This window comes from Sciurus vulgaris (genome assembly GCF_902686455.1).
Source record: "Sciurus vulgaris genome assembly, chromosome: 11".
Classification (NCBI taxonomy): Eukaryota; Metazoa; Chordata; class Mammalia; order Rodentia; family Sciuridae; genus Sciurus; species Sciurus vulgaris.
In genome coordinates this window covers 15,428,007-15,550,913 of record NC_136472.1, presented here as the reverse complement: position 1 = coordinate 15,550,913, position 122,907 = coordinate 15,428,007, and the positions used below count along the sequence as shown (strand labels likewise).

Below are 122,907 nucleotides of genomic sequence, written 5' to 3'. Positions count from 1 at the left end.
GTTGATGTCTTCGAAATTTTCTATTTTGTTTGAGTATAGATTTTCAAAATAGCTTCTAAATTATGTTTTGTATTTCAATCCTGTCTGTTGTGATATTTCCTTGTTCATTCCGAATTTTAGTGATTTGGGTTTTCTCTCATCTTCTCTTTGTTAGTGTGGCTAAAGGTTTATCAATTTTGTTTATTTTTTCAAAGAACCAACTATTTATTTTGTCAATTTTTTGTATTGTTTCTTTTGTTTCAATTTCATTGATTTCAGCTCTGAGTTTAACTATTTCCTGTCTTCTACTACTTTTGGTGCTGTTCTGTTCTTCTTTTTCTAGGGCTTTGAGCTGTAGTGTTAGGTCGTTGATTTGTTGAGTTTTACTTCTTTTATTAAATGCGCTCCATGAAATAAATTTCCCTCTAAGTACTGCTTTCATACTGTCCCAGAGATTTTGATATGATGTTTCTTCATTTTCATTTTCCTCTAAGAATTTTTTAATTTCCTTCCTAATATCTTCTGTTATCTGTTCATCATATAATAGCATATTATTTAATCTCCGGGTGTTGGAATAGTTTCTGTTTTTTACTCTTTCGTTTATTTCTTACTTCAATCCATTATGATCTGATAGATTATAAGGTAGTGTCTCTATCTTCTTGTATTTGCTAACATTAGCTTTGTGGCATAATATATGGTCTATTTTAGAGAAGGATTCATGTGCTGCTGAGAAGAAAGTGTATTCGCTCTTGGTTGGATGGTATATTCTATAAATGTCCGTTAAGTCTAAATTATTGAATGTGTTATTGAGATCTATGGTTTCATTGTTCAATTTTTGTTTGGAAGATCTGCCCAGTTTTGAGAGACGCGTGTTAAAATCACCTAGTATTATTGTGTTATGGTCTATTTTGTTTCTGAAATTGAGAAGGATTTGTTTGACATACATGGATGAGCCACTGTTTGGGGCATAGATGTTTATGATTGTTATAGTTTGCTGATTTATGCTTCCCTACAGCAGTATGAAATGTCCTTCTTTATCCCTTCTGACTAACTTTGGCTTGAATTCCACATTATCTGAAATGAGGATGGATACTCCAGCTTTTGCTGAGTCCATGTGCATGATATGTTTTTCCCCATCCTTTCACCTTTAGTCTATGGGTTACTTTTTCTATGAGGTGAGTCTCTTGCATGCAACATATTGTAGGATCTTTCTTTTTAATCCAATCTGCCAGTCTATGTCTTTTGATTGATGAATTCAGGCCATTAACATTCAGGGTTATTATTGAGATATGATTTGGTTTCCCAGTCATTTGGTTCATTTAATTTAATTTATTTATTTATTTATTTATTTATTTATTTATTTATTTATTTATTTATTTCTTTATTTATTTGACACGACTTGGTTCCTCCTTTATTTGACAATTCCTTAACATAATTCCTCCCTTTGCTGATTTGCTTCTTTGTTTTTCATCTCTTCCTCATGGAATATTTTGCTGAGAATGTTCTGTAATGCTGGCTTTCTTTTTGTAAATTCTTTTAGCTTTTGCTTATCATGGAAGGATTTTATTTCATCGTCAAATTTGATGGTAAGTTTTGCTGGGTATACGATTCTTGGTTGGCATCCATTTTCTCTCAGGGCTTGAAAAATGTTGTTCCAGGCCCTTCTAGCTTTTAGGGTCTCGATTGAAAAATCTGCTGATATCCGTATTGGTTTCCCCCTGAATGTAATTTGGTTCTTTTCTCTCACAGCATTTAAAATTCTGTCTTCATTTTGTATGTTAGATATTTTCATTGTAACGTGCCTAGGTGTGAGTCTGTTGTAATTTTGTGTTTGGATTCCTATAAGCCTCTTGTCCTTGGTTTTCCATTTCATTCTTCGGATTTGGGAAATTTTCTGATATTATTTCATTGAATGGGTTGTTCATTCCTTTGGTTTGTTTCTCTAAGCCTTTGTCAATACCAATAATTCTTAAATTTGGCCTTTTCATGATATCCCATATTTCTTGTAGGTTCTGTTCATGATTTTTTACCATCTTCTCTGTTTGGTCAACTTTGTTTTCAAGGTTAAATATTTTGTATTCAATGTCTGAGGTTCTGTCTTCCAGGTGTTTTATCCTATTGGATATGCTTTCTATGGAATTCTTAATTTGGTTTATTTTTTGCTTCATTTCAAGGATTTCTGTTTGTTTGTTTTTCAATATCTCTAACTCTTAATTGAAATGATCTTTTGCTTCCTGTTTTTGCTCTTTTAACTGTTGATTGGAGTAATCATTCAATGCCTACATTTACTCTTTCATCTCCTCATTTGCTTCCCTGATCATTTTAATTATGTACATTCTGAACTCCTTTTCTGTCATTTCTTCTGCCATGCTGTCACTGGGTTTTATTGATGTAACATCTAGATTTGTTTGGAACATTTTCTTCCCTTGTTTTCTCATATTGTTCAGGTATCAGTGGACCGCTGAGATATTACAGATTTCCTCTATTGACTTATAATGTCTCTGAAGATTTCTATATATCACCTCTTAGCCTTCAGTAGGCTGAAGTCTTGGAGGAAGTTGATAGTGCGGTGCTCCACAAGGAAGCTGCCTCTCTAGGGATGGTGGCCTTCAGGTGGGGTATATTCCCTGCTAGTGGGCAGAGGTGCCTTCACTTGTTGACCAATGGTCATCCAAAGGGGAACTAGGCTGTGGCCTGAGGCAAGGCCTGTTTGGGCCTGTGTCTCTGATTTTACCATCCTTGTGGGAAAACCTCACCTGGCAGGGAAGACTCATGTGGCGGGGAGGTCTCGCTGGTCAGTTCCCCTCCTAGAGGTTCCCTTCAATCTATAGCTACCACCTGGGCTGTGCTGCCTTCCTCTGCAAAGTTCCCAGGGGCCTGGACCTACCTCCTGGGCCTGGGAGCTTCACCCTTTGCAGATGAGTCTTCTTAGGCTGCCTCTCCTCAGAGAATCTGCCCACAGTCCTGGAACCTTCGCTCCACCCCTATGCGTGTCTCTGTGTGACTCTTCCTACCAAGAAGTCCCTTAGGTCCTGGGACCCTGCTCTGCACCTAATCGCCTGGCCATGTGGCCCCTCCTCTGAACAGCCACCTGGAGCCCCGTACCGTCCCTCTGAGACCCAGCGACCCACTGCACACCTCCTCCTCCAGACAGCCGCCTGGTGTTCCAGTGCGGTCACTAGGAGTCCAAGAAACTCACTGCACGCCTCCTCCTCCCGCCAACCTCCCATAGCCCTGGGCAGTCACTCTGAGTCCAAGTGACCCACCCCATTCCTCCTCCTCCTCCAGGTAGCCTCCCGGGTGTTCAGGAGCAGTCGCTCTGAGTCCACGTGACTCGCTGCACGCCTTCTCTGGGCAGCTGCCTGGAGCTCTGGTGCGGCCACTCAAGACCAAGCGACCCACCACGCTCCTTCTCCAGGCAGCCCCCCGGTGTTCAGGAGTGGTCGCTTTGAGTCCAAGCAACTCACCACTTGCCTCCTCCTCTGAGCAGCCCCCTGGAGATCTAATGCATTCACTGTGAGTCCAAGCGACCCACCCCACTCCTCCTCCTCCTCCGGGCAGGCCCCGGTGTTCAGAAGCAGTCTCACTGAGTCCAAACAGCTCGCCATGCAGCTCCTCCTCTGGCAACCACCCAGAGCTCTGGTACAGTCACTCCGAGTCCAAGTGGCCATGCTCCTCCTCCTCCAGGCAGGCCCCAGTGCTGAGGAGTGGTTGCTCTGAGTCCACACAGCTCTCCTCGCCGCTCCTCCTCTGGGCAGCTGCCCAGAGCCACAGTGGTTGCTCTGAGTCCCAGCGCTGTGCTGAGCGGCCTCCTCCTAAGATGCTCCCAGTTGTCTGAGTTCACTGCTCCAGCAGGGGGAGGGGTGTCTTGCCAGGCTGCTCTACTTCACAAAGTTCCCTGCATTCAGGGACTACCGCCTCCCCAACATCCAGCACGCCTCCCCAACAGGAGAGATTCACCCAGCTGCTCTGAGTTGGTCCCAAGTCTCTCAATATCTCCTCTTTTGAATCCTGAGTCCTAGAGCAACATGAAATGCAGCCACCCTCTAGTCCGCCATCTTGAAAACTCTATTCATCAGTTCTTGGACACTCAGTTTGTTTATATTGGTTAGGTGTTAGAAGCAATACCACAGGGAATACAAGGGTATACATGTCTTTCTGACATACCAATTTCATTTCCTCTGAATTCCACTGATTAATTGTGATATTATTGACTGAACCTAGTGGATCTCCAGCACTGAATTCTATCCCTGACCCCTTTAAATCATTTGTATTTATTTCTTTATTGAAATAAGATCTTGCAAAGTTGTTGCTCTGGCCTCAAACTTGCCATCCCCCTCTTCGGCCTCCAGAGTAGATGGAAATAGAGGCATTAATACCATGCCTAGCCAATTTCCTTTGAATTTAAATTCAATGTTGAAATTGTTGGATCACATGGGGTTTCTACTTGCAATTATCAGTAACTTCTACACAGTAATCTATATTCCCACCAACTGTGTGCAGGGTTCCTTCCTTTTCTTCTACATCTTGCCAGCACTAGTAAGTTTTAGTGTTTTGAGAGGTACTTTTGCTGTGGTGAGGTGACATCTCACATTAGTTTTTATTTGCATTTCCTTGATGATTAGTGAAGTTGAACTTTTATTCATGTACCACTGGGCCATTTGTATATCTTCTTTTGAGAAATGTCTGTTCACATCTATTGCTCATATTTCAATCAGGTTAGATGTTTCTTTGTGTTTTTTGTTTTGTTTTCTCTTGAGTTTTGGAATTCATTCTATCGTCTGAATATCCATCCCTCGTAGATGTAAAGTTTTCAAATCTCTTCTCCCATCCTTTAGGTTGTCTCTCCACTCTGTCAATTATTTCCTTTTCTGTACACAAGGATTTTAGTTTGTTGTAACCCCATATGCATATTTCTGCTTTTGTTTTCTGAACTTTTAATCTTTTTTTTTTAATTTTTTTTTTTGCTTATTCCAATGTCCTAAACCATTTCCACTGTTTGTATGATTTCTGTTCTTCTGTTCATGTCTTTAGTACATTTTGAGTTGGTTTTTGAACTGATGAATAAAAGGAGTCAGTTTCTTTCTTTTGGATTCTTTTGCATTTGACTCTCCAATTCTCTCAATATCTTTTATTAAAAGACTGTGTTTTCTATAAAGCCTATTTAATAAATCAGTTGCCTATGGACATGAGGATTTACTTCTTGGTTTTATGTTTGCTTCCTTGTTCTATGCCTTTGGTCTGTATTTCACTCTACTTTTCCTTTGTTGATTTTCTACTGGATGATATATCAATGATAAAAGTTGAAGTGTTAGAGCTCACGGTATTATTGTTTTAGTGAGCATCTCTCCTTCATGCCAAATAGTATTTGATTTACAAATTTGCTGTTCCACATTGTGTGAATAAATACTTATAATTATTTCCTTTTTCATAATTGATATTTATTATCCTCATATAAAGAATTTCTTTGACTTTTTTTAACTTTTTCAAATATTTAAAGTCTGTATTATCAGATATAAATATAGCTTCTCCTGCTTTCTTCTGGATTCTGTTTGCATGGATATTTTGTTTCTTTGTTTCACTTTTTATCTGTATCCTTAGAAGTGAGGTGTATTTCTCGTAAGTAATACATGGTTGTGTCTTGTCTGATTATGCCTTCACTCAGCATCCTTTTTATTTTGCTAGAGTATTTAATTCATTTACATTCAAGGAATTTATTGATAGGTAAATTCATACTGCAGTCAATTGGTGACTTATTTTCTGATATTATTACAACTGTATTCCTTATTTCACTGTCTTATGTTCTCTTTGTGGGTAAGTGATTTCCTATGGTAGAGTGTTTGGTTTCATAGATTATTTTATTTTTATTTTTGGTTGATTGTTTTTGCTTTGTTCCTACCATGACACTTACAAGCAAATTTTCTTTTTTTATTGTAACAAGGTTTTTTTTTTTTTTAAGGTAGCTAATTAAAGTGATTATAAATGAAAGAAAAGAAAAAAATAGTGAAAATAGGCTGAGAAAAACTCTCCAGATACACTCCATTCATTCCCCTTCATGATGAATTTTTCATATCCCTTTTTGCATTTTTCTGTATTTCCTTGCTCAGAGCATTCATTTAGTTAGTTAAGTTTAAATTGAGGTTTTCAGTCTTCACAATAAAGACATGAATGGTTTTCAGAGCATTTTGAATGTGTCTGATAATGACCAGTGGGTATAATAGCTTCCATGTTGATTGCTACTCACTGATGTCTCTCTCAGTATGAAAATGTTTCCTTTACTTCTTCTTGCAGGACAGGTATATTGGAGATAGCGTCTCTTAGATATTCTTTGTCTGGAAATGTCTTTATCGCCACCTCATTTTTACAAGATATATCTTCTGGATTCCTGTTTGGTAGATTGTCCCCACCCCACCCTTTAGTCCTGGTAAAACCTCTTGGCACTCTCTTGTGGTCTGCAATATTTCTGGAGATGTGTGCCATCTGTGCCATCAGTATAATGTGTTTTGTTCTGATTTTTTCTCTTGTGGCCTGGAGAATCTTGATCTTTTCCTTAGTCAGCTTGATTATTAAATAAGTTGAAATGGATTTAGTTGATTTAAATCTGGCTAGTGATCTGTGTCCATGATGCACCTAGATACTTGCATCCCCTCTAGGTGTGGGAAGTTCTGTTATGATATCTTCGAATAAGTTTTCTACCTCTTTGGCATACTAAAGACTCTCATAAGCCCCACTCTTTTAATGCTGTTACAAGTTTCTGTTAAGTTTTCTTGATTATTCTTCATTCTGCTTTCCTTTTACACTTCTGAAGGTGCATTTTCAAGCTGACTTTCCCTGGAATCACAAATTCTTTCTTCTGTTTGATCTGTCCTGCTTTAATGCTTTCTTTTGTGCTTTAAGTTTACCTGAGTATATTTTTCAGATCAAGAATTTATCTTTAATTTTGTAAATAGCTTTTATCTCTTCATTTAAACTTCTCTTAGTGCACGGAATCACTTTTCTGTGTTTTCCTCAAGCTCATTGAGTTTCCATAAACACCTGTTTCAGATTCTCTAAGAGTCATCCCATACTTCTTACTATCTGGCCAGTTCCTGGCATCTTATTTAAAGTGGTAGGTGAGAACGTAATTTACTAAAAGGTCTTGATGCTTGTTGGTGTGCAGTGTCATATGGGCATTAATGAAATAGCTATTTAATCCATTCTATTCAATCTGATATTGATCAAACTTGTCTTCCCAGAAATTTTAATCATGCTGCTTATTTTCTCTGATTCTGCACTATTTACATTCTTGAGCCCTAGTGACAACTGGGTGCAGGTGTGCCAGGAGTCTGCTGTTTATATGTTGATTCTGTCTAGAACTGGAGAGCGACCTAAGCCCAGGTTTGTCGTACCCCATAGTTGAGGTGTTTTTTTTATGATCCAGGGTTGTGTGTGAAGCACAGATCATCCCCATAAGCATCTCTCCAGGGAAAATTCAGGTCTCCGTTCCTTGTTCACAGTCACCATCTGTGGGATTCTCCCTGGATTAGTGCAATGCCAGATGCTTTCTCCAATAGAAGTCCAGGTGTGGGGTCTTTCTTGTGTGCCTAGTCTTGGTTTCATGATTTTAAAAAGACAGTCAGGGAAAACTCTACGACAAGGTAACATATCTGCAATGACTTGAATGGAGACAGAGCATTCTACACAGGGAAGACATATTGCCAAGGTCCTGGGGCAACAGCATGGGAGATGTTGTGAAGCAATAGAAAGAAAATTAAAGAAGTGGAGTGAACTCTGTGGAATTGGCAAGAGAGAGTACAGCTCAACTAACATAAAAATGAAAGGCCAGATAAATTCAAAACATTTGAAAAAATGTTCAACATAATTTGTTTCTCAGTGTACATTTTCATAAATCAGAAAAATGTTAATAATTAATACATGAATACATTGAAACTGCTTTTGCCTTTCCTCAGTATGTCTGATGCTCTGGCTACATATGCTTTGCAAATTAAAATAGGAATCTGTTGTTTATAGCAAATGACTCAAATAGACATATTAATTCATATGAGATTCCAGATTTATTCATCTATTGTTAAAACATACAAGGAAAAAGTACATACCTGCATGGAATAATTTACATTTTTTCCTTCAAGTTAGGACTCTTAAAGTAGTGGAAAAAGACAAAAAATATTGCATATACATTTATATTCAAACATAAATCAAATATTAAGTTATGATTATTAAGGACAAATGCACTAATCAGAGGTCTCTACTGAAACAATCAGCTGGATCTGCAAGCAAATATAAGAGATTTATTATGGCATGGGATATGGGATCATGATTATGGAGGTGAATAAAACCAGCTTCCACACTGATGGGACAGATCTTCATTACTATTGCAACTGCTTCAAACTATACTCTTTCAGATATATCCTCTCAGCTACACAGTAAAATCCTTTCCTGACTATTTGCGTGTCCTTGTATAAAAAACACATTAAATTCAACACCAAAAATAGCCACAGGATATTTAACTCTGGCAAATTTGCCACACCCATGTACAAATGTGACAGTGATATACCTGTCTCCATTTCTTTTCCTTGTGAGATGTTCTGCAGTTATGTTACATATATTGGCATTGACATGCAGAAAAAATAACAAGAAATTATTGAATGCATAAATATCTTTAATAAAACTTCTCACAAGTAGGCACCACTATATCAGAAATATTCTCATTCAGATAGTACAATTCTAAATATGTTGTTTCCTTTTTCCAAGACCACAGTCTTTTGCAGAAGTAAAGGAACTTGAAGTCAGGTGGGCTTTAAAATGTGACAAAACATGGACAATGAGAGGAATGAATACGAGTTATTCTCCCCCCAAAATTTAATCCAAACCCTAAAGATTATTTTGCCACTAAAAGAACCTTTGAGAATGCATTCTTGACCTCATTGTTCCTCAGACTGTAGACCAGTGGGTTCAGCATGGGGATAAGCACAGTATAGAACACATATGCAATTTTGTCAGTGCCCATGGAATGACTGGAGATGGGTTGTAAGTACATGAAGATGGTAGTCCCATAGAAAATGGAGACAGCAGTGAAGTGGGAGGCGCAGGTGGACAGAACCTTTGATGTCCTGCACCTGAGCGCATCTTTCCAATTGTGGTAAAAATGAATATGTAGGATATTGAGATAACAATAAGAGCAAAAACCACATTGAAGGCACATAGAGGAAGAAGAACAAGCTCATTCATGTGCCTATCAGAGCAAGAGAGAGCCATGACTGCTGGAATATCACAGAAAAAATGGTGGACCACGATGGACTTACAGAAAGTGAGATTAAAGGTGTCCCCAGTGTAGAAGGAGCCAATCAACAAACCGGAGACATAGGATCCTATTATGAGGCACACACACACCCTGGTTGTCATGGTGGTGGTGTAGTGTAGGGGCTTACACACTGCTGCATAGCGATCATAGGCCATTGAGGTCAGGAGGTAATTTTCAGCAGTAACAAAACCTGTAATAAAGAACATCTGAGCAGCACAAGCATTGTAGGAGATGACCTCGTCTCCAGAAAGGAGCCCAGCCATGACTGTGGGAATGGCAGCTGAAAAGTAACACAAGTCCACCAGAGACAGGTTACCAAGGAAGAAGTACATGGGAGTGTGGAGGTGGGAGTCCAAGATGATCAACAGGATCATCCCCAGGTTCCAAACCACAGTGATGGTGTAGATGAGGAGGAATGTCAGAAAGAGGGAAAACTGCAGACCTGGGTCACTGGTCAGTCCCAGCAGGATGAACTCTGTCACTTCTGTCCTGTTCTCCATCAATGCTGTCTGAGAATCACTAGATGTTATATAACCAAGAAAAATATAGAAACATAATGTTGAAGAATTTGAATTGATATGAAAATCAATTGAAAATGTGTTATTTCTTTCTACCAACACCTATAACCTGACATAGTCCTGAAAAATCATGGACTTGAAAATCAAATTTGTTGCAGTAATTACATAAAGGCTTTAACTGTTGTGAATTTGAAGACTCTTTATGAATTTTCTGCCCAGTTCTGAATTTTTCGACAATTTTTAACAGAGATGTAGACTATTTAATGTCTTCATCAAAATGTCTCTATGTGCCTCTCTGTGAATTCTTTTCTGACATTAGGAAAAGTAGATGCTTTCAGGCTGCTCATCTGCCCAGAACCATTGCAGTCACTTTAGATGTACATTTCCTGTCTCTTCTCAACAGAGTGATGATTTTACTTGCTTGTTAAGCTTCTTTATTAATCTTGAGAAATTGAGTCCATTGACACAAGTACTGTTTTTCAATCTTTGTGAAAATCATAAAGTTGTACTTATGCCAACTTTGACCCCTGTCAGGTGGTTCCTGAATCGACTGTCTAATCTGAATTTCAAACAAATTGAATTTGATTCACTTTAATATTCCTTGTCCCCTTTGTCCCAAAATGTTTAGGGTATAACAATGAATGAAATGATTGTGTGGGTGGCGATCTCTTCTTCTTCACTGTTTCCCTTTTATCAGAAGAAAAGCAATCAGGCCAACAAATAACAATGACCCACTCAACTAAAAAGAATCATAAATGAATTGTCAAGCTTTGAATGCATTTCAACAAATGCCCCACAATCCACATGGTCTTAGAGCCTGTCATCAGCCCAAAACCTACAGCAGCTGACAATGTGAACCATGGACAGGTAGAAGATGACTTTAATTCCTAAATCATCACAGCAAATCTTCCTGCACAGTAATGTGGTGATATGACTGGTGTGGGGAGAGCATGTTCTCACTGCAGGGACCTTTCCCAGAGAAGGCACATCAGGATTACCAGACACGGAGCTCAGGTGCTTGGAAGAGGTGCATATCAGTCCTACCATATGCCACCTACCAGGCATTGGTCTAATGTAACTCCCCTCAGTGTCCTATTTCCAACTACAGAATGAAGACAGTGATAAGACTTGCATTTACCCTCATAAGAATTAAATATGATAATTTGAATTGAATAAAATAATACATAAATTTAGATACTTAAGATATCTTGATGTGTTTGATACTTATCTTTATCTTGGTTTTATTGATGAGCGTGCTGACATGCAGTCCTTCTGCTGTGGGTGACTTTGAAGTCTTGAGTCTTCTCTCCCCAGTTTGCCTTTCTTCCCCTATAGGACCACAAGATTTTCTGTTCCTTCTGTGTTTCTCCACCAGCCCTCACTCCAAACATATGGACTATAGCTCTTGATATTCCACGTGAGACAATTCCTTTGTAAAATTTCTTTCCTGAACTCCATAATTTAGTTTGGGTAAGAGAATTCATTTTTCTTAATCCCGTTCTTTCATTCATTATTGCTGTGCCCTAGCCCAATCACAGAGACAAGCATTGGAAGTTTCCGGTTTTGGGCTGTCCCTTGTGTTCGGGTGGTAATTCCACATTGTTTGATTTAAAGCGTTTGATTGCAATCTGTTCTTAAGCAGTCAAAAAATATTGAATTTCTTTGCTGGAACTGTAGCTGTTGGAAGGATATCCATCCAGTACTAACTACTCTTCCTGCCACCTTTCTCCTAAACCTCTGGCAACTTCACTTTGCAAGTCAGCACCTGAACACACTCTTCTGACCTCCAGCACACATGGCCACTTTTGGGCCACACTGTGTTCTTCAACCAGTGATACGGACTTAGAACATGAAAGTGTGTTTGTGTGTATGTGTGCATGTCTAAGGCAGGTAGCAGTTATTCTAATTCCATCATTGGACAACTGAGAATATGTGGAAAAAGGTAGAATGCAGTTCAGAGCTTAGTGATTTATTTAGGACCTTTTTGTAGTTTAAGCAGGATCATTCATTGTCTGATATTTATTTTGTTTTGTTTTGTTTTTTTTTTTTTTTTGGTCAACAATGAGAAGAAAACGTATAATAAAAAATACAAGATTACTACCTGATCAATCGGAATGTCATGTGTCTTTTATTTGGTTCTCATTATTGAAGATAGAACTGAGTTTTCATGAGAAACCTTAAGTTACCTCTAATGGAATTTTTTGTTTTTTTGTTTTTGTTTGTTTTGTTTTGTTTCCAAGGATTGAACCCAGGATCAATTATCCACTGAGTCTCATCCCCAGCCCTTTATTTTTAATATGTTTATTTTGAGACAGGGTTCCTAAGTTTCTTAGGGCCTTGCTAAGTTGTTGAGGCTGGCTTTGAACTTATGATCCTCTTGCTTCAGCTTCCTGAGCTGCAGCGATTCCTTTCATGGAAATTTTTGACCTTTATACCACCTTGGTTTTTTGGAAATATTGAAACCATATATTTCTCGTTCATAATAACTCTTAGTATAACTGCCCCACAGCTTTTGTATGGATCATCCTCATTTAATGTTTACAAAAATTACAGTTTACTGGAAAAGAAAGAACAGTCAACCCAGAACATAGAGTCTGAAATTTACCACCAGCCCTGGAATATGGTATAATTGCCATTAGCAGAACGCTGTCTAAAGTAATGTTCAAAATGTTCCAAGTTCTCCAAAACCAGGGAAGACAGAGGAAAGAATATGAACATGACCATGTTCTGAATCTACAACTAATTCTGCTTCCTTAAAAGATTCATTGATCACTTCCTTGTTTGCATAGTAAATATGATAAGATTACATATCTCCAATAATTCATAGAACTATGTTTGAAAAAAATAAATATATGAAATAAAGATTCACAAAACAGCTCATGAAGAAGTTATCATTTAAAAGTCTTACCTACTTAATTTTTGCCTGTTTAACCATGATTGAAGGCTCACAGGAAATCCGCAGGACAGAAGAAGGCCGGTTTGCACTAACAGTGATGCTCAATGAATGTGGTACAATTACCTGTTTGATTTGAAACAGGTACTTTTGAGTCATGTTGGGATTTCAGAGGTGAATATATGGAGATATGGAGAGAATTATACACAATTGAGACCTCTGGAGATTGTCCCCATGAGAGTACCTGAAGCTCCTGATGTGCTTTTTCTAGGGAAGAAGCAATTAATCCATCTGTGGGGAGCAAGCTGGTTAGGTTTAATATATACACAGGCTTTCATATTCTGCTTAGTTCTTTCCTAGGATTACTGCATAATTTATTTACAATAGTACCTTAAAGTATCATACACTAATGTGTATAATTCTAAGAATTTTGTCAAATTTATGGTCCTGTCACCTGAATCACCTGAATCAATTTATCTGAGCTTCTCTTTGATGACTGCTCTAGCCCATTACCTCTGAGAAGTAAACTGTTATTATTCAGTTTTACCATTGTTAGAATGTCCTTGTGAGAAAGATTATAATAGAATACTACAAATAACTACACCACCATATTGGATACCACAGATGAAATATAAGCTGCTGTAAAAGCACACAGGACCAAAACTGATAGCAAGGAAAAAAATCTGAATAGACCTACTACACTTAAAGAGATTGAATTACTATCACTTTCTAACAGAGAAAAACCCAGGAACGGAGGACTGCTTTAGAAATTCTCCCAACATCCAGTAAAAATGAAAGATTATCTTAGAAGTAACTTACAACACTTATTTGCATTTCGTTTTATTGGATGCTTAAAGTCACATGCCCATGCCTAACTGCAAATTTTGGGGAGGTACAATCTCACCAGGTCCCTGAACAAAGGAGAACTACAATATTGGTTAATAACTCTAAAATTCATATTAGGGTACGTGGACAGAAACACTAACTTAGTTTCCTTTTCTCTCTCTCTCTCCTCATTATTTACACTCAGTTTATATACAGTAAAGTGCATGTATCATAATTCTATATCTTGAAGAATTTTTGCATATGAAACACCAGGTACCATAATCCAGATCAAGATATCAAATATTTCCAACACCACAAAGACTTTTCCTTACCCTGAAAGCAACCTCTAATCTGGCCTCCACCATAACATAGATTAATTATTCTAGTTTTCAACAACATATAAATAGAATTACAAACATGTAATCTTTCCAGCCTTTCACTAAACCATATATTTATGAGAACCATCGATAGTAGAGCATGTAACAGAATGGTTTTCTCTGCTGCTGTGTATTTCTCCATTGATTACATGAATACAGCACCCTTTATTTATCCATTCAACTCTAGATGGTCATTTTTTTTCTGTATTGAATTATTGTGGATCAAGTTGCTATAAACTTTATTGTGCATGCCTTTTGGGAGATAGAAGCATTCGTTTTTATTGGTTTATCATACAGAATGAATTTCAGGCTCAGAAGGTACGTTAGTATAGGAGTACTGTCAGTTTTCCCGTGATTGTACCCAGTGAGGATTCCAGTTCCTCCTTTTCTTCCTCAACGTGTTCCTTTTCAGTACTCCAGCAAGTGTGTAGTGATATACACTGTGTGTTTTAAATTATTTATCTATTTACTTTTCTACAGACTGCATTTTGATTCATTGTACACAAATGGGGTACAACTTTTTGTTTCTATGGTTGCACACAATATAGATTCATACCATTCACATAATCATACATGTACATAGGGCAATGATGTCTGCCTCATTCTACCGTTTTTCATACACCCCTTCCTCTCATTTCCCTCTACATAATGTAAAGTTCCCTCATTCTTCTATCACTCCCCCCTCCCTCCCCCATTATATGACATCCTCCATTTATCAGGGAAGACATTTGGCCTTAGTTTTTTGCTATTGTTCATTTCCCTTATTATTAATTTGCATTTCTCTGATGACTTTCCCTAATTCTAATGACTATGTTTTCCCTTGTTGATGAAGCACTGCTGAAGTTTCTTTTGTCCATTTTTTAAAAATTTAGTCATTTAGATTGTCTTATTTATATCTTGATATTCTTTATATATTCTGTATACAAATCCTTATTGGTCTTGAATTTTGTGGCCTTGTTTTCTCTTTATTTATGTTAGTCAAATAAATAGTAATTATAATTAAAAAAAAAAAAAAAAGAAAGAACACGACAGAAGAAACTAGGATTTCTGTTAATGTCCCTTGACAGCTACAAACTATGAGGCTTACAATGATGGATGTTCATTCTTTCTCAGATCTGGACTCAAGAAGTCCAAATCAGTATCAGCAGGCTGGAGCACATGGGTTGGTCATTCAAGCCACATCCCTTTGCAGGCTCCATTTCTTTCCTCTTCCTGTGGGTGGCTGCTGGCATGATGCAGCTTGTTGTTTCTGAGTTCACATTGCCAACTCTTTTTTTTTTTTCTGTTTTCTTTATCTTTCTGACTCTATTTTGCAAGGATATATGGGATAATATTTAGGGTACACATGGATAATCCTAATTTTTTTAAAATTCTGTGATCCTTAATTTAATCTCATCTGCAAAGCTCTTTTCAGCCATGGAGTAAGATTGAAAAGTGTCATATTTAGGACTTGGATCTCTTTGTGAGCCATGGCTGTGCTTGTCAGAGTGTCTTATGGCAGCACTCTGCTCTATCTTGGAAGAGGTTCTGTACCTTCCAAATTAATCTATCATTAAATAGCTCTTTACAATAATAATTAGAAGTAGTTGCCACAGGAGAAAAGTCTTTAAATAAGGGTGACTATTGCTGTTACATTACACTCTCCAAAAGTAACAGCATGACCTTCTGAGCATGTTGAAGCCCAATGTTGCAATTATTGAGATGGTGAAGCCCCCTGAAGTTAGGTGAAACAAGACATGGAGGCCCATTTCTCTCCTTAGAATTTCCTTAATATTGAACTCCCTGTGGGTCAAAATGGAAAGAATTGTACATGTGGAATGTATGTTATCATTGATATTGACAGATATTTTAGTTATATTCTACATGGACAGTCATTGCATATTATCATATAATTCATAATATGTGAAATAACTTTAAAAATAGAATACTAGAGGTTTTCAAGATGGCAGACCAGAGGGTGACTCCTTTCCATGTCTCTCCAGGACTCAGGTTTGAAGAAGAGGTGGTATTGAGAGACTCAGAACCAACTCAGAGCCGCCAGGTGAGTCTCTCCCATTAGGGAAGCACCGCGGATGGGGCGGTAGTCCCAGAACACAGGGAACTTTGTGAAGTACCATTGCCCAAAGAGACCCCCCCGCTGGAGTGGTGAACATGGACAACCGGGAGCAATATAGAGGAAGGCCACCCAGCAACACACTTGTGTGCAGAGCAAAAGCCCCAGACACTAGGTGGCTTCTCAGAGGAGGACCCCCACAGAGAGACACTTAGGGGCAGAGCGAAGGTACCATGACCGCGGGCAGATTCTCAGAGGAGTGGCAGCCCAGGGAGACACTTGGGTGCACGGTGAGGCTTCTGGCCCACGAGGTAAGTCCAGGACCCTAGGAACGTTGCAGAGGAGGGCTGCCCAGCCCAGGCGGTAACTCTGGATTGAGGGGAACTTCTAGGAGAGCAACTGACCAGCGAGACATCCCCACCAGGTGAGTATTCCCCGCTGGGCAAGGCTTTTGCATCAGGGCAGTAGAACCAGACACACAGCCCAACCAGCCATGCCTTAGCCTACAGTCTAGTTTCCCTTTGACTGACCATCTGTCAACAAGTGGAGGCGTCTCTGCCCACTGGCAGAGAATATACCCCACTTGAAGCCCACCACCCCTAGAGGAGTAGCTTTCTTGTGGAGCACTGCATTATCAAGTTCCTCCAAGACTTCAGGCTACTGAAGGCTAGAAGGTGATACATTGGAAATCTACAGGGACACTATAAGTCAATAGAGGAAATCCGAAATATCTCAGTGTTCCACTGATACCTGAACAATATGAGAAAACAAGGGAAGAAAATGTCCCAAACAAACCTATATGCTACATCAATAAAATCCAATGACAGCATGTTAGATGAAGTGTCATAAAGGGAGTTCAGAACATACATAATTAAAATGATCAGGTACGCAAACAATGAGATAAAAGAGTGAATGCAGGCATTGAATGATCGCACCACTCAACAGTTAAAAGAGCAAATATGGAAAGCAAAGGATCATTTCAATAAAGAATAGAGATACTGAAAAAAAAACACAAAATATCCTTGCAATGAAGGAAGAAATAAACCAAATTTAAAACTCTATAGAAAGCATAACCAATAGGATAGAACACAGGAAGACAGAACCTCAGACACTGAAGACAAAATATTTAATCTTGAAAACAAAATTGACCAAACAGAGAAGATGGTAAGAAATCATGAACAGGATCTACAAGAATTATGGGGAGAGCCCTTCTGCACAGAAGCAGCGCAGCCAGCTCCGGCCTGCCCCGCTGCCAGCTCCGGCCCATCCTCAGGTTGCTTCAGAGACCAGCACAGGGTGCCAGGGACTCCCCCAAGCAGCCCAGCCCCCTCCTGTGGGAAGCACCTCTCTAAGCTAGCTTCCCGGGGCAGACCACCCAGTGAGAGCCTCTGGACGTAGAGCCAGCCACAAGTCCCCAAGCCAGCAGAGACATCTGACACGCAAGCAGCTTCTGGGACCAGGGCTGGGCAGCCAGAGACCTCTCCAGGCAGCCTCGTCCTCCTCCAGCTGCAGGCTTTTTCCACGGGGCGATCCAAGACAGCGGACTAGAGGGTGACTGCATCTCCAGTCGCCCCAGAACCCAGGATTCAAGAAGGGGAGGCATTGAGAGACTCAGACTAAAATAGAACCACAGGGTGAGTCTCCCCCACCCAGCGAAGCTCAGCTGGGTGGCAGGCCCAGATTTGAGTGGTTTATTAGAGTAGGACAGGGCAGATAGAGTCTCCTGCAGGCAGCTCTGTGCAGTCTGGCGGTGGGCTCCTCCCACAGGGACAGATCCTCCAGCCTCGTGGAACAGGCCCCTCAGTGAGAGCCCTTCTGCACAGAAGGAGCGTGGCCAGCTCTGGCCGGCCCTGCTGCCAGCTCTGGCCCACCCACAGGTTGCTTCAGTGACCAGCACAGGGCGCCAGGGACTTCCACAAGCAGCCCAGCCTCCTCCGGCGGGAAGCGCCTCTCTAGGCTAGATTCCTGGGGCAAACTGCCCAGTCAGAGCCTGTCTACACAGAGCCAGCCACAAGTCCCCAAGCCAGTGGAGACTTCCGACCTACAACCAGCCTCTGGGACCAGGGCTGGGCAGCAAGAGACCTCTCCAGGTCTCTCTCCCTGGAACCACTAGCGGGCTAGGGGCAGCGTTCTTCAGAAGCACTGCATTATCAAATTAATCCAAGACTTCTGGCTACTGAAGGCTGGTAGGTGATACACTGGAAATCTACAGGGACACTATAAGCCAATAGAGGAAATCTACAATATCACAGAGTCCCAATGACATCTGACCAATATGAGAAAACAAGGGAAGAAAATGTCTGAAACAAACCTAGATACTATATCAATAAAACCCAATGACAGCACAGCAGAAGAAATGTCCAAAAGGCAGTTCAGAATGTACATAATTAAAACAATCAGGGAAGCAAACGAGGAGATGAAAGAACAAATGCAGGCATTAAATGAATGCACCAATCAACAGTTAAAAGAGCAAATAAGGGAAACAAAAGAGCATTTCAATAAAGAGTTAGAGATACTGAAAAAAATCAAACAGAAATCCTTGAAATGAAGGAAACAATAAACCAAGTTAAAAACACCACAGAAAGCCTAACCAATAGGATAGATCACCTGGAGGACAGAACCTCAGATATTGAAGACAAAATATTTAATCTTGAAAACAAGGTTGACCAAACAGAGAAGATGGTAAGAAATCATGAACAGAATCTATAAGAATTATGGGATATCATGAAAAGGCCAAATTTAAGAATTATTGGGATTGAGGAAGGCTTAGAGAAACAAAACAAAGGAATGAATAATCTATTCAATGAAATAATATCAGAAAATTTTCCAAATCTGAAGAACGAAATGGAAATCCAAGTACAAGAGGCTTATAGGACTCCAAATATGCAAAATTACAACAGACCACACCAAGGCACATTATTATGAAAATACCTAACATTCAAAATAAATTCAGAATTTTAAAGGCCGCGAGAGAAAAGAATCAGATTACATTCAGTGGGAAACCAATAAGAATATCAGCAGATTTTTCAATCCAGATCCTAAAAGCTAGAAGGGCCTGGAACAACATTTACCAAGCCCTGAAAGAAAATGGATGCCAACCAAGAATTTTATATCCAGTAAAATTTACTTTCAGATTTGACGATAAGATCCTTCCATGATAAACAAAAGCTAAAGGAATTTACAAAAAGAAAGCCATCATTTCAGAACATTCTTGGCAAAATATTCCATGAGGAAGAGATGAAAAACAACGATGTAAATCAGCAACGGGAGGAACTAGCCTAAAGGAATAGCCAAATAAAGGAGAAACCAAATCATGTCAAAAAACAAAAATGAGTACAAGAATTATGGGATATCATGAAAAGGCCAAATTTAAGAATTATTGGGATTGAGGAAGGCACAGAAAAACAAACCAAAGGATTGAACAAACTAGTCAATGAAATATCAGAAAATTTCCCAAATCTGAAGAATGAAATGGAAAACCAAGTTCAAGAGGCTTATAGGACTCCAAATATACAAAATTACAACAGACCTACACAAAGGCACATTATAATGAAAATACCTAACATACAAAATAAAGACAGAATTTTAAAAGCTGGGAGAGGAAAGAATCAAATTACATTAAGGGGGAAACCATTAGGAATATCAGCAGATTTTTCACTCCAGACTCCAAAAACTAGAAAGGCCTGGAACAACATTTTTCAAGCTCTGAAATAAAATGGATGCCAACCAAGAATCTTATACCCAGGAAAACTTACCTTCAGATTTGATGATGAAATAAAATCCTTCAATGATAAACAAAAGCTGAAAGAATTTACAAAAAGAAAGCCGGCATTACAGAACATTCTCAGCAAAATGTTCCAAGAGGAAGAGAGGAAAAAAAAACAATGCAAATCATCAAAGGGATGAACAACCCTAAAGAAATAGCCATATAAAGGAGGAACCAAGTTGTTTCAAAAAACGAAAATCACCCAAAGGACTGGGAGTACGAATCATATCTCAATAATAACCCTGAATATTAATGGCCTGAGCTCATTAATCAAACGTCATAGACTGGCAGATTGGATTAAGAAGAAAGATCCAACAATATGTTGCCTGCAGGAGACTCATCTCACAGAAAGATATACCCACAGACTAAAGGTGAGAAGATGGGAAAAAACATATCATGCAAATGGACTCAGCAGAAAAACTGGAGTATCCATCCTCATATCAGATAATGTGGACTTCAAGCCAAAGGTAGTCAGAAGGGATAAAGAAGGACATTTCATACTGCTTAAGTGAAGCATAAATCAGCAAGATAGAATAATTATGAATATCTATGCCCCAAACAGTGGCTCATCCATGTACGTCAAACATATCCTTCTCAATTCCAGAAATCAAATAGACCACAATACAATATACTAGGTGATTTTAACACACCTTTCTCACCAGTGGAAAGATCTCCCAAACAAAAATTGAACAAACCAAACATAGATCTCAATATCACAATCAATAATTTAGAATTAATGGACATATATAGAATATACCATCCAAAAAAGAGTGAATACACTCTCTTCTCAGCAGTACATGGAACCTTCTCTGAAATAGACCATATATTATGCCACAAAGCCAGTGTTAGCAAATACAAGAAGATAGAGATAATACCTCTATAATACCTCTGTATTCTATCAGATCATAATGGATTGAAATTAGAAATAAATGACAGAATATAAAACAGAAACTACTCCAACACTTGGAGATTAAATAATACGCTATTGTATGATGAATGGATAACAGAAGACATCAGGAGGGAAATTAAAAAATCTTAGATGTAAACGAGAACAAAGTTTCATCATATCAAAAATCTCTGGGACACTATGAAAGCAGTACTTATAGGAAAATTTATTTCATGGAGCGAGTTCAATAAAAGAAGAAAAAAATCAACAAATAAAAAAGCAAGGTGGATCAAAGACCAAAGAATGAGAATAGAAACTCTGCACATGATAGAACAAAATGTGGGCCCAGAAACCGATTTCCTTTTCAAGATTCCTAAAGCACAAAATTAAAATGAAAAACCAATAATTAGGATGGCATCAAAGTAAAAAGCTTCTTCATGGCAATGGAAATAATCATAAACGTGAAGAAAGAGCCTACAGAATGGGAGAAAATCTTTGCCACCTAGACTTCAAATAGGACATTAATATCCAAGATATAAAAAGAACACAAAAAACTTAACTCCACAAGGAAATAAAAAAACTGAGCAAACCGTCCAATCAATGAATGGGCAGGGTAACTAAACAGACACTTCTCAAAACAAGAAATATGAATGGTCTATAATTATACAATAAAGTTCAACATCTCTAGCAATTAGAGAAAAGAAAATTAAAATTACACTGAGATTTCATCTCACTCCAATCAGAATAGCAACAATCAAGAATAGATGTAACAATAAATGTTGATTAGGATGTGGGGAAAAGGATACATGCATACATTGCTGGTGGCACTGCAAATTGGTGGAACCAGTGTGGAAAGCAGTATGGAAATTTCACAAAAACTGGGAATGGAACCACCATTTGATACAGTTAACCCTCTCCTTGGTATAAATCCAAAGTATTAAAATCAGCATACTACAGTGATACAGACACATCAATGTTTATAGCAGCTCAATTTCAAATAACTAAGCACTTGAGCCAACCTAGGTGCCCTACAACAGATGAATAAAGAAAATACAGTATATATACATAACAGAGTATTATTCAACCACAAAGAAAAATGACTTTATGATATTTGCCAGGAAATGGATGAATCTGGAGACTATAAATTTAAGTGAATTAAGCCAACATTCCCCCAAAAATTGAATGCTTTTTTTCTGATTTGTGGAAGGTAACCAATAAGAGGGGAGGCATTTCGAAAACATGACCAGAAGTTCAATAGAATAGAAAAAGGGGAAGGAAGGGAAGGGAAGTGGAATGGGAATAGGTAAGACAGTGGAATTGATCTGGAATAACTGTCCTATGTACATATATGAATATAACATTGTGTACATCTGAAGGAAATTAATTTTAAAAAATAACTATGGGTGAAAGAAAGATCAGTAGAGGGGAGGGGAAGAATATTTTATCATTATTCCTGGGGATTGAATTAGAACAAGATATATTCCATGCTTTTCTAATTATGTCAGGTTGGATTCTGCTATCATGTATCTTGCATCCTGTGACTGGACTCGTGGTTAGTGCTTATAGTCTATAGACTCACTGAGATTTTTGACATGTACCATCATGTTATGTATAAATAAAAACAGTTGTATTTATTTCTTAAGCAGTGATGAAAGTGGGTATTCTTGTTCCAATTCTTAGACAAACAGCTTTCAGTATTTCCCAGCAGCATAATGTTAGCTGACACCTTATTATAAACACCCTTTATTATATTGAGGCAGTTTTCTTCTATGCCTACTTCGTTAGGTGTCTTTTTTTAATCCTGAAAATACATCAGATACCTTTCCTACATGTATTGAGATGACAACATGGTTTTTATCTTAGTTCTTTGTTGATGTGGCATATCTTGTTTGCTGATTTGCAAATGCCGCATGTCCTTTTACCTGGGATGAATTCCACTTGCCAGTGTGAATACTATTTCAAATATGCTATGGGACTCAGCTCACTGGTATTTTGTTGGGGAATTCCGCATGCATGTTCATTAAGGATATTCAACTGCACACATTTTTACTGTTGTTCTTGTGCCCTTCATGTGGTTTGGAATCATGGTAATACTGTCCTCATAAAATGTACATGGAATACATTTTTCCTCTTCTTCTTCTACTACTACGTTGTTATTGTTCTTTTTGAACACTTAAAGTGTATTGGTATTCATTTCTTCTTCAAATGTGTCCTAGAATTCCCCAATGAAACCATGATGGTAGGCTTTTTATTCCCTTCTCTGTCTCGCTACATGTTACTGGGGTTCAGGTGTTCTATTTCCTCATGATTCCCTCTGGGTTGTCATGGGTGACTAGGATGATGTCCATTTTGTGTAAGTCATCAAATTCCCTTATGGATCATTGTTTATAATGATCTCTAACAATCTTTTGTATTTCTGAGGTGTCCACAGTCTTTCCTTACATTTCTGACTTTGTTTAATTGAATTATCTATCTGTTTTGTTAGTTATTCTAGGGAGGGATTTGTCTATTTTGTTTATATGTTCTCACAACCAACCCTTTGTTTCTTTGATCTTTTCATTTTAGTTTCCATTTCATGTATTTCTCCTTTTTTTAATTTTTAATTTTTTAATTTATTTTTATTGTAAGCAAATTGGATACATCTTGTTTCTCTGTGCATGAAGTTGAGGCATACCTTTTGTGTAATCAAACATGTACCAAGGGTAATAGTTTTTGATTCATTCTGTTATTTTTTTTCCTTCTCCCCTGACCACTCTCACCCCTCTTTTCCCTCTATACAGTCCCTCCTTTTTCCATTCTTGCCCCTCTCCCACACCCCATTATGTGTCATCATCCGCTTATCAGCAAGATCATTCGTCCTTTGGCTTCTTGAGATTGGCTTTTCTCACTTAGCATAATATTCTCCAATTTCATCCATTTGCCTGCTAGTGACATAATTTTTTTATTATTTTTTTATGGTTCAGTATATTCCATTTTATATATTGCCGGGGTGCAGCCCCAGCAGGAGTCCATGGGTTCCACACTGGTAATGGGGCACGGGGAGACAGCATCGGCGATGGATGGAGAATGAAAGCCACAGACTCTAGTTCTGGTGCAATCATTCCCACTTTATTCTGGGGAAGGCTGGGTTTATATACATTTTTCTTCAGGCTTTGATGACAGGCTTGTGACTAATAAAATCAAAGAACTTTCCAAGCATAGGCAGAAATTGTTTTTACCGAAAGATTATGAGAAAACAGTAATCTTACAGATTATCCTTACTTAATCACCAGGGCTTGCCATTGATAAAATAAGCTGGTCCATACCTAGTAGCTACTGTGGGAGGTGCTTTGTGCTTAGAACTTGGGGAAACATTGTTATCTATAAGTTTCTGTGCCCCAACAGGTTCTGGCTGTGCCAGTAAATTCAGTGTTTGGTTTTTGACATAATAAAAACATTCTGCTGTTGTGCGGTTAATCATCACAGGGTTTCAACATGTGTTTTGTCTCCATGAAGTTTTTCTGGAAATTTGTAGAATTATTCCCATCACCTCTAGCAAGATCCCCAGACTGAAGAGAGTAATATATTATTAGGAAAACTCCACAGAATAACATCTGAGCTAGGGAGGCATATATCTGGCATGCAATCCTTTTAGGATGAGTCTTTGCAATCATCCTTCAGTGGAACTCTGTCAAACACTGTAAGGAGAGCCAGGTGCCCCCGCAATATATATACCACAGTTTCTTTATCTACTCATCAATTGAAGGACATTTAGGTTGGTTGCACAATCTGACTCTTATGAATTGAACAGCTATGAACATTGATGTGGCTGCTTCACTGTACTATGCTGATTTTAAGTCCTTTGGGTATAGGCCAAGGAGTGGGATAGCTGGGTCAAATGGTGATTCCATTTCAAGCTTTCTAAGGAATCTCCACATTGCTTTCCAGAGTGGCTGCACTAATTTGCAGCCCTACCAGCAATATATGAATGTACCTTTTTCCCCACATCCTCGCCAACACCTATTGTTGCTAGTATTCTTGATAATCACCATTCTAATTGGGGTGAGATGGAATCTTAGCATAGTTTTGATTTGCATTTCTCTTATTGATGTTGAACATTTTTTTCATATATCTGTTGATTGCTTGTAGATCATCTTCTGTGAAGTGTCTGTTCATTTCCTTAGTCCATTTGTTGATTGGGTTATTTGTATTCTTGGTATAAAGTTTTTTGAGTTTTTTGTATATTCTGGAAATTAGTGCTCTAACAGAAGTATGGGTGGCAAAGATATTCTCCCACTCTGTAGGCTCTCTCTTCACATTGCTGATAGTTTCCTTTGCTGACAGAAAGTTTTTTGGATGAATCTCTCCCAGTTATTGGCTCTTGCTTTTATTTCTTGTGCTATGGGAGTCCAGTTAAGGAAGTCTGATCCTAAGCCAACATGTTGAAGATTTGGACCTACTTTTTCTTCTAAGAGATGCAGGGTCTCTGGTGTGATTCCAAGGTACTTGATCCATTTTGAGTTGAGTTTTGTACAGGGTGAGTGTTAGAGGTTTAATTTCATTTTACTGCATATGGATTTCCACTTTTGCCAGCAGCATTTGTTGAACAGGCTGTCTTTTCTCCATTGTATGTTTTTGGCTCCTTTGTCTGGTATGAGGTGACTGTATTTAAATGGTTTTGTCTCTATGTCTTCTATTCTGTACTATTGGTCTTCCTGTCTATTTTGGTGCCAATACCATGCTGTTTTTGTTACTATTGCTCTGTAGTATAGTTTAATGGCTGGTATTATAATACCTTCTGTTTCACTTTTTCTACTCAGGATTGTTTTTGCTTTTTGAGGTCTCTTGATTTTCCAGATGAAGTTCATGATTTCTTTCTCTATTTCTATGAGTAATGTCATTGGGATTTTAATTGGAATTGTGTTGACTCTGTATAGCGCCTATGGTAGAATGGCCATTTGACAATGTTAATTCTGCCTATCAAAGAACATGGTAGATCTTTCCATCTTCGAAGGTCATGTTCCATTTCTTTCTTTAATGTTCCATAGTTTTCATTGTAGAGGAATTTCACCTCTTTTGTTAGATTAATTTATTTTATTTTTTTGAGGCTACTGTGAATGGAGTGGTTTTCCTAATTACTCTTTCAGCATATTCATCAATTATGAATAGAAATGCATTAGATTTATGTGTATTGAATTTATATCTTGCTACTTTGCTGTATTCACTTATTAATGCCAGAAGTTTTCTAGTGGAGGTTTCAGATATTCTAAATATAGGATCATGTCATCAGCAAAGAGTGACAGCTTTAGTTCTTCTTTCCCTATTTGTATCCCTTTAATTTCTTTGGTTTGTCTAATTGCTCTGACAACTGTTTCAAGGATGATGTTGAAGAGAAGTGGTGATAGATGGCATCCCTGTCTTGTTCCAGTTTTTAGAGAAAATACTTCCATTTTTTCTCTATTAAGAATGATGTTGGCTCTGGGCTTAGCATAAATAGCCTTTTCAATGTTGAGTTATGTTATTATTATTCCTATTTTTTCTAGTGTTTTAAGCATGAAGTGGTGCTATATTTCATCAAATGCTCTCTCGTCATCAACTGAAATAATCATGTGATTCTTAACTTTAAGTCTATTGTTGTGGTGAATTAGATATATTGATTTCCAGATGTTGAAACAACCTTGCATTCCTGGGATAAACCCCCTTTGATCATGGTGCACTATCTTTTAATGTATTTTTGTATGTGATTTGCCAGTATTTTGTTGAGGATTTTTGCATCTATGTTCATCAGGGATATTGGTCTAAAGTTTTCTTTCCTTGGTGTGTCTTTGTCTGGTGTTGTTATCAAAGTGATACTAGCCTCATAGAATGAATTTGGAAGGGTTCCTTCCTTTTCTATTTCCTGAAATACTTTGAGGAGTATTGGTATCAATACTCTTTAAAGGTCTTGTAGAATTCACCTGAGAATCCATCTGGTCTTGGGCTTTTCTTGGTTGATAGGCTTTGATGGTTTCTTTTATTTCAGTGTTTGATATTGATCTGTTTAGACTGTTTACGTCATCTGATTCAGTTTGGGAGGGTCTCTAAAAATTTTTGATGTATTTGATGTTTTCTATTTTGTTGGAGTATAGATTTTCAAAGTAGTTTCTAATTATATTATGTATTTCAATGGTGTCTGTCATGATCTTTCCCTTTTCATCATGAATTCTAGTAATTTGAGTTTTTTCTCTCCTTCTCTTTGTTAGTGTGGCTAGGGGTTTATCAGTTTTGTTTTCTTTTTCAAAGAACCAACTTTCTGTTTTCTCAATTTGTTGAATTGTTTCTCTTGTTTCAATTTCAATGATTTCCGCTGGGATTTTAATTATTTTTTGTCTTCTACTATTTTTCGTGTTGATCTGTTCTTTTTCTTGGACTTTAAGGTTTAGTTTTAGGTCATTTAGTTGTTGACTTTTTTTTTAATGTATGATCTCAATGCAATGAACTTTCTTCTTAGTACTGCTTTCATAGTGACCCAGAGATTTTGACATGATGTGTCATTGTACTCATTTACTTCTAAGAATTTTTTTTTATTTCTTCCCTGATGTCTTCTGTTATCATTGCATCATTCAGTAGCATATTATTTAGTCTCCAGGTATATGAGTAGTTTTGTTTGTTATTTTATTGTTCATTTCTATTTGCATTGCATTTTGGTCTGATAGGATAGAGAGTATGATCTCTATTTTTTTGTAGTTACTAATGAATTTTTTGTGGCATAGCATATGGTCTATTTTGGAGAAGGATTCACGAGCTGCTGAGAAGAATGTATATTCACTTGATGATGGATGACATACTCTGTAAATATCCATTAAGTCTATATCATTATTGTATTATTTAGTTCTATATTTCCTTTGTTCAGTTTTTGTTTGGAGGATCTATTCAATGGTGACAGTGGTGTGTTAAAGTCCCCCACTATTAATGTGTTTTGGTCTATTTGATTCTTAAAATTGAGAAGGGTTTGTTTGATATGTGTAGATGCGCCATTGTTTGAGGCATAAATATTTAAAAGTGTTATATCTTTCTGTTTTATGCTTCCCTTAAGCAGTATGAAATGTCCTTCTTTGTCACTTCTGACTAACTCAGGTTTGACGTCCACTTTATCTGATATGAGAATGGAGACCCCTTCTTTTTTAGTGGGTCCATGTGTATGGTATGTTTTTCCCCATCCTTTCACCTTTAGTCTTTGGATGTATTTTTTCTATGAGATGAGTCTCTTGAAGGCAGCATATTGTTGGGTCTTCCTTTTAAATCCAATCTGCTAGTCTATGTCTTTTGATTATTGAATTTAAGCCATTGACATTGAAGGTTATTATTGAGATATGATTTGTATTCCTGCTCATTTTGGCTTATTTTTAGTTTTTCAATTGTCCTTTGATTGGCTTTTCCTTTAGGGTAGTTCCTCCCTTTGCTGACTTATATTGTTGTTTTCCACTTCCTCCTCACAAAATATTTTGCTGAGAATGTTCTGTAGGGCAGGATTTGTATTTGTAAATTTTTTAAACTTTTGTTTATCATGGAAAGATTTTATTTCACTGTCAAATCTGAAGGTTAGTATTGCTGGGTATAGGATTCTTGGTTGGCATCCATGTTGTTTCAGAGCTTGAAATATATTGTTCCAGGCCCTTCTTGCTTTTAGAGTCTGGGCTGAGACATCTGCTGATATCCATATAGATTTCACCTTATATGTAATCTGATGTTTTTCTCTAACATCCTTTAAAATACTATCTTTATTTTGAATGTGAGTTATTTTCATTATAATGTGTCTTGTTGTGGATCTATTGTAGTTTTGTGCACCTGGTGTTCTGTGAACCTCTTGTATTTGATTTTTTATTTCATTTTTCATGTTTGGGAAATTTTCTGATATTATTTCATGAACAGGTTGGTCATGCCTTTGGTTTATATCTCCGTGCCTTCGTCAATCCCAATGATTCTTAAATTTGGACTTTTCATAATATCCCATAATTCTTGGAGTTCCCATTCATGACTTATTAACATCTTCTCAGTTTTTTCAACTTTATTTTCAAGATTGAAATTTTTGTCTTCATTGTTTGAGATTCTGTCTTCCAATCTGTTGGCGATGCGTTCTATTGAGTTTTTAATTTGGTTTTTCATTTCTTTCATTTCAATTATATCCTTTTTTTTCAGAATCTCTATCTCTGTATTGATGTATTCTTTTGCTTCTTGCATTTGCTCTTTTAACTGTGTACTAGAATGTGCATGCATTGCCTGCATTAGCTCTCTTATCTCATCTCTTGCTTCATAGATCATTTTAATCATGCTAACTCTAAACTCATTTTCTGTTATTTCTACTGCCATTCTTTTTGGAGTCTATCACAACAGCATCTTGTGATAGACTCTTTCCCATGTTTTCTCATATTTGTCACTGGCTGTTTGCGATTCCAAAATCTGTGGATATTTGTTGCTTGTAGCAACAACTTGCACGGGTCTTATGGGTGGTGGAGTGGAAACCGAGGCACTTCTATCTTTCTCTTTAGTGCACTGCTTCCTTGCTTGTTTATAGAGGATAGAGGAAATGAGGTTTACTTGCTTTGAGAGGAGAGAGAGAGAGACTTTGCTTATCAGAGAGAGAGAGACTTTGCTTAAGAGAGAGAAACTTTGAGAGAAGGACAGGCTTTGTTTAGAGCTTAGAAGAAGAGAGACTTGCTACGCCTTAAAGTCCTGCATCCTGTGAACTAAGGGTACGTCTACCTAAGGTGCCCTAGTGATGCATCTCAGTTCTCAGTTCTGCGATCTGCCTTCCACTGCTGCCCCTACTTGCTGCTGCTGCGGCTTGTGTCTAGCTGCTTCTCTGCTAATGGCTGCTGTAGCGTGTTTTTCCCTCTGGCTGCTGCTGCGCGTGTGTCTTCTTCTACTGCTTTTCTGCTAATGGCTGCTGTGTCTCTGTCTCACTCCGCCTACGCTTATATCACCTCCAGGAGGCAGAGAGCAGGGTCATGCGTCTTACACAAAGATGAGGCGAGACTCTCCGAGCAGGCAATTAGTGCTCGAGAACACGTGTGCATACATTGTGTGCGTTGACGAGAAAATCACCTGAGTGTGCTTATGTCAATTAACCTCCTCACTGCCGATGTGATCAGGCGCCATCCCGGCGCCTCGAACATGGCACAGCCCCCAACAATATTGTTTCTGTATATTCCCCTCTACTAGTGAAGATCAGATACTGAAGTTTGCCACCTGCAGGCTTATTATGACCCTGCAGTTTTTCACTAACTCTCCTTTGAAGGGGAGTTCAATACCAATAGCACCCAATATAAAGAAATGTAGCCCTGAACCAGACAGCCCCTCTAAAGACTTTAACATATGGGGAAAGGGTGTAGGATATAAGTGAGTAACCAGAGCTACCTGTCAAAGGGCCTCCAGGCTCCTGTACGTGTCTCAGGAAGGTGTGCTGAGTCAGCACAGAGGCAGTAGTAGTGTCCCTCAGCAGTAGGGAGCAGGCTCTCAGGTTCAGCTCTTGGCCTCTGACCTTGGTGTGGGCGTCCAATGGGCTCAGCATCCAACCTTGGTGTTGGGGGCGGGCTCAGCTATAACCTCTGACCTCAGTGTGGAGGGCAGGCTAGGCAATGGCATCCAAACTCATGTTGAAGGTGCTGTTTCCTTATAACCTATCTTGAAAAATGCTGCATGTGAACAGAAGAATACTAATTCTGTATTTTTTGAGTGCAGTTCTTGGGTGAAATGTTCTTGAGGCATCTCTTTAACCCAGTTGGTTAGGTTCATTTAATTCTGCTGTTTCTGTGTTGATTTTCTTTGGGAGATCTTCTAATTGCTGAAGCTAAATTGTTAAAATCCCCAAATATTTCTGCTTTGCAGCCTGTGTCTGCCTGTCAGTCTGTAAGTTTTTTCATTATTCTAAAGCAAGAAATTGAGGAATCTAACTAGAGAAGTTGACAAAAATGAAATATAATTGAATTTTACTTCTAATGTATTTTTTACATGGTGTAAACAATGCATAAAACATTGATTATGTGCTTGTTAATGGTCACAAAATATAAAAAAGAGATTTTGTGATACAAACACAAGGAATCTCAGATGTAGTTCTGTAGAAGGAGCACAGACTGTACACTACTGAAACCTCCTTGCAATACTCATGCTCTCTCAGGGCCTGAGCTCACTTCTCAGCAGGAAACGCGGACTATTCTGCCTCATAATCACAAAAATCCATCCTTATAATACATACATATATTTATTAAATGGAGTATATATTAATGACTTCTTAGTTCTGATTCTCTGAAGAACTTTGCCTAAACCTAATTTTGATACTGAAATTGGTTCTACAGGAGAGGAATCTTAAGAATGAGTTTTCTGATTTGCTTCTGGGGATTCTGGAATTGGATCTCCAAACCGTTTAGCTTGAAAAAGCACTGATGACTGTATTTTCAGTACTAAATAGAGCACAGAAGGCTGACATATACTCTGGCAATAGAGCAACCCAACATTCTGGATACTCATAATAAAATACTCCAAACCAAAGATCTGAGTAACCATGAGCTATGGTTAGAGGCATGTGTCCTCTCAAAGTTCATGTGGAGATCAAATTCCTGTGTGATCACATTGGGAGTCATGACCTTGAGAAGGTGATTGAGCCTCAGTCACTAAATGACTACGTTCTGTTCCCATGAGGGGAAAAAATGTCCTTATGGAACAGTTCGAGGGTCTTGTCTGGATGCTTGCTGTTTCTCTGCCTATCACCATATAAGGACACTGTATTCCATCATCATGTCACGTGAATGTGCACCATTGTTCCTTCTTCCCTCTCCACCATCTGACATTGTAACTCATGGTGCCTCATGAAGAAGAGGACCTCAGCAAACTCCAGATCCCGTGGTACCTTAATCTAAGACCTCTCACACTTCAGAATGGTGGAGGAATGCATTCTAGTCCTTTATAATGCATCACATCTAACCTATTTTATTGTAGCAGCAAAAACAATCTGAGACACCATGAAAACTAATGAGTACAAAGAAGTTGCTTGTTAAACCTAGTGTTACTAAAGAAAGTAGAAGGAAAAAGGACCACCTCAGGGATCTGAATGATCATTTTAACCCTGAAGACATTACTTGAAAGCTTCCATGTTTGTCCTGGAAGTGACCCTTATCTCTTATAGAGTCACTGCAGAGACGAAGTCAATCCTGGGGGTGCTTGACTTAAAATGCAAATTAGACTCCTAACCTAACACTGTGTCTACCTTAAGTGTGAAGATCCTGTTTATTTCTTTTGCCCATTTAGTAATTGTGTTATTTCTCTTTTTCTGATAAGTTTGCTGAGTTCTCTGTATATCCTGGAGATGAATGCTCTATCTGAGGTGCAGTTGGCAAAGATTTTCTCCCATTGTGTAGGCTCTCTTCATACTATGTATTGTTTTCTTTGCTGTGAAGAAACTTCTTAGTTTTATGCCATCCCATGTATTGATTCTTGATTTTACTTCTTGTGCTTTAGGAGTCTTGCTAAGAAAGTCCATTCATAAGCTGACATAATGGAGTATTGGACCTATTTTTTCTATATATTTCAAAATATTTTATATTTTCCTATATATATTTGATCCACTTTGAGCTGAGTTTTGGTTAACAAACATAGAAAAAAATGCTCAACATCTGCATCATTTAGAGAATTGCCAATTAAAGTACACTGAGATTTTTGTCTCACTCCAGTCTAATGGAAACAATCAAGAACATAAGTAACAGTAAAAGTTGGCAAGGCTGTGGTGAGAAAGGTTCACTCACACATCACTGGTGGGACTGCAAATTGCTGCAAACATTGTATAAAGCAGTATGGGGATTCCTCAGAAAAACTTGGAATGGAACCACCATTGACCCAATTTTCCCACTTCTTGGTATATATTCAAAGGAATGAAGAACTGAATATTACAGTGACATTGTCACATCAATTTTTATAGCAGCTAAATCCTCAATAGGTAAGCTATAGAACCAACCTAAGTGCTTTACAAGAGATAAATGGATAAGGAAAATGGAGAATATATATACACAGTGGCATATTACCCAGAAAAAAATGACTTCATGACCCTTTCTGGAAAATGGATGGATTCTGAGACTCCAAATCTAAGCAAAATGAGCCAATCACCAAAAACCAAAGATCAAATGTTGTCTCTGACCTGATTTTGCTATCACACAACAAGGAGAGGGAGGAAAAGAACAGAAGATCAATGTATGACACAAAGAGGAAAGGAGCAGGCACAGGAATAGTAAAGAGTGTGGAATGATTCTAACATAACCTTCCTGTGTAGATATTTGGATACCTCACATTGAATCTCTACATCATGTACAACCAAAGTCTGGAATCCTAATTAGAAAATGATGTGCTCCATGTTTGTATAAGTAACACAAATTATACTCTACTGTTATGTAGGATTAAGAAAACAAAAATAAAACAACAACAAGAAAAAAAAAGAGCAAAATCCCTGACTGTGAAGGCATTGGACGCTGATTGCTAGAACAGAGATAAGTAGAAAAACTCTGTGGAAACTCAAGGGACGGATAAGCTATTTTCTGATTTTTCTTCTTTGTAGGTAGAATTATCTTTTGTCCCTCCCCAGAATAAGACTCTCCATTATATCTCAAGGATTAATTCTGCCTGCCCAGGGAAATTCTACCTGGAGCTTGAGTTTCCCAGACAAAGTTTCCTGCATCTCATTCTGGCTGTCGCTCTACAAGACAAAGGGATGAATGGCAGAATCCACAGCCACTGCTCTTGACTTCTAGATCTCCAACTAGACTCAAATCTCAGAAGGTCCTTGACACGATGTGACATAGAGGGAGATGTGTTAATCTTCAAATGAGACAATGGTGTTTCATAACTGATGTGGAAGGAAACTCTGAGCACATGTATGGGAAAAGATATTAAGGCCATATTTTTTGTGGAACAAAGAAAAAGTTGAATCAGGACAAAATAATAATATGAAGCCCCCTAATCAGAGATTCTGCATTAAATGTTTTATTTCAGGGAGCTAGTAAGGGCTCAACCAGGTGCTCTTTGAGGTGAACCAAAGCTTAATGGTAGAGTCAAAGGGGACACTAACATGAGAACATCAGCACTGTCTTGAGATGCACTGAATTTTGATACGTAAGGTATTTTTCTGCAAAATTCCCTTTATAAACAGTGCTCAAAACATTGAAAATATCAGTACAATTAAATGCAAATCTCAACTGTGCATTCCTTTAACAAGTATTTATTAGAGTTTACAAGGTCAATGGTCCTCAGATATGAGCAAGGGTCTCATGGTGAAGAAAGCAAGGAAATCAGTGAGAAAGAAGAGGTGTGAAGAACAGAGGGCTGATAAAAGAGAATGCAGCTCAGCTAACATAGAAATGAGATATCAGAATTAACAACTTCAAAGATTTGCAGAAATAAAAGCATGCAAACTCATTTCTCAGTTTAATCTTTCAATGGTCTCTAATTTTCAGCAATATAAAAGTATATTAAAAGTACTCGTTTTTCCTGAACTTATTTCTTATTTCCAGCTCTGAAGATATGGAGGTTAGAAATCCTCTGCAAGGTGGAGGACAAGAAAAAAGGTGGCATGATGATCTGAGTTTAAAGATCTAAACATGGAAGGTGAGCTGTGACTTGGGCATGTCTTGAAGACCAGAGTGCCAAAGTGCAGGTCAGATCAGGAGCTCTAGTGTGCAAGGTGAGAGACCAAGGATGTTCGGAAAAATAGAAAGACTGAGACAGAGAATTTTCTCTTTCTCTTCTTTTTGTTCCACAGGCAGGCCCTCATGGACCAGCAGATCTCCCCTCACCTTGTTCACGAAATCTACTGCTTCAAATACTAGACTCCAGGGAAAGTCCTGAAGGACACATGTGGGAAAATGCAACACTGGGTATCTGGGTACCCCTTAATCAATTCAAATTAACACATAAAATTAACCAATACATGTAACCACATGATAGCCTTTCTAATTCAGGCATAATTTCTGGACTTAGTGTTTTCCTTTCCCAAAAAGTGGACTTGCAGAGGCAAAGGCATCACATCAAGAACTTAACTTCACTGTGGCCTCAGATGAACTCAGTACATAAAGGAGACCTGAGAGGATGAACCAAGGAAGCTTACACCAACCACAGGTAAAAATCAACATCCTAAAGATTATTCTGTTCACAACAAAGGAGCATATTTTTGACTTTTAAGAATGCAATCTTGTAAAAATTTTGAATTTGTTATTTTAAGATATACATGTCAGTAGAATGTATTTTGTCATATTATACAGAAAAGGAATGTAATCTATTCTATGTATCATCCTATCCTTGTGGTTGTACATGATGTGGAGTTACCCTGGTTGTGCATTCAAATCCAAAGCTAGGAAAGTTACGTCTGATTAATTATACAATCCTCTCTATTCCCCTCCTTGCTCCTTTTCCTTCATTCCTTTTGTCTAATCCAATGGACTTCTATTTTTCACTTCCCAACCCTCCCTCTTTGTGAGTTAGCATCCACATATCAGAGAAAATATTCTGCATTGTTTTCCTGGGACTGGCTTATTTCACTTACCATGATAGTCTCCTGTTCCATGCATTTACCAGCAAATGCCATAATTTCATTCACTTTTGTTGCTGAGCAATATTCCATTGTGTATATATGCCATATTTTCTTCATCCATCCATTGGTTGAACAACACATAGGTTTGTTCTATAACTTGGCTATTGTGAATTGAGCTGCTGTAAACATTGATGTGACTGTGTCACTCTAATATGCTAATCTTAATTCTTTTGTGCATTGGTTGAGGTTTGGAATAACTGGATCAAATGATAGTTCTTTTCCAAGTTTCCTAAGAATTTTCATGCTACTTTCCACACTGATTCAACAAATTTGCACTCCCACCACCAATACAGGAGAATCCTCACCAACATTTATTGTTACTTGTAGTCATTATAATTGCTTCTGACTGGAGTGAGAGGGAATCTCAGTGTAGCTTTAATTTGCATTTCTTTAACTGTGAGACATTTTTGAACATTTTTTCAAATAATTGTGTAATGTATCATTTGTATTTCTTCTTTTGTGAAGTACTTTTTCAGTTCCTTTGACAATTTATTTACTGGATTATTTGTTCTTGTTTTTTTTAATGTTAATTTTTTGAGTTCTTTGTATCCCCTGGAGATTAATGCTTTATCTGAGGTGGAAGTGGCAAAGATTTTTTCCCACTCTATAGGTTTTGTCTTCATGTTCTTTAATGTTTCTTTTGCTGTGAAGAAGTTTTTCAGTTTGATAAAACCCTCTTATTGTTCTTGATTTTGATAAAATACCTTTTATTGATTCTTGATTTTAATTCTTGTGCTTTAGGATTCTTCTTGACGAATCTCGTTAATTTGGGCTTACTTTTACTTCTAGTATATGCAGGCTCACTGGTCTAATGCCTAGGTCCTTGATCCACTTTGAATTGAGTTTTGTGCAGAGTGAGAGATAGGGGTTCAATTTTTTTCTACTACATACAGATTTCCAGTTATCTCAGCACCATTTGTTGAAGAGGCTCTCTCTTCTCCTGTGTATGCTTATGGCATCTTTGTCTAGTATGAGATAACTGTATATATGCGGTTGTCCCTGTGATTTCTACTATCTACCATTGGTCATCATGTCTGTTTTGGTGAAAACACCATGCTGTTTTTGGCACTATAGCTCTGAAGTATAATTTTACGGTCTGGTATTGTGATGCCTCCTGCATCACTTTCCTCACTAAGGATTGCTTTGGCTGTTCTGGACCTTTTATTTTTCTAAATGAAATTCCTGATTGCTTTTTCTATTTCTATGAAGAAAGTCATCAGGATTTTAATAGAAATTGCATTAAATCTATATAGGGTTTTTGGTAACATGGCCATTTTGACAATATTAATTCTGCTTATCCAAGAATATGGGAGAGCTTTCCATTTTATGAGGTCTTCTTTAATTTCTTTCTTTGATCCTCTATTGATTTCATTGTAGAGGTCGTTCACCACTTTTCTTAGATTGATTACCAAATTAGTAAATTTTTTAGAGGCTATTATAAAGCAGATATTTTCTATATTTCTCTACAGCTGATATGTCATCGGTGCGTAGGAATGTGATTGAATTATAGATGTTGATTTTATACCCTGTTTCTTTGCTGAATTTCTTTTGTAGTTCCAGGATCTGTCTGATAGAGTTTTTTAGGTCTTCTAAATAGAGAATCATGTCTTCAGCAAATAGGAATAGTTTGTGCTCTCCGTTTCCTATTCATATCCTTTTAATTTCTTTCTACTCTAATTGCCCTGGCTATATTGATAGAAGTGGTGAAAGAGGGAATCCATATTGTTCCTGCTTTTAGAGGGAGTGCTTCCAATTTTTATCCATTATAATGCTGTAGGCCTTGGCTTTAGCATACATAGTTTTAGCAATGTTGAGGTATGGTCCTACTATCCCTAGGTTTTCTAGTGCTTGGTGCATAAATGGATGATGAATGCTTTCAACTAGCTTTTCTGCATCTATTGAGATAATCCTGTGATTCTTCTCTTTAAGTCCGTTAAATACAGTGAATTACATTTACATGATTTACATATGTTGAACCAACCTTGCATTCCTGGGATGAACCCCACTTGCTCATGGTGCACCATCTTTTTAATATGTTTTCATATGCATTTTGCCAGTATTTTATTGAGATATTTTGCATGTATGTTCCTTAGGAATATGATTCTAAAGTTTTTTTCCTTGAAGTATCTTTGTCTGATTTTGGTATCAGGTCAATACTAACTTCACAGAATGAGTTTGGAAAAGTTCCCTCCTTTTATATTCTATGGAATAATTTGAGGAATACTGGTGTAAATTCTGCTTTGAAGATCTTGTTTAACTTGACTGAAGATCCATCTGGTCCTGGGTTTCTCTTTGTGGTAGACTTTTTATGGTGTATTCAATTTCATTACTTGAAATTTGTGTTTAAATTTTCTGATCCTCTTGATTAAATTTGGGTATGTCAGATGTCTCTAGAAATTTGTCAATGTCTCTAGTTTTTCTATTTTATTGGAGTATAGATTTTCAAAATGACTTCTTATTACCATCTGTATTTCAGTGGTATCTATGGTGATATTTCCTTTAGCACCACAAATTAATAATTTGGGTTTTCTCTCTCATTTTTCATCATTAGCTTAAATAAGGGTTTATCTATATTGTTTATTTTTTCAAAGAACCAAGTTTTTGTTTCATCAATTTTTTTGTTCTTTCAATTTCTTTCATTTGGGCTCTAATTTTAATTATTTTCTGTCTTTTGTTTGTGGTGTTGGTTTGGTCTTCTTTTTCTCAGTCTTTGAGATGTGAAGTTATGCTATGTATTTATTGACTTTCTATTCATTTAATGAATGAGCTCAATGCAATGGACTGTCCCCTTAGCACTGCCCTCATAGTGTCCCAGGTACTTGGATAGGTTGTATCACCATTCTCATTCACCTCTAAGTACTTTTTTAATTTCACTCCTGATTTCTTCAGCTCTCCATTGGTCATACAACAGTGTATTGTTTAATCTCCAGATGTTAGAGTAACTTCCATTTTTTATTTTAATATTAATTTTTAGTTTCATTCTTTTATAATCTGATAGCATGAAAGGTATTATCTGTATTTGAGGAGGAGGATTGAACTCAGGGGCACTCAACCACTCAGCCACATCCCCAGCCCTTTTATGTATTTTATTTAGAGACAGGATCTCACTGAGTTACTTAGCACCTCACCATTGCTGATGCTGGCTTTGAACTCTTTATCCTCCTTCCTCAGTATGAGCCATTGGGGTTACAGACCTACATCACTTCACCTGGTTCCATTTTCTTATTTTTTTTTTTGTATTTGCTAAGAGTTGCTTTTTAGCCTTAAATATGGTATATTATAGAGAATATTTAAAGTGTGGTTTAGAAGAAAGTGTATTCATTCATTGATTCATGAAATATTCAATGTATGTGTTAAATTTTTACTTGTATTTTTTAGTTCTATAACTTCTTTATTTATATTTTGTTTTGAAGATCTATAGATGGGTGAGAGAGGTGCACTGAAATCATCCACTATTATTGTGTTATGATCTCTTTGATTCTTGAGAATATGAATGGTTTGTTTGATGTATGTAAATGTTCCATTGTTTGGAGAATAAATATTTATGATTATTATATCTTCTTGTTATTTAATTCCCTCAAGCAGTATGAAATGGTCTTCTTTGTCCCTTCTGATAAATTTTTACTTGTTGTTCACTTTATCAGATATGAGGTTAGAAACCCCTGCTTCTTTAAGAGATCCACGTGAGTGGTAAATTTTTTCCCATCCTTTTACCTTCAATGTGTAAATGTGTTTGCCTAAGAGATGAGTCTTTTGAAGATAGTCTTGCTTTTAATCCAATCTGCCTGTCTCTGTCTTTTGATTGATGAGTTTACAGTCAGTGTTCTTATTGAGAAACGATTTTTATTTCCTATCATTTTGAATCATTTCTGGTTTTTAATTTGAATTCCCTTTATTTAATTGATTTTCTTCTAGCATAGTTTCTCCCTTTGTTGGATTTCATTTTTTTTAATATCTTCACCTGAAGTATTTTGTTGAGAATGTTTTATAATGCAGGCTTTTTAGTTGTGAATTCTTTTAACTTTTGTTTATTGTGAAATATTTTTATTTCATTGTCAAATCTGAATCATAGTTTTGCAGGGTATAGTATTCTTAGTTGGCACCTATTCTCTTTCAGAGCTTCATATATATTTTTCTAAGACCCTTCCCCGCAGCCATGTACAAGAAACCAAGCTGGAAACACTTTAATACCTCCATGAGACACTGGCATAAACTCAGACCAGGAATTTAGATTGGTGAGTTCCAGAGTGAAACCAGTATATAAATCCAGCATATGCCAACTGGGAGATTTAATGTGAACCTAGAAAATAAGGAGAATCTCTGGTATGGAGACCTTTTTTCCAGGTGGCAGTACAGATCAGCGAGGCCAGAGAAAGCCCACCCTCCCCTACTCCCTTGAACGGGGTGGCAAAACAGGATCAGTGGCAGGGAGAAACTGATCCGGGTGGAGTGACAGAGCTCAGTGCTTGGAAACAGTCCTTGAGAAGCCAGAAAAAGCACAGTATCCCTACACAACAAAGTAATGAAGGACCAACTGCCCCTTCCCACAGTGGTACTCTGGGGAGAGTAGTGGGTTACCTCCTGGAATTCTGTTAATTCCTTAATGTCTCCAAAATCCCCACACAATAAATATTTGGGGGCAATACCAGATCAAACCCCCACCCTGGGAGCTTCATTTGCAGCAACTCATCACACAGAGCACAAAGGCAGTACTCAGGAAGCTCAGCTGGGAACACCAGAGTTCCCACACCATCCTGCTGAGGAGGGAGCTGAGAAATGCAAGGGCGGTTTGTCAGACAGGAGGAGAAAGCTCTCATCCACTACTCCTCTATTTTGTTTCTGTTATGTTTTTATTTGTTTCTGAATGTGCAGAGATTGATAAGTGATGGGATTATATACATTGGGATGAATACATATTGGTTTCTGCTTCTTTTTTTAGCTTTAGTGTTTCTTGAAGGTAACTTCTTGTGCTTTTTTTTTAGAAGATTAATTTCTTGATTATTATATTTTGGATTGCCTTTCTATTGACTCTTTAACAGCTTTGTTTTCTTTTGTTTATATTTCTATTTTTTTATTGCCAAAAGCCAAACTCAATTGCGCTCTCTCTCTCTCTCTCTCTCTCTCTCTCTCTCTCTATCTTCCTTTCATTATTTTACCTCTATTTCTTTGCCCTCCATTGACTCCTCTTATAAATACATCCTACATCACCCCTGCATGTGTCCCATTCACCTCTTGAGTCTACAAACCCTGTTCCATGACCCCATCTCCTTTTCTTTTCTTCTTTAAGTACCTTATCCTTAACTATATACATATGCATATCCATATACCTTTATTTTTCTCATTTCTACCATTTTATTTGATAGTAGTTATTTTTCATAGATCAATATTTTGAGGACTAAGATGCTTGATTAGTACATATATATTTTATTCTTTGTAAACTTTTATTTCTTTTCTGTATTTTGGGATTTTTTGTTTTTAACTTTCTATTTTTTTAATATTTGTATTTTACATTTTTTCTCTCTCTTATCTGTTTCCCACAACTTCTCTCTATTCCTCTGCTAATACTCAATCTCTACTGTTCTCCCTTTCATATTCCTTTAATTTTAAATTATATTTTTTTCCTCCTTTCATGATCATCACATTCTACATCACTTCTGTTCTGTCCCTGGTTGTCACATGAAACTGTGAACCCTTATGTAAATGTCCAGTTTATACTGTGGGCAATAACTGATCAAATCATTTCTGATTAGTGTGACTATTGACATTTACATTTAATTGTATGAACAATTTAATTTAATGCTTTAAATTGCTTCCATTTGCTGTTGTTATTATCTGTCTCCACATAAAATGTGATTTACTGCAAAGCTTCAGGAACATTATATTTCCACAAGTTAGAAACTCTAGCTCCTCAAATCCAACTGTTAGATGGGTATATACACAAACAACATAAAAAATAGGGGAACAAACTGCCTCTCCTCAATAAAGAAATAGAGATTCTAAAAAAACCCAACACAAAACAAATCAAAATCCCCCCTAAAAACAAACAAAAAAAGCAAAACCAACAGAAATCCTTGAAATGAAGGAAATAATAAGCCAAATCAAGAACTCATTGGAAAGTATTACCTACCAGCAGACTGGACCACATAGAAGACAGAGTCTCAGGCAATGATGACAAAATATATAAACTTGAAAAAAAAACTTGACCATGGAAAAATGATAAGTTAACATGAATAGAATTCCCAAGAAATATGAGATAACACGAAAAGACAAAACTTAATATTTATTAGGATAGAAGAAGGCTTGGGGATACAAACCAAAGGAAGGCACAGTATTTTCAATGAAAACACATCTGAAAATTTTGCAAACTTAAGAATGAAATGAAAAATCAAAAGCAAGGAAACCACAAGACACCCAAGCATACACAATTAGAATAGATCACACCAAGGCACACTATCATGAAAATGAATAACATACTGAATAAGGATAAAACTCTGAAACCTACCAGAGAAATATATCAAGACACATTTCGAGGAAAACCAATTCAGATCTCACCTAATTCCTCAACCCAGACCCTTGAGATTGCAGTCTTGACCTCCTTATTTCTCAGGCTATAGATCACAGGGTTCAGCATAGGGATGACCATAGTGTAGAAAACAGAAGCAATTTTATCAGTGTCCATGGAGTGACTCGAGCTGGGCTGTACATTCATGAAAAATAGAGTCCCATAGAAAATGGAGACAGCACTGAAGTGGGAGACACAGGTGGAAAAACCCTTCCTGTGTCCTGCACCTGAGCGCATCTTTAGGATCGTGATAAAAATGAATATGTAGGATATTAGGATTATCAAGAGAGCAAAGAAGATACAGAAACTGACAACATAAATCTAAACAAGCTCACTAATATGTGTATCAGAGCAAGAGAGAGCCATGACTGCTAGGACATCACAGATGGACCACGTTGGACTTACAGAAGATGAGATTGAATGTGTCCCAAGTGAGGATGGAGGCACTCAGGAAGCCACAGACATAGCAGCCGATGATCAGTGAAGCACACACCCTGGTTGTCATGGTGGTGGTGTAGTGCAGGGGCTGACACACTGCTGCATAGCGATCATAGGCCATTGAGGCCAGGAGGTAGTTTTCCACAGTGGCAAAGGATCCAAAAAGGAACATCTGAGCAGGACAAGCATTATAGGAGATGACCTTGTCACCAAGAAGGAGCCCAGCCATGACTGTGGGAGTGACAGCTGAGGAGAAACACAAGTCCACCAGAGACAGGTTACCAAGGAAGACGTACATGGGAGTGTGGAGACGGGAGTCCAAGATGATCAACAGGATCATCCCCAAGTTCCCAACCAGCGTGATGGTGTAGATGAGCAGGAACGTCAGAAAGAGGGGAAGCTGCAGACCTGGGTCACTGGTCAGTCCCAGCAGGATGAACTCTGTCACTTCTGTCCTGTACTCCATCAGTTTCCTGAGAATCACTATGTGTTGTACAGCATCTGAGAAGAAAGAAGAGAATTATAAAGTAATGAGTTATAAATTGAGAATGCATACACAACATTTGTTCTTTCTTTATAGAAATAGGTGGTAATCTGAGATTCTCTAATACAAGTGAACCAAATAGAGTGTGTCACTAAAACACAGGGTTGCATGCTGTGACACCCTAGAAACCTTAATGGATCATGTATACAGTTTAAAAATTATGTTCAATTGTTAATCTGAGATGAAGTCATTTTAACTGCTTGATGAAAATTACTTCTATAGTCTCATCACTCAGTTCATTCAGGTTTCTAGAAAAGAATAGGAAACATTTACATTTCGCCCCTGCCAGTAATTTTTGGAGGCACATTATGGATTTTGTGTCTCCTTTCAACACATTATGAGTTTGTTTCATTGTTACATTCATGTAAATATCGATGCGTAAGAGGCACAATACATCATTCATATTGGCAAAATCTTCATTGGCAATCTCGTCCCTGAGCTCATGCAAATCCTTAACCAATTCTGAATGTTTTCTTAGTCTATGGAGCTAATATGAATTAAAGAAGAATTTGTGGCTTCATAGTGATCTAAGGGAGTGAATGATTAGATGCTAAATTCTTCTTCTTTACTATAATGTTTGCCTCTCATTAGAGATAGAACAAATAAGCAAATCAATAACAGTGAAGTGATACTTTTTTCAGCCATAGAAGGACCTACGTCAACTGATAAGCTCTGCATTGCATATTAACCTTTCACCACACTCTCGTGCTTATCATCAGCAGCACATCTACACATGTTGATAGCGATGTGCCTAAAGACATAACCTTTGATTAGACCGAGATGAGTTTAACTCTTGAATCACCACAGTACATATCTCACACAGTGGCAGTGGGTGGTTAGCTCAGATGGTGGGAGCATGGGCAGCCTGTGGAGGTGATTGTGAGTGAAGGCCTGTCAGAAACAGAAGACATGGAACTTGGATTCTTGGAAGAGATGCCCATCAGACCTACGATTTACCACATACATACCAGTCTTAGTCCTAAAGCAACTCCTGTAAACATCAAATTTCCATCTGCACAATGAAGACATTAATGAGAACTGCTTTGAGGTACTGTTGAGAACAGAATAATACATAAAGAAATGGAAAATTTGGGATGCTATGCCATCATATGGGTAGGATGGGATAACAGCTCATGCTGGTTTGAACAAGCAGGATGCTCAAATTCATGCCTGTAGTTGTGGAGACCTTGGTGTCTTAAGCTTATTTCTCAATGTTTCCTTTTCTCCCTACAACGGCCATTTAGGATTTGTGTGCTCTCAGTTGATTCTTTCATTACTCTAAGCATGTGATCACTGCTGCTGCAAGTCCATGTGGACCTGTCCTGTTGAAAATTTCTTTCTTGTAATCCATATTTTAAATTGGATGCTGCTGAATGTATTTCTCCTAAGTATTTAACAACTTCAATTTAGAAGCCTTCCCATGAAGACATCAAGGTTTCCAGTTTTAATGCACTTGATTCCTCTGGTGTATACAGTGTTCTACAATAAGTGATAAGGGATTTTATGGCAGCGTTGCATGTGTGTGCATGTGTGAAATAGGTTGTATTGTTGTTCTTATTTTACCAGTAAGGAAACTGGGAATATGAGACGTTAGGTGAGGGTCTAAAATTAAACAGGTAGATTGAGAGAGACTCAAGATTAGTGAATTAGAGCCAGCTCACAAGAATAAGCCTGAGACCATGGTGAAGTTTACATGCAGATCAGAGCCTGTTAATTTATTTAGGATCATTTTACAGTTTATAGAAAGATCATTTCACTTCCAGGATTTTGTTTGTGTTTGCATTTTAAACATTTATGTCATCTAAATATATAGTGAATGAGGTAAGGTAACCAATCAATCAAAGCATCATCTGTCATACTTTTGGTTCATGTTTTTATTACTTTGTGAAAGAAACAAGATTTGTTCTATGAATTAGTAATGTCCCCATGATAGATATTTTCCATTTAATCCTAGACTCACATCAGCTTTTAGAAACATTTGGGAACATTTCTTTACTGTTTTCAAACAACTCATAGCACGCACAGTACCAGTGTTTTGCATAACTTATACTTCTCACTGAAATGTTATGGAATAGAAAACTTACCACTTTGCTGGAAGTGAAAGGCAGTTTATCCAGAGGCGTACTTTTAAATTCAGAAAATCAGGAAAGGAAAACGGGTAAGTGCTATAAAAAGTCTCGCTCAGATCATCGTCAAAAGATTCCATATTCTTCAAGGTAGGAGAAAGGAGGAAAGACAATTAACAAGGATTCACTTGAGATTCTACCATGAGTTCTTAATGTGCCCTACAAAGAATAACATACCCTCCTTGTATGTAGAATATATAGGATAATATTTCTTCTCTCCCAGATAATTCACACATCATGCCCATTAAAAAATGAAACATCCATAGAGTGTCTGATGAAATAATGTCATTTAAAATTTAAACCAATGTGATTTTTTAGCTTTGAATGTTTCTCTGACCATAGTCGAAGGCAAATAATAATAAACCTTGAGTTCTGAACAAGGCTGTATACTTGAAGAAAAGATATCCAGTGGAGCTGGGATATAGATGCTCCTTCTAAAACAAGTGATGTCGATTCTTTGGGATTTCAAAGGCAAATACATGGAGATCTGGAGAGAATTATACAGATTTGGAGACCTCTGGAGATTTCCCCCATGAGACTCTTTACAGCTCTTTGTCCTGTTTTCTAAGGAAGAAGCAATTAAAGTGCTCGTGGGGATCAAGCTCATTATTATATTTTTAAATTAAATATATTTACCAATAAATGAAAACACAGAAACTGTAAGTAAGTAGCACCAATGATCATCCTTTCCCCAATCTTTCTTCTCCATACTGTGTCCATCCTCTGGTAAACACTACTCAATTCTTATCTTCTGTGAGATCCACTTTTCAAGATTCCCCACATGAGTGAGATCATTCAGAAAATGTCTTCCATCTAGGCTTATTTTGCTTTACATAGTGAACTCCTATTGCAGAGGACAGGTTTCCTTCTTTGTTATGACTTAGCCAAATGTCCTAATGCATATGTATCCTGTTTTCTTAATCTATTCATCAGTTCTTGGACACTCAGTTTGTTTATATTTGTTAGGTGTTAGAAGCAATACCACAGGGAATACAAGGGTACACATGTCTTTCTGACATACCAATTTCATTTCCTCTGAATTCCACTGATTAATTGTGATATTATTGATTGAACCTAGTGGATCTCTAGCACTGAACTATATTCCTGTCCCCTTTAAATTATTTTTATTTCTTTCTTTATTGAAATAGGAACTTGCAAAGTTCTTCCTCTGGCCTCAAACTTGCCATCCCACTCTTCAACCTTCTGAGTAGATGGAAATAGAGGCATTAATACCATGCCTAGCCAATTTCCTTTGAATTTAAATTCAATGTTGAAATTGTTGGATCCCATGGAGTTTCTACTTGTAATTTTCAGTAACTTCCATATCGGCTGACATAATCTACATTCTTACCAAGAGTGTGCAGGGTTCCGTCCCTTTCTTCTACATCTTGCCAGCACTAGTTAGTTTTAGTTTTTTGAAAGGTACTTTTGCTGTGGTGAGGTGACATCTCACATTAGTTTTTATTTGTATTTTCTTGATGATTACTGAAGTTGAACTTTTATTCATGTACCAGTTGGCCATTTGAATACCTTCTTTTGAGAAATGTCTGTTCATGTCTCTTGCCCATTTTTCAAACAGGTTATGCACTTCTTTGCATTTTTTGTTTGTTTTCTCGTGAATTTTGGAATTTATTCTATAGTCTGAATATCCATCCCTCATAGATGTAAAGTTTTCAAATCTCTTCTCCCATCCTTTAGGTTGTCCTCCACTCTTTCAATTCTTTCCTTTTCTGTACACAAGGATTTTAGTTTGTTGAAATCCTATGTGTATATTTCTGCTTTTGTTTTCTGAACTTTTGACATTTCTTTAAAACAAAAATCTTTGCTTATTCCTATGTCCTAAACCATTTCCACTGTTTTTATGACTTCTGTTCTCATGTTATGTCTTTAGTAAATTTTGAGTTGGTTTTTGAACTGATGAGAGAAGGGAGTCTAGTTTCTTTCTTTTGGGTTCTTTTGCATTTGACCCTCCAATTCTCTCAATATCATTTATTAAAAGACAGTGTTTTCTATAAAGCCATTTGATAAAGCCATTTGATAAATCAGTTGCCTATGGACATTGGGTATACTTCTTGGTTTTATGTTTGCTTCCTTGTTCTATGCCTTTGGTCTGCATTGCATTTCACTCTACTTTTCCTTTGTTGATTTTCTACTGGATGATATATCCAATGATAAAAGTGGAAGTGTTGGAGCTCATGGTATTATTGTTTTAGTGAGCATCTCTCCTTTCATGTCAAATAGTATTTGATTTACAAATTTGCTGTTCCAAATTGTTTGAATGAATACTTGGAATTATTTCCCTTTTCATAATTGATGTTTATTATCCTCATATAAAGAATTTCCTTGTCTTTTTTTTTTTTACTTTTTCAAAATTTAAAGTCTGAACTATCAGATATAATATAGCTTCTCCTGCTTTCTTTTGGATTCTGTTTGCATGGATATTTATTTCTTTGTTTCACTTTTCATCTGTATCCTTAGAAGTGAGGTATATTTCTTGGAAGGAATATGTGGTTTTGTCTTGTCATATTATCCACTCATTCAGGCATCCTCTTCATTTTGCTAAAGTATGTAATTCATTTATATTCAAGATAATTACTGATAGGTAAGTTCATACTACAGCCAATTGGTGACTTGTTTTCTGATTTTATTACAACTGTATTCCTTATTTCACTCTCTTATGTTCTCTTTGTGGGTAATTGATTTCCCATGGTAGAGTGCTGAGTTTCATAGATTATTATTTTTTGGTTGACTGTGTTTGCTTTGTTCATAACATGAGACTCACAAGCAAATTTTCTTTTTTTGTAACCAGATTTTTGAAAAGGTAGCTACTTAAAGTGATTGTAAAGGAAAGAAAAGAAACAAAATAGTGAAAATAGGCTGAGAAAAAGAATCTCAAGCTACACTCCATTCATTCCCCTCCATGTTGAATTTTTCATATCCATTTTTACATCTTTCCGTATTTTCTTGCTCAGAGCAGTCATTTAGTTAGTCAGGTTTAAACTTTAGGTGTTCAGTCTTCACATCAAAGACATGAGTGGTTTATTCAGAGCACTTCGAATGTGTCTGATAATGACCAGTGAGTTTAATAGCTTCCATGTTGATTGCTACTCACTGATGTCTCTCTCAGTATGAAGATGTTTCCTTTACTTCTTCTTGCTAGACAGGTACAGTAGAGATAGCGTCTCTTAGATATTCTTTGTCTGGAAATGACTTTATCTCCTCCTCATTTCTACAAGCTATCTCTTCTGTATTCCTGTTTGGTAGATTGTCCCCACCCCACCCTTTAGTCCTGTGAAAACCTCTTGGCACTCTCTTGTGGTCTGCAATATTTCTGGAGATGTGTGCCATCTGTGCCACCTCTATTATGTGTTTTGTTCTGATTTTTTTCTCTTGTGGCCTGGAGAATCTTGATCTTTTCCTTAGTCAGCTTGATTATTAAATAAGTTGAAATGGATTTAATTGATTTAAATCTGGCTAGTGATCTGCGTCCATGATGCACCTAGATACTTGCATCCTCTCTAGGTGTGGGAAGTTCTGTTATGATTTCTTTGAATAAGTTTTCTATCTCTTTGGAATACTCAAGACTCTCATGAGTCTCTAAACACTGAATCTTCACACTTTTAAAACTCTTACAAGTTTCTGTTTTCTTGATTAGTCTTCATTCTGCTTTCCTTTTACACTTCTGAAGGTGCATTTTCAAGCTGTCTTTCCTTGAAATCACAAATTCTTTCTTCTATTTGATCTGTCCTGCTTTAATGCTTACTTTTGTGTTTTAAGTTTACCAGAGTATATTACTCAGATCAAGAATTTATCTTTAATTTTGTAAGTAGCTTCATCTCTTCATTTAAACTTCTTTAATGTACAGAATCACTTTTATGTGTTTTCCTCAAGCTCATTAAGTTTCCATAAACACCTGTTCAGATTCTCTAAGAGTCATCCCATACTTCTTACGATCTGGCCAGTTCCTGGCATCTTATTTAAACTGGTAGGTGAGGACATGATTTCCTAAAAGTTCTTGATGCTTGTTGGTGTGCACTGTCATATGGCCATTAATGAAATAGTTATTTAATCCATTCTATCCAATCTGATATTCATTGAACTTGTCTTCCCAGAAATTTTAAGCATGCTGCTCATTTTCTCTGTAATATTTACAATCTTTGAGTCCTTAGTGATGACTGGGTGCAGGTCTGCCAGGAGTCTGCTGTTTATATGTTGATACTGTTCTAGAACTGGAGAGTGACCTAAGCCCAGGTATGTCGTACCCCATAGTTGAGGTGTTGTTATGATGATCCAGAGTTGTGTGTGAAGCACAGATCATCGCCATAAGTATCTGTCCAGGGAAAATGCAAGTCTCCGTTCCTTGTCCACAGTCACCATCTGTGGTGTTCCCCGAGGACTGGTGCTATGCCAGATGCTTTCTCCAATAGTAATCCAGGTGTTGGGGTCCTCTCTTGTGTGCCTAGTCTTGGGTTTCACCATTTTAAAAAGATTGTCAGGGAAAACTCTACGACAAGGTAACATATCTGCAATGACTTGAATGGAGACAGAGCATTCTGCACAGGGAAGACATATTGCCAAGGCGCCTGGGGCAACAGCATGGGAGATGTTGTGAAGCAAGAGCAAGAAAAATTAAAGAAGTGGAGTGAATGCTGTAGGAGTGGCAGAGTATACAACTCAAATAACATAAAAATGAATGGACAGAATTAAATTCAAAACGTTTCAAAAAAAATGTTCAACACGATTTGTTTCTCAGTGTACATTTTCATAAATCAGAAAATGTTAATAATTAATACATGAATACATTGAAACTGCTTTTACCTTTCCTAAGTATGTCTGATGCTCTGGCTACATATGCTTTGCAAATTAAAATAGGAATCTGTTGTTTATAGCAAATGACTCAAATAGACATATTAATTCACATGAGAGACAGCTTTATCATCTGTTGTGTAAAACATACAAGGAAAAAAGTCATACCTGCGTGGAATAATTACTTTTTTCCTTCAAGTTAGGACTCTTAAAGTAGTGGGAAAAGACAAAAATATTGCATATACATTTAGTATTCAAACATAAAATCAAATACTAAGTTATGATTATAAGGACTAATACACTATCAGAGTCTCTACTGAAACAATTCAGCTGGATCTGCAAGCAATATAGAGATTTATTATGGCATGGGATATGGATCATGATTATGGAGGGTGATATAAAACCACTTCCACACTGATGGGACAGAACTTCATTACTATTGCAACTGCTTCCAAACTATACTCTTTCAGATATATCCTCTCAAGCTACACAGGTAAAGTCCTTTCCTGACTATTTGTGTGTCCTTGTATAAAAAAAACACATTAAATTCAACACTAAAAATATCCACAGATATTTAACTCTGGCAAATTTGCCACACCCATGTACAAATGTAACCATGATATACCTGTCTCCATTTCTTTTCCTTGTGAGATGTTCTGCATTTATGTTACATATCTTTGCATTGACATACAGAAAAAAAATAACGAAAAAATTATTATTATGATGCATAAATGTTTCTAATACAATTTTTCACAAGAAGACAACCAATATATCAGAAATATTCCTCGTTCAGGTATTACAATTCTAAATATGTTGTTTCCTTTTTCCAAGACCACATCTTTTGCAGAAGCAAAGAAACGGAAAGTCAGGTGGGCTTTAAAATGTGACAAAACATGGACAATGAGAGGAATGAATACAACTTATTCTCCCCAAAAAATTAATCCAAACACTAAAGATTATTTTGCAACTAAAGAGAACCTTTGAGAATGCATTCTTTACCTCCTTGTTCCTCAGACTGTAGACCATGGGTTCAGCATGGGGATAAGCATAGTATAGAACCAGATGCAATTTTGTCAGTGTCCTGGAATGACTGGAGATGGGTTTGTAAGTACATGAAGATGTAGTACCATAGAAAATGGAGACAGCAGTGAAGTGGGAGGCACAGGTGGACAGAGCCTTCTGATGTCCTGCACCTGAGCGCATCTTTCCGATTGTGGTAAAAAATGAATATGTAGGATATTGAGATAACAATGAGAGCAAAAACCACATGAAGGCACATAGAGGAAAAAGAACAAGCTCATTCATGTGTCTATCAGAGCAGAGAGAGCCATACTGCTGGAATATCACAGAAAAAATGGTGGACCACGTTGGACTTACAGAAAGTGAGATTAAAGGTGTCCCAGTGTAGAAGTGAGCCAATCAACTAACCAGAGACATAGGATCCTATTATGAGGCAGGCACACACCCTGGTTGTCATGGTGGTGGTGTAGTGCAGTGGGCTTGCACACTGCTGCATAGCGATCATAGCCATTGAGGTCAGGAGGTAATTTTCAACAGTAACAAACTGTAATAAAGAACATCTGAGCAGCCAAGCATTGTAGAGATGACCTCGTCTCCTGGAAGGAGCCCAGCCATGACTGTGGGAATGGCAGCTGAAGAGTAACACAAGTCCACCAGAGACAGGTTGCCAAGGAGAAGTACATGGGAGTGTGGAGATAGGAGTCCAAAATAGTCAACAGTATTATTCCCAGGTTCCCAACTAGAGTGATGGTGGAGATGACAGGAACGGCAGAAAGAGGGGAAGCTGCAGACCTGGGTCACTGGTCGTCCCAGCAGGAGAACTCTGTCCTTCTGTCCTGTTCTCCATCAACACAGTCTGATAATCTCTAGATGTTCTATAACCAAGAAAAATAAAGGTACAGATGATGAAGAATTGAATTCATATGAAAAATCGATGAAAATGTGTTATTCTTTCTACCTACACCTATAACCTGAGATTCTCCTGAAAAATCATGGACTTGAAAAACAAATGTGTTGCAGTAATACAATAAAGGCTTAACTGTTGTAAATTTGAAGACTCTTTATGAATTTTCTGCCCAGTTGTGAACTTTTACACAATTTTTAACAGAGATGTAGACTATTTAATGACCTCATCAAAATGTCTCCATGTGCCTCTCTGTGAATTCACTTCTGAGTTTAGGAAAAGCAGATGCTTTCAGGCTGCTCATCTGCCCAGAACTTCTGCAATCACTTTAGATGTACATTTCCTGTCTCCTCTCAACAAAGTGATGATTTTACTTAGTTGTTAAGCTCCTTTATTAAGCTTGAGAAATTGAGTCTATTGACAAAGTACTGTTTGTCAATCTCTATCCTGGACTCATGCCAACTTTAACCTGTGTCAGGTGGTTCCTAAATCTACTATTCTAAACTGAATTTCAAACAAATTGAGTTTGATTCACTTTAATATTATTCCTTCTCTCCTTTGTCCCAAACTGTTTAAGGTATAACAATCAATCAAATGATTGAGTGGGTGAAGATCTCATCTCCTTCACTATGTTTCCCTTTTATCAGAAGAAAAGCAATCAGGCCAACAAACAACAATGACCCACTCACTAAAAAGAATCGTAATGAATTGGCAAGCTTTAAATGCATTTCAACAAATGCCCCACAATCCACACGGTCTTAGAGCCTGTCATCAACCCAAAACCTACACCAGCTGACAATGTGAACCACGGACAGGTTGAAGATGACTTTAATTCTTGAATCATCACAGGAAATTTTCATGCACAGTAATGTGGTGAGATGACTGGTGTGGGGAGAGCTTGTTCTCACTGAAGGGACCTTTCACAGAGAATGCAAGTCAGGATTAGCAGATTCAGAGTACAGGTGCTTGAAAGAGATGCATTTCAGTTTTATCATATGCCACCTACCAGGCATTGGTCTAATGTAACTCCCCTGAGTGTCTTATTTCCAACTACAGAATGAAGACAATGATAAGACTTGCATTACCCTCATAAGAATTAAATATGATAATTTAGAATTGAATAAAATAATTCATAAAATTTGATACTTAGGATATCTTGATGTGTTTGATACTTATCTTTATCTTGGTTTTATTGACCAGCGTGCTGACATGCAGGCCTTCCGCTGTGGGTGACTTTGAAGTCTTGAGTCCTCTCTCCCCAGTTTGCCTTTCTTCCCCTATAGGATCTTTGAGATTTTCTGTGCCTTCTGTGTTTCTCCACCAGTCCTCACTCCAACCATATGATTACTGCTCTTGATATTCCACATGAGCCAATTCCTTTGTAAAATTTCTTTCTTGAACTCCATAATTTAGTTTGGGTAAGGGAATTCATTTTTCTTAATCCCATTCCTTCATTCATTACTGTCATGCTCTAGCCCAATCACAGAGACAAGCATTGGAAGGTTCCAGTTTTATGGGCTGTCACTTCTGTTTGGGTGGTAAGTTCCACATTGTTTGATTTGAAGTGTTTGATTGGAATCTGTTCTGAAGCAGTCATAATATATTGAATTTCTTTGCTGGAACTGTAGCTGTTGGAAGGATATCCATCCAGTACTAATTATTCTTTCTTCCACCTTTCTCCTAAACCTCTGGCAACTTCACTTCACAAGTCAGCCTCTGAACACACTCTTCTGACCTCCAGCACACAGGGCCAACTTTTGGTCCACGCTGTGTTCTTCAACCAGTGATAAGGACTTAGCATGTGAAAGTGTGTTTGTGAGTATATGTGTTCATGTCTAAGGCAGATAGCAGTTATTATAATTCCATCAATGGACAAATGAGAATAGGTGGAAAAACGTAGAATGCGGTTCAGAGCTTAGTGATTTATTTAGGACCCTTTGTAGTTTAAAGCAGGATAATTCCTTTTCTGATATTTATTTTGTTGGTATTTTTTTTTACCAATGAGAAGAAAATGTATCATAAATACTATGAGATTACTACTTGATCAATTGGAATGTCATATGTCTTTTATTTGGTTCTCATTTTTGAAGATAGAACTGATTTTTCATGAGAAACTCTAAGTTTCCTGTGATGAAATTTGGTTTTTTTTTTTGTTGTTGTTGTTGTTGTTGTTTCCAAGGATTGAACCCAGGGTCACTTATCCACTGATCCCCATCTCCATCCCCTTTTTTTTTTTTTAATATGTTTATTTTGAGACAGGGTCTTGCTAAGTTTCTTAGGGCCTTGCTAAGTTGTTGAGTCTGGCTTTGAACTTATGATCCTCTTGCCTCTGCTTCCTGAGCTGCTGTGATTCTTTTCATGGAAAGTTTTGACCTTTATACCACCTTGGTTTTTTGGAAATATTGAAACCATATATTTCTCGTTCATAATAACTCTTAATATAACTGCCCCACAGCTTTTGTATGGATCATCCTCTTTTAATGTTTACAAAAATTACCAGTTTGTTAGAAAAGAAACAACAGTCAACCCAGAACAAGGAGACTGAAATTTACCACCAGCCCTGGAATATGGTATAAGTGCCATGAGCAGAATTCTGTCTAAAGTAATGTTCAAAAGATACCAAATTCTCCAACACAGGGAAGACAGAGGAAAGAATATGAACATGGACCAAGTTCTGAGTCTACAACTATTCTGTTTCCCTAAAATATTCATTTATCACTTCCTTTTTTGCGTAGTTAATTTGATAAAATTACATATTTCCAATAATTCATAGAACTGTGTTTGAAAAAAAAATAAATGAAATGAAGTTCCACAAAACAGCTCATGAAGAAGTTATCATTTAAAAATCTTACCTACTTGATTTTTGCCTGTTTAACCATGATTGAAGGCTCACAGGAAATCCGCAGGACAGAAGAAGGCCGGTTTGCACTAACAGTGATGCCCAATGAATGTGGTATATAGCATGTTTCTTCTGAAACAGGTGATTTTGAGTCATGCTGGGATTGCAGAGGTGAATACATGGAGATCTGGAGAGAACTGTACACACTTGAGACTTCTGGAGATTGTCCCCTGAGAGTACCTGCAGCTTCCTTTCTCTAATGAAGAAGCAATTAATCTATCTGTGGGGAGCAAGCTGGTTAGGTTTAATGTACACACAGGCTTTCATATTCTGCTTAGTTCTTTTCTAGGATTACTGCATAATTTATTTACAATAGTACCTTGAATCATACACTGATGTGTATAATTCTAAGAATTTTGTCAAATTTATGGTCCTGTAACCACTACTGCAATCACCTGAATCAATTTATCTGAGCTTCTCTTTGATGATTGCTCCAGCCCATTACCTCTGACAAGTAAACTGTTATTATTCAAACAGTTTTGTCATCGTTAGAATGTCCTTGTAAGAAAGATTATAATAGAACATTCAAATAACTATACACCACCATATTGGAAAACACAGATGAAATATAAGCTCCTGTAAAAGCACACAGGACGAAAACTGATAGCAAGGAAAAAAAATCTGAATAGACCTACAACACTTAAAGAGATTGAATTACTATCACTTTCTAACAGAGAAAAGCCCAGGAAGAGATGACTACTTTGGTAGGTTCTCCCGACATCCAGTAGAAATGAAAGATTATCTTAGAAGTAACTTCCAACAATATTTGCATTTTGTTTTATTGGATGCCTAGAGTCACATGCCCATGCCTAACTGCAAATTTTGGGGAGGTACAATCTCACCAGTTCCCTGAACAAAAGAGAACTGCAATATTGGTTAATAACACTAAAAACCATAATAGGGTACCTGGACGGAAACACTAACTTACGTTTCATTTTTTTCTCTCTCTCCTCATTATTAACACAGTTTATATGCAATAAAGTGCACGTAACATAATTCTATATCTAGAAGAATTTTTGCATATGAAACACAAGGTACCATAATCCAGATCAAGATATCAAATATTTCCAACACCACAAAGACTTTTCCTTACCCTGAAAGCAACCTCTAATTTGACCTCCACCACAACATAGATTAATTGTTCTAGTTTTCAACAACATATAAATAGAATTACAAACATGTAATCTTTCCAGCCTTTCACTAAACCATATATTTATGAGAACCATCGATAGTAGAGCATGTAACAGAATGGTTTTCTCTGCTGCTGTGTATTTCTCCATTGATTACATGAATACAGCACCCTTTATTTATCCATGCAACTCTAGACGGTCATTTTTTTTCTGTATTGAATTATTGTGGATCAAGTTGCTATAAACTTTATTGTGCATGCCTTTTGGGAGATAGAAGCATTCATTTTCATTGGTTTATCATACAGAATGAATTTCAGGCTCAGAAGGTACGTTAGTATAGGAGTACTGTCAGTTTTCCCAAGTGATTGTACCCAGTGAGCATTCCAGTTCCTCCTTTTCTTCCTCAACGTGTTCCTTTTCAGTACTCCAGCAAGTGTGTAGTGATATGCACTGTGTGTTTTAAATTATTTATCTATTTACTTTTCTACAGACTGCATTTTGATTCATTGTACACAAATGGGGTAAACTTTTCGTTTCTATGGTTGCACACAATATAGATTCATACCATTCACATAATCATACATGTACATAGGGCAATGATGTCTGCCTCATTCTACCGTTTTTCATACACCCCTTCCTCTCATTTCCCTCTACATAATCTAAAATTCCTCCATTCTTCTCTCACTCCCCACTCTCCCACTCCCTTTATATAACATCATCTACTTATCAGGGAAAATATTTGGCCTTAGCTTTTTGCTATTGTTCATTTCCCTTATTATTAATTTGCATTTCTCTGATGACTTTCCCTAATCCTAATGACTATGTTTTCCCTTGTTGATGAAGCACTGCTGAAGTTTCTTTTGTCCATTTTTTAAAAATTTAGTCATTTAGATTCTCTTATTTATATCTTGATGTCCTTTATATATTCTGTATATAAATGCTTATTGGCTAATAGATTGCAAATGTCTTGCATTTTGTGGTCTCTGTTTCTCTTTATTCATGGTAGCCAAATAAACAGCAGTTGTAATTTTAAAAATGAAGGAATACGAAAGAAGAAACCAGGATTTCTGTTAATGTCCCTTGGCTCCTAGAATCTTTGAGGCTTCAATGATGGGTGTTCATTCTTACTCAGGTCTGGATACTACAAGTCCAAATCAGTGTCAGCAGGCTGGAGCCCATGGGTCAGTCATTCAAGCCACGTCCCTTTGCAGGCTCCATTTCTTTCCTCTTCCTTTGGGTGGCTGCGGGCATGACACAGCTTGTTGTTTCTGAGTTCACATTGCCAACTCTTTTTTTTTTGTTTGTTTCTGTTTTCTTTATCTTTCTGACTCTATTTTGCAAGGACATATGTGATAATACTTAGGGTACACATGGATAATCCTGATTATTTTTTTAATTCTGTGGTCCCTAATTTAATCTCATCTGCACAGCTCTTTTGGGTCATGGAGAAAGACTGAAAGGTGTCATAATTAGGACTTGGATCTGCTTGTGAGCCATTCTGTTCACAAAAAAGGAGCATATTTTTGACTTTTAAGAATGCAATCTTGTAAAAATTTTGAATTTGTTATTTTAAGATATACATGTCAGTAGAATGTATTTTGTCATATTATACATAAATGGAGTGTAATCTATTCTAAGTAGCATCCTGTCCTTGTGGTGTACATGACTTGGAGTTACCCTGGTTGTGCATTCAAATCCAAAGCTAGGAAAGTTATGTCTGATTAATTATACAATCCTCCCTATTCCCCTCCTCCCTCCTTTCCCTTCATTCCTTTTGTCTAATCCAATGGACTTCTATTTTTCACTTCCCAACCCTCCCTCTTTGTGAGTTAGCATCCACATATCAGAGAAAATATTCTGCATTGTTTTCCTGGGACTGGCTTATTTCACTTAGCATGATAGTCTCCTGTTCCATGCATTTACCAGCAAATGCCATAATTTCATTCACTTTTGTTGCTGAGTAATATTCCATTGTGTATATATGCCATATTTTCTTCATCCATCCATTGGTTGAACAACACATAGGTTGGTTCTATAACTTGGCTATTGTGAATTGAGCTGCTGTAAACATTGATGTGACTGTGTCACTCTAATATGCTAATCTTAATTCTTTTGTGCATTGGTTGAGGTTTGGAATAACTGGATCAAATGATAGTTCTTTTCCAAGTTTCCTAAGAATTTCCATGCTACTTTCCACACTGATTCAACAAATTTGTACTCCCACCACCAATACATGAGAATCCTCACCAATATTTATTGTTACTTGTAGTCATTATAATTGCTTCTGATTGGAGTGAGAGGGAATCTCAGTGTAGCTTTAATTTGCATTTCTTTAACTGCTAGAAATTGTTGAACATTTTTTCATATAATTTTTGATCATTTGTATTTCTTCTTTTGTGAAGTGCTTGTTCACTTTCTTTGTCAATTTATTGACTGGGTTATTTGTTGTTGTTTTTTATGTTAACTTTTTTTTAGTTCTTTGTATCCCCTGGAGATTATTACTCTATCTGTGGTGTACGTCGCAAAGATTTTCTCCCATTCTACAGGCTCTGTCTTCATGTTCTTGAATGTTTCTTTTGCTGTAAAGAAGTTTTTCAGTTTGATAAAACCGTCTTATTGTTCTTGATTTTGATAAAATACCTTTTATTGATTCTTGATTTTAATTCTTGTGCTTTAGGATTTTTGTTGACGAATCTTGTTAATTTGGGCTTACTTTTACTTCTAGTATATGCAGGCTCACTGGTCTAATGCCTAGGTCCTTGATCCACTTTGAATTGAGTTTTGTGCAGAGTGACAGATAGGGATTCAATTTTTTTCTACTGCATACAGATTTCCAGTTATCTCAGCACCATTTGTTGAAGAGGCTCTCTCTTCTCCTGTGTATGCTTATGGCATCTTTGTCTAGTATGAGATAACTGTATATATGCGGTTGTCCCTGTGATTTCTACTATCTACCATTGGTCATCATGTCTGTTTTGGTGAAAACACCATGCTGTTTTTGGCACGATAACTCTGAAATATAATTTTAAAGTCTGGTATTGTGATGCCTCCTGCATCACTTTTCTCACTAAGGATTGCTTTGGCTGTTCTGGACCTTTTATTGTTCTAAATGAAATTCGTGATTGCTTTTTCTATTTCTATGAAGAAAGTCATCAGGATTTTAATAGAAATTGCATTAAATCTATATAGGGTTTTTGGTTGCATGGCCATTTTGACAATATTAATTCTGCTTATCCAAGAATATGGGAGAGCTTTCCATTTTATGAGGTCTTCTTTAATTTCTTTCTTTTGATTCTATTGATTTCATTGTAGAGGTCATTGACCACTTTTGTTAGATTAACTCCCAAATTAGTTGGTTTTTCAGAGGCTATTGTAAAGGCCTCTACATATTTCTCTACAGCTGATATGTCATTGGTGTATAGGAATGCAATTGAATTATGGGTGTTGATTTTATACCCTGCTACATTGCTGAATTTCTTTTGTAGTTCCAGGATCTGTCTGATAGAGTTTTTTAGGTCTTCTAAATAGAGAATCATGTCTTCAGCAAATAGGAATAGTTTGTGCTCTCCTTTTCCTATTCATATCCTTTTAATTTCTTTCTACTCTAATTGCCCTGGCTATATTGATAGAAGTGGTGAAAGAGGGAATCCATGTTGTTCCTGTTTTTAGAGGGAGTGCTTCCAATTTTTATCCATTTATCATGCTGTAGGCCTTGGCTTTAGCATACATAGTTTTAGCAATGTTGAGGTGTGGTCCTACTATCCCTAGGTTTTCTAGTGCTTGGTGCATAAATAGATGATGAATGTTTTCAACTAACTTTTCTGCATCTATTGAGATAATCCTGTGATTCTTGTCTTTAAGTCCGTTAAATACAGTGAATTACTTTTACATGATTTACATATGTTGAACCAACCTTACATTCCTGGGATGAACTCCACTTGATCATGGTGCACCATCTTTTTAATATGTTTTTGTATGTATTTTGCCAGTATTTTGTTGAGATATTTTGCATCTATGTTCCTTAGGGATATGATTCTGAGGTTTTCTTTCCTTGAAGTACGTTGTCTTGTTTGGTATCAAGTTGATACTAGCTTCGTAGAATGAGTTTGGGAAATTACCTCCTTTTATATTTCATGGAATAATTTGAGGAATATTGGTATAAATTCTTGGTGTGATCTTCTTTGAAGATCTTGTTCAACTTGACTGAAGATCCATCTGCTCCTGGACTTCTATTTGTTGGTAGGCTTTTTATGGTGTCTTCAATTTCATTGCTTGAAATTTCTGTTTAAATTTTCTGATCCTCTTGATTAAATTTGGGTATGTCAGATGTCTCTAGAAATTTGCCAATGTCTTCTAGATTTTCTATTTTATTGGAGTATAGATTTTCAAAGTGGCTTCTTATTACCATCTGTATTTCAGTGGTATCTATGATAATATTTCCTTTAGCACCACAAATTAATAATTTGGATTTTCTCTCTCTTTATTCATCATTAGCTTGAATCAGGGTTTATCAATTTTGTTTATTTTTTCAAGGAGCCAAGTTTTTGTTTCATCAATTTTTTGTTCTTTCAATTTCTTTCATTTGGGCTCAGATTTTAATTATTTTCTGTCTTCTGCTCGTGGTGTTGGTTTGGTCTTCTTTTTCTAAGTCTCTGAGATGTGAAGTTGTGCTATGTATGTATTGACTTTCTATTCATTTAACGAATGAGCTCAGTGCAATGGACTGTCCCCTTAGCACTGCCCTCATAGTGTCCCAGGTACTTGGATAGGTTGTATCACCATTCTCATTCACCTCCAAGTACTTTTGTAATTTCACTACTGATTTCTCCAGCTCTCCATTGGTCATAAAACAGTGTATTATTTAGTCTCCAGATGTTAGAGTAACTTCCATTTTTTATTTTAATATTAATTTTTAGTTTCATTCTTTTATAATCTGATAAAATGAAGATATTATCTTTATTTGAAAGGGAGGATCAAACACTGGGGCACTCAGCCACATCCCCAGCCATTTTATGTATTTTATTTAGAGACAGGATCTCACTGAGTTGCTTAGCACCTCACTGTTACTGAGGCTGGCTTTGAACTCTCAATCCTCCTTCCTCAGCCTCCTGAGCCATTGGGGTTACAGACCTACATCACTTTACCAGGCTCCATTTTCTTATTTTTTTTTCTTTTTTTTTTTTTTTTTTTTTTGTATTTGATAAGCATTGCATTGTAGCCTATGATATGGAATATTATAGAACATATTTCATGTGCAGTTTAGAATAAAGCGTATTCATTCATTGATAGATGAAATATTCAATATATGTCTGTTAAGTGTTAAATTTTTAATTATATTTCTTAGTTCTATACCTTCTTCATGTAGGTTTTGTTTTGAAGATCTATACATTGGTGAGAGAGGTGCACTGAAATCATTCACTATTATTGTGTTATGATCTATTTGAATTTTGAGAATATGAAGGGTTTGTTTGATGTATGTAAATGTTACATTATTTGGAGCATAATATTTATGGTTATTTTATCTTCTTGTTGTTTAATTCCCTCAAACAGTATGATATGGTCTTCTTTATCCCTTCTGATAAATTTTTACTTGATGTTCACTTTATCAGATATGAGGTTAGAAACCCCTGCTTGTTTAGAGATCCATGTGAATGGTAATTTTTTTCAGTGTGTAAATGTGTTTGCCTAAGAGATGAGTCTTTTGAAGGTAGTCTTGCTTTTAATCCAATCTGCCAGTCTGTGTCTTTTGATTGATGAGTTTAGGCCATTTAGAGTCAGTGTTCTTATTGAGAAATGATTCTTATTTCCTGTCTTTTTGAATCATTTCTGTTTTTAATTTGAATTCCCTTCTCTTAAATTATTTTATTCTAGTGTAGTTTCTCCCTTTGCTGGTTTTCATGCTTATTTTTTATTTCTTCACTTGAAATAGTTTGTTGAGAATGTTTTATAACACAGGCTTTTTAGTTGTGAATTCTTTTAACTTTTGTTTATCGTGAAAGATTTTTATTTCATTGTCAAATCCGCATCTTAGTTTTGCAGGGTATAGTATTCTTAGTAGGCACCGATTCTCTTTCAGAGCTTCATATATATTTTTCTAAGACCCATGCCTTATTCTAAGATCCCCCCTAGCCATGTACAGGAACCCAAGCTGGAAGCACTTTAATACCTCCATGAGACACCGGCATGAAGGCAGACCAGGAGATTAGATTGGTGAGGTCCAGATGGAAACCGATATATACATCCAGCAGAGGCTAACTGGGAGATTTAAAGTGAGCCTAGAAAATAGAGGAATCTCTGGTATGGAGACTATTTTGCCACGTGGCAATACATATAAGAGAGGCCAGAAAAAGCCCACCTTCCCCTACTCCCTTGAACGGGGTGGCAAAACAGGATCAGTGGCAGGGAGAAACTGATCCGGGTGGAGTGACAGAGCTCAGTGCTTGGAAACAGTCCTTGAGAAGCCAGAAAAAGCACAGTATCCCTACACAACAAAGTAATGAAGGACCAACTCCCCCTTCCCACAGTGGTACTCTGGGGAGAGTAGTGGGTTACCTCCTGGAATTCTGTTGATTCCTTAATGTCTCCAAAATCCCCACACAATAAAATATTTGGGGGCAATACCAGATCAAACCCCCACCCTGGGAGCTTCATTTGCAGCAACTCATCACACAGAGCCCAAAGGCAGTACCCAGAAAGCTCAGCTGGGAGCATCAGAGCTCCCACACCATCCTGCTGAGGAGGGAACTGAGAAATGCAAGGGCGGTTTGTCAGACAGGAAGAGAAAGCTCTCATCCACTACTCCACTATTTTGTTTTTGTTATGCTTTTATTGTTTCTGAATGGGCACCGATTGACAATTGATGGAAGTATATACATTGGTACAAAAACATATTTGTTTCTGCTTTTTTTTTTTAGTTTTAGCATTTCTTGAAGGTAGCTCCTTTGTGCTTTTTATTTTTTAGAAGATTAATTTCTTGATTAATATATTTTGGATTGATTTTCTATTGACTCTTTAAGAGCTCTGTTTTCTTTTGTCTATATTTCTACTTTTTCTTGCCAATAGCCAAACTCATTGGCTCCCTCTCTCTCTCTCTCTCTCTCAATATTCCTTTCATTATTTTACTTCTATTTCTTTGTCCTCCCTCCTCTCCTCTTATAAACACATCCTACATCACCACTGCATGTGTCCCATTCACCTCTTGAATCTACAAACCCTTTTCCATGAACCCATCTCCTCTTATTTTCTTCTTTAAGAACTCTATCCTTAACTGTATACATATGAATGTCCATACATCTTTATTTTTCTCATTTCTACCATTTTATTTGAATGTAGTTATTTTTCATGGATCAATATTTTGAGGACTAAGATGCTTGATTAGTATATATGGATTTTGTTCTTTGTAAACTTTTATTTCTTTTCAATATTTTGGGGTTTTTTGTTTTTTAATTTTTTATATTTTATTTTATTTTTAATTTTTATACTTTACATTTTTTTCTCTCACTTATCAGCTTCCCTCAACTTCTCTCTTTTCCTCTGCTGACAGCCAATCTCCCTTTCATATTCCTTTAATTTTCAATTCTATTTTTCCCCTCCTCCCTCATGATCATCACATTCTACATCACTTCTCTTGTATCCCTGGTTATCATATGAAACTGTAAATCCTTATGTAAATTTCCTGTTTTTACTGTGGCCAAAAACAGATCAAATCATTTCTGATTAGTGTGACTTCGACATTGTACATTTCATTGCAAGAATTATTTAATTTAATGCTTTAAATTGCTTCCATTTGCTGTCGTTATTATCTGTCTCCCCATAAAATGTGAGTTACTGCGAACCTTCAGGAACACTATAATTACCGGGGTAGAAACTGTACTTTGTCAAATCCACCTGTTAGATGGGTATATATACAAACAACATAAAAAATAGGGGAACAAATTGCCTCACTTCAATAAAGAGATAGAGATTCTAAAAAAACAAAAACAAAACAAAATCCCCACCAAAATACAAACAAACGAAAAAAGCAAAAGCAACAGAAATCCTTGAAAGGAGGGAAATAATAAACCAAATCAAGAACTCATTGGAGTCTGTTGTAATTTTGTGTATTTGGAGTCCTATAAGCCTCTTGAACTTGATTTTCCATTTCATTCTTCAGATTTGGGAAATTTTCTGATATTATTTCATTGAATAGATTGTTCATTCCTTTGGTTTGTTTCTCTAGGCCTTCCTCAATCCCAATTATTCTTAAATTTGGCCTTTTCATGATATTCCATAGTTCTTGTAGATTCTGTTCATGATTTCTTACCATCTTCTCTGTTTGTTCAACTTTGTTTTCAAGGTTAAATATTCTGTCTTCAATATCTGAGGTTCTGTCTTCCAGGTGTTCTATCCTACTGGATATGCTTTCTATGGAATTCTTAATTTGGTTTATTGACTCCTTCATGTCAAGGATTTCTGATTGGTTTTTTTTCAATATCTCTAACTCTTTATTGAAATGATCTTTAGCTTCCTGTATTTGCTCTTCTAATTGTCGATTGGTGCGATCATTCAATGCCTGCATTTGCTCTTTCATCTCATCATTCAGTGCGTGCATTTGCTCTTTAATCTCATAAAGAATGATAAAATTATGGCATTTGCAGGCAAATGGATGAAATTGGAGAATATCATGCTAATTGAGATAAGCCAATCTCAAAAAGCCAAAGGACGAATGATATCGCTAATAAGTGGATGATGACCCATAATGGGGGGAGGGAAGGGTTAGTGTTAGGGTTAGAGTTAGGGTTAGGGAGGGGGGCAAGTATGGGGGAAGGAAGGACTGTATAGAGGGAAAAGAGGGGTGGGAGGGGTGGGGGGAAGGGAAAAATAACAGAATGAATCAAACAACATTACAAAAATAAAGAAAAAAAAAAAAAAAAGAACTCATTGGAAACTATTACCAGCAGACTGGACCACTTAGAAGACAGAGTCTCAGGCAATGAAGACAAACTATATGAACTTGAAAATAAAGTTGAGCATGGAAAAAGATGATAATATAACATTAATATAATTCCCAAGAAATATGAGATAACATGAAAAGACAAAATTTAAGATCTATTAGGATAGAAGAAGGCTTGGGGATACAAACCAAAGGAAGGCACAGTATTTTCAATGAAAAAACATCTGAAAATTTTGAAACTTAAGAATGAAATGAAAAATAAAAAGCAAGTAAACTACAGGAACCCCAAATGCACAATTGCAATAGACCATGCCAAGGCATAATATTATGAAAATGTATAACATACAGAATAAGGATAGAACTCTGAAACCTACCAGACAAAAATCTCAAGACACATTTTGAGGAAAATCAATTTGGGTCTTACCTACTTTTTCAGACCAGACCCTTAGGAATGCAATCTTAACCTCCTTATTTCTCAGGCTGTAGATCACAGGGTTCAGCATAGGGATGACCATAGTATAGAAAACAGAAGCAATTTTGTCTGTGTCCATGGAGTGGCTGGAGCTGGGCTGTAGGTACATGAAGATTAGAGTCCCATAGAAAATGGAGACAGCACTGAAGTGGGAGGCACAGGTGGACAGAGCCTTCCTGTGTCCTGCAGCTGAGCGCATCTTTAGGATGGTGATAAAAATGAATATGTAGGATATTAGGATTATGAGGAGAGCGAAGAAGATACAGAAACTGACAATATAAATCAAAACAAGCTCACTAATATGTGTATCAGAGCAAGAGAGAACCATGACTGCTAGGACATCACAGAAAAAATGATGGACCACGTTGAACTTACAAAAGATGAGAATAAATGTGTCCCAAGTGAGGATGGAGGCACTCAGGAAGCCACAGACATAGCAGCCGATGATCAGTGAGGTACACACCCTGGTTGTCATGGTGGTGGTGTAGTGCAGGGGCTGACACACTGCTGCATAGCGATCATAGGCCATTGACGCCAAGAGGTAGTTTTCCACAGTGGCAAAGGATCCAAAAAAGAACATCTGAGCAGCACAAGCATTGTAGGAGATGACCTTGTCACCAATAAGGAGCCCAGCCATGACTGTGGGAGTGACAGCTGAGGAGTAACACAAGTCCACCAGAGACAGGTTGCCAAGGAAGAAGTACATGGGAACATGGAGACGGGAGTCCAAGATGATCAACAGGATCATCCCCAGGTTCCCAACCAGATCAATGGTGTAGATGAGCAGGAACGTCAGAAAGAGGGGAAGCTGCAGACCTGGGTCACTGGTCAGTCCCAGCAGGATGAACTCTGTCACGTCTGTCCTATTCTCCATCAGTCTCCTGAGAATCACTAGAAGTTGTATAGCATCTGAGAAGAAAGAAGAGAATTATAAAGTAATGAGTTGAAAATTGAGAATGAATACACAACATTAGTTCTTTCATTATCACAATAGGTGGTAAGTAATCTGAGATTCTCTAGTACAAGTGAATCAAATGGATTGTGCCACTAATACACAGGGTTGCATGCTGTGACACCCTAGAAACTGTAATGGATCATGTATGCAATGTAAAAATTGTTAATCTGAGATGAAGTCAGTGTAACTGCTTGATGAAAATGACTTCTGTCGTCTCATCACTCAGTTCATTCAGGTCTTCTAGAAAAGAACATGAAACTTTTACATTTCTCACCTGCCAGTAATTTGGAGGCATATTAACTATGCAGTTTGTGTCTCCTTTCAACAACATTGTGAGTTTGTATCATTGTTAAATTCATGTAAATATTGATGTATAACAAGCACAATAACTCATTCATATTGACAATCTCGTCCCTGAGCCCATGCCAATCCTTAACCAATGCTGAATGTTTCCTTAGTCTATGGAGCTAATATTAATTAAAGAAGGATTTGTGGCTTCATAGTGATCGAAGGAAGTGACTGATTAGATGCTAAATTCTTTTTTTACAATAATGTTTGCCTCTCATTAGAGACAGAACAAATAAGCAAATCAATAACAGTGAAGTGATACTTGTTTCAGCCACAGAAGGACCCTACATCAGTTCATAAGCTCTGCTTTACATATTAACCTTTCCCCACACTCTCATGCTTATTATCAACAGCACATCTACACTTGTGCATAGCGATGTGCCTAAAGACATAACCTTTGATTAGACCGAGATGAGTTTAACTCTTGAATAAGCACAGTACATCTCTTACACAGTGGCTGTGGTTACCTCAGATGGTGGGAACATGTGCTTCCTGCAGAGGTGATTGTGAGTGAAGGCCTGTCAGAAACAGAAGACACGGAGCTTGGATTCCTGGAAGAGATGCCCATCAGACCTACCATTTACTACCTACGTACAAGACTTGGTCCTAAATCAACTCCTCTCAACATCAAATTTCCATCTGCACAATGAAGACATTAATGAGAACTACTTTGAGGTACTCTTGTGAGAACAGAATAATACATAAAGAAAAGGAAAATTTGGGATGCTATGCCATCATATGGGTAGGATGGGATAACAGCTCATGCTGGTTTGAACAAGCAGGATGCTCAAATTCATGCCTTTAGTTGTGGGAGACCTTGATGTGTTAAGCTTATTTCTCAATTTTTCCTTTTCTCCCTACAACGGCCATTTAGGATTTGTGTGCTCTCAGTTGATTCTTTCATTACTCTAAGCATGTGATCACTGCTGCTGCAATTCCATGTGGACCTGTCCTGCTGAAAATTTCTTCCTTAAAATCCATATTTTAATTTGGATACTGCTAAATGTATTTCTCCTAAGTATTTAACAACTTCAATTTAGAAGCCTTCCCATGAAGACATCAAGGTTGCCAATATTAATGCACTTGATCCCTCTGGTGTATACAGTGTTCTACAATAAGTGATAAGGGATCTGTACGTCAGTGTTGCATGTGTGTGCATGTGTGAAATAGGTTGTATTGTTGTTCTTATTTTACCAGTAAGGAAACTGGGAATATAAGAAGGTAGGTGAGGCTCTAAATTTAAACAGGCAGATTGAGAAAGACTCAAGATTAATGAATTAGAGCCACCTCACAAGCCTGAGACCATGGTGAAGTTTAGATGCAGATCAGAGCCTGTTAATTAATTGAGGATCATTTTATAGTTTATAGAAGGATCATTTCACTTCCAGGATTTTGTTTGTGTTTGCATTTTAAACATTTATATCATCTAATATGTAGTGAATGAGGTAAGGTAACCAATCAATCAAAGTATCATCTGTCATATATTTTGCTCATGTTTTTATTACTTTGTGGAAGAAACAAGATTTGTTCTATGAATAGTAAAGTCCCCATGATAGATATTTTGACATTTATACCCAGACTCATCTCAGCTTTTAGAAACATTTAGGAACATCTTTCTGTTTCAAATAACTCATAGCAGGCACAGTAACCAGTGTTTTGCATAGCTTATACTTCTCTCTAAAATTTTATATAATATAGAACTTGCCACTCTGCTGGAATTGAAAGGCAATTTATCCAGAGGGGTTATTTAAAATTCAGAAAATCAGGAATGCTACATGGAATAAGTGCTATGAAAAAGGTCTCCCTCAGATTATTGTCAAAAGACTCCATATTCTTCATAGTAGGAGAAAAGGAGGAAAGACAATTAACATGGATCCACTTGAGATTGTACCATGAATTCTTAATGTGCCCTATGAAGAATTACTTACCCTCCTTGTATGTACAATATATAGGATACTATTACTTTTCTCCCAGAATAATTCACACATCATGCCCATAAATAAATAAATCATCCATAGAATGTCTTAAGAAAATAGTATCATTTAAAATTCAACCAATGTGATTTTTTTCCTTTGAATGTTTCTCTGACCATAGCTGAAGGCAAATAACAAATTCTCAGTTCTGAAGAAGGCTGCATACTACCAATATCATACAGAAGAAAAAAGAATATCCAGTGGAGCTGGGATATAGATGTTCCTTCTAAAACAAGTGATGTTGATTCTTTGGGATTTCAGAGGCAAATACATGGAGATCTGGAGAGAATTATACAGATTTGGAGACCTCTGGAGATTTCCCCCATGAGACTTTCTATAGCTCCTTGTCCTGTTTTCTAAGCAAGAAGCAATTGAAGTGTCTGTGGGGATCTAGCTCATTATTTTATTTTTAAATTGAATGTATTTTACCAATAAATGAAAACACAGAAACTGTAAGTAAGTAGCACCAATGATCATCATTTCCCCAACCCTCCTTCCCCCTACTGCATCCATCCTCTGGTAAACACTACTCAATTCTTACCTTCTGTGAGAACCACTTTTCAAGAATCCACACATGAGTGAGGTCATTCAGAAACTAGTGACATCCTATTGCAAAGGACAGGTTTCCTTCTTTGTTATGACTTAGCCAAATGTCCTAATGCATATGTATCCTGTTTTCTTAATCTATTCATCAGTTCTTGGACACTGAGTTTGTTTATATTTGTTAGGTGTTAGAAGCAATACCACAGGGAATACAAGGGTACACATGTCTTTCTGACATACCAATTTCATTTCCTCTGAATTCCACTGATTAATTGCGATATTCACGTCTATTGCTCATTTTTCAATCAGGTTATATGCTTCTTTGCATTTTTTGTTTTGTTTTCTCTTGAGTTTTGGAATTCATTCTATCGTCTGAATATCCATCCCCTCGTAGATGTAAAGTTTTCAAATCTCTTCTCCCATCCTTTAGGTTGTCCTCCATTCTGTCAATTATTTCCTTTTCTGTACACAAGGATTTTATTTTGTTGTAACCCCATATGTGTATTTCTGCTTTTGTAACCTTTCTTTAAAAAAAAATCTTTGCTTATTCCAATATCCTATACCATTTCCACTGTTTTTTATAATTTCTGTTCTTATGTTCATGTCTTTAGTATATTTTGAGTTGGTTTTTGAACTGATGAGAGAAAGGAGTCAGTTTCTTTCTTTTGGGTTTTTTGCATTTGCCCCTCCAATTCTCTCAATATCATTATTAAAAGACAGTGTTTTCTATAAAGCCCATTTGATAAATCAGTTGCCTATGGATATGTGGGTTTACTTCTTGGTTTTCTATTGTGCTTCCTTGTTCTATGCCTTTGGTCTGCGTTGCATTTCACTCTACTTTTCCTTTGTTGACTTTCTACTGGATGATATATCCAATGATAAAAGTGGAAATGTTAGAGCTCATGGTATTATTGTTTTAGTGAGCATCTCTCCTTTCATGTCGCATAGTATTTGATTTATAAATTTGCTGTTCCAAATTGTGTGAATAAATACTTAGAATTATTTCCTTTTCACAATTGATGTTTATTATCCTCATATAAAGAATTTCTTTGTCTTTAACTTTTTCAAAAACTTAGTCTGTTTTATGAGATAAAAATAGAGCTTCTCTGCTTTCTTTGGATTCTGTTTGCATGGAATATTTTAATTCTTTGGTTCCCTATCTGTATCCTTAGAAATGAGGTGTATTTCTTGTAAGGAACACATGGTTGTGTCTTGTCTTATTATGCACTCATTCAAGCATCCTTTTCATTTTGCTAAAGTATTTAATTCATTCATATTCTAGGTAATTATTGATAGGTATGTTTGTACTACAGCCAATTGGTGACTTGTTTTCTGATTTTATTAGAAGTGTATTCCTTATTTCACTCTCTTATGTTCTCTTTGTGGGTAAGTGATTTCCTATGGTACAGTTTTTTGTTGCATAGATTATTGTTTTTTGTTTGACTGTTTTTGCTTTGTTCATAACATGAGACTTACAAGCAAATTTTCTTTTTTATTGTAACAAGGTTTTTTGAAAAGGTAGCTACTTAAAGTGACTGCAAATAAAAAAAAAGAAACAAAACAGTGAAAATAGGCTGAGAAAAAGACTCTCAAGCTGCACTGCATTCATTCCCCTCCATGTTGAATTTTCCATATCCCTTTTTACATCTTTCTGTATTTCCTTGCTCAGAGCATTCAATTAGTTAGTTAGGTTTAAACTTTAGGAGTTCAGTCTTCACATCAAAGACATGAATGGCTTATTCAGAGCACTTTGGATGTGTCTGATAAACACCAGTAAGTTTAATTGCTTCCATGTTGATTGCTACTCACTGATGTCTCTCTCAGTATGAAGACATTTCCTTTACTTCTTCTTGCAGAACAGGTATGGTGGAGATAGCTTCTCTTAGATATTCTTTGTCTGGAAATGTCTTTATCTCCTCTTCGTTTCTACAAGATACCTCTCCTGGATTCCTGGTTGGTAGATTGTCCCCACCTGACCCTTTAGTCCTGTGAAAACCTCTTGGCACTCTCTTGTGGTCTGCAATATTTCTGGAGAAGTATGCTATTTGTGCCATCAGTATCATGTGTTTTTTTCTGATTTTTTTTTTCTTCTGTGGCCTGGAGAATCTTGATCTTTTCCTTAGTCAGCTTGATTATTAAATAACTTGAAATGGATTTAGTTGATTTAAATCTGGCTAGTGATCTTGGGCCATGATGAACCTAGATACTTGCATCCTCTGTAGGTGTAGGAAGTTCTGTTATGATTTCTTTGAATAAGTATTCTACCTCTTTGGAATACTCAAGACTCTCATGAGCCCCCAAACACTGAATCTTCACACTTTTAAAACTATTACAAGTTTCTGTTAAGTTTTCATGATTACTCTTCATTCTGCTTTCCTTTTACTCTTCTGAAGGTCAGTTTCAAGCTGCCTTTCTCTGAAATCACAAATTCTTTCTTCTATTTGATCTGTCCTGCTTCAATGCTTTCTTTTGTGCTTTAAATTTACCTGAGTGTATTTGTCAAATCAAGAATTTATCTTTAATTTTCTAAATAGCTTTCATCTCTTCATTTAAGCTTCTCTTAGTGCACGGAATCACTTTTCTGTGTTTTCCTCAAGCTCATTGAGTTTCCATAAAACACCTGATTCAGATTTTCTAAAAGTCATCCCATACTTCTTACTATCTGGCCTGTTCCTGGCATCTTATTTAAACTGGTAGGTGAGAACATGATTTCCTAAAAGTTCTTAATGTTTGTTGGTGTGCAATGTCATATGGGCATTACTGAAATAGGTATTTAATCCAGTCTATCCAATCTGATATTGATCAAACTTGTCTTCCCAGAAATTTTAAGCATGCTGCTTATTTTTCTCTGACACTGTACTATCTGCACTCTTTGAGTCCTTAGTGAAAATTGGGTGCAGGTCTGCCAGGAGTCTGCTGTTTATATGTTGATACTGTTCGAGAACTGGAGAGTGAACTAAGCCCAGGTTTGCTATACCCTGTTGGGAGAAATCCTAAGTCTTGGCTAGCAGCTGTGAATGTCTCAAGTGTGTAAAGAAAACCTTCACACATTCACGTCTGTGAGGAATACCTATGGAGAGGAGCATTCTGCTCTGGTCACTTAGGAACATAAAGAACTGCCCCCAAATTTACCTAGTGTTACCAAGGGAACCTGTATAGGGGCTTGGTGGTCTGATCTCCCGTGGCACATTGTGATTGGATTAAAAGTCTATAAAATGTATGGTTTCTTCTGCAATAAATGAGTTTGCAGGTTGCTCGCCTCAAGCCTGTTTTTACCCAACTCCCGGGGTCTGGTTTATGACTCCTTTGGCTCTTACCTGCACCTGAGCTAGCCTGGCACCCCCACATTTGGCGTCAACATGCCTCCTTACTCACTGCCCCTCAGGTTTGGCGAGTTCCCCCGATTGCTGATTTGGTAAGAGCCCCTTTGTGTTGTGTGTGCTGAGGGTCCTGTGAGGGTAAGTACAGGACCCCCTCTCCTCCCTTTTCTTCCCTGTTTGTCCTAATTTTCCTAATTCCCAAGAATAGGCACACACTGCCCCTGGCTCGAGTTACGTGCCCCCCGCCAGTGGCCCTACTTTCCCCTTTTGTTCTCCCAGCGAATTCACATAAGGGATTGATCCCCCTGAATTCAGAACCAGGTCTCCCTCTGTGAAGATTTTTACCAGAGACATCGTGTGGGACACAGGGCTGTGACGTGACCACTAACAGAAGTTCCCCTGCGAAGCACCAAAATATATTGGATCCTAAACACCTCTTTGTTTGTGCTCCCTTGGATCCCCTATCTTAGGCTTAGGGATACTCCTTGCAGGCTACTTTACAGTCCTTCTCCTTGTTCCTGAGAGATTTGTTTTCTCCAATCCCCCGTCCCCAGGCAGAGAGCTCCATAGCTCCCAGCTTGCAGAGAGGACTTAATTTGTAACCAAAAGACAAGAAAATGACCCCCAGGCCTTCACTTCAAGCATTGTAACTTCTGAGGACAGGAGACAGACACCAATAATAACAAAGGCCTCCCACTGAGTAACAAAGGCCTCCCGCCATCTGCCCCTCACCCTCTGTACCCTTGGAGTGAATTGCCCTCTCCCACTCCCTCTGGAGTTCTCTCGGAGTTCCCTCCTCCAAGCAGGAAACTGTAAAAGGATCTTCTTTTTCTCCGGAGAATCCATTTGCAGCAGCCTACCCCATCAATTTGGGCCCAGATGCGGGTGGAAGGTCTTGGATCCCCACCCCACTCCCAGACCTGGCCCCCCTTAGGAAGGCAGAAGTGAGAGAAGGTTTAGTCCCACCAGCACCATTTAGCCTATACTAACAGTGATGTATGCCTGTTTAAAGGGAATTCCAACAGAGAACGTAGATCCAAAAAGATTACTCTTTTGGATGATAGAAGAAAGGGAAACAAAACTTGTAGGTCCCCCCCATTCCAGGGAAAATGGTGAAGGAAACCCAGTGGAGATAATAAAAGATAGCTCCTCCAGCTACTCTTCTTTGTTCTCCGCAAGTAACTGGAGAACAGGACATTCCTCATGGCCCCCTCCCCACCCTAAATAATCCTAAACAGCCCAACAGCCCAACAGCCTGTGGCATGTCGCAGTAAGGAATATGATATAGCAGCCTCATTCCTCAAAAGTAGTGGGGAAATACTGTTTCATGATTTTCTGCATCCAAACCTAACCTGATTTCTCAACCAGGAAAAAGGGTTAAAAGGTCCTAATTTCCCCCGCCTGGCCTTGCTGAAGCCTGCATTGGAATGTAGAACTGCAGCCATCTCAGCAGGGGACCAAAATGAGACAGAAGAAAAAAGTGTTCATTTTAAATTTCTCCTGGGCTGCTACACAGAGCTAACTCACTTTCTCTCTTCCACTTCCTTCCTCTCATCCCTTCTCTCTGCCTACCTCTTCTTCCCTCTCTCACGCTATAATTAATGTTCATTATTATTTTTTCTTCTAGGATTCTTGTTTTGTTTTGTTTTTCTTAAATGCTATATTTTTTGAGCTCATAATTTTGATCCTACATACCTAGGTTAATAATTTTTTTGATCAGTTCTATTTTTATCCAACTCAGGAGTTATTTTTAAATATCTGTTACATTGCAATGGAGATAAATGTTACAAGGACTTTGCTTTTGTGTTATGTGTATATGTTATTGTCTGATGTCAGGTTGTCTATGTATGTACTTGACAAAATTGACATGAATAATAAGCGTACATAAAATTAAAATTTTAAAAATGGATCCAAATACTTTTAATTCACGTGATTTAAAAAGGGTTCAATTTAAATCAGGTAAACTAATAAAAGTAAAAAGTCTTTGAAATTAACTTTCAAGTCTCTAGGTGGTCAAACTAATAAAACGTTGATGTTTATGAAAGTCTAATATCAATCGTTTCTAAGACCTTTCTTCAACAAGAAAGAGCCGGCAAATACTATTCAATACTCTTGTCTGATATTTTGGTTTTACAGTAAATTAAGTAAATTAGACCTAACATATATAAGATTACTCAAAAGTGTTTGTTAGAGACATCTGATTAATTTACAAAGTTAAAATGCTAATTATCAAATAACATCGAGTATTCTTAATTCCTTAAATTGCAGGGGATAACATATTTAAATGTTATTGGTGTTTTCATAGACAAATAAAAGGGCTTTAAAAATTGCCTTGTGTAACTGAGAGTTAAGTCCTAACAGGTACAATTCTATATACAAAGGGCTCCAAAAGTTTCATCTGTGTTTCAATTAGAGTACTATAAACAACAAAGTGTTTAAACTTGTTAAAATGGAGTGAATTAGCTAAATTCAGAAATGTCATAAGAGCTGTTTCAGGATGTAAACAATAAGGGGTCAACAGAAAAAAAAAGGTTCTAAATATGGAAATATATTTAGTGAAAAACAAAATGTTTCTGGGTAAGAAAATGCTTATGTGGTAAATATGAGGGTCTAAGTAAGTGCTAAGACAGTCTATGTGTAAGTAAAGGGCAAATTTCAACAAGTTTGTGTGTAACTAAGTTGGTTACAAGTATGTGAGACAATCAGTTAATGCTAGTTAAGATTTTCCAAAGGTCAAATACTAATGAATTGATAAAAACCAAAGTTCAATCTATCTGTTAAAATGACAAGGATTTCTCAGAAACACTAATTCACTCTTAACATCATGTTAAGTTTTCTTCTTCAGAACAATTACTCTTCAAAATTGGGGTTTATACAATTATGGTTAAACAACATATGGTTAACAACTGTTAAAGTATTGTGCTATGTTACAGAGTCTAAAGTTTTCTTTAAAAACTAAGTTTGGTTAATATAAAGGTATTAAGGTAATTGGAATGGTCATTATTTGTATATTAAGTGTGTTCATATTTTCCAGGTATACAAGGCTTTAAATGCAGAAATTTATCAAGCTGCTATTCTCCAAATTAAACTTGTCTGTAATGGTAAATTTAAACTTATAAAGAGTAAAATTTATTGGGGATTTGTTTCTATCATTTAATGCATTATTACAGGACCTGTTATCAATAAGGTATATGTAAAATTTGTTACCTTTTACACTGAGATAAAAAATTTTTAATGAAATGTATTTCTAATGGTTAGTGAGAATCTAATTTGTCTAAAGGTTAGTATTGTGAAACATAAAAAACATTTTGCCACTTTGCCACACAAAAGGAAAGTCAAAAGCGCTTTCAGTCTTTGATTTGTGTTTTGGATATAATATTAAATTGTGTTGACTAATGTTCATATAGACTCAGGAAACAATATATGTAAGCTTAAAATGATATTTAAGGAAGTCAAAGATCAACATCAGAATTAAAACACTTAAGATGTGAGGGGCCACGCCTTACCTCAGATAAGGCTTTTCCTCCCACTTTACTGCATGTTAAAGTGGCTCCAAAATAAGCCAGACTTCAGCTTCTTTAAAGTTATGGTCAAATGATTGGTTCTTGCTGTGGAGTCACTGTGATCTCAAACAGGGGATATAATATAGAGCTGAAATGCTCAGCCAAAATTCAAGATAGCTATTATACAAGCTGAATGTACTTTTGCTCTTGCTAATTTCATTTTGGAAAACTATTACCTGTTAGTTTTACAGAGGTACTGCTTCAAGAACACACAACCTAGGTAACTTGTGATAATAAGCCATCACCTACAGAACAGATAGTATGTAGTGGTAACCTCCAGTAGTAACACAGACTCCACTTAAAGAAAAGGGTAAATAACTGTAAAGTTGCAGACATTGAGGTTAAAAACCAGTACTTACTTTATAACTGGTGAGACTGGCTTGGGGATGGTTAAGATCAAACTTAGAGATTGAAATTAAATACAGAGGTCAAGAAAAACCAGTATTTGGACCTTGCCCTTAGTCAGCGTGAACCCAGGGAACAAGAGGACCATTTCTTTTTTTGTGTGTGGAGGGACCTTCAGGAGCATGTTTATTGTGTTTGAGATGATACATCAGTGCTCTCTAAGCTACAAAGGGTAAAAAGAAATCCCAAGAGGACTTTTCTAAGGAGCTTTGCAACTCTGGTTCACACGGCCTCCCCATCAGGGAGATTGGTGAGACCACTGGAGGATGAAAAGCCAATCAGTGCACCTGCTGCAGAGGAGGGTCATTGGAAAAGGGTGACATCCCTGATGCTTCCAAGGGAAGCCACCTCATCAAGGACACCCTACCTAACAAATGGCTCAAAAGAAGCCAAGAAGCTGCTCTCAAGTTCCCCATGAGTGACCCCTGTGGGAACTCAGCTGACTTTTTAACAAGACAAGAAAAGGTCAATTTGATCAGCTTGATCTTAGACATGTAGCAAAACAGTTAAAACCAAAATATAGCCATTCTTGGGCATTTGAAAGAAACAATAGTTAAATATAACTTAAATAATACACTTGTGTTAGCATGCTAAAATAAATACTGGCAGCTACAAAAGAGAGATTCTTAGGCAAATGTGCCTGATAATTATCAAGAGAAACTGCCAGAGACACAAAGTTTTAGTCAGTTTAAGGCCTACAGACTTTCCTAAGCTACACAGGTAGGCTTAAATTATGTTTGCTAGTATGTTTATCTAGCCCAGAGTAACAGAAATATATAAATCTCTACTACAAACAGGTCATAACAATAAAAGGATATTTTACAAAATCAGATCACATTAAGTAGCTTAGTTATATTTTCTGGGGACATCAATGCATGGATAGTTAAATGTGTTTACATTCCTGATAACTTGGACAATGTTAAGGTTCCCACATGAAGGTCTTGTCCTCTCCAGCCTAGTTAGGCCTTGTTATGGGAAAAATTTCTCAGTTCTTCCACCTCCTGGTGAGGGATTATTGACTTCTGTCACCTTCATGACATGTTCCAGATGCTACAACATTTATTTTGTATTAATCTCATTTCAGCACACATCTTTTTGTTCTTCTCTCATAGAAGCACCCACCCCCAGATGACTTTACAACCTGCTCTTCTCCAACCAGACTTCTACCATGGACCCCTCGATTGACTCGGTTTCTAAAAGTAAACTCCAAACTACTTGCCCCACACTGCCCCCTTCCAGTTCAAAGCCGCCAGAGCAGTCATCACCCCCATCCTTACAGCGGTAAAAAGTTCCTAAAGCAAAAAGGGGGAATAAAGCCAGAATTGGGTGCACGCAGTTAGTGTAGAAATAGGGGATCAAGTCAAATGGAGGAAATGGAGGCCATGAAAACCATCTGCCTCTGGAAGTTGGAGACTGCCCCTGGGAGAATCTGCAAGAGCCCACTGATTACCAGATTTACCTGGCTGAATCACGTTGGCCCTACCCTGCCCGTTCACTTCTCACTTTATGCATCTCACCTCAAAACTAGGCCTAATCACATAGGCAAGAAGGAGAGATGAGGGGGAAAAAACTGGAGAACAAAAGAGACCTTTATCTGTAAAGGATATAAAGTGTGCTTGCTTCTTGGGACTTTAGAACATTGGCTGTGGTCCCCTTCTCCCTCCAGGGAAAGGTCTGTGTTACCACCTTTAAATAGAACCTGCTTAATATGCTGAATCCTACTACTACAAAGTTAGGATTAGCCTGCATACTCTTCCTTATAATTCTGGCAGTTCTTAAATGTTTGTGGTCCATTTTCAACAAGAGACTCACAAGAGTTCAGGTCAATCAGGTCCTCCTGAAGGAATCCTTTGTCCAAATTAATAAAAATGGGGGAAACGGGAGAAATCCTAAGTCATGGCTAGCAGCCATGAATGTCTCAAGTGCGTAAGAAAACCATCACACATTCACACCTGTCAGGAATACCTATGGAGAGGAGCATTCCGCCTGGTCACTTAGGAAAGTAAACAACTGCCCCCAAATTTACCTAGTGTTGCCAAGACAACCTATATAGGGGCCTGGTGGTCTGAACCCCCACAGCACTTTGTGATTGTGTTAAAAGTCTATAAAATGTATGGTTTCTCCTGCAATAAATGAGTTTGCAGGTTGCATGCCACAAGCCTGCTTTTACCCAACTCCTGGGGTCTGACTCTGTTGGCTCTTACCTGTGACTGAGCTAGCCTGGCACCCCTACAGTACCCCATAGTTGAGTTGTTTTTCTGATGATCCAGGGTTGTGTGTGAAGCACAGATCATCCCCATAAGCATCTCTCCAGGGAAAAGGCAGGTCTCAGTTCCTTGTCCACAGTCACCATCCTGTGGGGTTCCCCCTGGACTAGTGCTATGCCAGATGCTTTCTCCAATAGAAGTCCAGGTGTTGGGGTCTTTCTTGGGTTTCATGATTTTACAAAGATGGTCAGGGAAAACCTCTAGGACATGGTAACATATCTGCAATGACTTGAATAGAGACAGAGCATTTAACACAGGGAAGACATATTGTCAAGACCCTGGGGCAACAGCATGGGAGAAGTTGTAAAGCAATAACAAGAAAATTAAAGAAGTGGAGTGAACTCTGTGGGACTGACAAGAGAGAACGCAAATCAACTAACATAAAAATGAATTGTCAGAATTAAATTCAAAACCTTTGAAAAAATGTCCAACATAATTAGTTTCTCAGTGTACATTTTCAAAAATCAGAAAAAATGTTAATAGTTAACACATGAATACATTAAAACTGCTTTTACCTTTCCTCAGTATGTCTGATGCTCTGGCTACATATGCTTTGCAAATTAAAATAGGAATCTGTTGTTTATAGCAAATGACTGAAATAGACATTAATTCACATGAGAGTCCAGATTTATTCATCTGTTGTAAAACATACAAGGAAAAAGTACATACCTGCATGGAATAATTTACATTTTTGTCTTCAAATTACAACTCTTAAATTAGTGGGAAAAGATAAAAAGTATTGGATATACTTTTATATTCAAACATAAATCAAATATTATGTGATGATTGTTAAGAACTAATGCACTAATCAGAGGTCTCTACTGAAACAATCAATTGGATCTGCAAGTAGTTATAAGAGATTTATTACGGCATGGGATATGGTATCATGATTACAGAGGTAAAGAAAGACCAGCTTCCACACTGATGGGACAGATCTTCTTTACTCTGGTGACTGCTTCAAACTATACTCTTTCAATTATATCTTCTCAGTTACACAGTAAAGACATTTCCTGACTACTTGTGTGTCCTTGTATCGAAAAACACATTAAATTCAACACCAAAAATAGCCACAGGACATTTAATTCTGGCAAATTTGCCACACCCTTGTGCAAACGTGGTAGTGATATACCTGTCTTCACTTCTTTTCCTTGTGAGATGTTCTGCAATTATTTTACATATCTTGGCATTGACATGCAGAAAAATTAAAAAATTATTGAATGCATAAAAATCTTTAATAAAACTTTTCTCAAGAAGACACCAGTATATCGGAAATATTCTCATTCAGGTATTACAATTCTAAATATGTTGTTTCCTTTTTCCAAGACCACAGTCTTTTGCAGAAGTAAAGGAACTTGAAGTCAGGTGGGCTTTAAAATGTGACAAAACATGGACAATGAGAGGAAGGAACAAGAGTTATGCTTCCCCCCAAAATTTAATCCAAACTCTAAAGATTATTTTGCCACTAAAACAACCTTTGAGAATGCATTCTTGACCTCCTTATTCCTCAGGCTGTAGACCAGCGGGTTCAGCATGGGGATGACCATAGTATAAAATACAGATGCAAATTTGTCACTATCCATTGAATGACTAGAGAGAGGTTGTAAGTACATGAAGATGGTAGTCCCATAGAAAATGGAGACAGCAGTGAAGTGGGAAGCACACGTGGACAGAGCCTTCTGATGTCCTACACCTGAGCGCATCTTTCCCATTGTGGTAAAAATGAATATGTAGGATATTGAGATAACAATAAGAGCAAAAACCACATTGAAGGCACATGCAGGAAGAAGAACAAGCTCATTCATGTGTCTATCAGAGCAAGAGAGAACCATGACTGCTGGAATATCACAGAAAAAATGGTGGACCACGATGGACTTACAGAAAGTGAGACTAAAGGTGTCCCCAGTGTAGAAGGAGCCAATCAACAAACCAGAGACATAGGATCCTATTATGAGGCATGCACACACCCTGGTTGTCATGGTGGTGGTGTAGTGCAGGGGCTTACACACTGCTGCATAGCGATCATAGGCCCTTGAGGTCAGGAGGTAGTTTTCCACAGTGGCAAAGGATCCAAGAAAGAACATCTGAGTAGCACAAGCATTATAGGAGATGACCTTGTCACCAATAAGTAGCCCAGCCATGAATGTGGGAGTGACAGCTGAGGAGTAACACAAGTCCACCAGAGACAGGTTGCCAAGGAAGAAGTACATGGGAGTGTGGAGACGGGAGTCCAAGACGATCAACAGGATCATCCCCAGGTTCCCAACCAGAGTGATGGTATAGATGAGCAGGAACGTCAGAAAGAGGGGAAGCTGCAGACCTGGGTGTCTAATCAGTCCCAGCAAGATGAACTCTGTCACTTCTGTCCTGTTCTCCATCAATATTGTCTTACAATCACTAGACGTTCTATAACCAAGAAAAATAGAGGTACAGAATGATGAAGAAATTGAATTCATTTGAAAATGTGTTATTTCTTTCTACCTACACCTATAACCTGAGATTCTCCTGAAAAATATTGACTTTAAAATCAAATGTGTTGCAGTAATTACAAACAGGCTTAACTGCTGTGAATTTGAAGACTCTTTATGAATTTTCTGCCCAGTTTTGAATTTTTACACAATTTTTAATAGAGATGTAGACTATTTAATGACTTCATCAAAATGTCTCTATGTGCCTCTCTGTGAATTCACTTCTGAGTTTAGGAAAAGCAGATGCTTTCAGGCTGCTCATCTGCCCAGAACTTCTGCAGTCACTTTAGATGTACATTTTCTGTCTCCTCTCAACAAAGTGATGATTTTACTTTGTTGTTAAGCTCCTTTATTAAGCTTGAGAAATTGAGTCTATTGACACAAGTACTATTTTTCAATCTCTATCCTGGACTCAAGGCAACTTTAACCTGTGTCAGGTGGTTCCTAAATCTACTATTCTAAACTGAATTTCAAACAAATTGAATTTGATTCACTTTAATATTATTCCTTGTCTCCTTTGTCCCAAACTGTTTAAGGTATAACCATCAATCAAATGATTGAGTGGGTGAAGATCTCATCTCCTTCACTATGTTTCCCTTTTATCAGAAGAAAAGCAATCAGGCCAACAAACAACAATGACCCACTCACTAAAAAGAATCGTAAATGAATTGTCAAGCTTTGAATACATTTCACAAATTCCCCACAATCCACATGGACTTCGAGCCTGTCATCAACCCAACACCTACACCAGCTGACAATGTGAACTACGGACAGGTTGAAGATGACTTTAATTCCTGAATCATCACAGCAAATCACCATGCACAGTAATGTGTGGGATGACTGGTGTGGGGAGAGCGTGTTCTCACTGCGGGGACCTTTCCCAGAGAAGGCACATCAGGATTACCAGACACGGAGCTCAGGTGCTTGGAAGAGATGCATATCAGTCCTACCATATGCCACCAACCAGGCCTTGGTCTAATGTAACTGCCCTGAGTGTCCTTTTTCCAACTACAGAATGAAGACAGTGATAAGACTTGCATTTACCCTCATAAGAATTAAATATGGTAATTTAGAATTGAATAAAATAATTCATAAAGGTTGATACTTAAGATATCCTGATGTGATACTTATCTTTATCATGGTTTTATTGGCCAGCGTGCTGACAAGCAGGCCTTCCGCTGTGGGTGACTTTGAAGTCTTGAGTCTTTTCTCCCCAGTTTGCCTTTCTTCCCCTATAGGACCACTGAGATTTTCTGTGCCTTCTGTGTTTCTCCACCAGCCCTCACTCCAACCATATGATTATAGCTCTTGATATTCCACGTGAGACAATTCCTTTGTAAAATTTCTTTCCTGAACTCCATATTCTAGTTGGGGTAGGAGAATTCATTTTTCTTAATCCCATTCTTTCATTCATTCCTGTCATTCCCTAGCCCAATCACAGAGACAAGCATTGGAAGGTTCCAGTTTTATGGGCTGTCACTTCTGTTTGGGTGGTAAGTTCCACATTGTTTGATTTGAAGTGTTTGGAATCTGTTCTTAAGCAGTCATAATATATTAAATTTCGTTGCTGGAACTGTAGCTTTTGGAAGGATATCCATCCAGCACTAACTACTCTTCCTGACACCTTTCTCCTAAGCCTCTGGCAACTTCACTTCGCAAGTCAGCCTCTGAACACACTCTTCTGACCTCCAGCACACAGGGCCAACTTTTGGTCCGCATTATATTCTTCAACCAGTGATAAGGACTTAGCATATGAAAGTGTGTTTGTGCCTGTGTATCTGCTAAGGCAGGTAACAGTTATTCTAATTCCATCACTGAAGAATTGAGAATATGCAGAAAAACAGAATGCAGTTCAGAGCTCAGTGATATATTTAGTACACTTTTGTAGTTTAAAGCAGGATAATTCATTTCTGATATTTATTTTTATTTTTTTTTTACCAAAAATGAAAAGAAAATGTATCATAAATAATATGGGATTACTACCTGATCAATTGGAATGTCATGTGTCTTTTATTTGGTTCTCATTTTTGAAGATAGAACTGATTTTTCATGAGAATCTCTAAGTTTAGTCTAATGAGTTTTGTTTTTTTTTGTTTTTGTTTTTTTTTGTAGCAAGGATTGAACCCAGGGTCACTTATCCACTGAGTCTCATCCCCAGCCCTTTTTTTAAAAATATATTTTATTTTGAGACAGAGTCTTGCTAAGTTTCTTAGGGCTTCACTAAGTTGTTGAGGCTGGCTTTGAACTTGTGATTCTCTTGCCTCAGCCTCCTGAGCTGCTGCGATTCATTTCATGGAAATTTTTGACCTTTATAACACCTTGGTTTTTTGAAAATATTGAAACCATATATTTCTCGTTCATAATAACTCTTAGTATAACTGCCCCACAGCTTTTGTATGGATCATCCTCATTTAATGTTTACAAAAATTACCAGTTTGTTAGAAAAGAAAGAACAGTCAACCCAGAACAAGGAGACTGAAAGGTACCACCAGCCCTGGATATGGCATAAGTGCCTTTCACGGAAATCTGTCTAAAATAATGTTCAAATGGTTCCAAGTACTCCAACACAGGGGAAGACAGAGGAAAGAATATGAACATGGACCAAGTTCTGAATCTACAACTAATTCTGCCTCCTTAAAACATTCATTTATCACTTCCATATTTGCATAGTAAATATGATAAGATGATATATCTCTAATAATTCATAGAACTGTGTTTGAAAAAATAAATAAATGAAATAAGGTCCACAAAACAGCTCATGAAGAAGTTATTTAAAATTCTTACCTACTTGATTTTTGCGTGTTTAACCATGATTGAAAGCTCACAGGAACTCCTCAGGTCAGAAGAAGGCCGGTTTGCACTAACAATGATGCCCAATGAATGTGGTATATACCATGTTTCTTCTGAAACAGGTAATTTTGAGTCATGTTGGGATTGCAGAGGTGAATACATGGAGATCTGGACAGAATTATACACACTTGAGACCTCTGGAGATTGTTCCCATGAGAGTAACTGAAGCTCCTGATGTGCCTTTTCTAGGGAAGAAGCAATTAATCCATCTGTGGGGAGCAAGCTGGTTAGTTTTAATGTTCACACAGGCTTTTATATTATTCTTAGTTCTTTTTTGGAATCAACGCATAAGTTATTTACAAGAGTTCCTTGAAGTATCACACACTGATGTGTACAATTCTAAGAATTTTGCCAAATTTATGGTCCTGTAACCACTACTACAATCACCTGAATCAATTTATCTGCGCTTCTCTTTGATGATTGCTCCAGCCCATTACCTCTGACAAGTAAACTGTTTTTATTCAAATAGTTTTGCCATTGTTAGAATGTCCTTGTAAGAAAGATTATAATAGAACATTCAAATAACTATACACCACCATATTGGACAACACAGATGAAATATAAGCTCCTGTAAAAGCACACAGGACCAAAACTGATTGCAAAGAAAGAAATCTGAATAGACCTATTACACTTAAAGAGATTGAATTACTATCACTTCCCAACAGAGAAAAGCCCAGGAAGAGATGACTACTTTGATAAGTTCTCCCAACATCCAATAGAAATGAAAGATTATCTTAGAAGTAACTTCCAACACTTATTTGCATTTTGTTTTTATTGGATGCCTAAAGTCACTGCAAATTTTGGGGAGGTACAGTCTCACCAGGTCTCTGAACAGAGGAGAACTACAATATTGGTTAATAACTCTAAAATTCATAATAGTTAACCTGGACAGAAACACTAACTTATGTTTCATTTTCTTTCTCTCTCTCCTCATTATTAAGACTCAATTTATATGCAGTCAAGTGCATGTGACATAATTCTATATCTTGAAGAATTTTTGCATATGAAACACCAGGTACCATAATCCAGATCAAGATATCAAATATTTCCAACACCACAAAGACTTTTCCTTACCCTGAAAGTAACCTGTAATGTGACCTCTACCATAACATAGATTAATTGTTTCTATTTTTGAACAATATATAAGTAGAATTATAAATATGTAATCTTTCCAGTCTTTCACTAAACCATATACTTATGAGAACAATTAATAATAGAGCATGTAACAGAAAGGTTTTCTCTGCTGCTGTGTATTTCTCCATTGGTTACATGAAACAGCACCCTTATTATCCATTCAACTCTAGATGGACAATTTTTTTCTGTATTGAATTTTTGTGGATCAAGTTGCTATAAACTTATTGTACATATCTTTTGGTAGATAGAAGCATTCATTTTCACTGGTTTATCATACTGAATGAATTTCAGGCTCAGCAGGTACTTTAGTATAGGAGTACTGTCAGTTTTCCCAAGTGATTATACCCATTGAGCATTCTAGTTCCTTCTTTTTTTCCTCAACATGTTCCTTTCCAGTACTCCAGGAAGTGTGTAGTGATATATCACTGTGTGTTTAAAAATTACTTATTTATTTTTCTACAGACTGCATTTTTTTTTAATTATTTTTTTTGCGATGGTGGGGATTGAACCCAGGGCCTTCTGCTTACAAGGCAAGCACTCTACCACCTGAGTTATCTCCCCAGCCCCAGACTGCATTTTGATTCATTGTTCACAAATGGGGTGCATCATTTTGTTTCCTTGGTTGCGCACGATGTAGATTCACACCATTCGTGTAATCGTACATGAACTTAGGGTAATGATGTCTCTCTCATTCCACCATTTTTCATACCCCACTCCCTCTCATTTCCTTCTACATATTCTAAAGATCCTCCATTCTTCCCTCACTCCCCACTCCCAACCCCCATTATGTAACATCCCCCACTTATCAGGGAAAACATGTGGCCTTTCGTTTTTTGCTATTGGTTTATTTCACTTATTATTAAATTGTATTTCTGCGAAGATTTTTCCTAATCCTAATTACTATGTTTTCCCTTGTTGATGAAGCACTACTGAAGTTTCTTTTGTCCATTTTTTAAAAATTTAGTCATTTATATTCTCATATTTATATCTTGATGTCCTTTATATATTCTGTATACAAATCTTTACTGGATAATAAATTGCAAACATCCTGCATTTCATGGCCTCTGTTTCTCTTTATTTATGGTAACCAAATAAATAGCAGTAATTAATTTTAAAAAAGTGAAAGAATATGACAGAGAAGAAACCAGGACTTCTGTTAATATCCATTGGCTGCTACAATCTATGAGGCTTACAATGACAGGTGGTCATTCTTATTCAGGTCTGGACACTACAAGTCCAAATCAGAGTCAGCAGGCTGGAGCACATGGGTTGGTCATTCAAGCCATGTCCCTTTGCAGGCTCCATTTCTTTCCTCTTCCTTTGGGTGGCTGTGGGCATGACACAGCTTGTTGTTTCTGAGTTCACATTGCCAACTCTTTTTTTTTTTTTTCTGTTTTCTTTATCTTTCTGACTCTATTTTGCAAGGATATATGGGATAATATTTAGGGTACACATGGAAAATCCTGATTTTTTTAAAAATTCTGTGATCCTTAATTTAATCTCCTCTACAAACTCTTTTCTGTCACAAAGAAAGATTGAAAGGTGTCATAATTAGGACTTGGATCTGTTTGTGAGCCATCACTGAGCTTGTCAGAGTGTCTTATGGCAGCACTCTGCTCTATCTTGGAAGAGATTCTGTACCTTCCAAATTAATCTAACATTAAATAGATCTTTACAATAATAATTAGAAGTGGTTGCCACAGAAGAAATGTCCTTAAATAAATGTGACTATTGCTGTTACATTACACTGCTCCAAAAGTAACAGCATGACCTTCTGAACATGTTGAAGCCCAATGTTGTAATTATTAAGATGGTGAAGCCCCCTGAAGTTAGGTGGAAACAAGACATGGAGGCCCATTTCTCTACTGATAAGTTCCATAATATTGATCTCCACCTGTGCCAAAACGGAAAGAATTGTACATGTGGAATGTATGTTATCACTGATACAGATATTTTAGTTATATTCTACATGGACAGTCATTGCATATTATCATATAATTCAAAATATGTGAAGTAACTTTAAAAATAGAATACTAGAGTTTTTCAAGATGGCAGACTAGTGGGTAACTGCATTTCATGTCGCTCCAGGACTCAGGATTGAAGAAGAGGAGGTATTGAGAGCTTCGGAACCAACTCAGAGCCGCCAGGTGAGTCTCTCCATTGGAGAGGGGCCCCGTATGGGGCAGTAGTCCTGGAACACAGGGAACTTTGTGAAGTAGTGTTGCCCAAAGAGACCCCCCCCCCCCACTGGAGGGGTGATCTCAGACAACCAGGAGCACTGTAGAGGAGGGTCACCCAGGGAGACGCTTGAGCAGGGTGCAAGGGCCCCAGGGCCCTCAGTGGCTTCTCAGAGGAGGAGCTACCCAGCGAGAAACTTAGACACAGAGGGACGGTCCCAGGACCCTTGGCGTCTTCTTGAAAGAGGGTGAGGCTCTGTGGCCCTGGAGGTAAGTCTGGGGCCCTGGAAAAGTTGCAGAGGAGGACTGCCCAGTTCAGGTGGTAGTTCTGGATCAAGGGGAACTTCTAGGAGGGGAGCTGACCAGTGAGATGTCCTCACTGGATGAGTCTTTCCTGCCGGCAAGGCTTTCCCACCAGGGTGGTAGAACCAGATACAAAGACTCAGACCAGCCATTCCTCAGCCCACAGTCTAGTTCCCCTTTGGCTGACCATCAGTCAACAAGGGGAGGCACCTCTGCCCACCAGCAAGGAATATACCCCACCTAAAGGCCACCAGCCCTAGAGGGGCAGCTTTCTTGTGGAGCACTGCATTATCAAGTTCCTCCAAGACTTCAGGATACTAAAGGCTAGGAGGTGATACATTGGAAATCTACAGGGACACTATAAGTCGATAGAGGAAATCTGCACTATCTCAGCATTTCACAGATACCTGAACAATATGAGAAAACAAGGGAAGAAAATGTCCCAAACATCTTAGATGCTACAGCAATAAAATCCAATAACAGCATGGCAGAAGAAATGTCAAAAGGGAAATCAGAACGTTCATAATTAAAATGATTAGGGAAGCAAACAATGAGATGAAAGAGCAAATGCAGGCATTGAATTATCGCACCAATGGATAGTTAAAAGAGCAAATGCAGGAAGCAAAAGATCTTTCAATAAAGAGTTAGAGATACTGAAAAAACAAACACACAGAAATCCTTGAAATGAAGGAAATAATAAACATAATTTAAAACTCCATAGAAAGCATAACCACCAGGATTTGAATACCTGGAAGACAGAACCTCAGACATTGAAGACAAAATACTTAATCTTGGAAACAAAATTGACCAACCAGAGAAGGTGGTAAGAAATCATGAACAGAATCTATAAGAATTATAGGATATCATGAAAAGGCCAAATTTAAGAATTATTGGGATTGAGGAAGGCACACAGAAACAAATCAAAGGATCGAACATACTATTCAATGAAATAATATCAGAAAATTTCCCAAATCTGAAGAATGAAATGGAAAATCAAGTACAAGAGGCTTATAGGACTCCAAATGTACAAAATTACAACAGACCCACACTAAGTCACATTATAATGAGAATACCTAACATATAAAATAAAGACAGAATTTTAAATACTGTGGGAGCAAAACATCAAATTACATTCAGGGGGAAACCAATACAGATATAAGCAGACTTTTCAACCCAGACCCTAAAAGTTAGAAGGGCCTGGAACAACATTTTTCAAGCCCTGAAACAAAACAGATGCCAACCAAGAATCTTATACCCAGCAAAACGTACCTTCAGATTTGATGACAAAATAAAACCCTTCCATGATAAACAAAAGCTAAAAGAATTTACAAAAAGAAAGCCATCACTACAGAACATTCTCAGCAAAATATTCCATGAGGAAGAGATGATAAACAACAATGAGAATCAGCAAAGGGAAGAACTATCCTAAAGGAATAGCCAAATAAAGGAGAAACAAAGTCGTGTCAAAAAACGAAGTGAGTCAAATAACCAGGAATACAAATCATATCTCAATAATAACCCTGAATATTAATGGCCTGAACTCATCAATCAAAAGACATAGACTGGCAGATTGGATTAAAAAGAAATATCCAAAAATATGCTGCCTACAACAGACTCAGCTCATAGAAAGAGATACCCACAGACTAAAGGTGAAAGGATGGGAAAAAACATACCGTGCACATGGACTCAGCAAAAAAGCTGGAGTGTCCATCCTCATATCAGATAATGTGGACTTCAAGCCAAAGTTAGTCAGAAGGGAAAAAGAAGGACATTTCTTACTGAAATGGGAAGCATGAATCAGAAAGACTTAACAATCATAAATATCTATGCCCCAAATAGTGGCTTATCCAAGTACGTCAAACAAATCCTTCTCAATTCCAGAAATCAAATAGACCACAACACAATAATACTAGGTGACTTTAACACAACTCTCTCACCAGTGGAAAAATCTTCCAAACAAAAATTGAATGAAGAAACCATAGATCTCAATAACACAATCAATAATTTAGACTTAACAGACATTTATAGAATATACCATCCAACAAAGAGTAAAAACACTTTCTTTTCAGTAGCACATAGATCCTTCTCTAAAAAGACCATATATTATGCCACAAAACTACTGTTAGCAAACACAAGAAAATAGAGATACTACCTTGTACTCTATCAGATCATAATGGATTGAAATTAGAAATAAAAGACAGAATAAAAAACAGAAACTACACAAAACCTTTGGTTTAAATAATACACTATTGAATGATGAATGGATAACAGAAGACATCAGGGGGTAAACGAGAACAAAGATACATCATATCAATATCTCTGGGACACTACGAAAGCAGTACTTAGAGGAAAATTTATTTCATGAAGCGCATTCAATAAAAGAAGAAAAAATCAACAAACAAATGACCTAACACTACAGCTCAAAGCCCTAGAAGAAGAACAGAGCAATAACAAAAGTAGTAGAAGACAGGAAATAGTTAAAATCAGAGCTGAAATCAATGAAATTGAAACAAAAGAAAAAAATGAAAAAATTGACATAATAAATAGTTGTTTCTTTAAAAAAATAAACAAAATCAATGAACCCTTAGCCACAAACACAAAGAGAAGGAGAAAGAAAACTCAAATTACTATAATTCTGAATGAACAAGGAAATATCACAACAGACACAACTGAAATATAAAACATAATTAGAAGCTATTTTGAAAATCTATACTCCAACAAAATAGAAAATCTCGAAGACATCATCAGGTTTCTAGAGACATATGAATTACATAAACTGAAGCAGGAGGACATACACAATTTAAGTAGATCAATTTCAAGTAATGAAATAGAGACGTCATCAAAAGCCTACCAACAAAGAAAAGTCTGGGACCACATGGGTTCTCAGCCAAGTTCTACAAAACCTTCAAAGAAGAGCTCATTCCAATACTCCTCAAAGTATTTCATGAAATAGAAGAGGAGGGAACCCTCCCAAACTCATTCTAGGAAGGCAATATCACCCTGATACTTAAACCAGACAGAGACATCGAGGAAAGAAAATTTCAGACCAATATCCTTAATGAATATTGATGAATATTAAAAAAAATTTGGCAAATTGCATACAAAAATTACTAAAAAGATAGTGCACTACAATCAAGTGGGTTTTATCCCTGGGATGCAAGGTTGGTTCAACATCTGGAAATCAATCAATGTAATTCACCATATCAATAGACTTAAAGTCAAGAATCACATGATTATTTCAATAGATGCAGAAAAAGCATTTGATAAAATACAGCACCCCTTCAAGCTCAAAACACTAGAAAAAATAGGAATATTGGGAACATTCCTTAACATTGTAAAAGCCATCTATGCTAAGCCCATGGTTAATATTCTAAATGGTGAAAAACTGAAAGCAATCCCCCTAAAAATTGAACAAGGCAGGGATGCCCTCTTTCACCACTTCTATTCAACATTGTCCTTGAAACTAGTCAGAGCAATTACAGAAAGGAAATTAAAGGGATACGAATAGGAAAAGAAGAACTCAAACTATCCCTATTTGCTGATGACATGATTATATATTTAGAGGAACCTGGAAATTCCACCAGAAAACTCTTAGAATTCATAAGTGAATTCAGTAAAGTAGCAGGTTACAAGATCAATGCTCATAAATCCAACGCATTTTTATACATAGGTGATGAATCTTCAGAAAGAGAAATTAGGAAAACTACCCCATTCACAATAGCATCGAAAAAAATAAAATACTTGGGAATCAATCTCACAAAAGAGGCGAAAGACCTGTACAATGAGAACTACAGAACACTAAAGATAGAAATTAAGAAAAACCTTAGAAGATGTAAAGATCTCCCATGTTCTTGGATAGGCAGTATTAATATTGTCAAAACGAGCATACTACCAAAAGTGCTATACAGATTCAATGCAGTTCCAATTAAAATCCCAATGACGTACCTCACGGAAATAGAGCAAGCAATCATGAAATTCATGTGGAAGAATGAGAAACCCAGAATCCTAAAGCCATCCTTAGCAGGAAGAGTGAAGCATAGGGTATCGCAATACCAGAACTTCAACTATACTAAAAAGCAATAGTACCAAATATGGCAAGGTATTGGCACCAAAATAGACAGGGAGATCAATGGTACAGAATAGAAGACATGGACACAAATCCAAATGAATACAATTTTCTCATACTAGACAAAGGTACTAAAAATATGCAATGGAGAAAAGATAGCCTCTTCAACAAATGGTGCTGGGAAAACTGGAAATCCATATGCAGCAGAATAAAACTAAACCCCTATCTCTCACCCTGCACAAAACTCAATTCAAAATGGATCAAGGACCTTGGAATCAGACCAGAGATCCTGCATCTTACAGAAGAAAAAGTAGGTCCAAATCTTTAATATGTGGGCTTAGGATCAGACTTCCTTAACAGGACTCCCATAGCACAAGAAATAAAAGCAAGAATCAATAACTGGGAGAGATTCAAACTAAATAGCTTTCTCTCAGCAAAGGAAACTATCAGCAATGTGAAGAAAGAGCCCACAGAGTGGGAGAAAATCTTCGCCACTCATACTTCAGATAGAGCGCTAATTTCCAGAATCTATAAAGAACTCAAAAAACTCTACACCAAGAATACAAATAATCCAATCAACAAATAGGCTAAGAAAATGAACAGACATTTCACCGAAGATCTACAATCAACGGATATATGAAAAAATGTTCAGCATCTCTAGTAATAAGAGAAGTGCAAATCGAAACTACCCTAAGATTCCATCTCACCCCAATTAGAACGGCGATTATCAAGAACACAAGCAACAATAGGTGTTGGTGAGGATGTGGGGAAAGAGGTACACTCATACATTGCTGGTGGGGCTGCAAATCAGTGTAGCCACTCTGGAAAGCAGTGTGGAGATTCCTTAGAAAACTTGGAATGGAACCACCATTTGACCCAGCTATCCCACTCCTTGGCCTATACCCAAAGGACTTAAAATCAGCATACTACAGTGAAGCAGCCACATCCATGTTCATAGCTGCTCAATTCACAATAGCCAGATTGTGGAACCAAACTAGATGCCCCTCAGTTGATGAATGGATAAAGAAACTGTGATATATATATATATATATATATATATATATATATATATATATATACATACACACACACAATGGAATATTATTTAATCATAAAGAATATTAAAATTATGGGATTTGCAGGCAATTGGATGAAATTGCAGAATATCATGCTAAGTGAAATAAGTCAATCTCAAAAATCCACAGGAAGAATGATCTCGCTGATAAGCGGATGATGACACATAATCGGGGTAGGAGGGAGGCCAGAATGGAGGAAGGAGGGGCTCTATAGAGGGAAAAGAAGGGTGGGACGGGTGGGGGGGGGAATAACAGAATGAATCAAACACCATTACCGTATATAAATGTATGATAACACTAATGGTATGCCTCTACTTCATGTACAAACAGAGAAACAAGACGTATCCCATTTGATTACAGTAAAAATAAATTAAAATGAAACCATAAAAACAAATAGCATCACTATGCTATACAGAGTAAGAATGGTAAGTTATTTTTGTCATTAATTGGTTATAAGTGGATTGAACTAACATGAGTACAAAATGGCAGCATAAATGAGAAAACATAATTAAACTATATAATGTTTACAGAATACCTATTTCCATACAAAGACACAAATATATAAAAGTGAAATTTTGGGAAAATAAAGATTCATGATACTGATAACCAAACACTATTAGTATTAATATTAAACACAATGTACTCTGAGTCAAAATTATTAGAAGAGAAATATAAAGACAATATATATTGATAGAAGGGTCAGTTAATGAAGAGAATACAATGAAAAACACAAGGTCATCTGACAACATGCAACCAAACCGCATGAAGCAAATCTTGAATAAATGTAAGGGAGAAATGTACAGTTTCACTGTAAGAGATGAAAACTTGAAAAACTCACTTTTGTTTTTTTCCATTAAGTTGTATGAATTTATTTTAAATAACCTACTATTGGTTAAAAGGGAATTCATGATAAAAATAGAAGATAATTGAGGAAAGATGTGGGAAATGGACTCTGTACACACACTAAACTAACAATGCCTCTAAAACCAATGATTAAAGAAAAAAAAGGTCTTCACATTAAAATTCTGCTTTTTATGTTTTTTTTCCACAATTACAAAGGAAAAAAAAATGAAAATCCTAAAATCCTGATTATTTGTCCTGTTTTTTGGACCAAATACTCATTTTCCTCTAAATTTACTGACCTGTGTAACTTTTTATGCAATAAAATCTTTCAAGTGAAAGACCTGGGTTTAAAAAGAGAAAGATGGAGATCTTAAAGGGTACAGAACAAAGGATGATGGGAAAATGGTTCCAATCACTCATTATTTCATTATCCTTAGACCACTCGCCCTTCATCCCTCCCTCCCCAACCCCAATACATGATCTTTAAGATCAAGAAAAAAGTTTGAATATTTCAAAATTTTTAAAAAGAAATAAAAATTCACATTTAAAATGGAACACTCAAATCTGAAAATATTTGCCCATCATGTTTTTCTGTGAATAGGAGTCTGAGCAAAACCACTGTCACTGTCAGGACTGTGTCAAGTTTAATGAAGACTGCTTGTTACAATAGAATGAAGACTCTAAAAGGTGTGCTGGGTTTTTGTTCTACTTAATTTTAAATTCCTGAAATGGGGGGAAAGGGAGAGAGTATAGGCATTTGTTTCTATTAAAATGTAGAAGTTATTATAAAACCTTAACTGTAAAACCACACCCATATAATCGGACTTTGCATACTAAGAGAATCCAATGCCTCAGTGAAACAGTGAATTTGCTTGGCAGAATTCCAAGGAATTCCCATCCATTTGCCTTCTTGAAAATAAAAACAAAATTCAAAACAAATCATACAGCTAGAATTTTGACATCTGAAATATTTTTTAATACATTATCCATAGGACAACTGGTTCAACTCTCCCTTATGATATCTCCAGGTTTACCTTTTCACAAAGATGTTGCTTTGTTTAGACTTACTGCCTCTCTCCCTCAGGCAGGTGGGTAAGCGAGGTTCACCGTTCATCCATCTTCCCCAAACCATACTGTTCCTTTGGACAGAACCCTGCCCTTTGAGACTGGCTAAAATTTATACTCCTCATTGGCCATGTTGATGGCCCAGGCAAGCTTCTCCCACTGGGTTTGGTTGTTAACCTTCTCATTTGGGACCCCCCACCACTTGCACCAAGCCACTGTGATCCTAGGGTCCACATAATTGAGTTTAGAAGTTCCCAACACAATTTGTTTATTCTTTTCTCAGTTTGTGACCTGAACTTCCAACTCCATCAATTCTTCCTCTAGTCTCTGCACAGTCTTCTTCTTTGACTCTGTTACCTTCTTAGTCTTTGCATCCTTCATGACTTTGGCATCAGCCTTAGCACTTTTCAGGTGCTGACAGGCATCTGTTAGTTGATCCTTCTTGGCATAAATCTTAGACTGAAAGTTCATCATAGATGTCTCAAATATTGTTGTTGGTGCCCTCTGATGGTTACAAAGAATTGCAACAGCTTGATTGGCATGATTCTAAGAAAATCTTTGCTGGAATATTTTCATCTGGGGCTGGGAGTTCTTCAGCTGTTGCTGTAGTGTGATGGAGGCATTTACGTACTGAATACCTTGGCTGTCAAGCCCTCTATTCTCATGACGGTGTTTGTTTAGAATGCCAGTATTTAGTATACGGAGAAGATCATCCTCAGGCTGCTTGTTCTCCATAAATAGTTACAAGTTCTTAAAAACTCATTTCTCAACTGGGACATTGTTTTAGTATCTGATTGAGCCCTTCCCAAGGAAGTCAAACTCTACCCCATATCCCTGACCATCCAATTCTGGTGCAGATTGATGTGATCCACACAGAGTGAACAGCAACCCACTGCGTCTGCCATTTCTCCTTCCTCCTTCTCATTGCCTGCTCCCAGAGCAAGTTTGTCTACAGCTCTCTTCCAGACTTCTTCAGCCGCTGAGCAGTCTCATATTTCTGCTAGTCTTTCTCACCCTTGATTTGTGAACGGGATTTAGCAAGATGTGTTTAATGGAACCTTGGATGTCCAAGAGACCAGCCACGTAACTTCGTTATCATGCTTGACCTCTTTCCACTTATTATGTCCTGGAGGAGGAGAAGGAACCTTGGCATCTTTGCTATGGGTGATAATTATGTCCTTAGGCACGATCCTTCTTTTCAGCATGTCTGTCTTGGGGCAGTTGCCCATGGCCAAAGAAAAGCCTGGGAAACTCATCTTGAAGTTGGCAATCCTCTCTCTAGGGTCATCCATAATGCAGAAGCCATATTCTTTTGGTAATTTTTCATTTTCCTCTTTGATTTTCAATTTCTCTTCCTTGCTCATTTGCTTCAGAGCTTCTGAGTTTTGAAATACTGGCTGATATGAGTAAAATCACATTTGCTTACATTGGTGATTACATTCTTCTCTTCATTAGACATTTCCTTTCTCCAGTCATTAAAGAAATTTTTTCCTAAATATTTCCTTAGTAGTATATTCATGGTTGAGCCTTTTTGCAAAGAACGTAGTTACTTCTTCAGCTTCACGACTTCATTACAGTAAGATGTGACGCTCTCTGGAAGAGGCTCATGTGGTGGAGCAAATACAGGACCTCCATGTTCTAGGAATTCCCACTGGATGCCTTCAGGCCAGCATTCTCCTTCCCACCATTTCTGCTTCTGCTCCTCTTCTTTCCTCGGCTTCTTTTTCTTGTTCTCTGGATCAGGAACTTTTACCTTTAACCTTATTCTCAGGGTTTTTCAATTTACCATCCTCTTCTTCCTCTAGATTTCCTTTCCTCTCCTTGATATCTTCCATTTTGACTTTCTTAAGTTTGTAATCAGCATCACCCTCATCTCGAGGTCTCTTTAATGGTTTGATGTCCTCTTTAAAAGCAAAATAGCCATCCTCCTCAGACTTGTCTTTAATTCGTGACAAGTTAGTAAAGAAGCCATTTTCCTTCTTTATTTTTGCATCTCCAGAGGTTCTAATCTTTTCCTTCCTTCCTTTTTCCCTGTCTCTGTCCTTGTGTTTATCCTTCAGCTTTTCTGAGCTCCCATCTTTGCCTTTGGTTTTCTCCTTAGTGTTTCTTTTCAGAATCTCTTTATGTTCACGGTTTCTATGCTTGGATTTTTCCTGGTCTCCTTGTTTTGTTTGTTTGTTTTTTTTTTTTTTTTCTCTCGTGTGTGTTTTTTGTTTGTTTGTTTTTTATGCCGGTGTTCTTGATCTTTGTGTTTGTCTTTGTGTTTATAAGAATCATTCAATTAGAAATGTGTTTCCATCTGGGAATCTCTGCAGAGGTGGTTCCCATTCATGTTGGCTGGAGCAGCGGGCTGTGCCGGGGGACAGCCAGGCTCGCGGAGGCTCGCGGAGGCTCGCGGAGGCGCGGGTAAGCTGCGCTGGCAGGGCCCAGATTCCCAGAACCACTGAGGCAACGACTGCTGGGCAGGCAGGGAGAACAGACTCCTGCAGTTGTGTAACAGCTAAAGTTCACATTTCCAAAGACCTCTTTCAATAATGAGTGAAAATGAGTAAAGAGAAGATCAATAAGAAAGAGAGGATATGAACACCACCACAATCCAACATATACAGAATTATACTGAACGCTCTGCCCAAGGAACAATGGAATTCTCAATTGCAAATGAAGCACTCCTAAGACAACCATAAAGTAGGTCCAAGGCTTAGTCTCAATAGGCTAAAATATTTAAATCATATAAAACGTTTTAACCAACTACAATATAGTTGACCTAGAAATCATGTCTATATACATGAAAAGAACACACTACACGCAGTAGATAAAAACAGGTGACAAGAGAAATTATAAAATAGGTTGCAATAAATTAAAAGCACATAAATAAAAGCACATCCTACCAGAGTTTTGGTAGGGAACAAATGCATTTGTCAGAGGAAATTTTAAGTCTATGTGACTACATTAAAAATAAGTCTAATCTCAAAAGAAATAGCTGAACTTTAAACCCTAGGGAAGTAACACTTAAGAATCAAATTGTAAGTAGCAAAAGAAAAAAAGGCAAATATTAGAGCACAGTAAGCAAAGTAAAATATAGAGTAGAGAAAACGGCAAAACTGAAAGCTGATTGCGTAGACACAACTTGGCAGACCTATTAGAAAACAGAGATACAACCCACATTACTATAATTATAAATAGAAATAGGGATATAACTACTCACCTTACAGAAATAAGAATGTGTCTGAGGAATCTCCGCACTGCTTTCCAGATTGGCTGCACTAATGTGCAGCCCCTCCAGCAATGTGTGAGTGTGCCTTTTTCCCCACATCCTCACCAACACCTATTGTTACTTGTGTTCTTGATAATCGCCATTCTAATTGGGGTGAGATGGAATCTTAGGGTAGTTTTGGTTTGCATTTCTCTTATTACTAGAGATGTTGAACATTTTCTCATATATCTGTTGATTGCTTATAGATCTTCTTCTGTGAAGCATTTGTTGATATCCTTAGCCCATTTGTTGATTGGGTTATTGGTATTCTTGGTGTAGAGTTTTTGAGTTCTTTATAGATTCTGGAAATTAGTGCTCTCTCTGAAGTATGAGTGGCAAAGATTTTCTCCCACTCTGTGGTCTCTCTTTTCACATTGCTGATAGTTTCCTTTGCTGAGAGAAAGCTATTTAGTTTGAATCTCTCCCAGTTATTGATTCTTGCTTTTATTTCTTGTGCTATGGGAGTCCTGTTAAGGAAGTCTGACCCTGGGCCAACAAGTTGAAGATTTGGACCTACTTATTCTTCTTTAAGATGAAGGGTCTCTGGTCTGATTCCGAGGTCCTTGATCCATTTTGAGTTGAGTTTTGTGCAGGGTGAGAGATAGGGGTTTAGTTTTATTCTGCTGCATATGGATTTCCAGTTTTCCCAACACCATTTGTAGCTATCCCACTCCTCGGCCTATACCCAAAGGACTTAAAATCAGCATACTACAAAGATGCAGCCACATCAATTTTCATAGCTGCTCAATTCACAATAGCCAGATTGTGGAACCAACCTAGATGCCCTTAAATTGATGAATGGATAAAGAAACTGTGGTATATTTATACAATGGAATATTACTCAGTCATAAAGAATAATAAAATTATGGCATTTGCAGGCAAATGGGTGAAATTGGAGAATATCATGCTAAGTGAGATAAGCCAATCTCAAAAAACCAAAGGACAAATGATCTCGCTGATAAGTGCATTCATTAAATGCATTCACATAATGGGGAGGGGAGGGGGCAAGAATGGAGGAAGGAAGGACTGTATAGAGGGAAAAGAGGGGTGGGGAAGGGTAAAAATAACAATGAATCAAACAACATTGCCCTATGTAAATGTATGATTACACAAATGGTATGCCTTTACTCCATGTACAGAGAAACAACATGTATCCCATTTGTTTACAATAAAAATAAATTTAAAAAGAATGTTAATATTAATAGTGGAGTACTAATATTATTATAACAATATTAATAATAACATTGGATAACAGATGATACCTGAATTCCTGAAAAGTCACACATTACCAAAAATGACTTCAGAGAAAGAGAAAATATGACTCTATCTATCAAAAGTATAGACATTAAATTAATAGTGTCAGAACAGATGGCTTCTCTTGTGAATTCTCCCACACAAACATGTTCACAGAGCTGGAATCGATGGTCCATGAGAGGTGTGGTCGCTCCATAGACTTGTGAGGACCCTCCATCTCTTGCCCCTTCCATCCCGTGGTGGTAACTGAAATTCCATGGCCTGTGTAATTTTATTTCAATGTTGCTTACACAGTCACACCACCAACTCCTCTTTGTCTATGGTTAAATCTTTCTAACTCCCTTTCAAAGCATACATTGCCTTTCTGGCACACAACGATAACTCCAATGTTTCCTCATTGTTAAAATGATTGATCTGATCCACTTTTCATAGTCTTCTTATGGGCCTCAAAGACAGACATTGTAAGATTTCAGAAATTAACCTGTAAATCTTTGGTCCTTTATTGACCCTGCCAGAGTGGTACATGTCAATCATACTATGGACTATCTTTCAAATTTTTCCACAAATGCAAAATAATTGCAAAATTATTTAATTGTTGAAACAATAATTTAAATAGGAGACATACCATAAATGCAGAAGTGAATATTAGCACTATCCTACACTGCTCCACAAGCATACTCATTTCAGCACACAAGGTCCTCATGATGTTTAAGATGCCTATTATGTTAGTGACAACAAATTACATATGAAGGATTAAATTTTGCATAATACCAAGCTCTCTGAGGATCAAAATTAAAAAGATGAATATAATATGTTACACTAACATATTGGGTGTACCTTAGTTTTACTGGTAAGAAATATCATCAGGTGTACATTACACACACATTTAGAATCATTTCAGTTAAATGTACAATTTTCGTTCCTAAAGTAATGTTTAAAATATAACCAGGAATGAAGCTTTAAAATGTCCACTACTTGCCATTTAATGAGATATCACTTTCAAGGTAACATTGCAAGAGTTTTGAAATTATCTACTCCACGATGAGCTTTGCAGAAAAATCACCTTGTCTAAAACTGTAACATGTGAGAACTGACAGAAAATTTGGGGGAAAAAGTCTCAGAAAAGCAGAAAACTAATTGTGCCTGTGAATGCACTGCTTATTTATCTTTTGGAAGGTTTACCCAATGCAAAACTCACCATCACCATCCATGATTCAAAGGTCAACGTGTTGATTCAATTAAGCAAAGAAATTTATTCTTATATTCATTTAATAAACATCTGTTGAGACTCTACTATACATAGACATTTATTCAATTAGCAATGATCACACTTGAACAAAACAGACAAAGTCACTGTTCTCATTGGGTTTATATTCTCTTCGGGGAAGATAGAAGGAACAAGCTAGCAAATACACAAAAGGCAAAGGTTCACAGGGTTGGTGACGAATGGCGTAGGATAAGGGGAGAGTTTCTATGGTGCCATAAAAGTGAATATTTTATAAAGGAGCCACAGGAGAGGGCATGTGACAGGGTCCTCTTTCAGAAAAGGTCTGAATGATTGGGGGTTATTCCTCACAGGGAACAGAGAGTGCAAAGCCCTCAGGCTGAAGCATTATTGAAGTTGTGAAAAAGTAGCAAAGAAATAAGTGAGTGCGGAACGGGGTACAAGACTGGGGAAGTGCCAGTAGAGAGTAGAGCTCAAATATGTAAAGATCGAATGGGCAGCATTAGCGATCACTAAGCTTTGGCAGAAAGAAAAATGACAGCAATAATAGTAATATTGGTTTCTCAAGTTGAATTTCAAGTAGTCTGAAAACTGGTAGTAATACATAGATATATTAAAATTGCTTTTATTTTTTTGTCAACACTTTCGGTAATCTAGTTACTTTATGCCTTTGAAAATCAAAACATGAGCATGTTAATTGTATAAAGTGTCTGAAACAGAAATGCTTATTCATACAAGGTACCAGCTTTATTTAGCTCTCATTAAATGTTCAAAGAAGCACATGCTTCTTTTATTAGCATCTTTTCCCTCAGATGAATAGATACTCTTAGAGGAGTTTAGAAAGAAAAGAATATAAGATATAAATTTACAATCAGCGTGCAAATTAAATGTTACACTCTGACTATCAAGTCACAATCTTTCATTCAGTGAAACAGAATCACTAGTGTATGTATGGACAAATGAGAATGAGATTTATTATAAATACAGGCTCATGTGATTATAGAAGTCAAGAAGATCCATGATGTGCTATTTGCCATTCCATGATGGCAGGCTGAGGAGGAGCGTGGGGTGGAGTGAGATGTGTCTAGTGTATTATCAGACACCAAGACTCTGAGGTCCAGAGTGAGAGACAAGGATGGCTGAATGCAAGAAGAAAGGGAAAAAAGGAGAGGCAGGGAGAGAGAATCTGTCCTTTCCACACCTTTCTCTTCTATTCAGTTGAACTCTGGAGGTGTTGGATAAGGACCACCCACTGTGATGAGCACACAGCTTCTTCACTAAGTCTACTGATTCAGGCAGTAGTCTCATTTGGAAACCTCCTCACAGACAGACACACACACATACAGAAAATTGTTTACTAGCTATCTAGATGTCCCTAATCTGATCATACCAACACATGAAAGTAGCCACCACTGTAGTCACATTACATATATGCTGGAAAATTTGCCACATGTGTGTATATGTGTCCTCACGGACACCCACATGCACATTTCCCGTTTTTGAACTTCTCCTGCACAGTTGTACACACATTCACAGGGACATGGGTAAAAAAGTTACCTGGATATAATCGAACAATCAATATTCCTCCTAAAGATTTTCATAAACAATGACAACAAATCAGGCACATTGTGTTTCCAGACATAATATTTCCCTTTTTCCTGACAACAGAGTTATGCAGAGGTAAATGTATCACTTCAGGAACCCAAATTTAGTGTGGGTTTAAATATGCCACTCATTACCTGGGTTAAGGCTAAGAGGTAAGAATATAGGGTTGGTTTTTGGTTTTGGTGTTGGTTTTTTTTTTTTTCCATCCCATTTAAAATCAAATTCCTAAAGATTATTCTGCCTCCCAAATGAACTTGGTGAATGCACTCTTGACCTCCTTGTTCCTTAGGCTGTAGACCATAGGGTTGAGCATGGGGATGACCATAGTATAGAACACAGAAACAATTTTATCAGTGTCCATGGAGTGACTAGAGCTGGGCTGTAAGTACATGAAGATTAGAGTCCCATAGAAAATGGAGACAGCAGTGAAGTGGGAGGTGCAGGTGGACAGAGCCTTCCTGTGTCCTGCACCTGAGCGCATCTTTAAGATTGTGCTAAAAATAAGTATGTAGGATATTAAGATAATAAGAAGAGCAAAAAACACATTGAAGGCACACACAGGAAGAAGAACCAGCTCATTAACATGTCTGTCAGAGCAAGAGAGAGCCATGACTGCTGGAATATCACAGAAGAAGTGATGGACAATATTGGACTTGCAGAAGGAGAGACTGAAGGTGTCCCCAATGTAGAAGGAGGAACTCAAGAAACCACAGAAATAGGAGCCTATGACCAGATATGCACACACCCTGGTTGTCATGGTGGTGGTGTAGTGCAGGGGCTTACACACTGCTGCATAGCGATCATAGGCCATTGAGGACAACAGGTAATTTTCCACGGTAGCAAAGCTTGTAAAAAAGAACATCTGAGCAGCACAAGAATTGTAGGAAATTATCTCATTGCCTACAAGGAGCCCAGCCATGACTGTGGGAGTGACAGCTGAAGAGTAGCAAACGTCCACCAGAGACAGGTTACCAAGGAAGAAGTACATGGGAGTGTGGAGACGGGAGTCCAAGACGATCAACAGGATCATCCCCAAGTTCCCAACCAGAGTGATGGTGTAGATGAGCAGGAACGTCAGAAAGAGGGGAAGCTGCAGACCTGGGTCACTGGTCAGTCCCAGCAGGATGAACTCCGTCACTTCTGTCCTGTTCTCCATCAGTGTTTTCTGAGAATCTCTAGATCCTTTGGAACAGAATGATTTTTAAAAAATGAATTGAAATTGAAATTATAAATACTATATGTAACTTTTCTTGTTCCAATAATTTAAACTTCAAGATACTCCAGAAAACATGTGAGCTTAAAAATCAATGTTTTATTATACTTACCTAGAAGGTTAAATGGTATGATTTTGAGTAATTTTAACATATCATCTACCCAATATTGGATTTTATATGATATTTCATGTATTTAACTGAGATGCAGACTATTTGATATCCTGAGCAAAATTATTTTTCTGGTAAAGTTTTGTGTCCATTCATTTCTTCTGAACACACTAAAAGCTGACACTTCTATGTTGCTTGTCTGCCAAGAAATGCTGTGAACATGTTAGATATGTGTCTACTATTCTCTCAACAATATTAAGAGCTTGATTGATTGCTGAATTCTAGTGCTTGAGAATTTATTAATATTTACACAGGTATTATTGTCGATCTCTGCTCTAAACTCATGCCAACCATTAACTCATGCCTAGTGGTTACTCAGTCTAATGGTTTATAACAAATTCATAGCCAGTTGAATTTACCATTATCACATTTACTCCTTGTCTGCTTGGTTTGAACTCAGTATTTGGGGTTTCACAGTGAACTCAGTGATTAGGTAGTAATTTCATTTGTTTGCTATGTTTGTCTCTCTTTAGGGAAAAAAATAACCATGCAAACAAACATAAGGTTGGAACAATCCATTTAACTTCAAGAGTCCTAAGTGAATTAACAAGTGCAGGCTGACCTGCTTTTTAACTTTTCCCAACAATCTCAAGCTTACTATCACCAAGACATATGCACGTTGACACTGGTGTGGTCGAAAGCAACTTTGGGTAATTTGAGACAAGTTTAATTCTTGGCTCATCATGGCACATCTCTGTATGCCTATTAGGCTTTGTGGAATGACTGGTGGGGTGGGATTGCATTCCAACTGCAGAGGCAATTGAGAGCAGGCACGTTGCCAAACGTAGCAGATACAGAGCTGAAGTGCATGGAAAGCATGCATATCAGTCTGACCATTGACTTCCTAGCAGTCCTTGGTCCTAACCTAACTCCCCTCCGTGAATATCATATTTCTACCTGCTGAATGAATACATTACTGATAGCTACTGTCAGGTATCTTTGTGAGAATAGAATATGATGATTCACAACAAGGGAAGAACTATAGCATTATTATTAGGGTGGGTGGAATGTCTCTAAGTTGGTTCCTCAAGGCAGACGCTGACCTGCAGACCTTTAGGTTCACATGAGGTTTTACAGTCTTGAAGAGTCTCTCCCCAAATTTGCCTTTTCTCCCTCTCTAGGGTCACTGAAATTTTCTGTGCTCTCTGTGTGTCTCAGTCAGTCCTTACTCGAAGCAGAGGATTACTGCACTTACAATTCCACTTGAGCCATTCCTTTTAAAAATTTCTTCCTTGAAATCCATATTTTAGTGTGAAAGAATTCATTTTTTAATACATTCTTTCATTACTGTCATGCCATAACCAAATCACAGAGATAAACTTTGGAACTTCCCATTTTATGGACTGTCTTTAGCACAAAGATCTATTTTGTTGGCAAACTTCTCATTGTAAAATATTTTGAGTTTGTTCTCATGTACTAACAATATTTTACAATTCTTCTTGGAACTGAAACTTTTGGAAGGATATCCATCCAATACTAACCACTGTTCCCTGCCATCTTTCTCCTAAGCCTCTGTCAACTTCGTGTTGCAAGTCAGTCCCTGAACACATTTGTTGCAACCTTTACCACCTAGGTCCACCTTTAACAAATACCGTGTTCTACAACCAGTGAAAAGGACTTTGCATATATGTGGGGGGATAGGAAAGTAGCATTATTATTCTTACATCATTCTTAGTGAATTCAGGGTTTGGAAAGTTATACAGTACCCTAAAATTGCACAGTTTGGTAGGAGAAAGGCTCCAGATTCAAAAATAAAATGACATTTAACCTAACCGAAAGTCTCCACTTTTATCCACATCGCTGTCCACATGTGTAGAGGTGCTAGCAATAGCAAGCATGAGATTTTGAGAAAAAGGTTACAATGCAATTCACAGCCTAGTGATTCATTCAGAACCCTTTTATAGCTTAAATCAGATCAATTCATTCTTCTGTTATTTGTCTTGTTTGTTTAACTCCAGTGAGAAGTACAGACATAGTGAACAAAATTGAAATTATTATTTAATCAGTCGCAGCATCCCGGGTCTTCATTTTTGTTCAAATTTTTGGACATATAAGTAGAAATTGTCATCAGAGTCTCCAGATTACCTTCTATGAAAAATTTCTCATTTATACCCCAAACTCACCTCACTATGTTTAGAAACATGTTGAAATTATAAATTTCTCTTTTCAAAAATAACTTATGGTAGATGTAGGTGCCCTCCTTCTCACTGAAATGTTTATGGAATTAAAAAGCTTACCAGTTTCTTGGAAGACAAAGAACAATCAATCCAGAACAGGGATTCTGAAATCATAATCAGCTGTGGACTGTGCACAAAATTATTGGAGGAGCTCTGTTTCAGTAGTGGTCCCAACGTTCCCTTTCTTTCGGGCTTGGACAAATGGAGTAAAGAACCTTGACATGGATCACACTCTGAACTACGGTGACTTACCTCTGTGGCCTTGGAAGAGTCATTTACCTCCTCCTTAAATAAACATAATAAGATTACTTCTTTCATGTAATTCTCAGAATTGAGTCTATAAATAACAAATAAAGGAGGACTATGAAACATCATATCTAGAGGTTCTCATTTAAAAGTCTGTGTGATTTATCTTTGAGAGTTTGCCTGATCATGGTTGAAGCTTCACAGCAAATCCTCAGATGGGAAGGTCCATATGTGCTAACAATGGTTGTCATGCAGATGAATAAATGATGTCCAAGGATGACCTTGAGTGTGTTCCTTCTAAAACAGGTCATTTTGAGGTGTATTGGGATTTGAAATGCTAGCACATGGAGATCTAGAGAGAATCATGCAGACTTGAGACCTCAGGAGATTGTTCTCAGGAGACTATCTACAGCTCCTGATCTGACTGTCTTAGGGAAGAAGCAATTAAACTATTTGTGGAGATCAAACTGGTTAGCTTGAAGACCACATTATACATACAGTCTTTGGTTATTTTTCACATAAACATAAAAATATAATTAAATCAAGTAAATTTCATTATTAAAAAGAAAATAAGGAAAGGTTTCACAAGGAACCTCAAAAATAAATTTAAAAGCAAGTATGATTGAATTTTTTCATAACCTCAATACTTTCACTGCACGGTTTTCAAAATGCATAAAATATTAATTACATCACTATGTTTATGGGCACAAGATATATAAAGATGCAATTTGTGAAAAAAATTTCATAAGGCAGCAAGGTGAAGCTGTAGAGAAGGTATTTGAATACCGCTAGAGATTCTTTGGCATAACCCAGACACGAGCTCCAGCACTCTCTTAGGTTTTGAATTTGCATGCCCCCCTCCATATTTGTACTTATCTACCCCTATAATCCCTTAATCCTATTTCCTATAATGTGTGTGTGAACGGATAATTTTTTTAATTAGTTTGGTTGTATGGATTTGTATTATTCCTTCTATTATTCTGATTGGAGAGTACCAAATTTTTGGTACTAAAATTTGTTCTAAAGAAACAGGATTTTAAGGATGAGTTTTCTGGTTTGGTTCTGGAGTCTCTGGAATGGACTCCAAAAGTTATCACTTTCAAAACACAAGTCTATTTTGGGTGGTAAAGAGAGCATGGTAATCCACGTTATGATCTCACCATAGAGATACACAAAATATCACCCTTGACACTTCTAATAAAATATTGAAAGCAAAGATCTGAGTAACTATGTGCTATCATTCAAATGTGTATGTCCACTCAAAATTCATTATGGTGGAACCAAAGATCCAGTGTGCTCACATTAAGTCATAGGGCCTTTAGGAGGAGACTAAGTCTGTTTGGAAGTGAATAAGCTTTGTTCCCAAGATTGGATTAGTATGCTTATAGAAAGGCTTGACAAAAACTTCTAGGACTCTTCCTTTCTGAATCACTATATGAGGACACAGCATTTTCCTGTTCCATCACTTGAGATGATAACAGAATTACTTTGCTCCCTCTCACCATGGGAAATGATAGCAAAGAGGTGACTTATGAGGAACAGGACATCACCAGACACCAAATCTCCTGCCATCCTCATCTAGGACCTCCCATCTAAGAGAGCTATAGAATAATAGATTTTCATTTCTTATAAATTATCACATTTAAGTAATGTTGCTATAGCAACACAAATGGTCTAAGACACCAGGTATGTGATACTTTTGAACTAAAGAGAATACTGAAATTGCTAGTTATTCCTAATGTTGATGGAGAAAGTGGAAGAAAATCACATGAGCTCGGGATTTTGAATTACCATCCTTAACACTAAATAAAATACCTGGATGCTTGTAAACCTGTCCTAAAAGAGGCTCATGTCCTGCATCCACTGTGCTGAGACTACTGGGACAAATTCAATCATGTGAGTAGCTAATTGAAATAAAAGCAAAATCCCTTTCCTAGCAGTTTGTCTACCATAAAAGTTGAAATATTATTTGTGAGGGTATATTATCTTGAAAGCCGGCAGGGAGATATTCAGAATGACCCTGATGAAGCTGAAGATATCGACCCCCTAAATTCTGATGAGTCCACTTTGTAAGTAGAATTAACTTTTCTAACCCTAACAGAAACAACTCTATACTCCGTCTGAGAGAACTAATCCTGCGTTGCTCACAGAAATTTTAATAGGCTGCTCTGATGCAGTAGACCTGCCAGACAAGAATGATTCTCCTTAGGACCCATCCCCATTTCTCTTTACTTATAGTTCTCAAATCCCAGAAATCTACTAAACATATAATATTATACATATATTATATATAAGGAGGTGTGTTCACCCACAAATAAACTACCAGAGTTTTCTAGTTCATACACTAAGAAATCTTGGGCACACACATGGGAAGATAAATAAATGATGTGGACATTGTAAAGGAAGAGAAAGCTGAATCAGGCCAAAATAACTAATATAGGCCCACGAATAATAGATCCTGCATTAAATTTTGTGTTTCAAGAAGTTAGAAAGGGTCTCAAACAAGCTGCTTATTTGACTGATGCATTAACAAAATGTATTTAACCCTATGTGAACTAAAAATTCCTGGCACACTGTGACTTAGTGTACGTGAAGAAATGAAAAGCCTACTGGAAACTGGACTTAGAGTGGACTTATTATTTTAAACCTACTTAACCGCCGTGAATGGTGAGAACAACAATCCTTTTACCACAACTGAGAGAAATAATTTTTTGAGGGGAGCCCAAGAGTCTTTGGAGAACTCTATGATTATACTTCTCTGCAGGACAAATCAAAAACTGGGAAACAATGTCACTGAATTGGGAGACTTTAAAATAACGGGAGTGATTGAATCCTGGTGTGGCTGGGGCCAACTGCCAGCTCTCAACAGGCAAAAGAAAGATGCGCGTGACTTCCATAATGAATAGCAGATTCAAAACGGAAGTAAGAATAACATGACTTAGGCAATCATAGCTTTGACTAGATTACCAGAGTTTAGGGAAGTGGAATGAAAACTAAGCATATACATTCTAATTAGATATGTATGGGCAGAAATTTTAGGTGAAGTGAAAAAATCTTCCTGCACTATAAGACACACAGTCAGAGGCTGTATATCAACTTGTACAATCCAGCGAGTCTATATGCAAAGGTCCCAATGTAGTCAAATATTGCCCTGCTGATCTATCTGCTAGCTGTCTCCCAAAGTTTCAATGATCTTTTACCAAGATAACTATAACTGGTGATCTTGTAGAAACTACAAGATTTTTGGAACTACTCGACAATGTGTATTAACTACCCCTACTGGAAGACCACACACAAAAACCTCAGTGTGGCATACCAGTAAGAGTAAAGCTGCCTGGAGGTCAGGTTATCACTGGAATTTAAGGTCAGGTCCCACTCACACTTGGCCCAGTGGAACTGCAATTCCATTCTGTGGTTTTTGCCACAGTTCCAAAGTTCATCTTTGGAATAGTTATACTCTGTTGCCTCATAATCTCTGACTTGTGAAGTGATGCCTATTAGGAGGATAAAGATCAAGTAGAAACCATTGGAATGGCCTCTCTTTTGGAAATAGTAAACCAGAAACAATACAAGATTTCTTGAAGGATTTCAGAGAGCAGGGTCTCCATCAAGGATCTATAAGTTGTGTGAGTGGTAAGTCCCATACAGACCCAGCAACTTAGCTACCGATCATTAAAGAATAAGAGTGAGTAGACAGATGGACAATGGAGAATAACAGTGAATTAGAGAGAGATTAATCGGATTTGGAAGCCAATTGCAACTACCATTCCTGATGTGCATTCATAGTTACTGGTATCTAGGATGCAACTATTTGAGTCATCATTTTTTCTTTTACTCCTGCTAATGAAGACCACCTGAAACAATTAGGTTTTACTTGGAAAGAACAGATATATGCCATCAATGTTCTACATTAGTGGTATTTATCTCCTCAGGCAGATGTGGTAATTTAAACCTCAGGGATCTTGAGAAGATTTCCTTTCTAAACACCATACTGGCCCATTTCATTAACCTTATTGTGTTTGGACCTAATGAGCAAGAAATATCAAACATGCTAGGATTATTAGGAAGGCATTTCCAAGCCAAAAAGAGGGATTAAATGTAAGAAATTCAGAAACGTTTTATCTCAAAGGGCATGCTAGGGATTCAGTGCTGGGGGATACATAGAGATACCCCTTGTAAGTAAAGGGTGAGCAATGTGTCTGCTTGTCTTCACACCAAACAAGGGCACCTCACCTGCTGATCCTCTTTGAATTTTGTAAAAAATCTACTCTTTCTTTCTGTATGTAACACATAGTAGGTAAATATTCACAGAGTCTGTGAAAAATGAAGGGATAAAGAGACAGTTTCTATAGTATAATGAAAGTAAATACTTTATAAAGGAGCACAGGAGAGGGCACATGACAGGGTCCTGTTTCAGAAAAGTTCTGAATGGATTGAGTATTCCTCACAGGGAACAGAGAGTGCAAAGCCCTGAGGCAGATGCATGATCGGACTTGTAAAAAAGCAGCAAAGGAATAAATGAATATGGAATGCTGTGCAAGACTGGGGAAGTGCCATCGGAGAATATAACTCCAATTAATAAAGAATGGATGGGCAGCATTAAGTATCTCTAAGCTTCTGCAGAAAAATGACAGTAATATTGGTTTCCCAGGATACATTTTAAGTAATTTGAAAACTCATAGTAATACATGAATATATTAAAAGTGCTTATGTTTTTCCTCTATATTTTTGGTAATCAGGTTAGTTTTTCATTTTGAAAATTAGAAACTCATAGTAATACATGAATATGTTAAAAGTGCTTATGTTTTTCCTCTATATTTTTGGTAATCAGGTTATTTTTTCATTTTGAAAATTAGCTCGTGTTGGCTGTACAAAATGTCTCAAACAGAATTGCTAATTCGCATGAGGTGCCTGATTCATGTTTGTTTTGTTATAAGTTTAAAGAATCACATTTTCACCTTATAAGAGATCATGTTTTTTCTCAAATGAGGACTCTTAGTGTAGTCTAGAAAGAAAAAAATGTTAGATATGTATTTGCATTTAATATTCTAATTAAATATTAAATTATGATTTTTAAACCCTCGTTTTTTAGTCAGGGTGGTTCTCCAGTGAAACAGGGTCAATTGTGTGTGTGTGTGTGTGTGTGTGTGTGTGTATGAATAAGAGGAGATTTATTATGAATATAAACTCATGTGATTATAGAAGTTAAGACTCCCCCATGGGTTCTGTCTAAAAGCTGGAGAACCAGGAACACTGAGGAGAAGGAGACAAGATGCATCCACTCGGTGTCTGGGAGACCAGGAACCTGAGAGCCAGTAACTCTGAGGTCCAGAGTGAGAAATATGAGGCCTAAATGCAAGGAGACAAGGAGAGCAAGAGAGAGAGAATCCGTCCTTTAATGCCATTCTCTTGTATTCAAGTGAGCTCTTAATGTATTGAATGATGGTCATCATACTGAGGATGAAGTCCTTCATTAAGTGCTGATTCAGACAGTACTCCCTTTTTGGAAACATCCTCACAAACAACTAGAAAATGTTTTACTGGTGATCTGGATATTCCTAATCCAGTCAAATAAATACAAAAATGTAATCACCCTCCCAGACACACAACAATTAATTCTGGCAAATTCATCACAGACATGTGCATGTATCCTTACAGTCACATGCATACATATTTCCATTCACTGACTTTTTATGCAGTTATTTTACACACATTCATAGGGACATGGGTAGAAATAATCAGATGGAAAATGACTGAATAATCAATATCTCCAAAAAGGTTCTCACAAGAAAATGCCAAGATACCACGCACATTCTCATGTAGGGATTGTGTTTCCAGATGTGTTTCCTTTTCTCCAGATAAAAGACTTTTGCAGATGTAAAGGTATCACTGCAGTAATTTGAATTTAGTGTGAGTTTTCATATATAACAAATTACATGAAAAATATCTGAGGGGGATTGATACAGGTGTTATAAATCCCAAAATTTAAAATCGAAATCCTAAAAATTATTTTCCTTCCAAAATGATCTTTGTGAATGCACTCTTGACCTCCTTGTTCCTCAGGCTATAGACCACAGGGTTCAACATGGGAATCACAATAGTATAGAACACAGAGGCAATTTTGTCTGTGTCCATGGAGTGGCTGGAGCTGGGCTGTAGGTACATGAAGATTAGAGTCCCATAGAAAATGGAGACTGCAGTGAAGTGGGAGGCACAGGTGGACAGAGCCTTCTGATGTCCTGCACCAGAATGCATCTTCAGGATACTGATAAAAATGAATGCATAAGATATCCAGATTACTAGGAGAGCAAAAAAGATATTGAAGGTGGCTACATAAATTAGAACCAGCTCACTAACATGTCTATCAGAGCAAGAGAGAGCCATGACTGCTGGAATATCACAGAAAAAATGATGGACCACATTAGATAGACAGAAGGAGAGACTGAATATGTTCCCAGTGTAGATGGAGGCATTCAGGAAGCCACAGACATAGCAGGTTATGACCAGATATGCACACACATTTGTTGTCATGGTGGTGGTGTAGTGCAGGGGCTTACACACTGCTGCATAGCGATCATAGGCCATTGAGGTTAAGAGGTAATTTTCTGCAGTAACGAAACCTGTAATAAAGAACATCTGAGCAGCACAAGAATTGTAGGAGATGACCTCATTTCCAAGAAGGAGTCCTCCCATGACCATGGGAGTGACAGCTGAGGAGTAACCAAAGTCCACCAGAGACAGGTTGCCAAGGAAGAAGTACATGGGAGTGTGGAGACGGGAGTCCAAGATGATCAACAGGATCATCCCCAAGTTCCCAACCAGAGTGATGGTGTAGATGAGAAGGAACGTCAGAAAGAGGGGAAGCTGCAGACCTGGGTCACTGGTCAGCCCCAGCAGGATGAACTCTGTCACTTCTGTCCTGTTCTCCATCAGTGTTGTTTGAGAATCACTAGATCATCTATAGTCATGAGAAAGAAAAAAAGAAAGAAAGAAAGAAAGAAAGAAAGGAAGGAAGGAAGGAAGGAAGGAAGGAAGGAAGGAAGGAAGGAAGGAAGGAAGGAAGGAAGGAAGAATAAAATGATAAAGGAATTCAACTGAATGGGAAAATGTAAGTGCAAGATATTCTTTCATTGTGGCAACAACTTGTACTTTGAGATTCTCCAGAAAAATAATGGACTTGACAATCAAATTTAGTACTTTAAACATGTACAGTGCCATATACTTTTTAATACAAGAAATAATACTGGATCATGTACCTAATTCTAAATCAGTGTAAATGAATCTATCTTCTAGTTCACTTCTCCTGAGCTCAGTGAAAGCTGACACTTGCATGCTGCTCACCTGTCAAAACTGCTGTAGACACTTCAGATGAGTGGACACACTCTCCTCTCAAGAATGAGTTTGCTTGTTATATTCATGTAAATTATTCACCAAAAGAAGTTGAGTCATTATTCATAGTACAGGTATTAATTGACAATCTCTGCTCTGGACCTGTGCCAACATTTAACCCAGGCCAAGTGATTCCTCTATCTAACAGTCTAAACTGAATTTAAATAAAAAATTTTACTAAATTTACAATTGCCTTTTTTTTTTCTCTTCTGGTTCAAGCTCAGTGTTTGAGATTTCACAGTGAACTGAGTCATTGATTCTGTGGTTATTTCATCTTATTCATTTAGTGTTTCTCTCTCCTCACTGGGGGCAAAAGAAACAAGAAAAAAAAATCCAAAACAAAAACAAACAAACCAACAAACCAAAAACCTAGAATAGTGAAATGATCCCTTTTTCAATGAAAAATGACCTGAAATGAATTAACAAGATCTGAATTCCATTTCCACCTTTTCCCCATAGTCTCAGTCTCATGCTTATTATCACCAGCCCTTCTACACACATTGACTGTGATGGCAGAAAATAGACTTGACTATGTTGAAGAAGGGTTTGTCTCTTAAACTAGCATCTCTATGAATGGTAGATGTGGTGGGACAACCGGCCTGGTGGGAGCGTGTTTGACCTGCAGAGGGAATTGTGAGAGAAGTCATATCATCTCCTGGAGCAGAGATAGAGCTTAGATTTCCGAAGAGATTCACATCAGGCTTACCACCGATCACACAGAAGACACTGGGCCCAGACCAGCTCACCTGAGATCCTGTTTCCATCTGCAAGCTGGCAGTAATGAGACTTGCTTTGTGAAAGTAATATTAGAAGACAGTCATGAGACCTACCTGTGAGGATTATAAAAGGTAATAACTAAAGGACAATAAAGCACTGGGTTTGTAGCACAGCCTCGTGGGTGCTAGCCATTGTGTTGTTTTTGGGTTGGGATCATGTCTTTATATGGGTTTGACCAGCATGCATGTTGTCATGCAGGCCTTGAGTCTGGAGTGTGGGTTGAAACTTCTCTCCACAAATGGCCCTTCCTTCTGTACTGGACCAGTGAGATCTCTGCCCTCCAGTGTTTCTCAGGCTGTCTTTACTCCAAATATATAAATACTGCTACTACAATATCATGTGGGCCAATCTTACTAGAAATTTCTTCCTTGAAATACATATTTTAGCTATTTAGTCTATTATCTTTTTTAATTGCCATACTTGTTTTTTTTTATTTGTTCTAATTTGTTGTACATGTTAGTAGAATACATTTATACATTTTTAAAATTATTTAATTAATTTTTTTTTGTAGGTGGACATGATACCTTTTTTTATGTTTTTGTGGTGCTGAGAATCAAACTCAGGGCCTCATGTATGCTAGGAGAGCACACTACCACTGAGTCACAACCCCAGCTCCAGTATTTATACATTTTGATAGATCATACATAAATGGGATGTAATCTCTCATTTTTCTGATTATGCATATTGAAGGATCACATCAATCATGCAGTCATATATGTACATGAGGTAATAATGTCTGTTTCACTTTACTATCATTCTTACCCCCAAACCCCTTACCTCTCTTCACTCCCCTCTACCTAATATAAAGTAACTCTATTCTTCCCTATCTCCCCCTTATTGTGAATTAGCATCTGCATACCAGAGAAAACATTCAGCAATGAAAAATGGTGTAACTATTATGGAAAGCAGTGTGGAGATTCCTCAGAAAATTTGGAATAGAACCACCATTTGACCAAGTTATCCCACTCCTTGGCTTATACCCAAAGAGTCTATGATTCTTAAAACTCATTCTTTCTCTCACACTGTCATTCCATAGCTACATCACACAGAACCAGGGTTGAAAATTCCCAGTTTATGTACTGTCTCTAGCTCACTTAATGATCTCTTTTGGTAGCAAGATCAATGCTTTATAATATTTTAATGGAATACATACTTGTATAGTAACCATATTTTCAATTTCTTTACATGAATTAAAATCTTTTAAAGGATATTCATCCAAAACTAACTAGTATTACCATTTTTCTCCTCAGACTTTGATAGCTTCAGTTTATAAGTCTGCTCCATGAAGATATTTTGTTTGAAAATGTTAACAAACACGATCACTTCTATAATGTGCTATATTCTACAGCAAATGATAAGAGATTTACATATAAATTACGCTTGTGTGCACATGTGTAAGGTAGTTAGCATATAATACAATTCTTACTTTTTCAATAAGTACACTGAAGGTTTGAGAAGTTACGTGATGCTCTAAAACTTTGTGCGTGTTATGACACTCAAGATTCACAGTTAGGAGCTGGGGAGATGTTCAGTTGGTAGAGTGCTTGCCTTGCAAGCACAAGGCCCTGGGTTCAATCCCCAGCATCGCGAAAAAAAAAGAAAAGATTCACAATTAAAGCCAGGTCCCCAAGAATAAGCCTGAGACTATGGTGAAAGAATTCAAATGAAGTTCAGAGCTGTTTAATTCCTCTAGAACTTTAAAGAAGGATCATTTTATTGTTCTGAGTTGTTTGTTTTTTAACCTCTGATGAGATCCAAATGTATAGTGATCGAGATAGTGTTACACTTAGCCTCCCAAAGCATTGTCTATCTTGCTTGCTTGCATTGTGGAATATGAATTGTCCTATAAATCACTAAAATCCTTAGGATAGATATTTGACATTCCTACCCTGAATTCACTCACCATTTTAGATGTAGCTTGAAAGTGTTCCTTTTTCATAAGTATCTCATGGTAGATAGAGTTGTCTAGTATATATAGTCGCTTACTATGCCTACTTCTTTTGCATAATTACTCTTCCAACTAAAATGTTCATGTGATGTAAAAGTTTGTGAGTTTGCTAGAAAAGTAGAAGCAGTCAATTCAGAAGAGCCAGCCTGAAATACAATATCATCAATAGAATATGGCATACATGCAATTAGAGGATGTGTCTTTCTCAAGTCCTGGTCCATAGGTTCTGACTTCTCTAAGGAAAGGAAAAAATGGAGAGGACATTAACATGGATCAGGTTCTGCATTTACCCTTAACTTTTTCTGCTCCCTTGGAAGGTCCACTTACCTCCTCCTTATGGCTAAAATAAACATAAAAGATTGTTTCTCCGACACAATTCATGGCTAATATCTGTAAATAACAAGAGAAGTCTGTAACACATGTTGTGAAGGGGTCATCATTTAAAAGTCAGCAGATGTGATTTGGATCTGTTTCTTTTTATTAGTGCAGGGTAGTTATTATACTCAAGAGTTGGTTCCTTTGGACCTGTTCATAAACACAAATAATAGTTTGCTTTATTTTCATTCCCAGCACTTCCACTTATCCGCCTTTCTTTCCTCCTGCTGATCCCCTTTCTCTTCTGTTCTTCCTTCTGTTTACTTATTGCTTTTTTAATCTGTACACGATAAGCATACATAAAAGAAGAATTCATTCTGATATATTCAGACATGCACAGAGCACAATTTGGTCAATTGCCTCTCACATTTTCTTCCTTTTCCCACTCCTCCCCCCTCCCCTTCCTCTACTCCACTGTTCTCCCTTCTATTTGCTTGAGATTCCCCCTTTTTAATTCCTTATTTCATTCTAGCTTCCCCATGTGAAACATTCAACCCAGTTTGGTTTATTTCACTTAATGTGACTTTTACCTTTGAGTTTTTCTCCTGACTGTGGTTGACGGTCATAGCAAATCCTCAGGTCAGAAGAAGTTCTGAAGATGATGACCAGAGGACAAAATGGTGCCCGGTGGCCATGGCACACCACATGTGGTGTATTCCTTTTAAAACAGTGTGATGTTGAGTCTTTGGGATTTCACAGGCAAATACATAAAGACCTGGAAAGAAATTATGGAGATATGGAGATCTCTGGAGATTTCTCCTGTGAGACTAACTATACCTCCTGATCCTACTTTACCAAGGAAGAAGCAATTAAACTGCCTGTAGGGACCAAACTGGTTAGTACATTTTTATTTTACATTTATTTTTAACTGATAAATGATAATATAAAATTTTAGATCTTAAATTAAGTACTATGAGATGTTTCTATGTGTGTATGTGTTGTATAATTTTAAAATCAGGTAAAACATACCTGTTTCTTCAAACATTCATCATTTTCGTGTGCTAAAACTTTAGTATTTCTTTCTTCTGCCATCATGACATGCACAGTACTTGTTATCTATGTTCACTTTACTATGTAATGCACACCAGAACTTCTTGCTCCTCTGTAATTGTAAATTAATGCCCAATGGTCAAACTTTCCCCATCTCTTCTTCCTCCCTACTGTCCCCAGCTTCTGGTAACCATTATTCAATTCTCAACTTCGATGAGAACAAATTTTCTACATTCCACATATGGGGGAGAACATAAATATCTTTGAAGCCTGGTTTATTTCATTTAACACAATGACCCTTGGTTCTGTTGATGCAGTCACAAATGACAGGAGTCCATTCTCTTTTATGACTGACTAGTTTCCTTGGTGTGTATATGCCACGTTTTCTTTATCTATCTCATTTGATGGACACTCAGGTTGCTTCCATCCCTTAGCTACTCTCCATGGTGCTGCAGGCACAGGAGGGCAGACATCTCTTTGACATGCAGATTCCATTTCCTGGGGATTCCTTCTCAGCAGGGAGATTGCAGGATCATGTGGTCATTCTAGTCTGCATTTCATAAGGACTCTCCGTACAGCTTTGCATCCTGTCTGGGCTAATGTCATTCCCACCAACAGTGAACAGGAGTCCCTTCTCCAGAACTTGTGGTTTTAATTAGCATTTCCCTGATGATTAGTGATTTTGAGGATCTGTGTGTGTGTGTGCGCGTGTGTGTGTGTACTGCTTGGCCATTTGTATCTTCTTTTTTTCAGAAATGTCAATTTAGGTCTATTTTACATTTTTTAGTAAGGTTATTTGTCCTTCCTTCTTTCCTACCTTCCTCCTCTCCCCCTTTCCCTCTTTCCTCTCTTTCTTTTTTCAATTATAATTCCTTTTTCTTTCCTCTTGAAATCTGAATTTGCTTCTCACTTCTCATATCAACCCCCTTTCAAATGTACAGTTTTCAACTATCTCCTTCCATTTCCAGTGTGTCTCTTCAGTCTGTTTATTGATTTCCTTGTGCATAGTAACATTTTTTATGATTGCATTTTAAATGTTCTTACTACTTGTACATGACAGTAGAATGCATTTATTCATTTTTACAGATCATACAAAAATGGAGTACAATTTCTCATTTTTCTGATTATACATATTGTAGGATTACATCGGTCATGCAGTCATATGTACATGAGGTAATAAAATCTGTTTCACTCTATTATCCTTCCTACCCCAATAGCCCAAACTTTTTACTTGGATGTAATCTCCTTTGTCTATTTTGCTTATGTTTCCTGTGCATTGAGAGTCTTCTCCAATAAACATCTTTGCCCATTTCAATATATCGAAGCATTTCCCCTATTTTTTTCCCCAAGTAGTTTCAGGAATTTCATCTAAATAGTTAATGTATTTTAAATTGATTTTGAAAACACTGAGAAGTCCTGGTCTGGCTTCACCATTGTGCATGTAGATAAACAAATTTTCTAGTACCATGTACTGAAAAAACTGCTTTCCCCAGTGAGTGATCTGAGCACCACTGTGTCTGTAGACGTGTGGGTTTACTTCTAGACTATTTGGTTCCATCAGTCTACGTGCCTGCATTTATTACCATGCTGAGTACCAAAGTTCCGCAGTTTATTTCCCAGTCAGGTAATTTAAGGTTTTCTGCTCCACTCTTTGTGGTTCTCGATGGTTTTGTCTATCTGGGGTTTTATTCTGGTTCCCTAAAACTTTTAGAATTGCTTTTCCTAGTTCTTTGAAGAATGCAATTGGTATTTTGAAAAGAATTGCATTGAATCTGTGGACTGCTTTGGGTAACACAGACATTTTAACAATACGGATTCTTCCAATCCTTCACAAGGTTAGGGAGGGGGGCAAGTATGGAGGAAGGAAGTACTGTATAGAGGGTAAAGAGGGGTGGGAGGGGTGGGGGGAAGGGAAAAAATAACAGAATGAATCAAACAACATTACTCTATGTAAATTTATGATTACACAAATGGTATGCCTTTACGCCATGTACAAACAGAGAAACAACATGTATCCCATTTGTTTACAATAAAAAAAAAAGAAAAAAAAATGTTTCTTGATTTTTCTGTCCTGTTTTTCATCAGTGTTTTATAATTTTCATTCTGAAGAAAAAATTCTTTGTTTTAATTTACTTCTGGGTATTTTATTTTGTAATTATTGTGAATGAAATTGTTTTATTTTTCCTTAACATTTCCATTTATTTTTATTTGTTCCTTTTAGTTGCACATGACATATTATGACTTATTATACATACATAGAGTACAACTTTCCTTTCTTCTGGTTGTGTACTCATATTTGAACATAGGAAAGTAATGTACAATTCATTCTATGCTTGTTCCTCTTCCTTTTCTTCCTCCCTTTCCTTCATTCCCTTTGTCTAATCCAATGAACTCGGATTGAGAGTTAGCATTCACATATCTGCAAGAACACTTGGCCTTTGCTTTTTGGTATTGGCTTATGTCACTTAGCATGATATTCTCCAGTTCCATTTATCAGCAAATGCCATAATTTTATTCTTTTTTAAGGCTGTGTAATGTTCCACTGCGTACATATACTACATTTTCTTTATCCATTCATCTGTTGAAGGGCCCTTAGCCTAGTTCCATAATTTAGCTTTTGTGAATTGAGCTGCTATAAACATTAATGTAACTGCATCACTATAGTATGTTTAAGTCCTTTGGGTATAAACCGAGGAGTGGGATAGCTGGGTTGAATGGTAGTTCCATTTCAGGTTTTCTGAGGAATCTCCATACTGCTTTCCAGAGTGGTTGCACCAATTTGCAATGTGTGAGTGTACCTTTTTTCCATACATCTTCACCAACCTTTATTGTTATTTGTATTCTTCATAATTGCCATTCTGACCAGAGTGAGATGGAATCTGTATGTCAATTATATGGGATAATGAGTCTCATTGGGCACATTCATACATGCACAGAACATATTTTGATAAATTCAAATCCAATTATCTTCTTTAGCTTTCATTCCACTATGGCCCTGATCCCCTTCCCATTTTACAATTGTCTCCCTCTACTTTCTACTTTTTTTTTTTTCTGTCTAGGTCTGACATATGGGAGAAAACACACTATAACTGTCTTTCTGAATCTGGTTTACTTTTACTTGATGATCTCCAGTTCCATCCATTTTCCTGAAAATGTCATGATTGAATTCTTCTATATAGCAAAGTAATCTTTTGTGTGTGTGTATACATGTGTATGTGTGTGTGTATACACAATATTTTATATCTTAAGACATAGTCTCACTGAGTTGCCCAGGCTCACCTTGAACTTGTGAGCTTCTCACCTTAGACTCCCAAGTAGCTGGGATCATGAGTATGTGCAACCACACCTGGCATGTCATTTTGGTGCCAGATGCACTGAATCTGGACATGGATTTCTGTGATATGGCCTATTAACAGAATCAGTTCTGCCTACCTACAAACATGGGAGGTCGTCCCATTTTCTAGTCTCTTCATTGTTCTGTAATCTCACTATAGAAGTCTTTTAGCTCCTTGGTTAGGTTTGTTTCTGTAAACTATTGTCAAAGGAATTATTTTCTTGATTTATCTCTCATCAGTTTCATTATTGGTGTATAGAAAACCTATTTTTGGATGAAATATTCTGCAGATTCTTATTCCACTCATTGATCTGGAGTATAGATTAACTCAGAAGTAACTCAGCTGACTTTATGCCTGGATGATCTATCTACTAAAGAGAATGATGTATTACAGTCACTAGTATTATATAATGATTTTGTATTCTGCTTTGCTCAATTTGTTTATCAGATCAAAATGTCTTTCATTGAAGTCCTTAAGGTCTTGTAAGTTTAAGATCACATCATCTACAAACTGGGTTTTAGCTTTCTTCCTTTCCTATTTGTGTCCCTTTTACTTTTTTCTGTTTCTAATTTCTCTGGCTAAAATTTCAAATACCATGTTGAATAGAACTGGTGAGAGTAGGTAACCTTGTCTTCTACCTGATTTTAGAGGAAAAGCTTTCAGTTTTTCCCCTATGCGGAAGAATTTTTTTGTTATATACACTTTATTGCTTCAGGGTAGATTCTTCCAAAGCTAGTTTCTTCAAGATTTTATCATAAAGGATGTTGAATTTTGTTGAAGATTTTTAAATATCTTTTAAGATGATCATGTGCTTTTTATCCTTGATTCTATTTCTGTGGTATATATGCTTACTGGGTTGCATATATACCACCCTTGTGGTCCTAGAATGAAACCAAATTTAATGTGTTGTTGAATTCAGTTTGAAAGTATTTTACTGAGGATTTTTGCATGCATGTTCATTAATCATGTTGATCTGCAATTTTCTCTTTTGTTTTACCCTTACCAGTTTTGGCATCACATCAAGTTGATTCAGACTTTTTAGAATGAGTGTTGAAACATCCCTTACCTTTCTATTTCTACAAATAGTTTGAGAACATTGGTATTAGTCCTGTTTTAAAGATCTTGTAAAATTTAGCTGTAAGTCCATCTAATCCTGGATTTACCTTGTTGTGAGACTATTTATTACTGATCCAACTTCATTGCTTGTTATTACTCTATTTAGGTTATCTTATATCTTGTTGGTTCTATTTTAGTAGATCATAGGTGTCTAGAATTTTAATCATATTCTCTAGATTTTCTCATTTATTGGAATACAAGTTGTAAAAATAGTCCTCATGATCCTTAGCATTTCAGAACTGTTTTAATATCATTTTTTCCTCAAAAATTTTATTAGTTTGAATTTTTTCTGTTTCTTTTGATTAAATTTTCTAAGGTTATATCAATTTTGTCTCTTTTAAAGGAAAAAACTCTTTGCTTCATTAATCCTATGCATCATTCTTTTTTTTAAATTAATTTTTTATTTTTACAGACTGCATTTCAATTCATTGTACACAAATGGGCTAAATATTTTCATTTTATGGTTGTGAATGATGTAGATTCATACCATTTATGTAATCATAGGTGTACATAGTGTAATTATGTCTGTCTCATTCCACAATTTTTCATACCCCACTGCTCCCTCTCATTTACCTTTATGTAATCTAAAGTTCCTCCATTCTTCTCTCACCCCCAACTCCCCCAACTCCCATTATATATCATCATCCATTTATCAGGGAAAACATATGTCTTTGGTTTTTGGGGATTGGCTTATTTCACTTCGCATGATATTCTTCAATTCCATCCATTTATCTGCAAATGCCCTAATATTACTCTTCCTTATGGCCGAATACTATTCCATTGTACATACATACCACAGTTTCTTTATCCATTCATCGGTTGATGGGCACTTAGGTTGGTTCCACAATCTAGCTTTTCCTCAAGCACTTCAGATAGGGCATTAATCTCCAAAATTTATAAAGAACTTACAAAACTTTACACCAAAAATACAAAGAACCCAATCAATAAGTTGGCCAAGGAATTGGACAGACACTTTACAGAAAATATACAGGCAATTAATAAATATATGAAATAGTGTTCAACATCCCTAATAATTAGAGAAATGCAAATTAAAACAACTCTAAGAGTTCATTTTACTCCAATTAGAATGGCTTTTATCAAGAACACAAACAGTAATAGATGTTGGCGTGGATGTGGGGAAAAAGACACACTTTTACATTGCTGGTGGAGTTGAAAATTAGCACAGCCACTCTGGAAAGCAGTGTGGAAAATCTTCAGAAAACTTAGAACAACCCACCTTTGGATCCAGTTATCCCACTCCTCGGTTTATACCCAAAGTACTTAAAATTAGCATACTGTAGTAACACAGCCACATCAATGTCTATGCATCATTCTTTTAGTCTTTATTTCATTAAATGCAGCTCCGATCTTTATTATTTCTTTACTTCCCTTGGTTTAGGGTTGGCATATTCTTGTTTTTCTAAGATATTGAACTATATCATTAGGTTATTTATCTCTGATTTT

At 37.2% G+C, this 122,907-nt stretch overlaps 4 protein-coding genes and 4 pseudogenes across 8 annotated transcripts; all 8 read right to left on the bottom strand.

Moving 5' to 3' along the window:
- Positions 1 to 8,857: 8,857 nt before the first annotated feature.
- Positions 8,858 to 9,780, bottom strand: LOC306639121 (olfactory receptor 5B3-like; annotated as a pseudogene). The gene has a single exon. The product of its transcript is annotated as an olfactory receptor 5B3-like (transcript).
- A 31,946-nt stretch (positions 9,781 to 41,726) lies between these two features.
- Positions 41,727 to 42,651, bottom strand: LOC306639105 (olfactory receptor 5B3-like; annotated as a pseudogene). Its single transcript has one exon. The product of its transcript is annotated as an olfactory receptor 5B3-like (transcript).
- A 17-nt stretch (positions 42,652 to 42,668) lies between these two features.
- LOC306638398 (olfactory receptor 5B2-like) lies at positions 42,669 to 54,605 on the bottom strand (annotated as a pseudogene). Its single transcript has 4 exons — positions 54,442 to 54,605; positions 50,640 to 51,556; positions 43,088 to 43,216; positions 42,669 to 42,686 (listed from the first exon to the last, which is right to left on the bottom strand). The product of its transcript is annotated as an olfactory receptor 5B2-like (transcript).
- Positions 54,606 to 64,932: 10,327 nt separating this feature from the next.
- Positions 64,933 to 65,902, bottom strand: LOC306638397 (olfactory receptor 5B3-like; the record flags this gene model as incomplete). Its single annotated transcript, XM_079101697.1, has 1 exon — positions 64,933 to 65,902. The coding sequence occupies exon 1, from the start codon at positions 65,890 to 65,892 to the stop codon at positions 64,933 to 64,935; it is 960 nt and encodes a 319-aa protein (XP_078957823.1). The 5' UTR covers positions 65,893 to 65,902.
- A 13,941-nt stretch (positions 65,903 to 79,843) lies between these two features.
- On the bottom strand, positions 79,844 to 80,767 carry LOC306639118 (olfactory receptor 5B3-like; the record flags this gene model as incomplete). Its single annotated transcript, XM_079102543.1, has 1 exon — positions 79,844 to 80,767. The coding sequence occupies one exon, from the start codon at positions 80,765 to 80,767 to the stop codon at positions 79,844 to 79,846; it is 924 nt and encodes a 307-aa protein (XP_078958669.1).
- A 13,709-nt stretch (positions 80,768 to 94,476) lies between these two features.
- Positions 94,477 to 96,703, bottom strand: LOC306638396 (DNA topoisomerase 1-like; annotated as a pseudogene). Its single transcript has 2 exons — positions 96,593 to 96,703; positions 94,477 to 96,541 (listed from the first exon to the last, which is right to left on the bottom strand). The product of its transcript is annotated as a DNA topoisomerase 1-like (transcript).
- A 5,237-nt stretch (positions 96,704 to 101,940) lies between these two features.
- Positions 101,941 to 102,876, bottom strand: LOC306639244 (olfactory receptor 5B3-like; the record flags this gene model as incomplete). Its single annotated transcript, XM_079102639.1, has 1 exon — positions 101,941 to 102,876. Exon 1 carries the CDS (start codon positions 102,862 to 102,864, stop codon positions 101,941 to 101,943), a length of 924 nt encoding a protein of 307 aa, XP_078958765.1. The 5' UTR covers positions 102,865 to 102,876.
- Positions 102,877 to 111,519: 8,643 nt separating this feature from the next.
- On the bottom strand, positions 111,520 to 112,455 carry LOC306639237 (olfactory receptor 5B3-like; the record flags this gene model as incomplete). Its single annotated transcript, XM_079102633.1, has 1 exon — positions 111,520 to 112,455. Exon 1 carries the CDS (start codon positions 112,441 to 112,443, stop codon positions 111,520 to 111,522), a length of 924 nt encoding a protein of 307 aa, XP_078958759.1. The 5' UTR covers positions 112,444 to 112,455.
- Between the last annotated feature and the right edge of the window lie 10,452 nt (positions 112,456 to 122,907).